The sequence below is a fragment of the Corylus avellana genome, chromosome 4, assembly GCF_965113065.1.
Source record: "Corylus avellana chromosome 4, dhCorAvel1.hap1.2, whole genome shotgun sequence".
NCBI classification, from domain to species: domain Eukaryota; kingdom Viridiplantae; phylum Streptophyta; class Magnoliopsida; order Fagales; family Betulaceae; genus Corylus; species Corylus avellana.
Window position 1 is genome coordinate 7368096 of NC_142493.1, and position 142645 is coordinate 7510740.

Sequence of the window (142645 nt, forward strand, 5' to 3'; positions counted from 1 at the left end):
TTCATTTTTTCAAAAAAAAAAAAAAAAAAAAAAATTAAGGTTATTTTGATAATTTTAACACTCCTCTATTTGGATTTAACAGAAAACCTAAAGAAGGGGTGACATTGCAAAAAATTAAAAATTCGATACACTAAATAAAAGTTTTTTTAATTTTGGGTAGTAATTGCAAATGTGATGGAAGGGTTAAGTGAAGTTTTCAAAAAAAAAAAAAAAAAAACAAAGAACAAAAAATCATTTTGCTGATTGGTTGAGAAAAAAACTTCAAATTCTTAGAAATGGTTTTCTAATATTAAGATGAGTACTGTCAAATAGCCATATCGTTTTGTATAAGGAAATTCTGTCTAAAATTTTATTCTATAATAGCAAAGATTATGACAAGAATTGGGTGCCGGATTCTCTATTACAATTGCACTATAAATGTATATCCCAACGGGCAACACCAAATTGCTAACTTATTCCAATTGAATAAGGGAAGGCAAAAGATGTAAGCCAATTTTTTTTTTTTTATTAAGTAGACTGTTATGCGATTGTCATGCATTTAGGATGACGTAGCAGTGAATAAAACCAGTTATTCTTTTTTTAACAAGTGTTGATTCAAAAGCTAATTATCAAATTGCATGGCAGTAGTATAACAGCCTACTAAAAAAGCATTACTCGATGTGTATTCCATAATACACTAATCTATATAAAAATAAAAATAAAAGGTGGAAAGTTAATATCATTTAAATCATAACGGCTTATTTCTATAACATATGGGACTATGGATTATATTGTTTTAAGGTTAATCGAATGGGACGACGACGTATAAACTACCGACGGTCCAGATTCCACTAGACCATAGATTGATTGATTAAATATATAAAGCCAATTGAATATCCCGCTCCCGTTTCGAAATCTTGCAACGAACCTAACAAACAGAAGAACAGAATTACTTTCTTTTCCCGCTCAAAAACCCAGGCCCTCCTCCTCCGATCACTTTAATTCCCGAGAAAATCCATCCAAGAAAAAACAAACCATGGCCAAGAGAAACCCTCCACAAAGGCGACGCTGGCGCTTCACAGACTTTATCTACACCCCGACCATCATCCCTGTAGCCATACTCTTCCTCTTCCTCATTTACCGCTATAAATTCATACGTCAAGAATTTTCAGGTATCGTCTCTCATGTGTTTCACACTACGGAGAGGAGTTTCGCGTGGGACTACATTCGGATGGAGAGGAACTTGAAGGTCTACATCTACCGGGACATAGACCTCGGCGGCTACTTTGAGCCGCCGACGGAGCTGACGGGGATGTACGGGAGCGAGGCCTACTTCTTCAAGAATATCAAGGAGAGTATCTTCCGCACCATTAATCCTCTTCAGGCTCAACTCTACTTTATTCCCATTTCTTGGCATCAAATGCGCAGCCTGGTATGCATACAGATTGATTGATTTCTCTGTTTCTTGTATGTATGTATGTGTGTGTGTGTGTGTGTATTTCTTGTATTGTTCTAAAGAATGGCATCACTTAATGAATTTGTTCTTGCTTCACAGAATATGCATGTTATTCAATTGATTCCTGATGCAATTCAATCTACTGACACAAAATCACATGTTTTGAAAATTGTGTTTAAATTGGAGGGAGATTAAGAGAAATGATTTATGCAATTTTTACTTAATGTCTGCAATCTTTTTAATGCTGAGGAGGACCAAAGAAAGAGGAAACCAGCTGGGTTGTAATGAATTAGTGTCACATGAGATTAATCAGTAAAATTATGAACCAAAATATATAAGAAATATTATTATACTATATATGTTTGATAATTCTTGTATTGAGAGTTTTCCTGATATGTGTCTGTGCATACTTTGTGGAATTCAGGGAACTTCTTATGAGAAAATGACCACTATTGTTGAGAATTATGTCCAGAGCTTAATCTCAAAGTACCCCTACTGGAACCAATCTGATGGAACAGATCACTTTTTTGTGATATGTCATGACAATGGTGTTGAGGTTGCCGATGGAGTTCCATTTCTTAAGTACTCAATTCGACTTTTGTGTCCATCTACCTATGATACTCATTCTCTTCTATACAATGATATTGCCCTCCCTCCAGTAAATCAATCATTTTCTCATCCACATGGTGGAATTGACCTCTTTCATCTTAATAGGTAACTTCATCTGTTGGAAGGTTTTCTTAATTGAGGTTCAATATATAGCACATGTTTGGCCAACTTTTTTTATTTTTTGTTTTACCATTCTGATTTTAATACATATCCAAACAAAGAAACAAGTATTTCATATCATGTCAATGAAAAAACTTTGCTGTCTAATTGAATGTACAGATAGAATATTGAAGTGGATGTTTGTTGCAGGACAAGGTGGGATCCCTGGGTACTCATGCCCAATTCTGAAGTAAGACATCGTTTGGAACATCAGTGGAGGGATGATACTGAACTTGACTCTAAACGTGTGTGGAATGATACTGCTGAAGGATATCTGCTACTTCATGACAAAGTTTATAGGACAAAATTCTGCATATGCACTCATGGATTCCCAGTCAATACTGCCCTTGTAGCAGACTCCATCCGTTATGGGTGTATTCCTGGTAATATCATCTTCCCATGGGGTTCTTATAAGCAAAGGTTTTATATAAATTAGTCTTTTTTTCTTTTTTCTTTTTTTTTTTCTTTTGGTGCAAATGTCTACATTATTCATATACATTTTTGCATACGTATTTTGAACACTTTTTTTCAAATTAAAAACAAAAAACACCTTCCAAAACATAACCTTGTGTTGAAAAAACTCTTTTAACATAAAAATCTGATGGCGAGCATGACATATTTTGTGGTTCTAACACGCTAGGAGCCTATTCGGGATTGCATTACCTTTGCTGCCATTTCCCCACTACCCCTGGTTTGAGGACTTGGGGTTCTGATGCTTGCTCGATCTCTACCTAATGTGGATATTTGTATTTGAATTTGTAATATTTTTTTTTTTTTTCGAAGGTCATCTCTTTGTTCTTGCTTAATCTTTTAGCTGAACTGTTTATTTTAATTGTGTCCATGATGGTGCTTTCATGTGTCTTTCTGCAGTTATCTTCACAAACTACTTGGATTTCCCATTCAGTGTTATTATTGACTGGACTAGATTTTCAATAGTAGTGAACGAGGTTGATGTGAGTCGGTTGAAGAATATTCTTAATGGCATAGGAGAAGCACAATTCTCCATAATGCAAGACAACTTGCGCAAGGTAAAACTTACAATAAATAATTGATTTAATCATTTAATTAATATTCCGAAACCAATTTAATGCAAATGATATCTCCTTCATTTGTGAATCAGGTCCAGAAGAACTTCCAATGGAACTCACCTCCCCTCAGATACGATGCATTCCACATGGTCATGTACGATCTCTGGCTGCATGGCGACTTCTGAATGACTGCAAGTTTATGAACATTTTTTTTTTCCTCTATATCCAACATACCTGCTTCAGAAGAAAAACTAACTGAAATTCTGTGTATACTACTTCGTACGAGGAGATTAACACTTGTGTCACAAAACCTTGTGGAATAAAGGGTTGTATTTTGATCAAATGTAAATCTGAAACACTTCTTTTGTCTCGTTAAAAAAAATCATTTTACTGATTGGTTTAAGAAAAAAACTGCAAATCCTTACAAATGGTGTGGAAATTCTTTCTCATTTTAAGGAGGGTAATTGCACTATAAATGTATATCCCCAATGCAATATCAAAATACATAAATTCTTACAACCAGCAAGCGCATGGAATTTTTCAAATTACAGAGGCGAATAATGTAGCTTCAGCAGTTTCCAAATGAAGAAAACATAAGCTGGAACCTTCAAACTGGCCACTTGTTAGTAACATAAGCAGTGACATGAATCATGATCATGAAACCAGAAAGGTTCATAAGCCAGCTTCAGCTGAAATAAGAGAAGAGAAAGATGGTCTTCATGGATATATATGAGCGAGAACAAAATAAGGCGAGATATTTGTTAAACTACCAGTTATCCCAAAAGTTTAAGCGGATAGGAAGAGATAAATTTAATCACTTAATCATTACTTTAACGAGGCTCAACACGTGGAATATTTAATTTAAATGGAGGGTAATTTGACGGAGTCAAGGTTCGATCCCATAATTTTTAGTACCATGTTAAATTACCACTTATCCCAAAACTTAAGCTTTTAGTATATCAATAGTGAAGCCGAATGAGAGTTTCATTTGAGACTTTGAATGGAGGATTTAGGCCTGAGATATCCGAAGGCAGAGCAAAGAAAAGCATAAAGATTGTGATGTTGGTTGCATGGAGAGAAGAGCTTAAAGCCAAGTCTTGGTGCATAAAGCAAGTGCTTCAAAAAGACTATCAAGTTTGCCGGCCTTCAACTGACGGTCTAGATTCTACTAGATCCATGCATTGATTGATTTATATATATATATATAAAACCCAATTTATAACGAACCTAATTAACCAACAGAAGAAACCGGACGCTTTCTTTTCCCGCTCAAAAGTCTTGCAAAGAAGCTCTGTTCACTTTCCCTAGAAAATCCATTCAAGAAAAAACCAACCATGTACAGGAACCACCGTGCCATTCCTTCACAGGCGCCACACAAACTATGTATCCGCGTCGGGAACATCCTCCTCCTAACGCTCATCCTCATCGTCGCTTACCGCTATATATTCCGGAGGCCAGTTTCCAAAGCTGTCGTCCCCAAGGTGCTTCACTTTCCAAATATCAGTTTCGAGCAGGACTACGAGCGAATGGAGAGGGAATTGAAGGTCTACGTATACCGGGACAGAGACCCCGGCATTTACTTTCTTCGACCGCCAAGGAAGGTGACGGGGATTTACGGCAGCGAGGCCTACTTCTTCAAGAATATCAGGGAGAGTAGCTTCATCACCATTGATCCTCTTCAGGCTCACCTCTTCTTTATTCCCATTTCTTGGCATCAAATGCGCAGCCTGGTACGCACATTATTTTCATCAATTTCATTTTGCTAATATTGATTTCTTTGTTTATGTGTAGTTCCAAAGATTGACATCACTTCATTTGTGTTATTCTATTGATTCCTCCTGATGTAATTCAATCTACTGCTACACAAAAATCGCATATTTTGAGACATTTTGGTATGGCAACCAAGATTGATGTCATTTTTGAGAAATTCAGAGTTTTTACGTTGTCTGCAATGTTCAACGGTCTGTGATTTCTAAGCTAGTCTTTTTAATGCTTAGGAGGACCAAAGAAACAAGAGGGAATCAAATGATAAGTTATGAATATATCATATTCAATGAAAGAGAAAGAAAAGAGAGTAGAAACAGAGAGAAAAGAAGTTCCTGTCAATTGAATATATTGATTGTGAAAGTCAGGAATTCAAAGTCATTTGTTGGATGAGGAAGCTAGTGGACAAACTAAAACATATGGTTGTTGATTCTTATAAAAGAATTATGGGTTCGTCCAATCATGAGGATGAGAAGTTTTGTTGACCTAGAGTATCACGGAGGCTCAAGCTAAGCCTTTTGCTATTCCTAGACACTTTTTCTTCTTGTGGTTGACAAGTAGGGATAGTCTTTCTATTGGGGATAAGATGCTAAAATGGGGTATGGTGGGTGATATGAGATGTTTGTTCTGCCGCAATATCATTGAATGGGGGAGCATTTGTTCTTTTGAGTGTTGCTGGAGTAAAAGGTTATGGAGAGGTAGTGAGGGAAGGAGTGAAAGCATGGAAGGGTAGAAAGCTGCAAAGCATTGTTTGTAGATTGGCTTTGGGTGCAACTGTGCATAACATTTGGAAGCATCGAAATAGTAATCGGGTGAACTCTGAAGAGCAGATTTTTCAACACATTTGCTGGGAGATTAATACAAGAATTATGGGACAATTCAAAAATTCTGTTGTCAATGCCAAGCTGTGTGAGAAATGGAGCATTCCATTGAAGGGCTCAGCTGCTGGCTTTGTCTGGTTGGGTTCTGGAGTTTGTTTCTGTTTTCATGAGGTTTCTTTTTTTTTCTTTTGTTTTGTTGCTAAGCAACTGGGTTCCAGCTTGGTTTTCTTGCTGGAGTAGTGTAGCTTGTTTCTTTCTCTGTGTTGGAGAAGGAAAGTAAAACATGCTAATATGAAAAAATATTCTCACAGGCATGCTTTGAAGTTGCATTTGTCTTGTACTATGTTTGATACAGATCTTTCATATTCTAATGAAAGCATAGGCATGCTTTGAAGACTTATTTGTCAGTTTTTGTGGAATATATGCAGGGAACACCATATCACAAGATGACCTTTACAATTGAGAATTATGTCCAGAGCCTAATCTCAATGTACCCCTATTGGAACCGAACTCAAGGTGCTGATCACTTCTTTGTAATATGCCATCACATTGGTGTGGAGGTTATTGAAGGAGTTCCATTGCTTAAAAAGAATTCAATTCGACTTGCGTGTCCTGTCAGCTATGATACTCATTATATTCCATACAAGGATATCTCCTTCCCTCAAGTGAATCAATCAACATTTTCTCATCCAGCTTCAAGAAATAACGTGCTTAATAGGTATAACTTCATCAACCAAAGAATGTATGTATTAATTTCATATCATTTCAATGTAAACTTTTCTGTCTCTTTGAATGTACAGATAGAATATTGAAGTGGGTGGGTGTTTGTTGCAGGACAAAGACTGATCCCTGGGCAGACATTCCCAACTCTAAAATAAGAGCGCGTATGGAATATCTGTGGAGGGAAGAAGACACTGAGCTTGACTCTAAACGTGTGTGGAATGATACTGCTGAAGGGTATCTGCTATTACATGACAAACTTTTTGGGACAAAGTTCTGCATATGCCCTCATGGATTCCCAGTCAATACTGCCCTAATAGCAGACTCCATCCGTTATGAATGTGTTCCTGGTAATACCATCATCTGCCCATTGGGCTCTTTTATATAAATTAGATTTTTTCTTTTTCCTTTTGGTGGTAACTTCACTTTAGATTTCTGAATTATCACGCGATTTGAGAAAACCCATCTAAACTTAAAACTTCTCAATTTGGATTCTTGAACTTTCAATTGCAGTCAATTTGAATCCATCCGTCAGATTTAGCCGTTAACTTCCTTGATTTAACCCTAAAAAGACCAAAATATCCCTGAGGTTTTTTTTAAAACTTTATTTAAAAAAAAATTAATTAATTAATTAATTTAGAATTAATGGTAAATTTGAAATTTTATAAAAAAAAAGTCAAGAGTATAAATATCATTGTCTCACTTTGAACGTTTAAAATCTAACGGAGGGATCCAAATTAATTGCAATTGAAGATTCAGATGGTTTAAATTGAGAAGTTTTTTAAGTTTGGGGGCTTCTCATATCGCTTGGTAATTCAGAGATTTAAAGTGAAGTTACCTTTTTCTTTTCTTCTTTTAGTGCAAATTTCTACACTATTTTTATTGTGTCCATGATGGTGCTTTTATGTGTCTTTTTGCAGTTATCTATACAAACTACACGGATTTCCCATTCAATGGTATTCTTGATTGGAATAATTTTTCAATAAAACTGAACGAGGATGATCTAATTTTTGTTAAGGACATTCTTCAGGGCATACGAGAAGCACAATTCACCAGATTGCAAAACAACTTACACAAGGTAAAACTTATAGAAAATTATTGATTTAATCTTTTAATTAAGAATTATTGATTTAATCTTTTAATTAATATTCTAACACTCATCATCATGCATGCATTCAAGCTTCTTCTTAATAAGTAAAACCCAACATGTGGTATATATTTAATTGAAGACAAGATTCTGAGCTTTGATACATGTTAAATCACTAATACCACTAATACCACGTTAATTTCCTCCCTTTGTGAGTCAGGCCGAGAAGCACTTCCAATGGAACTCACCTCCAATCAGCTATGATGCATTCCACATGATCATGTACGAACTCTGGCTGCGTGTCATTTTCTAAGTGGCTCCAAGTTTTAGGAACCTTTTTTTTTTTTTTTTTTTTTGTATACTCAACATCCTTGTTTCAGTACCAAGTATAATTAATTGGTTTTTATCTATTTTGTTCTTTCTTTCTTTTATTTATTTATTTTTTTATTTTTTGTGAGTTCTATCTATTTTGTTCTTAATCTGAAGCCATAATAAGCATGTGCAGCACTTGATTTCTTTGCTCCCTTTCATGTGTTCTTGATAGTTCTTAATCTGACCTGATTTGTGAGTTTACAAGGGCATCTTTTAACATCACCATTTCTGTGATCTAACTTATTCCAATTGAACGAGGGAGGCAAAAGAGATGAAAAAAATAAAAAGAAAATAACTTATTGGCATATAATTTTAGTACAATGTACAGCAACTGGCATAAACAAGTATACTCTGTGTTGTACAACTCGCATCCACGAGTAAATCCTGAGTCGTCTATAAACATTCTAATGTTAGAGCAAACCAGTAAGCACATGGAATTCTTCAGCTCCTTGGCCAGTCAGTCCCCCCCATGTTGGAAACGTCAATGTCAACCTGTAAGTATGTATTCATGAACTTAAACAACTAACAAAAGCTTGTATTACTCGGCCCAAGCACGTGGTTACTCCACTGCTCACAACGCCGATTAGGGTAGAAACCAATACCTGCTCATCAAAGTTCTCAGGAATCTCGAATTCTGTCCCTGAATCATTTGCAAGTTCATCAAGGGTTTCCTGCAAGAACCAGATACGTACAGTATATACCAGCTGCAACTTCCAAACTATTAAAGCATGTGATTTCTTCAAGATTGTTTAGAGATAAGTTTCTTTAGACACTGAGAAAAGCATGAAAGAGAAGCAAATTATGTTGGTTGACTTAAGCTTTTATGATTTGAAAAGTTAATCTAGTCTCTATAATAGGCATACGTACTGTAACTAATAATACGCTAACGCACTAATGAGGTTCTTAAGTTCAAATCTTACCCAATGCTAATAATGATTATCCAACAACTAGACGGTGATCGAGAAATAACAAAATATACTTTAATGGGCATTGGCACAAAGCAGTTAATGCTAAACTAAATATTTTAACTGAATAGAGAAAAGAAAAAAAAACATTTAACATGGAGGGTTGCCTGGTACAATGGTAAAATGTCTTGGACAGTACAACTGTAGCACAAGCGTGCAGGTTCAATCGTTAAGAGCAGAAACTGTCTTCTAAAATATCCTAATGTATCATCAGGATTTGCACAAATTGTCAAAAAAATGCATACAATATGAAGAAAAAATTGTATGCGAGCTGTTGGAATAGCTCAAAATACAGAGGCCAAGATTGTAGACAGTACCGAGCCTGTACCATTTCAATTTATTTATTAACAGAGAAATACCTGCTCATCAAGGTCAACGGGCGGTAGTTGGATGGACAAATGATCAGTAACAGCAGCAGTTTCCAGTAAATTCTGCATGAGATTTTTTTATTACTTAAACCAAATACAGAAAACATAAGCTGGAACCTTCAAACTGGCCACTTCTCAGTAACTCTAGCTATAAATGAGTTCCCTAATGTACTAAAGCAGTAACATGATCATGGAAACAGAAAGGGTTGCCGTCCGGCCCTTGAAAAAAACTAACAAGAAGGTTATGAATGATTATTACAACCACTTACATGAAAATGTCATATTTATCAAGAGTAACGCTAAAAACCATACCCTCATTTCACTGGACTAACGTGACAGTGCTCATCAGCTTTTAGATCAACTCTTGTTAAAAAATAAAAAATAAAAAATATAAACAGTTCTAAGAATTGATGTGTACTGCTACGTCAGCTCACGTAGCAGCTCAGTAAGACGGGTGTGGTTTTTAGTGTTTTTCATTTATCAATCCCATGAATTTTTTCTGGTTGCAAGCTGGACAATGGAGATCATGCTCTACCATCCCAACGAAGTATTCAATCCCATATCTCTTGTACGACAACATAAGACTTTTTTTTTTTTTTTTTTAATTTATGACGTAGGAGAACTTTACTCAGATTAATTGCACGTTGCAAATGCATACGACAACATAAGACTTTACTAGCTAAGCAAACTAAACTCTTAATTTACTAGTATTGGCTTGAAATGGCACAACTATAGTAAGAAGATAAAAATATAATGATTTTCCTCAAATGTTCTTCATATTAGAGATGACATGACTTTAATTAAGAATCTTGTTTGCTTTTTTTTCTTCTTAAAAAAGGTAGGTAATATCAGATAAAGTCACTCAAAAACCAAAAATGCACAGAAAGATTTAAAGGTAATGCCCATGAGTCAGGATTCAAACATCAAATCATCAGTAACCGATGCATTCTTTGTTCCAGCTCCAAAAAGATGTCATACCTGCTCATCTGACCTCATAGAAGGATTTCCAGGGTCCATAGGTACAGGCTTAGTGTCATCCAGGCTTCCCTGAGCAGTCAATACAGGAGAGTCCGGTAAGAAAACCCCAGTAGAGCATTAGTAATTTGCAGTCATGACTTAGACTGCATCTATTACTGGAAAGCATGTTTTATGTGGAATCACTCCAGAAAAGATCATCAAGAAGTTAACAATTTTGGAAAGCAAGTTGGCTCAAATAAGTTTTTGAATGAGAACACATCCTAAATAAGCTGGAGATAAGCTGGTTTATTTCGGTAAAAATATAATGGGTTTATGTAAAACTTCTCAGTTCCACTGCGGCAGCCTAAAGAGACTTCAAGGACATTCTTCAAGAACCCATCAATAGGAAACAGAAAATCAAGACTAACTGAAGAATTTAGGAAAACAATGGACATACACACACAATAATATCTCCATGTCAGCAAACTAAGCACTGGAGATTAATTTGCTTTACTGATATGCATCACAACCAATCCTAAAAATTTATACCTGATCATCCTGGTTGGCATAGGAATTTTCAGGTTCCATTCTTAAAGGCTTAATCTCAGCTGGAGTTTCCTGAGGTAACATGAATATAATCAGAAATGGCATTCTACAGATAAATGCCTCATCATGACAAACCATGTAGATATGAGTCCATAAAGAAACCTATAACCACTATTTTCAGTTCAGAACAGATCCATATAAAGAGAAAATGCAAGGAAGAAAATATTAACTATGTTGGTGATTGTCAGGTTGAGTAAAGTTTCAAGAAGTATCTAATCTTAAAATGCTTCCAATACAGAGTAACAAATATAATCATTCAACAAACGATGTGTCAATGACTCAACTCTATGATAAACTGGCTTGGGTATGTGATGTCAGAATTGAGTGTGTCCAGGTGTGGCATACATCTGGTTTCAAAGAATTTTCATCCTTTGTAGTGTGCAGATTGATGATTGCCAGGCTTAGTAAAAATTCAAGAATATCTAATCTGAAAGTGCTTACTTCCAATTTGGTGTAACAAATATTTTCATTAAACAAGTAATGTGTCAGTGACTTCAAATGTTAAACGGATTCGGGTATGCAATATCAGGGACAAGTGTGTATCCAGGTGTGGCATACATTTGCTTTCAAAGAATTTACATAATCGGTAATGTGTAGCATGTTCCAGTGTCAAATGGACACAGATACTGCTGTGAAATAAGGTGTAAAGTAAACATAGATCAAAATACATACAGGCTCACTTTGGTCAAAAGGAATCGGCCTTCCTGCTTTTGTAAGATCTCTCAAAGTTCCCTTCAAGATCAGTAAAAAGATTAAATAAGGGTAAGTAAAACCAAAAGAAAAATACCAATTTAACTTCAAATACATATTACAATAAAGAATATAGGTTAAACAGAAGCAAGAATATAATTTAAGACCATCCACACTTTCTACAAGGAATGGAAAATTTCAGAACTTGTGAATATCTCAGAGAATATCTAAGATGCAGAATACTGTATCTTACATGACAAAGGTAATTCGAGAGTCTCATCCAATATGAAATAAGCCTTCACAAAGAGATGAGCACATGAGCGCCACAAAAAAAAATAAAAATAAATAAAATACCACCTTTCAATTCATATAGCAGACAAGATAAATATGTATTTTTGCAAGAGTGGGAACACTCCGGATGAAAATTCAACACAATTCATTATATTAAGTTTTTTTTAAGGGTCCATTGAGGCCATTTCGTCTATGGGTTACATAAAGGGATGCTACCCATCCCCTAACCCCTCCCCCCCACTCCCTCCCTCCCTCCCTCCCTCCCTCTTAAGAATGTTGGGGAAGGTGGGATTTAATCCAAGTATCTAATATAGCATGCAAAAAAAAAAAAAAAAAGTATCTAATATAGCACCATGGAACCTACCAATTAAGTTGGTCAGCACCTTCAAAACTGAACATAATTCAGAACTCTTGCAGAAATAATAATAACAATAATACTAAAAGGATAACAGAAATAGAAGTGCTAGAGAGTGTTCCTGGGCTACAACAGTCAAAAATGATTTCTAGTACTAAACGTATAGGCAAGGGAATGGATTGCTTGACAACTTGAGGAAACAATAGGATGCCTAAAGCAACCCAAGCCAATTTGGAATTTTTTAAGTATTGCCATAAGATAGCATTAACGTATGCAACCCAGCAATAATGGATACTTGAGATAACAACAGACATCATGTATTTGAAACTCTCTTAAATAATAAACCAAGTCAAGCACTCCCTAGCCCATGGAATCAAAGGAACATTTGTTACATCCAAATGAAAGCAGAAAAGTTTCAAATAGTTCTCAAGAATCACGTGTCTCCTTAAAGAGTTCTCTAGCACGAATCTCTAAAGCCATTAACCTAGTAAAGCTTTATTAAACATCAGGAGGTTTTTAACACCCAACCCTCCTCTAGGAACTGTGGAACAAATAGTCTTTCAGTTCACTAAATGAAACTTAGGCTCACCTCCTATTCCATTCCAAAGGAAGTCCCTCTGAAGATGCTCCATTCTTCTAGCTATACCAGCCGGTAAAGGAAAAGGAGACAAGAAGTAGGTAGGTAAACTGGATAACGTACTCTTGACTAGGGTTAGCGACCACCTCTAAACAAGCAAATCTTCTTCCAACTAGTCAAGTTTCTTTCCATTTTCTCAACTACCACATCTTAAATAGCTTCTGACTTAAAAGAAAGCCCCATGCGAGTCCCAAATATTTCAATGGCAGTGAAGATTTACTACCATTAAGAATACCAGCCAGCTCCTCATGATGCAGTACACTAACTCAGATTTTCGAAGATTGACCTTCAAGCTCAAAATAGCCTCAAAACACAAGAGAATGTGTCTTAGATTATAGATTTGATCTCAATCAGCATCACACATAATAAGCGTGTCATATGCAAAAAGAAGATGGGAGATTTCCAAGGGTGCTGCGTTTTGGAGGTTCACCCAAAATCCATATAAATAACCCCCCAACCATAGCTCTAGATAGTATCCTACTAAGAGCATGTTTGAAATTGCGTTATAGAACTTAAAAAGTATTTTCCATACATACAAAGTTGTTCCATGTTTGGTCAAAAGTACTCCTTCGATTTTTTTACTCTTGTTAAAATGTTGATTAAGTGATTAAATTTACCTTTTTTTATAAGCTTTAACCTTTTGGGACAACTAGTGATTTAACATGGTATCAGAGTCAAAGGTCCTATGATCGAACATTTACTCTGTCAAATCACCCTCATTTAAATTAAATATTCCACGTATTAGGCCTCACCTATTAAAAGGGAGTTTGAGCCCATACGTGAGGAAGAGTGTTAAAGTGTTGATTAAGTGATTAAATTTACCTCTTCCTATCAGCTTAAGCTTTTGGGACAAATGATAATTTAACAACTCTAAAAATGGCTAAAATGCACTTCTGAAAAAGCTTAAAAATCAAACTTTTAAAAAAAATTCTTTTTTTGGCTTTAAAATCTTAATTTCTTAACGCAATCCCAAACATACTCTAAGAACTTCCAGGACAATCACAGAGAGGAAGCGAGAGAAGCTTACCTTGGCGGAGGCCCTGGAGCTACCAAAGAATCCATGCAGGCTACCATTAATCAAATAAAGAATCGGGTTGTAGAGATACAAGAAAACATCTATTTCTCCATTTAAAACTAAAGTTAGGACACCCCAAAAGATCGGAGAAAAACTCCAAGTTGAAATGGTTGTAGGCTTTTTCCAAGTCCAACTTGCACATAACACCAAGAATTCTCGATGTCAACCTGTTGTCCAAACACTCGCTATAAAAACTAAGAACATGCAACTGAAGTCTTGAGACTCAACTTGAGCTCTAGCCAAGCTTGAACTAAGCCAAATTCATCATAGTTGTGAGCAATTTAGCACGTGGCTTGCCTTTGGCTTGTTCTTATCCAATAATGATTGCTATATCCCAAAAACTGACTACGTCTAGGCCCACCCAAACCCGAGCCGTCTAGGTGACTCCTGACTAGATTCAACTCGGAATTAATAACCAATTTTTGAATTTTGCTCGGTTTGGGACGAAATTTGGAAATCATGTTAGGAAAAAAAAAATCCAAATTCTGACCCAATGCAATAATTTAAAAAAATAAATAAAAAAGGTCATATATATATATGTTATTTTTCTAATGAAAACCCTAACCCACACCTCTTTGCTGCTGCCGCTCCCTATTGTCGCCCGTTGATCTTGTGATCCCTTTGTGTCAATCTCCCTGTTGCCACTCTGCTTCATTTTGTGTCGATCTACTGCTTCCTTTTGCATTGAGGATCCATGGCCATCGACGAAGACTCCATTTGTTGCCTCTCCTACAAACCCCGCACACAATCCTACCTCCGTAAACCAGTTGGAGAACTTCAATTCTCGATGTACAAAGGGTCCAAGAAGAGAGTGCATTTAAGAGCATAGAGTGGGGAGGACAAGGCAGCTTTGGTGGAGGCACTGAGGACAGTGAAGGAGATGTTCCCGCAGGTGTCACATGCGGGTTCCGATAGTAAACCTGATTCCTAACTGAACCGAAAATTTCGACACTGCACAGTAAATCCTGGAATTCGGCTCGGGGTGAGTAATGGCTTTATGATTCCAGCCCCCTCAGGTCAGAATTCGGAAAGAGAAATTTTCCACTCTGAATGGGTCAGTAACCAGTATACTTCTTTTTTTTATCCCCATATTATTTTATTCAGTTTTCTTCTTCATTTCATGACTATCTACATCTTATGTTCTCATAGCTTACTTATTACATAACAAATCTTTGCCAAAATCTGATGATATCATAAAAGAATGTCAAGCCAAGTTGTGTTGAAGCCTGTCTCATAGACATAAACATGAATCTATATACAATATACCATAAACCAATTCCTACCTTGTTTGCCCACATTAGCCCACAAGCGTTGCAAAGGGATCTTGGACCAGCAGGCCCCCGACGCATTGCTGGAGTAGAATTTTCACTAATCCCACAATGTTGACATCTACGTAAACTATACAAAATGCGAAAATGGATAAACACTAGTCATCTCAGCATCAATGAGTAACAGATACAAGAAGTACCATCCATCCTTGAATAGAATTAATTGACAAAATATATTTTAAGGTTTAAACTAGTAAGTGTTTTAGCTTCAAACTCACATAGGTGCAGGACAAGTTGTGCCATCACTTGAATCACAGTTTTCAGCAGCCACTTTGTAAGAGTCCTTTAATGATGCAAACTGTCCATTCTTACGATGCATCCTAGAAGACAAATCAAAGTTAAATTTATATACTACCAAACTCTCATAGTGCTTGCCTCCCTGGTTAGAGAATATTTTCTAAGTCAAATTCTGGACAAAAAATGTACCAGTATTCCTTTCAGATGCTCAACAAAATTAAAAGTAGTGGAAGACATAAAAAAACATATATAATCCATTTCATTTAATGCATGTGTGTTAGTTGGTCTACGTGAATGGGAAAGAGAGAGCAAAATAAAAGAAAGTCTGACAGCTACACAAATAAACATATACTAACAAACAAAAATAAAAAGGAAACCTCACAAATAGTAGCAGGGATCTTGTAGACCTGTGGCTCAACGGTACATGGTGTATGTAGAAACTTTATTCATAATTATTAAAGCAAGGTCCATGCAGAATCCAGAGTAGGGAAACACCACTACATATTAAAAATCTTTGCTCGTGTTTTGTGAAAATTTTATTACTTATGGAAGGAAAATATAATTAAGGATATACAACAAAGTCTTTTATAAGTAACACAAACATGCTTTAGTTCTTAGACAATATTGGTGCAGGACTTCTTAATTAAAATCATGGCCGCCGCAAATAGAGCTAGCAATTTTGACACGATCCGCAAACCCAACACAAAATTAGCAGGTTAGGTTTTGTATAATCGGATTCAATAAACTGGTCAGCCCCGAGTCAACCTGCTTAACCCATAGGTGACCCATTTGACCCGCATACTAAAATCAGATTTTTTTTTCTTTCACAATTATATATATATATATATAAAGAAAAGGTTTCAATTCATGTCACAGCTCACCTGTGAGCAACCTCTTTTCGACAAGTGTACCGAATTTTCTTTTCAAAACATCTCTCTTTTCGCTTTTCCCGGAACCTAACAAGTGATGCAATTCTTCTTGAAAGTTTCGAACCTCGCGAGGTATCACCTATACCCTATAGAGTTGAAAAATAAAATTATAAAACATAATGAAACATTAACAAATTTTTCCAGAGAGCATAACAATTTTTCACAGGAATACCCTGCTATTCTGTTGTAGCAGAATCTGAGTGTTAGGGACACTATTGGGTATATCACATCCTCCCAGTAGTAGTAGCACTGCCTGCACCTGCATATGCACATTCCAGCATATCAGGCTTATTTTACTCAAATAGACACTCGAGCATCACATGTCATGCAACAAAGGTGAATTGATGCACAAACACCTGAACGGAAGATTGCTAATATGCCAAAACAAAATTCCCACGCAAGTTGAGAACTAAATAGGCATGGCCGCATGGGACACACACCAAAGGAACACATGAACACTAAAAATCAAAACAAACGTAATTGTCAGATTGGCACCAAGCTAAAGACTTGATACCAAGCAGCCCACTGAAAAGAGATGATTACAAAATTTAACCACATCTCACTCTAACACAATAGTAATACCAGTTGGGCAGTTTTGGTCCATATTTATTGAAATTCATCAGACGACACCTGCATTCGAAATATCTTTATAACTCACCCCATGTCGGCCCTAATAGTCAGTGAAAGTAGTGAGCCTACAATCTACATCCCAACAGGCAATGCCCCAACAAAACGACATATTTCGATATGAACATAATTGCAGGAACCCAGAAAGCGCAAAATCAAGCAGGCCTAGTAAAATATATCAAACGCATAGGAATTGGTAATTAAAGAATCACAATCGCCAAATAGCTTAAAATCATTTAACAAACAAAATTTTTTAAAAAAAAAAACAAAACAAAAAAACAAACAAAATGAAAGAAACAAACAAAATAGAGCCACAAAGTCTTGTTCCCCACATGAATTTCTTTTCCGTTTCCCGAGAACCAAACACAAACCAAAAGAGAGATAGTACCACCAAAGAGAGCGAACCTTCTCGGGCGTAACGGCGGGGAAAACGTAGACCTCGCCCTCGAACGCGACGGTGAGCTCGCTGGTGCGAGACGCCGAAACGGGACTGCTACGCACCCGAGCTTCCAGCACCTCGACTCCCCCATTGACGTACTCGTCCTCCGATCCACCGTCGTCACCTTCCACCTCTATCGGCACCTGCACCAGCAGGTCCTCTCGCTCCTCCAACGGCCTCGCCTGGAGCGGCTGCGCATTCACCGTCTTCATTCCTCGAGCATCACAAGCTCACTCTCTGCCTCTCGACGCTTAAACCCGAAATGAAAATCACTTCAAAATTTCACGTTCAAAATTCAAAAATTCAAAAGCTAAAACCCTAAGAGCGTGAACATATAATAAATATTACGTTACAGAGAAAAAAAAAAAAAAAAATTAGGCTTTATGTCGACGAAAATGGAAAAATGTTGAAAGCTTGTCTGAGGTGTTTCCTAGAAGAGACTCAATTCAGATACTGAGAAAAACAATCACACAGAATTTCACGATTTTCTTTTCCTTCTTTTCTCCTGGAGAGCGATAGGAGCCGTTGGATGTGGCGGGGCCCGAGGAGAGGTGGGTCACGTGGATAGGAGGGTAGGAATGTGTCAGGTAAGAGGGGGACACGAAGGGGTGCAGGCGGATATCCACGTGCATCACCGTTGAAAACAGATCTGGTGGTGGAGATTACAGCGTTATCTTCATGTCAGTGCATGTCAATATTGGTCCTACTGTTGCCTTAAATTACGTTTTTTTTTTTTTTTTTTCAATTTAAAAAATTTAAATTGAAATTAAATTAAATTTAATCCTAATTCATTCAAAATATAATGATAAGTTTTAGTATCAAGTCAAAAAAAAAAAAAAAAATAGCAATTAAAATATTTCATGGAATAGTTGTGATTAAACTGGACAAAGATCATCTCCATTTCGCTTGAAAATTGATAGAAATCATTTCATTGGTTAAGGCCGGAACAAATTGCAAAAGATTAATGTTCATTTTACACCTAGAGACTAAGTTGACCTAATATTCAATGCTCCATTCTCTGATGGCCCTTTCCGCGTGTGACTTTGCAACTAAATCAGCTAATAGTGAATGAAACAAAATTTCCTTTGTTAATACTTTTTAAAAGGTGTTTTGTATTTTTTTTTTATTTAAAAATGTATTCTTATGTAACGTAGAAAAAAAAAAAACAAAGTAATTTTGAATATCTATGATATTCAAAATTACTTTGTTTTTTTTTTTTTTTTGAAAAGTAAAAACAAAAGAAAAAAGAAAAAGTGTTATGTACAGATAGATTGCTTCAACACAAAGTAGTATCTATATTCTATCTAGTCACTTTGATGTTACATCTTTTGTGGTAATTCATCTTTTGACAAACAAAGAAAGAGTGGGATTTTCTTTTTGTACTTTGAAGTTTGAAGTGAGCAAAACAAAGCCATAGACTTTTATACAAAATCCCAAGATTCTTCAATAAAACAATGCAGCTCGACCTTTTATGACATATTTTATGTGACAATATTCCTCTTTTTCTTTTTTTTTCTTTCAGTCCATAACTCAATAATCACTTCATTATATAATAAGCAATTATGGTCTAAAACGCCTAATTCAAATCATGAAAATAACTTTTATAAGGTCTTGGTACAAACCAAGACTTTAATGCCCTTCAATAAGAGATTGACACACAAGCTTAGAACAAGAAAATCAAATGTTAGCAAAACACCGGATCTAAGCCATTCTTTCAGCCTAAAAAAAAATCCTCACAATACAACAACCAAAAAAGGCACACCCAACCATCTCCCAACATACGCCGCCGCTGTCGTTCATGCCAAGCCCCGCTGCTGCCACCCAAGGCTAAGATCTCTGACTCTGAGAATGATAGAGACAATTCCAGTGAGAGAGATCCCGACCAAGATCTCTAAGAAGGACAAAGATGATTCCAGCTATAGAGATGCTGGCCAAGATCTTTGAGAATGATGATTCTAGTGTGAGAGGGACTTCGTCCTCCAAAGGATCGTAGAGCCCACCGTCGTACATCAACCGCTTGGACTGATCAAAGAGATCCCGACCGTCAAAATCCAGAGATCTCAACCTAGGCGGGGGATTTGCTAGATCCCAATCTGGGCGGCAACATCTAGCGTGCGTCTCTCTCACCACCTCCATCAGCCGAGAGGGCGGCAACGATGGCAGTGCATAGCGTAAACAACGGCGGCGTCTTGTCAGAGGTGGTTGTGTGTACCCATTTTGGTGGCTGTGTTGAGAGGGGTTTTTAACTTTTTTTAGACTAGGTTTGATATGGTGTTTTGTTAACATTTGATTTTCTTATTCCATGCCGATATGTCAATCTTATTGGAGGGCACAAAAGTCTTGGTTTATGCCAAAACCTTAAAGAAGTTATTCTCTCAAATCATAGACAATTGTATCACATTGATAATGAGGTGCCTCTTTCCTTCTCAAACCCTAGTCATCTAAACCCACAGCCTCCACCAACCAAAAAAAGGTCAGTTTCTCAAATCTCAGTCAAGCATTGGAGAATTTCAGAATGGTTGGTAATTCTGATGTAAATTTTGGGTCACTATAATGTATAGCAAGGCTTGAATATATGCAAATATTAGCGATTTCCACAAAATTTTAAGCTAACTACGAGATATAAATGATTTTATTCGAAAAAGATCTAGCTACCTGAAAAGTTATAATTAAAATTTTTTTCCCTTCCCCCTAAATTTTTATCCATGTGAAGAAAGTAGATGTTCACTCGTGTGCAGAAATGCCAAGAATAGTGCTGCAAGAATAAAGAAATGCCCAAAACATTGCTCTCTTTTTTTCCAAGAGGAGATATTAATACACATACAAAATTTAGACAGAAATTCCATTATGGTCCATACACTACTACACTCAAATTACAGAAATAATAAGTGTTTAAGAAGAGTTGAGAGCACTAAATTGTATGTACATTCTGTTACAGCAAGTTGAAAGTTATTACAGGTGAATTTAGATCAATTACTTGAGAAAAAAAAGGCGTGTCACTTGCCGCAACATAAGCGTCTTGTTACTCACCTTTCCACAGTTACAGCTGAGTTATCGCCATTCGAAGAGGAGACAATTTCTACAGCCTGGGTTACAGCATCTAAGTCATTCGCTTCACCGTCACTCTGTGATAAACACCCATGAGAAAAAGGGGAAGAGAAAAGATAGAAAAAATTGCCCAACACACACAGATATATAAAAATATACATTATATAACAAAGATGCAGGCGGGCAAGAAAAAGAATTGGGTTAGGTGGGGGGAAGGCTCAAAGAACAAACAGTATGTTCTTCACAAAGGGCGTAGCTCACCTGTTCAGTTGGCTTCACAGAAGGATCCTGGGGACCCGCAGTTGGAACCTTAGAAAGATCTCGTAGAATTCCCTGCAAATTCAATTCATTATCTTGAGATCACTGAAACAAGCACCAGGGTTTTAGTCTTGGGGAATTTCATCATCTTCAAAGAAATTTACAAGGTTTAGCATACGCGGTTATGAGTTTAAATATCCATGTCTTCAAGCATATTAAAAAAATTAAAGTCGGGTGTGGATGAAGAAAAAAGGAGAAAAACAAATATTTTTTTTTCTTCTTTTTGTTGGTCAGAGGAAGCAATTCAAGCACCATGGGATACAAAAAAAAAAAAAAATTATGATTCTACAACCTCATCAACTCGCATAATATTCATTACAAAAGCCAGAAGAAAAGATCAAATCAAGAATGAAGTGAAGAGAACAGATAGAGACAGTAAACAATATGATTTAACCTTATGCAGTATCATTATTCCTCTTCAGTTGGCAACGTCTTCTTTTTATTTATTTGTTTGTTTGTTTGTTTAATGCTTGGTCTAGATATTTATATGGACAAAGACCAAGTAAAACAATAATGATAAAACAAAGGAAAAAAAAACAATAATAACGTTTTAAGAAACAGCATTTTGCAGGGACTCACATACAAGGCATGGAATTATAAAAATTTCATCACCGTCAACAAAGAAGAGTCTAAACTAAACTTTTTTTTTTATAAGTAATAAACTGTTTTATTAAAAGGCGTAAAGGCGCCCCAAAGTACACTGGGAGTAAGAGTCTAAACTAAACTGATACATGATAATACTGTTTCTTCCTTCCTATTTCTTTCAAAGGTCAGTAACTGATTGCAAAAGGGTTACCTCAACTCTTCTATACAGGAAGCTACTCCAGCATAGATTTTTGACCTCAGTGACAATGATATGTTAACAAGTGTAGTATAGCATTCATATGACAGCTTCAAATGGACTGAATCAAGTTTTGCAGAAGATTATCAAACCTTCATCGTAATCAACACTAACGTTACACCATATGCATCCATTTCTAATTCCATCTTATGCGACTGTGAATCGTGAATCATTTCTCCCAACATCCTCACTTTAGTTAATAATTACCTAGACAGGTCCCTCAACTACCTAGAATGCTGTATCATGACACATTGTTCTCCCTCCAATACAGAACATATTCTACCATGGTCCCCTTAAGCTATCATTCCTTACTTAAAAATTGTAGATACTTAGCGCTTTTTTAATGATATTGAATTACTTAAAAAAAAATGTAGATCACTACACCACAAAGAAAGGTCACTGTTTCAAACCTTTCAGAAACCAATTTCGACATAATCCAGTTGCCACTCATAACAATCTGTAATCCATGTATTCTTGTCTTGCTTATCCTTAATCTTCAATTCAATATCATTTCTCCTGGTTTAAGTTCCCTCAAGCTTGCCACTTAAAATTATATTAGCAAGCAACATAAACCACAGAACTTCTTGAATATGTATCACTTTGACCAAATCTTCGGGCATGAATCTTGATAAGTCACAGAATTGCCCCAAAAGAAATATGAAGGGGAAAAAAGGGTAGGTCATCACAAGTTCAAACAGTAATTGGCTAATCAATATAAGCTCCAAAAATTATGAAGACTTTTTCATTCAGTCACTGAATCACCATCTACTCCAACTAAAATCACAAAAAATCAGGATAATACATCCATAAAAAGTGAAGGTGAAGATTATGCAACCAATACAATTACTCAAAATGCACTCAATATACATGATATTCCAAAAGATGCATATATTTAATTAATTAGAGCAAAGAAAATCAATCAGTATATTTTTTGCTGATTGTACCAACCTTGTTGGCCCACTTGAGCCCACATGCATTACACAAAGTTCTTGGACCAGTTGGCCCTCGACGCATCATTGGAGTTGACCTTGAACTGATTCCACAGTGTGTACATCTGCACAGACCATCGCGCAAAGATGTAGAGAGAGAGAATACATATTTTCTTTACAATTATATAATGATACTAAATTCCAACTTGCAACTATCATCTTCTTCTGAGATGCATCAGAAACGCAGGGAGCATTTATATCACCTTAAATGGAAAGGCCAATAGGCAGGAGATAGGATATATCATTATATGGTCCATAGAATAGAAAAGAAGTTACTTATACATTCAAAAACAAAGATTAACACTCACGAGGTTTCCTGCAAGCCATCATCTTGTCCAGAACCCTGTGTTGCATGATGAACTGAAGAATCTGAGCCCACTTCATCAGATATAGCCTTGGCTGATGTAAACTGACCCTTTTTACGTTGCATCCTGACATAGCCACAGATGAAACATGAGCCCATTCAGGCAGCAAAAATATTGGTGGGGAGAGAAGGAAGAAAAAAAAGAAAAAGGATGATTCAACTATTCTACGTTGGACGGAAAAGATAGTTTCTACGCTTGATAAATATTACTACTGAAACAATAGACATTAGCACTTTTATCTTTATTTTAGCATCCCAAAGGCCCATCACTTTTTTCAGTGTCCATTAATCAACCAAGACAAGAGAAAAGGGCATAAAAGATTCTCAAGCTCCAATTTTCTCACATATAATCATGAATCACTTGGACACACTGATAGGGAAGCATGCAACAACTTAACACTGCTGCATCCCCCCCACCACCACAAAAACAAAAAAAAAAACAAAAACAAAAACAGAAACAAACTCTACCGGGCAAAAAAATAGATGTTCAGCCATAAATTATTATTGAGATCATAGTCATTATTATTTATTAAAACCAACCTCTTTGAGTCTCTGGGAAATAACCACTCAAGGTTTTTCAAAAATTGGTTAAAGCTTCTAGATATAAAGCTCCACACTCCATTCCGGGATTAGAGGCAGGGAAAAAGGAAGGTGAATGTCTTTATTTACAATGCCAAAAAGCATAGAGACCTAATATTTAACAGTTGGATGTTCTAAGAACTAATGAGACAAGACTAAATTTAAAGCCAGCTAGACCATGGCCAAATTGCACTTCCTAGCACCCTGCAATACAAGAGCCCAGCTTCAAATTTAGTCTTGTCTCATTAGTGTTGTATTGCAGAGTGCTAGGAAGCCCAGCTTCAAATTCTGCCAACACTAGGTTGTTCTCTGCAATACACTAGCAATCTTACGTGCAGAGAATATCAATCAATGCAAATGCCTTCTCTGTGTCTATGACAAGTACTGAAACCTTGACCCCTCCTCTCCCTCTCAGGCCCATTGCCAGCACAATTGTGCCATGTTGGCATTGAAAATTGATTACCCTTACTAATTTAAAGGATGCTTATTCAAGGAATAAGCAAATAATCAGTGCAGAGAAACAATAGAATCCCTGGTATCCCCTCAACCCAAAGAGGATTATACTAAACAAGCTTGGCAATGAGGAAATAGCAGTAACAGAGTGTAGGTAAAGTTAAAGATGGAAAAGCTTTTTTTTCTTAATAGTTAACAAGTTCACTTAAAATTAAAATACTAGCAGAAATGTTTTAAAAAATTTTATTTGATTTTTCTTTGATCACTTATACACTCATACTTCTTTTTTGACATTTGCTGAAACAGTGTTGTTGAGACACAGCCAAGTGCATAGTTCTGTGTAACCATGACTTACTATTATGCACTATGTTTCCTTTACAAAAGACAATATAAATCAGAAAGCCCCAAAAGGTGAGTGTGTTATCTTTTCACATACATGCTCCAGAACTCATTGCAGTAGTTGTCATTTACTTGATACTTGGAAAAGTAAACACCTAAATGGTCTCAAATTATAGAACAAGTCAACAAAATGGGACGCCAACATTTTTCTTTTTCTGTTATTTTTATTACTTTTTTTCCGGATAGAATTATAATAAGAGCCACTTAATACAACAAGACTAACCAACTTTTATTCTTCAACTTGTTTTGCATTAACAAAATGTACCTCAGACAGAAATGCAATATAATACCTGAGTGCAACTTCTTTCCGCACACTGTAACGGATTTTCTTATCAAAACATCGCTCTTTTCTCTTCTCCCTGAATCTACTTAGAGAAGCAGCTCTCTGTGGTTGAATTGACCTTCCAGGAAAGTCATTCACGCCCTGAAAAGAAAACCATTGGGGCAGGGAAAGTAAAAAGAAATCAATACCCTCTGGAACAGTATATAGTTTTGAGAAAGCTTACATGTTTTAAGCATTTACATACCCTTTGATTAAGAGGGGCCGTCCCCACAGCAGGAATGCCAGAAGGGATTTCATATCCACCCAAAAGTAATAACACTGCCTGCACCTGTTAAATCAACCTAAAAGAACTTAAACTCCTCATATGATTCTTCAATATTTACAAGCTTGAGACCCTAAAATACTCGCTCATTTCAACTGTCAAACCACTCAATAATGTATAAATCTATAATAAGAACCACATTATTCATTTTTCCTTTTTAATGGATAGAGTAATCAGTTTTTAAAATATTTTTCCTTAACAAAACACAAAATTCATCACAAGAACCACTACAGCTTACATTGCATGTTTAAAAAAGTACTCCATTATTGCTTAGCAAAACGAAAGAAAAAAATCTGTGACTTGAATGTAACTCTTTCTACAATTCTACACATCCAAAACTCTAATAAAATTAGGGGAAAAAGCACATACTTCACAAAATACATACTCAGCAGATAGAACTTAAACATTTCCGGTTGAAACAGCACTAAAGAACAAAATATGCCATTATCGATCAATAAGGAATTGGACTATAAGTATTTTAGTGTGAAACCGCATGAACATAAAAATGAAGCATATTCACAAATCCAAGCGATAGAAAAATGAAAAAACAAAGTTGGTTTAGGTGAATAGCATAAAAAATATGATATTACATACTTATCAGGAAGAAAAAAAAAAAAAAAAAAAAAAAAAAAACCTAGATGCCTTAAAGCATGACCAAAACTCTTGAGGCTAAGCGATTCACAAAACTAACTGCAAGCAAGCTGAAAACACTGACTTCCCAAGTGATTAAGCATGATAAACTGCATAGTTCAACAAAGTAACGGAAACCCAAATGGCTAAAAAGCAACGTGAATTTACAAAAGCGTAGCATAATTCACAAAACTAATCGCAAGCAAGCTGAAAACACTTACTACCCAAGTGATTAAGCATGATAAACTGCATAGTTCAACAAAGCAACTGAAACCCAAATGGCTAAAAAGCACCACAGCACAAAAACACTTAAGAATTCACCAAATTAACCACAACCCATGTCAAAACCACACATCCTTCAACCGCATAACCATCAAACAAACAAAACAACGCACAATTCACCAAATTCAGCAACACCCAGAAGCAAAAACCCGAACCTTATCCGGCGAAACAGCGTCGAAAACGTAGACCTCGCCCTGGAATGAGAGCGTGAGCTGGTCAGAACCACCGTTCCCGGCCACCGGAGGATACTCAGACCCGGGAACGAACATAGAAATAGGAGCACTCTCCTGAACGGCACCGTTTAAGGTCACCGATACGGTGCCGTCCTCAAAGCGCATCTGGGGGTTGTCTATGGACTCCTCTGCGCCCGCAACGTCGTCGTCTTCGTCCTCAATATGACCCTCTATGTTGTTGTTCATCGCTCCCGAATTGTACATCGGAGGTTGGCGATTCGATTCCGGCATTGCTCCAGCGTTACATTACAGAAGGAATTCAAAAGCGCAAAAGTTTTCGAATTCAAACAAAACCTTAAATTTAATTATATAAAAGTTGAAATAGCTTAAAAAGTCAAAGATTCAATTGTCAAAATCGGATTGAATAAACGAAAATACTAATAATTAAAATACCAAATTGTTTTGCGAAAAGAAAAATTGATGGGTTTGTGAGTGGTGTGAGAGGAAGAACGTGGAGGAAGAAGAGGAAGATGCTGGAGAGAGAAGGATTAGGAGCAGGAGGAGGAAGAGGAGGAGGAAAAGGAGTGGGAAATGGCCACGGATTATGTGTTTATTTACGGGGAATGCCACTGTAAGGAGTAAACGATTGTATAGGGGGGCCCCCGGGTACTGGAAGAGTAATGCCAAAACCCAAAACCACTATTTTATCTCAAAAAATATTATAAAGTATTCGATAATGTTTCAACTAATCATTAAATTTTCTTTTTTTTTTTTTTTAAGAAGGGATAGGCATCTCAAATTTTTTTTCTTAAAAGTTAGTTTCTAAATGACGTACCACTATCTCATGAGATTTATTATTTTGAAAAGTATGTCATCAACTCATGAGATTGTGACACATCATTTGTGAACAACTTTAAAAAAACGAAGTCTTGGGAAGCATTTCTTTTTATTTTTTATTTTTTTTTTTTTAATACAGATTGATTTAACTCGTATTAAATATTGTAAAATAATTATGATTATAAAAATTAAAAATTACATTTTTATAATTATCTTAAAATGTTGAGATAACCGTGTCAGACTTTTTTTAAAAAAAATAAGGATTGATTCGTTTTTAATGGGTAGTTTAATTAGTAGAAAATCATGTCTCATGAAATAGAGATTGCTAATTCGAATTCTCCACCCTTTTTTCCTCTCCTTTTGCCGACATGTTAAAAAATATATATATTACCCTTTATAGAATTCTTATTAAGAAAAAAGGTATATAGAATTACCCTTTATTTAAATGATGTTTCTAATCTTGATTTTGGCTTAATTTGATTGTACGCGTTTTCAAATGGTAGTTTAATTGGCTGGGAATCACATTTTATGAAGCTCAGATTACTAGTTCGAATATATTTCCCCTCTCCTTATGCGACATGTAAAAAAAAAAACAATAAAAAAAAAATTAATTAATTGCACCGTTTGCACGTCTCTCTTCATTCTCAATTTTAGGAAATGAAAGTATACATAATTTCAGATAAAGATTAGCACAAAATGCAACCAAAACCGCGTCAATATTATTTTAAGAAAACAAAAATATTAACAAATAATTCAAAATATATATGGATTAAATTTATTTACTCTTAAAGTTTCAGGAGTTTTTTAATCGAATCACAATATTTAAAAATGGATAATGTACCCTCTAATATTTCAAAAAATTTCAATTCAGACATTTCATTACTAATTTCGTCAAATTGGACGAAAATATAAAATTACATAATTACCCTCTATGTTTTTTTTTTAAAAAAAAATTCTGTCAAATTAGATAAAAATTAGTAACGGAGAATTTGAATTGAAAATTTTTGAAATATTAAGAATATATTGCCAAATTTTTAACTTTTGGAATTGAAAAAAAAAAAGATAAAAGTGAATTTAATACTATATAAAAGTACTTGCCATTAATCGGGTGACAACATTATTATTTTAAAAAAGAAAACACTTTTATCCAAAAAGATATTTTGCCTGGAAACGATCGTACTAAAATATAAGACGCTGAAATAGTAAGCGGAAGATATTTTGGAAAGAGGCTGAAACCATGAACGTGGAAGAGGAAGTTGAGCGACTGAAAGAAGAAATCAAGCGGCTTGGCAAGGTCCAAGACGATGGTTCCTATAAGGTGCACACTAAAAAACACTATTTTCAACATATTTTCACCTCATTTTTCTCTCGATTATCACCGTTATATTTGTATGGATTCCTTCGTACCCGACCCAGATCGAGAAACATGCATAGAATTAGGCTGAAACGAATTGCATTGTATTTGAATGTCCGATGGTTGATGTGATTTTGATCTGGATCTAGATTATTTGGGCCATGAACCGGGTGATCTGTAATTTGTAGCTGATATTTGGTAACTTATAGATCGGAGATCTAACCGCGTCTGAGTTTCTTTTGCGTGTTTGTGTTTCCAGCATTGCTCATTAGATTTTGTGTGTTTGCCTGCTTTTTCCTCCTCCAGCATTGTTTTGATTTATTGCGGTGCTCTTTTATGTGGGGTTTCTATATGTTATTTAAGAAGCGGAACTGAAAACTTCATTATAAGTGATGTGGGTAACATCATGCTTTCTTTGGAACAAGAATTTCTCATCTCATTGCGAGAAAGTTTGTCGTTTTTCCAGTGTAAAGATGGGCACTTTTCTTTTTTCTTCTGTTCCTCTTCTTTCTCTGAGAAACTTTTTTTCCTTATTTTTAGAGGGTGTTTTTTTACTTTTTATTGAAAAAAGTGTTGTCGAAAGCAGTTTTAAGTATTTTGTGATTGGAGTTTTTTTGTTAATGATTTTACGTTTTAGATAAAAAGCATCCCAAAAGCATTGTCAAACAAGGTTAAATTTTGGAATAGAGAATGATTTATTGAAGTGTCCTGCTCAGTCTACAAACCTCCTGTAACCTGTTTCCTTTCAGATTCTGGCAATTGGATTATGAATTCTTTTTACTTAAAAAGAAAAGAATTTGCAAATTAGTTGGTGAAGATTGTATCAGCAATCTACTTAACTGCCCACCAAGATTTTTGGAGAGTGCAAAAACCACTGTCTCCTTACCCTTCTACTGGGCATGTCTTTCCAATTTAATTAAGCCATTAGCCATATCAGCATACAAAACTAGTTCACCCGTCTGGTGGCTTTCGTTTACCATCATTTGCATGATCAAGAGTTTCCCTAGGCAGTGTAGATCGTATTTGTTGGTCTTCGTCCAAGAAGGGCAAGTTTGAGGTTAAGTCGCTCTACAAGGCCTTGTCCAATCCTAATCAAGAGGAGTTTCCTTGGAAGAGCATCTGGCGTACTAAGGCGCCTCAGCGAGTGACATTTTTCGGGTGGACTGCGGCCTTAGGCAAAATTTTGACTCATGATACTATGCGTAAGAGGAACATAGTGGTAGTGGAGTGGTGTTGTATGTGCAAGAAGACCGGAGAGTCAGTCGATCATCTTCTTCTCCACTGTGAGCTCGCAAGTGTTATTTGGCACACGATTTTTAAGCGGTTTGGGTTGCTTTGGGTCATGCCTTGCAGGGTGAGGGACTTGTTCGATAGCTAGTGGTCGAGAGGACGATCTCGAAGCGCGGTTGTGTGGAAGATGATCCCTCTGTGTCTTATGTGGTGTATTTGGAATGAAAGAAATGCTAGATGTTTTGAAAATTTCACTAGGATCATAGAGGAATTGACTCATTTTTTTTTTTTTACTCTTTACTCTTGGATGGCCGCTTAGCTAGCTCCTTTAGTGATTAGTTTATCTAATTTTCTTTTTCATTTCTCTTCCTCTTAGGCGCTCTCTATTTATACTTCCCGTGTATGTGGGTTGCGCCCCTTTGCACTTTTTATATCATCATTACTTATCAAAAAAAAGTTGAATACTGCGTAAACCCAATTTTAGCAAAATTGCATTATACTTAGAACAATTGGACTGAAACCATTGAAGAGGAGTACTCCACTTTGATGTCCCGCGAGGAAAGTGCGCTGCAATTGACACTCAAGGAATATAAGATCTCCATAGGTAAAAAGAGGACACCTATTACAAAGAGAAAGGAGAAGACATAGAAGGGAATAGAATATACAAGAGTCAAGAAAGTGCTAGCTAAAATTAGGAGTGGCGGGCTCCACACACAATGGAGGGGAGTGGTCGGGGGTGATGTAGAGGCCAGTGAAAGTGATGGGGTCAGAGACAGCAGATGGACAATAAATCTGGCTTCCAAAACACAAACAGAGATACAAAGACAGAGAGAGGGAGAGAGAGATCTACAAGGTGGCACTACTAGGAAGATGAATGTCTCTCACTCGAGTAATACTATAAGTCCTTCTGTGGAGAGAAAGGAATAATAAGTGCTTTGAGAATTTGGAGGGGACTTGGGAAGACATACTAGCCTCTTGCTTTCATACTCTGTATCTTTGAACCGTTGCGCATGTCTTTCCAGCATCGATTAGCTATGATGATTTTCTTCTTCGTTTTTCTCCTTCTAGTTAGGTGATCCTGTTGTATACTCTCAGTGTACCTTGAGGCGCCTTTACGCTTTTTAATAAAACATTTTATTACTTATCAAAAAAAAAAAAAAAAAAAAAAACTATAAGTCCTTATTGTGACACTCTTGTGTTCTTCCAAGGATAATCTGGCATTTAAAATCACCATTGGACTTGTGATTAATTGCTATTGAATTTTGATCAAATGATGATTTTAAAAATCACCTCATTTTTTAACACTCTTGTGACACATGATGGACTTCTACTCCTTGCACTCAGAGTGGAAAAGCTCCTACACATTGATAGGAGAGAGCTTCTCTCTCTAAAAAGCTAGAGAGAGAAGTGACTTTCATGCAATTTTTTAATTTAAACTAGTTTACACTATATACTTAATACATCATTTGGATCTTCTAATCGAAAATTTTGGTTGGTGTGGAAGGTCACATTTGGCACGCTATTTCATGACGATAGGTGTGCAAATATATTCGAAGCACTGGTTGGGACACTGAGAGCAGGAAAGAAGCGGAAAGTTTTGACATATGATGGTGAGCTACTGCTGCAAGGAGTCCACGACAACGTGGAAATCACACTCAAACCCACTCCAGTTGCTGTGCCAGTGGCAACCGATGCAGTTGCCAAGAGTTAAATAAAAAAATTGTGCTTGATGATGTTGTTTTGAATTAAATCTTCTTGTACTGGCTTGTGATGTTGTGCATTTGATATAAATATGTTTGCCCTTTTATTTGAACTCGATTGAAAAATGAAAATTGAAGTTCAAGTTTGTCATCGTCATCATCTATGTCAAAAGTTGAAGCCAACTGAAATAATGTGATAGTGATAATCAACCATTGGTTTTCTTTTCTATTTTTACAAATGCTAATTAAATGATTGATTTTTAATGTCACATCATCAAGCTATACCACAGTCATATGCCAATTTATTAAATAGCATTACTCTTTCTTAAATAGGTACTAGAAGTCTAAGACATTAGCAAAATTGTGCACCATGACATTAGGGCTGCACTGCTATGTGCTATGCCACAAAGCACTTTTTGTCTTAACCCTTCTTAAAATCTGAATTTAAGATTTAGGGCAATGCTGTCAAAGTTAGAAATTGGCCTTGACTTTTTTTTGTCTTAACCCTTCTTAAAATCTGAATAGGAAACAAAAATCATGACTCGCTACAAAACATAATGTTAAACAATTACATCCAAAATGCTGTTGCCAAAATGCCAGGATACAAAAGAGCTGAATCTTCCTACTTTAGTGTACACGTTTTGAGGGGGAGAAAAAAAGGAAGGAAAAAAGCCAACACAAGCTACAAACTGGATAAATATGATCTCATCGCGTTATGATCCAGTGAGAATGAATGCATGGAGGAGAGACTGCGCCGCCTGGGTTTCATCGGGTGTCCCCGATATGACAACAATCCTGTCGGTTGATCCGGAAAGAGGTTCATGCACTATGACCTTGGCACCCGATATCTGATCAGAAAACATCCAGAGAGTAAGTACAAGTTAGTTCTAAGTATAGATATCTTAAAAAGTAGTGAACATTGATAGCAATCATGGTATCTAATGAGAAAAGTGAAGCGTGAGATTCCCAAAAAAAAAAAAAAAAAAAAAAAAAAAAAGCAAGAAAGAGGAAAGGAATAAAATGAAAGAAAAAAATTTAGAAAGATGCAAACTCGGACTTTTCTACTTTCCATATTTCTGGACTAAACCAGACTCTTTTTCTTTTTTCTCAGCAGCTAAAGCACAGACTTGTTCCCACAAAAGCAAGCTGCCAGCATGATACTTTTATCTTTTAAATACTTAAGCTTGTTAATCATCACTACGCTCTCTCTTTTCAAAACAGAACAAAAGAAAAAGAAAGAGAAAGGCTTTTAGGGTTGGCTGTGTTGTAGCAGCCACTTCAGTGAGTTCCCTGAGTTTGAAATATTTAATTCCTAAGAATAAATAACTAGCAATTCTGAAGCTTTATAGAGTTATAAGTAGGCATGGGGTAGTCATCATTAAGCATAGATCATAACGTTCACATAGAACTGATTATTGGTGGAAATAATGCCAACATGGCAGTACTGCTGGAATATATTTTCAAATGAAAGAGTGGGTCACCTGTCTCAAACGATTCAGATTGCTACCATTATCCCCATATACAGAGCCAATAACATTATCCGGAACTACGATCTCAACAGTTGTATTTGTCACAATAGCGGATTTGCTTCCACTGCAAAAATAAAAAATTGATAAAGATGAATGTAATTACACAGACATTCTGAATATTTTATACTCTGCTAGTTTCTCCTTTCCAATAGAAAATATATGGACTAGGTAGTTCTCCAATTCACAAACTGATAACTGATGCATGCAATACTCAGTTTAGACAGTCCAAGCGTTTTATACTCTGCTTTTTTCTTCTTTCCATTAGAAAGCACAGGGCCAAGGTTATTCAGTCAAAGGGCATCACTGCAGGTATATACAATGATAATACAAAACGCTGCTAGTGTATAATCACATATTCGATGATACTCATTTGTTATGTATTTCAGTTAACTAAAGAATAGGACTGTACACACGATATGCATGAACCATCAATTATAGCTCTGAGTGGCATGTAAAAGGTCCCCATCCACAGATACAACTGCACATATAGGTAATCTAGTTGATATATAAGTATGAGATGCGAAGACTGCGCATTACATGATTAAGCACAACAGCATCTGAGTTAATTACATTATCTCTGCAGAACACTCCATAGAGATATAACCATAAACAATTTTATTTTTTATTTTTTATTTTTTTTATTATATGTAAATGGCCCAAAGGGGAGGGGGAAGAAGAAATTCAAACTAGTAACCTCCGAGCTATTGCTCTTGGCCAATTGAGCTACACCTTGACGTAAATAACCAAAAAGAGTTTGATAGAGCAATAATCATAGGTAATAAAATGAAGCAAAGGGCTGATATCACTGGTTGCAGCAATAATGGACTTTAATATGCTAAAGAGCTATGCATCAGAGTGTCAATACAAAGAAGAGATCTTGTAACAACCTAGGGAAAAGCGCTAGCCACATCTGCGCTATTACCCTCAAAAGACTACTCAATTTGAAGCTTCCCTAGAATTCATTATAAAGCTCAGTTTCTCTTAATAACTAGGCAATGTACGACTTAGCATTCATAACTATCTTTATAAACAACCCACTCTATGTGGGCTACTTCTCATATTTCTAATATGGGGCCGAGGTGTTACAAACTCTCCCTCTTAAATTCTTAGCATCCTCATCATGGCCACATCATGAGTGCTCCAGTACCACATGGCCTGATGATACTAGGTGGCTCTGATATCATTTGTAGCAAGTGGGTTACTTCTCATCTTCCTAATATAAGACTAGTCACTCAACAAGTGAAGGTGTTCGGCATGTCCCACTCACATAAATTAAACCAGAAAGCATCATGATTAGGTGGATCTCAAACCTTCATGAAGTTTTCTGTTTTGTCAAATTAAGATGCTAAGATTTCTAACTGCCAAATAGTTTGCTTGATAATCAATTACAGCTTGGTCCACACTCATAAAATGTATGCATTTTGTAGGGTGTTACCAACCTGCCAAGTTCTAAGCCACCTTTAAGATTAGTCATTCCTCTGCCAATATCAGTGATGCCTCTTGGATTTACTCCAACTGCTGACTGCAATCAAACCCATCCATAAGAAGTGGCAAAATTATGAGAGAGAGGGAGAGGAGAGAGAGGAGAGAGAGATCTTACCTGCGATGCCCATAACCTTGGTGAAGGAGGACGATCAAAACCATGGGGAATCCCAAAATTATCCATACTTTGACTTATAGTATGTCGACTGAGACTATGAGAAATACCAACTGAAGGATCTGTACTTTGAGTGAAAGTAGCATGTCGACCAAGACTATGAGAAACACCAACTGAAGGATCTGTACTTTGCGTGAAAGTAGCATGTCGACTGAGACTATGAGAGACACCAACTGATGGATGACTTCCAAGAGGGGGAGGATCTCTCAGTCTTCCATAAGGGCTGGTATCGGTAAATACAGAGGAACTGCTCCTTGTTCCAACATTGTTCTGCGTGCTGGAGAAAAGGTTATCTCGCAGTCTACCAGTTACATTATACAACGCATCTTGCACATTTGAAAACTCCCCTGAAATCTGTCAAATAAATGAAAACCTTACTGAAATTAAAGATTATCCTATTTCACTTAGGCCACCATGCAGAAAAGATTTCACTAAATGAAATCTGCATTATTTAGTTTGCTCAACTTTTTTTCCAAAGAAATTATATTAAATTACTAACCCAAACATTTTTCTACAAGTAAAATGATTTTATTACGAAAAAGGAAGACACTCATATACACAGGGAGCATATTGAAGCTACTCGTAAAAATTACAATCTGAAATTCAGAAGATTAAAAAATTCAAAAGACATGGAATGGGATTACTAACCCAAACATGAAACCATAAAATGCAACAAATTGTCAACATCTTCATAGTTGATAATATTGGAAAGAACTTGAAGGACAAAACTTTGACTGCTTTGAAGGAAAATATTTTTCATAAAATATTGGCTGTCAAATGTCAGATATCCATGAAACCTTCTTTTTGGCTGGTCTATAAAGAAGATGCAGCCAGCAATGTTCTCAGCAACATCAACTTTGAGTCATTAATTCTTTCTCTTTTGATAATTGAGAAAAGAGTCATCACTTGCCAAACCCTTGTAAAGTTTTGACTATAATTCCAAGCTATAAGATGAAAGAAAGTTTAACCATTTCTTAATTTGAAAGTCCAAAAATTATTTATGCATACTTCTCCAGGCAAAAAATGAATTAAATAAAATTGAAGCTTTATTTGTCATCCTCTCATTGTACTTAACAAAAGAAGTTACACCATCGCACCTGCACCACCTGATCATTCTCTGTCACACACTTCGGGACTTGTTCACCTCCAATTATTCGTATGGCAGCACCTGTAACCTTTCGCATCTCTGAAACTATTGCACCTCCTTTTCCCAACAAACAACCAACTTGATTTGATGGGACTACAAGCCTTGCAATAACAGGCGACCCCTTATTTGAGCCCGAATCTTGGCCCTTCTCAATGCCTGCCTCTATAGACCTAGAGAAAACAAGAACAACTGCCTTCTGTGTTGGCGAGAATCGTGAATCAGGGTCCTACACAAGACAAAGCAAACCATAAAACCTATCAATAACCCATAGACCAATAAATGAGCACATGTAAATTGTGAAATCATGAGAGAGAGAGAGAATACACAATGACAAACCTCTGATGCAGTAATGGTAATTACTCGTTCATCACAATTAGCTATAGAAGCCCCAACACTTATACTAGCCCCTGTATCAGTTTGAAGAGCCCTGACAATGGCACCCCCCTTTCCAATAACACCACCAACCCTATCATTGGAACAAAGAACCTTAAAAATAACTTCCTGCACTAGTGTTTTTGTTTCCAAAGAAGGAACCCTATCAACCTCTAATGACACCGCATGAACTCCTGAAGCATAGTTGATTGAGCTGCTTGGCATAGTGTGTAGCCCCGAGTTCCTTTGCGTAACAAGATCTAAACGGAAGTCAGGTAAAGTCTCACGGGTAACTGCTTCCACGGGTTTGCTTGCAATAATCCTCGTCTTCTCAACTGATGTACAATCTTGAAGACGGCGGGAGATGGCAATAAGTGCTTTCTTTACAGCCAAAACATCCCCTTCTATCTGCCACATTGTTGACCCACAATTGCATAAGGGAATAGGAGATATATTGTCAACTAAAATACAATAGAATTAAGCACAAGCATCAGATTGACATACATTTCAGTCACTCAGAAAGCTATAACAGAATGCTTGGACATGAAAAATGAAATTTCTTGATTCAATTCCACCTCCTAACAATTTATTAAAGGTAATTCTAAAAGCAAGAAAAATGGAAATTCATTTAAATAAATGGTGACCTGTTGTGTGCTAACACATACTTCTCTTTTAAAAGATAAGACTACAAAAACTTTTAACATGTTTTGAAACTGAAATGAACACATCACCTTACTTTTACTCAACCAGCTCGTTGGCTAGGTTTTCCGCCTTTCGATTATTAGGTCATTGGATATCATTCTTGTCAAAGGCAAATTTAAGAAATTTTTGAAATGATTGCTTAAGGATTCAAGAGCTTAGTAAAAAAAAAACAATCTCAAAATGGAACTTTTTCTATTCAAATACATTAGAAACTTTTTTTCATAAGTAAACCTAAGCACACAGAAAGTATACAAGAGCAACCCCCAACTAGGGAGGAGATGAAGAGCACATATTCAGAAATTCTAGGAAATGAGAAAAACGAGAACTATTGACTGCAGCCATCCAAACATAAAGGGATTTGAACATTAAGTCTTTCAAATATATTAGAAACTTCTTCTCAAGATATTCTGAATTTAACTGACCCATTAAAAGAATAAATTTAGTTCTCTTTTATGATATGGAAACTCTCCAATGCTTCTTTTCCCAACTTCTCCAAAGAAATATCCTTCCATACAGGAAAGAGACTTTTCTGGAAACAAATTATCTCCAATTTGGCCCAAACTGCCAAGAGAACACCCATAAAAAAAATTTAAGTCGACCTTAGCAATAGGAGGAGGGCCTCATTGCAGACATGAATAAGGAGAGGATGCCTTGAACAAGAAATTGACGTCAATATCTTAAATTAAAAGCAATAGGAAACATCAGATTATAAATCATGAAGCACAAAGAAATAAATTGACCCAAAGTTTCTCCATAAGGATCAACAGCCTGAATCACTCCTACAAAGTTCTAGCATCTCTTTTCATCTAGATAAAGCAAATCACAGTTTAAAAAAAAAAAACACCTTCAAAAATCTATTCACAATACCCCGAAATCTCAATGGTACGTTCACGATTTATGATCATAAATCCATGGCTAACCAAATAACCAATGCCAAGCAAGACAGTCTAGTGATTTCTTCATTTAGAGAAATTAGAGAACAATTCAAAGCCTTTCAATGGGACAGTGATTACTCTACAAAAAGATGGGGAAAAGGCACGGAAATTTACTCAAGAGACACTTGCCCAAATCGCCAATCCACACTACACATAATTCTGCACAAGACTCCAACAATTTTTTTTTTTTTTTTTTTATAAGTAATCAAAGTATCATTAAAAGCGTAAGGCGCCCTCAAGTACACAAGAAGTATACAAGAGGAGCCACCTCCAACATTCTATTCAATAAGGTTGAAATGGTAACCTATGTGTGGTGAACATCTAAATAAAAACAACAATCTCACCATCCGCAGCCTTAAAACACTAAGCATACCCTTGATTCCACATTGGCTTTTGCCAATTGTATGCTAAAACCAAAGTGAGTTGTGTTCCCATGGAGCTCTCCACAATAATTTTTCACAGTTAAAACTTCATTTTCAGATATAAAAATACCCAAAACTAGTTCTTGTTCTTTCTTTGAATGAAAGATCATAGCCTAATCCACCTAATGTTCTTCTCACTATACAAAAAAGCCATCAAGTTAGGCCTAATCCACCTAATGTTCTTTTTCTCCTTTGCGTTCTTCTTGTATACTTCCTATGTACCTGGGTTGCGCTTTGCGCTTCTAATGATATTTCGACCACTTATATATTTATTATAAATTTAAAATAAAAATAAATAAATAAATAAAATTAAAAAAAATAAAAAAAAAACCTTCAAGTAATCACAAAAAATATCAACCCAAGGTCAACTTAAATGGACTCCAGTAAAAGAATATGAAAACATGAAAATGTTGGCCAAAGTTGATTATATTCATGTAATTCTACCAAGGAGATGCAACTGGTTTCCATCTTGGTTTTCAATGACAAATTGTCAAAACGAATACCAGTACTTCTCCACATTTGTATCCCTCCTAATGGAAGGACTTGGAATTTAATACGTCATCAACTAATGTTGTATCGAAAAGAGGTGGTAGGTGATGCAGTTTTGCCTCCAATATCTGCAATTGCACTCCCAAATGAGCATTTTGAACCCTGATACCTATGAAAGCACTTGATAAGAATTGTGTGGGCGGATTTACCTCTGTTCGGTAATAATAGAAGTGAAATAAACTCTAGCCATCAAGGAAATTATAAATGAAACACTTGAGTCTCATTGTGCCAACAAGAGCAATTCAATGAGATGAAAGATGCAACCTATGTGGTAATACTATGATGTAGAACCAACAATACACACAAAAATCACAAGTTAAAAGAGGGGAAAAGAGAAGAGAACAAAGCTAAAAGGGGGAGAAAGAAGATAGTGAAAGACGAAGAAGCCGAGGGAAGAGAAGGAGAGAGAGAAGGAGAATCAATTCCACATTTTTTATTCCATCAAAGTCTACCTCCACTGGAGTACAAAACACACTTAAATAGACTAATAACTAAACCCTAACCCCCTAATCTAACTGAATTTGGGCAAAGCTCATTTAAGGGAATCCAATAAGCCTTGAAACAACCTCTCACTTCTTCAATTATGGCCAATAAGAGACCCTGAATAGGCAACATAACTCTGTTCCATTCTTGAACTTAAAAGGCCTTTGCCTTTTCCCTCTAGAACTTCATCTGAATATTCTCTTTCATAGTAAACATCTTCAAGTTTCCGCCCAAAACTGGGGTTTCTCAAACAAGTAGAAACGTCTATTAGCTGTTTTCTAAATATTTATTCAGGTACGTTCCCCAGAAAGCAATGAAGGACTGTCCATTGCAATATTCTGCTTCCGTTAAGAAACAATACCAGTGCCACTGCTTCAACCAACGAATAAACGTTGGGTGCACACGAGGAATCATAAAAGCAGTACAAATTAAGAGTTTTAGAGATTTGATATCAACCCAAGAAACCGAGTATGCACCCCTACTACTCTACATTCTCACACACAAAAATGCAGGCCACAACAACATTGTACACCTTGAAATTCCTCACTTAACAATCAACTCCAAGCAACCATCCAATTTAGCTCAACCAGTAGCTACATAAACCCTAACAAACATTGTACCACAAAGAAGGAAATAATGAGCAAATTTTCAACTTCAAAAGGAGTAATGAAAAAACAAACCTTACCTCGACAATCTCGTCGGAAGGTTGTGCGCAGGCCGGCAACTTGTCGGACAAAACCCTAACTTTGCAGCCGCTCTCTTTCCTTATCTTCTCCACGACCTTCCCTCCCTTTCCGATCACTGACCCCACCTGCGCCACCTCCGCCAGCAGGCGGCACGACACCACCCCAACCCCGACCTCCCCGCCATCGCTCTCCGCCGCCACCTCCAGAATCCTCTCGAATACCTTCACCAGCGCCTCCTGAGCCTTCGAAACCTCAACGCCGAGCTCCTCTTCGCCGTCCTCTCCTAGGAGGGTACTATTGGCGGTGTTCCTAAGGACGAGCTTGGCGGTTAGAGCGCTGGGGGCGATGACGACGATTACCCTGTCGGGGGACTCGTTCGGTGCATCCTCGACCCGGATCTTGGCTCCGGTGGCCTGCTGGAGGGTCTTGATGACGTGGCCGGACTTCCCGATGACGCCGCCGATGCGGGATGCGTGGCAGAGGAGGCGGAATGCCGCGTGGCCGGCCGGGACCGAGAGCGGAGGGGGCGGGTGCTTGGAGCGCTTGGAGGATCCGTTTGCCGGTGTCGTGGTCGGGTCGGGCATGGAGGCCTTGGTGGCGGTGTTGGCGGATGCGTAGAGTGTGGAGTTGTGACGCTTCACTGGTGGAGAGAGAAAGGTGCTTCCCATAATCTGACGCACGCACGCACACACAAACAAGCGCACGCACCACTCGCTCCCTCAAATATATGAAAAGCTTTGATTTTTTTTTTTTTTTTTTTTTTTCTTTTTGATATTATTTGTCTCTTTCTCCGCCTCCACAACTGATTAGGGAGAGTTGCAGAGGGAAGACTGAAGAGAGTGGTTTTTGGGGCTAAAGTGCGCGAGGGAATTCGGGGACTGGGTGCGCAGTGCGCTCACGATTAGCCAAACACCGCCGTACTCAATTTGACTATACAAGGGCTTACTGTGCGTTTGGGGATTTTTTTTGCATTTTTGACTACGCGGTTTAAGGTTTTGATTAGTGTTGTACTAATGGTTTTGGTCGCTGATTATTGACCAATGGCATGTTTGAGTTTGTGTTTGAAGGTTTAAAAGTGCGTTTAATATTTAAAAAGTCTGTTTAAAGAAAAAAATATCCGTTTGGTTAAAAAAAAAAATTGAAAGTGCTTTTAACGGTAAAAAAAAAACCAAAAAATGGCCAAAACGTATTTTTGACAAAAGCTTAAAAAATGAAGTTTTTGCAAGAAAAAAAAAAAAAAAAAGCTTTTGACTTAAACGCTCTATTTCTCAAACATAATCCCAAATATGCTCTAAGGGTTTGTTTGAATGTGCATTTGAGGAGCCAAAAAATGGGTTTAACACTCAAAAAGTCCGTTTGAAAAGTACGCATTTGATTAAAAAAAAATGAAAGCACTTTTAAGGGTCCAAAAAGCTTAAAAATTATCAAAACACACTTTTGACAAAAGCTTAAAAATGAAGCTTTTGCCAAAAAGCACTTTTTGACTTAAAAACTCTATTTTATAAACACAATTCCAAACATGCTCTAAAACTGCAATCGCCTAAAGCTGTTATTGAATTTTAATAACCGCAACGGCTCCACTTAGGCGGTTAGTGGTTATTTTATAATCGACAGTTACTAAAATCAATATCTTGCGGTTTTATAACTGCTTTTTTATATGAGTTTTCAAGCTTTTTTAGGTGCTTTAAGTGGTAAAATACAAAATGAATATAACAACTAACAAAAAAAAAAAAATGAATATAACAATTAACAATCTATGAGTTTTTCCCCTACTTTCTCAACAACTACAAGCTGCAGCCCATAAACTAAAAAAATAAATAGATAGAAACTCACATGATCGTGATCATCAGCCATTCAACCTGTGAGACAGAGAGAAAGACGATGAGAGAGAGGAGAGACAGAGGCGACGAAAGAGAGGGAGGGACGTAGACAAGAGAGAGGGACGGTGCCACGTGAGACTTGAGTCGTGATAGAGAGAGTCTAAGACTAAGAGAATATGATGAAACCCTAATCTATATAAATCAGGCTGAGTGAGTGAGTGTTTATTTTCCTCCAAAATGATGCCGTTTTGGAGAAAAACAACAAACCGGTGTCATTTTGATGTTATATATATATAAGGGTAGGCCCCCATGAACTAACGCACTGTCACTTTGACCGTCTGAGTTAATGGCTTTGACTGACGGAATGAGGTTTTTGACACAAAATAGTAGTTTATGGGGGCAAAGTAGTACAATTGGCAGTTCATGAGGGGGAAAGTGTCAAGGCGTTGTAGTTCATAGGGGTAAAATGTAGTTTTCCCTGAGAGTAATAACAGCATAAGTCTAACGACTTAGTAAATAAGCCTCACAATTAGGTATGATATGAGCCCATTTAAGCAGAAATAAACATGCAGTTTCAGTAAACATTTTAAAAGAGGTGTTGTCTCCGTTAATACACCATATAAGTATTGTTTGGTTAATAAAAGAGTGGTGTACTCCCGGCGACAATCGCCAAAGTATTTTAATACAGGAAAAAGATATTACACATTATCAGCAAGGTTGGCGCTGTCCCGAGGGACTTGTAATACAATGTCAGTGCCCTGACCATTGTATGCTACCATCCATCACATTAGTGGCATGATCGAATCCGACTTTGGATGGCCCACACCCTATTAGGGAATGGTTGCGCCGGTCACAAAACCATTGGATCCAAAGCCCACACACACACACATTTGACCATAAAATGAAGCCTATGTACTAAGCTCATGGCCATTATTCCGAACGTACCGGTGTACCATGTCATACGATGCATCTTATCCACAGGTTATTAAAACAATTACCAAGTTATTATAAAAATGTAGACATGCTCATATCATATGCGTGGTCAGTCAACTGACATATCCCACGTTTTTAAGGAAAGTGTTCGTAAGTGTTTACTTACCTCGTACACTCGCTTGAGTCCTCCAACATTGCGAAAACCCTGCTATAACGAAATATAACACATCGTTATGCATAGTGATGAGCACCGAATGTTGCACATTCAAGCATTTTAAGTCGCATATGTTAATTCCTTAGCATTGTTATTTGTTTGATTTTCTGTTGTTTTTGTGCTTTCACGTGTTTAACAAAGATACAAGAAAAACTATTGATTTCAAGCTTAAAACACATTATGAGAAGACTTAGCATATGTCTTAGTATTTTGACCATAACTTTTTGCTCAAGTCTTGGATTGAAGTGAAACTAATGGCATTGGAAATCTAACTCAAAATGCTACAAATCATTCTAAATTACAAATTTCATAATTATGATGTTTGCTATGCCAAAATTCCCCCGCAAGATAAGATTGCAAATCTGTCAAGTGCGTAGGTGCACTCGAGCGCACCACAAGTGGATCGAGCGAACCTCAGCCCACATGCATAGGTGGGATCGAGCGCACTTGTATTGGAAAGTCCAGAAAGAGCCCAAATCCACCCTGGAGAAGGTTTTCAGTCTCCTACTTGAACTAGGAGACAGACCTACAACTTTTTTTAGATTCCTAGGGCTTCTAGGACTTATTTGCACCCTATAAATAGAACCCTAAGCTTTAAGAGAATGTGTGCTTAGTTTTAGACATAAATTATCTCCTTGGAGTCCTGACAAGTTGAAGAGGAGAAGATCATGGCAGGATGCCATCCCAGCACCGCGACGAGCAGCTAAATTATGTAATAGGGCGTTGATGTAGCCCTTTTCAAGTAGCAATGGTTTAATTGTATTTTAATTTGGAATTTTATATATGCATGATGGTTGTATAATTGTGAAAATGGATCTTAATGTTTATATTCAATCATTATGAATTTTTTTTCTTGTCTTAGAAAGTCTTTTATATTGATTGAACTCAATCATTCTTATTTTCTGTGATTATATGAATGATTGTTATACAACGGCTTTACTAACACATGATCAATAGAATTTGATAGGCCATTCATAGGGAAGATGGATTGTTCTACACCTTAGTTTAGTGTAATTTAGGTAAATAGTTTGTGCCAATCGAAGATGAGTTATGCTTATTCATTGATTATGTGTAGCCTATTAAGGAATTGGGAAATGCTAGACATCACAAGACTTTCTTCCCAAAAGTTGTTCCCAAATGATGTGTCATCATCCCATGAGTTGGTGACACACTTCCTAAAATAATAAATCTCATGAGATGGTGACACATCATTTGGGAACTAACTTTTGGGAAAAAAATTTGGGATGTGTAGCACTCTTCTAAGGAATTAGATAGTCAATACCTAGGGAAGACGGATCGTACCGCATCTTAGTCGTTAGGTAGACAGTCCGTGCCAACCGAAGATGAATTATACTTATTTCTTAAATGTTGGTATTTTCTTGACCACTTGAGTGAAACGAGCCCTATATCATGCATAATATGAATTTTCCTTATTAATTTATGATTGACCATTGTTATGAAGTTAGTGGTGAATTCAACCCTCTATTCTATCTCTCATTACTATCTTTATTTTTATGTCTTTGCTTTTATTCATTTACTTTTATAAAAACAAAACAAATCAATATTCTTTTAAATTGAGTTATATTTGATCTTGAGAACTTGATAACACCTACGCAATCCTTGAGGTTTGACACCCTCAATATAGTCATATCCTACAGGGACTCATACTATTGCAAGTGGTATTTTATTATTGGTATATTTTGGTATACAAAAAATCACATCAATTTTTGGCGCCTTTGCCTGGGACTGCAAATGGTTTCGTTATTAATTTTTAAAGATTAAATTTAGCTTAATTATTTTATTTTTATTATTTTTATTTATTTTCTTTTGTTTTATAATCTTTTCTTTTGGTTTAGTTAGTTTTTTTTTTTTTTTTTTTTTTTTTGATTTTCAGCTTTCAGACCCGTAGTTCCCAGCCCAACTTCGTTAGTGCACTCGAGTGCACCCACCAATGCGCTGGTAGATTCCAGCATCTACGCACCTACGACGCAGTGCCTGTTTCCAACAGCTGTAGCTTCTAAATTCCAGCACTCCAAAGCTGTATTTTCGGGCCATTTGTGAGTTTCTTTTTATTTTCTTTTTCTTTTTATTTTGTTATTTTATTTTATTTTTGTCAGTTTAGTTCATGTGGGGAGGCAATCCAACACACCATGGACCATGTTCATATTGTTATAGTCCTTATTAGCATGTTAGAGATTGTCCTACTGCTGGACAATTTCTAATTATTCGTACGAGCATATGAACATACCGTTCTCTAAACCGGGGAATGACCTTTATTCTGATTCCTATAACCCGACATGGAGCAATCAGTCTAATTTCTTGTGGCAAGCTCAAGCTCATGGAAATTATGCTCCACAATTTCATGAACTGCACCCTCAAGCATATTCGCAGTTCAATGAGCAATCCTATTCCTCTCAATATCAAACAATTCCACAGTAGCAGTATCAGACCACACCACCTCCTCGGTCGGATTCTGACTTTCAAGATCAAAGGTTGAAAAGGCAAGATCAGATATTGAATGTTCTCAACGAGAATCAGATTATGAAATAGATGATTAAATCTCACCAAGAAATGATGAATTCTCAATAGGAACTAGTGCACTATATCCCTCAATTCTTCAATGAGACAGATGCCAAGATAGAAGTTTACGTTGAACAAATCATTAACCACCTCAATAGAGAAGAAGAAGAGCTTCAAAGACAGCCGGTGGCCAATCCTGATGGACACTACATGGTGGATGAAAGTACTTCTTATCCTGAGCAAACTATCACCACACTAAGGAGTGAAGATGTGGTCGGAAATAATGTGGAAGAGAGGAAGGAGGAGCAAATTGAGACCCCACAGGATCTACATTGGGAAAAAGGCAAGGAAGTGAGCACTAAGGCTTCTTCACCATTAACTCCTATTCCACTACAAAAAAATTGGTATTTTCTGACGTGGCAAACAGTACATGATTTTTGCTACGTCAGCATTTTCTGACGTGGCAAACAGTACATGATTTTTGCCACATCAGTATTCTCTGACGTGGCAAAAAATGCCAAGTCAGAAAATATTTTCTGACGTGCTAAAAAATAGCGTGTCAGAATTTTCTGACGTGCTATTGACGCACTAGTTTGGTGCGTCAGAATTTTCTGACGCACCGGTTTGGCGCATTAGAATTTTCTGACGCACCAAATTTAATGCGTCAGAATTTTCTGACGCGCCAAATTTAGTGCGTCAGAAATTTCTGACGTGCCAATTTGGTGCGTCAGAATTTTCTAACGTGCTAAATATTGCGTGTCAGGAAACAAAAAAAAAAAAAAAAAAAAAAAGGCCGAAATTTTGAAATTTTCCCTCTTTTTATTCTTTCCTCCTCATTTATTTTTCCCACACTCTCTCCCTCTCCTCTCTCCCTTCTCTCCACGGTAGATCGAAGAAATTAGGCAGAAGAAGGAGAACAAAAAGAAAAGGAGAAGAGAAGAAGAAAAAGAAAGGGTGGAGAGAAGAAGAAGAGAAGCTGCAGAAGAAAAAGAAAGGGAGAAGAGAAGAAGAGAAGCAGAAGAAAAAAAAAAAAGAAGAAGAAGATCGAGGAAGAAGAAGAGCATGGATCAACATGCACCATCTCTGCACCATGGTGTGCAAAGATCGATCTCTGAACACCATGGTGAGATCGAGTGCAGAGATCGCACCATCTCTGCACCATGGTGCAGCTGTGTTGAGAAACACAGAGGAATTCCTCTGTATGGCAGAGGAATTCCAAAAAAAAAAAAAAAAAATTAAATTAATAAATTTTTAATTCAAAAAAAATTCCAGAAAAAAAATATATTAATTTTTTATTTAATTTTTTAATTTTCTGACGGGTGAGACAATGGAACGTCAGAAAATTCTGACGTTCCACCCACTAGCACGTCAGGAAAATTTTTTTCCTGTCACCTCTGCTTCTGACAATCAACGCGAGTCAGAAACGCCACGTCAGAAAACTCCAGTGAGGAAAAATTTATTTTTTTGTAGTGTTCCCGAGACACCATATGAGCCCTGAGCCCCTATTCCAGGTAATCTGAAATCTTCATTTTCAGGGACATATGACACTATCATGGTCATTATTTCTTATAACTTACCAAGAGGTCAAGAAAGTAGTCTTTAGGGCTGCTAGACGAGCAAAAAGAGACCATTGAGGTAGAAAAACTCCCTGATTATTCTCCTCATTTTATTCCAATTCATGATTCATTTCCAGATGAGAAATTGTTTGAGAATACTCAGAGGGATCTACCTCAATATGCGGACATTTGGAATTACTTATCTGTGGGTAAAATTTATTCTCTTTGGTCCAAGAAAAGAAAAGATTGGCGTTTCAAATTTAAACTTAAGGGTCATAGAGCACGAGTGCATCAAGGATGAGGATTTTGTTGGCTTGGCGGATCCCATATATTTTGACTAAATGAGTCAACTTCATAGGTTCGAGCGCAGACCCTATGCACTCGAGTCCTCCATCAAGCTAGGGTACATGATCTCCTTCCAGGTTTTATCTTCTCCATTGATGTTCCATTCTCATTCTTGATTATAATTTACAATAATGTGTTGCACTTGACTGGTACTTGGTTGGAGTATCACTTATTTTTTCCAGGACATGTGTTTTTTTTTACAAGTTTGGGGGTATGATATGACCCACATCTGCTCATTCAGGTATTCCTATACTCTTGATCTTATTTCTCAATTCTAAACATACATTGGGGACAATGTATGATTCAAGTTTGGGGGTATGTGATGTAGACTAGATGGCTTGGGAGTATTTAAGGAAGACCCAAACAGATGATGACGTGAAGGCACCCCAAAAGATGGTGACAAGGTCCCAAACTCGTGCAGTAGCAGGGTCCTCTGGAATTGCGATCGATCGCACATTGGCTGCGATTGAGCGCCCAAGTCCTGGTATAAAAATGATAGTCCCTGGAACTGTGACCGATCATCCCCTGTAAGTGCGATCGATCGCACAATCGAGGGCATCCTTCTCTGGTAGTGCGATCGATCACCCCTATAGTTGCGATCAAGGGCACTCGGGCATATCTGTTCTGGAAATGTACATCTGAGACACTTATCTTAGTTTTAATCTTTTGTTTTAAACTAGGTTTCTTTGTCAGTTGTTATTTTATCTTATCTTTCAGTTTTTCATATCAAATTAGGTTCTTTATTAGTCTTCTATTTGGTTTAGTTTTCTTTCATAGACTTCTAAACCAACTTTATTTCATTGTTATTTTAGAATTAGGAGTCTTGGGCTATAAATATATGCTTATAGCCTTTTGCAATTCAGTTCTCATTGTTTGTTTTGTTTATCAATAAAGAATACTCAGAGTTGAGTTTCTTCATTGTTTTTCCTTCAAGCATAGATAGTCTCTATTGTTTGAGAAGATTTATTTGATTCTTGTGATAGTCTCACAATCTTTGAAATATTTACCCCTTCAACTTGCTGTTTTCTTGTTCACCACAATCCTATGCTGCATCAGTTGGTATTAGAGCTCCAATTTTCTTTCCATGGCACCGCCAAACACAAGAAGAAGGGACAACCACTTTGCAAATCTGGAGGACGTGTATGAACGTGAGGAAGCAGTCGGTGAAACATGCACGGAGGAGCAGTGGCAACTCATGGAGGAAACGGTCGTTGATTTGAGGGCCCAACTTGCGGCCTCCAATGCTCGAGCGGCCAAACTGGAGGGGTGCCATAAGCACCGTTGACAACCCTCACCACCTAGCTCGGAGGAGGAAGATGAACAACGTACGGAGAATGAAGCTAGGAACCCTTTTGCAAGGCGCGAAGTACAAGGGCATCAACCCCAGGTCCAAGCCCAAGCCAATTAATGGGAGAGCGGTTTCAAACTCGATATTCCAGAATTTCAAGGGGGTCTCCAACCCGAAGAATTCTTGGATTGGGTAGCGGCAGTTGAAGAAATTCTTGATTTCAAAGGGGTGCCCGACGATTGACGAGTTTCTTTGGTTGCAACCAAATTTCGGGGAAGAGCAGCGGCATGGTGGCAGCCATTGAAGCAATCCCGAGGGTGGCAAGGCAAGACGAAGATCAACAAGTGGGAGAAACTGTTGAAGCATGTACGACCGGCCTTTTTACCCTACAATTATACTCGAACCATGTATCAAAAGCTGCAAAACTTGAGCCAAGGGTCGAAGTCCGTGGACGAATACACGGAGGAATTTTACAAGTATCTAACATGTGTTGATCTAGCTGAAACTGACGATCAACTAGTGTCACGATACATTAGGGGTTTACGTCACCAAATTTAGGATTCATTAAACCTCTTTGACCCCAAGAATGTGTCGGAGGCCATCAAAGAGCACTCTTGCTAGAAAAGACGGCCTCGCAAGGGTCCTATGGAGTTTTTGGCCTAGGAACTGGGGGAAGCACAAACCGATCAAGCGGGCCATTCACGGCTTGAAGCCCTACGCAAACCCCAAATCAAAACCGGACCCAACCACAATGGGTCCATCCAACAGTGGGGCAGCGACGAGCGGCCCTAAATGCTTTAGATGTGGAGAACCGGGCCACCGGATGGTGGATTGCCGAAAATGGGACAAATATGGTAAGGGTTTACTTATTGAGTCGGGAGACACCTTCAATGAACAAGGTGAAAAAGAGGAGTATGACACCACCGTTGACGACCATGGGAACGATGACGGAGAATTTGTATCCGGAGATGACGGTCCTCTTTTGATGATATGACGAATATGCTTGACACCCCGTAAGGAGGAAGGTGATGATGGGCAGCACCACAATCTCTTTCACTCCACATGCACTATAGGGGGGAAAGTGATAAGCACCGAATGTTGTACATTCAAGCCCCTTAATTTGCATATGTTAATTCCTTAGCGTTGTTATTTGTTTGATTTTGTTTTGTTTTTATGTTTTCAGGTTATAAATAAAGATGCAATTAATTCCATTCATTTTGGGCTTAAAAGCACACTTTGAGAAGACCTAGAAGATATGATTAAGCTTAACCAATCATGGTTAAATTTAATCAAATAAAGGAAAGGATTAATTCGAAATTTCTCAAATTGGAGTCAAAATCGGATTGGATTCAATTTGGGATTCTGCATACGTCTCGGTATTTTGGCCATAACTTTCAGTTCAAATATCCGATTGAGGTGATTCAAGTGGCACTGGAAAGCTAACTCAAATTTCTACAAATCATTATGAAATAACATTTTCCTAATTCGGAGCGTCACATTGCCAAAATCGCTCCGCAAGATAGGAACGCAATTTTGGGTGAATCCTATTCCGATTTGGACTTAGGTTTTCTTTATCCTAATTGGACTTGGACTTAAATCTCCGAAATTTATAGGATTACTAGGGCTTCTAGGACTCTCCTAAGCCCTATAAATAGGCCTCTAAGCATTGAGAAAAGACAGACCGCCTCTTAGAGCAAAATTCAGTAAAATAGTCTGTGGAGCTTAGGAGATCATGAGCGGCTAAACCCCTTCGTGGGGTGTTGATGTAACCCTATCCAAGCATAATGGTTTGATTGTATTTAATTTCTATATTTTTAATTTATGCATGTTGATTGTATAACTATGAGGATTGCTACAATTGATTTATGTTCTTCATATTAAATGCAATTGTTCTTCAATTTCAATATCAATATTTGTGAAATTCTTCTCTTGTCTTAGAAAGTATTTTACTTTTATTGAAATCAAATCATTCTTGTTTTCTGTGATTATGAGGATGATGGTTATACAATGGGTTTAATTGACATATGATCAATAGGATTTGATAGGCCATGCCTAGGGAAGACGGATTGTACTATACCCTAGTTTAGTGTAATTTAGGTAGACAGTCCGTGCCAACCGAAGATGGGTTACACTTATTCATTGATTGTATGTATCCTATTAAAGAATTTGATAATTTATACTTAGGAAAGACGGGTCGTACTGCATCTTAGTGGTTAGGTGGACGATCCGTGCCAACCGAAGATAGATTATGCTTATTCTTTAATAAGGTAGTTTCTTGTTTATTTATAACATGCATAAAATGAATTTTTGGGATTAATTATGATTAGCCATTGTTGTGCGGATAGAGGTGAAGTCAATACCCTACACTCTCTCTCTTATTTTTAATCTCTTTTATTTTCATGCACTTTAGTTTTTAAAGAAAATCAAATCAATTCTTCTTTTTAATTAAGTTAATTTTGATCTTTTGAATTTTGATAATAAAACCCCTGCAGTCCTTGAGGTTCGACACCCTCTCTATAGCCGTATCCTACAAAGATTCGTCCTATTGCGAGTGGTTATTTTTATAATTGATATTTTTGGTCACAAAAATACCACATCAGAAAGTATGCAAACTTATCATTGACGGAGGCAGTTGTGAAAACATGGTGGCAGAAGAAGCGGTCCGAAAATTAGCCCTTGAAACAGAAAAAGACCCTACACCATACCGCTTGGAGTGGCTCAAGAAGGGAAACGAGGTAATAGTATCCCAACGCTGCCTTGTGACTTTTTCAATTGTATCAAGATATAAAGACAAAACTTGGTGTGACGTGGTGGCCATAGATGCATGCCACTTATTGCTTGGAAGGCCATGGCAATATGATAGGAATGTTCATCATGATGGAAGGAATAACACCTATAGTTTTTTGGTGGACAATGTGAAACTCACTATTTTGCCTAATCTGGGAGACAAACCTAAACCTTCTAAAGGGGCGGGCCAAAATCTCTTGGCTAAGAGGGAATTCATTAAGGAGATGCGTGATTCCAATCAAGTATATGTCCTAGTTAGGAAGGAGTGCACTCCCACTGAGGAGGCAGTCCCAGAAGCAATGAAGGGATTGGTGGAGGAGTTATCCGATATGTTCACGAAAGAATTACCAGAAGAGCTATCGCCTCTTCGCGACATTCAACACCAAATCGACTTGGTACTCGGTTCTAATCTCCCCAACCGACCACACTACTGCATGAGTCCTAAGGAGCATGAAGAGCTACGCCGACAAGTAGAGGGGTTACTATCCAAGGGTCATATTCGGGAGAGCTTAAGCCCATGTGCAATTCCAGCTTTTCTTACACCTAAGAAAGATGGATTATGGAGAATGTGTGTTGATAGCGGTACCATCAATAAGATTACAGTAAGGTATAGATTTCCTATTCATCGATTAGATGACTTACTAGATCAATTGGGGCAACAATATTTACAAAGTTAGACTTGAAGAGTGGGTACCACCAAATTCGGTTACGGGTTGGTGACGAATGGAAGACTGCGTTCAAGACACGTGAAGGACTCTATGAATGGTTAGTGATGCCGTTTGGCTTATCTAATGCCCCTAGTACCTTCATGAGGGTTATGAATCAAGCGTTCCGCCCATTTATTGGAAAGTTTGTAGTCGTCTACTTCGACGATATCCTCATATATAGCTCTACCATTGAGGAGCACATTCAACATGTATGTGCGATCGATCGATCGAGCGCATCCTTCTCTGGTAGTGCAATCGATCGCTCCTGTAGTTGCGATCGAGCGCACTCGGGCATATCTATTCCGCAAATGGACATTAGAGACGCTTATCTTAGTTTTAATCTTTTGTTTTAAACTAGGTTTCTTTGTTAATTGTTATTTTATCTTATCTTTCAGTTTTTCAGATCAGATTAGGTTCTTTATTAGTCTTCAATTTGGTTTAGTCTTCTTTTATAGACTTCTAAACCAACTTTGTTTCATTGTTATTTTAGAATTAGGAGTCTTGGGCTATAAATATATGCTTATAGCCTTTAGCAATTTAGTTCTCATTGTTTGTTTTGTTTATCAATAAAGAATACTCATAGTTAAGTTTCTTCATTGTTTTTCCTTAAAGCATAGATAGTCTCTATTGTTTGAGAAGATTTATTTGATTCTTGTGATAGTCTCATAATCTTAGAAATATTTACCCCTTCAACTTGCTGTTTTCTTGTTCACCACAATCCTACGCTGCATTAGTATGGAAGAACAAAACACGGTCCATTATTGTTATTATGTCATTCTTAAGCATATGGTTGAGCTTTGATTTTGATTTGAACTTCATTGGTAGGCTTAAAGTTATGAACACATGATCATTTAACTTGGGAATTTTGATTCTTGTTACTTACTTTTGGCAACATGAGATGCTTTTTGTTTCAATTTAAGATTTACCTTGAGCACACTAGCACATGTTTGTGAGGTATGAAATTTGAGACCAATTGTGTTTGTTTTCAATGTCTTGAATTCAGTTGGGTGACGTATTGGATAAATAACCTTGGCATGCTATTATTAAAAAAAAAAAAAAAAAAAAAATCAAGTTGAGTTTTTCACTGAGTAATCGGACCTCTTGCCCCATTAAATAGTGGGTGTTTGCGTCAAAAAGTGGGAAGTTTGGTTTGATTAATAAAATGGCTAGTTTAGTTTCGTAGCCTTTTTGACTCGAGTTAGCAAGTCCTTAGGGATGTCTTTACACCTAATGCCCTAAAGCCATTTGGTTTGGGAGTCATTGGCTTAACACTCGATACATGGGTCAATTAGAAAGCTTAAGGGAGCTAAGCATTGCAAAGCCTGCAAAATAAAAAAGTATGCTTCGGTTGTTTCATCTGATAGGAAGTCCAATAAATTATGAAATGTTGATTCATTTATATTGGAATTATTTTGAAGCCTCATGATTATGTGTTAGTTCACTTTGCACTAATTGAAGCTTGTTGTATCTTAAACTGCTATTTATAAGTGATTTGACTTGTGATTTCTTGGAATTTTGAAGATGGAGTTTATCTTTTTAAGCTTGCCAATGAATGAGGCCATTATTTCTGTGATAGTTCATCCTTTTGAATGATATAATGATGAAAATATTTGTGGGTATCATTCCGGTTAAACTCTCACAAGACTTCACTCGTCCTCTAGGGATGCCTAAGGGTTTAAAATGCTTGTTGCATACGCTAAATGCAATCGTATATCCCACGAAAGTAAGATTTATCTTGTTGTTTTTCAGTTTTATTTCCTGTTTTGTATTGCTAAGGGACTAGCAATATGTAAGTTTGGGGATGTGATGAGTGTTGAATGATGCACATTCAAGCCCCTTAACTCGCATATGTTAATTTCTTAGCATTTTTATTTGTTTGATTTTTTGTTGTTTTCGTGTTTTTAGGTGTTTAACAAAGATATAAGAAAAACCATTGATTTTGGGCTTAAAACACACTTTGAGAAGACTTAGCATACGTCTTACTATTTTGACCATAACTTTTCGCTCGAGTCTCGGATTGAGGTGAAACTAGTGGCATTGGAAAGCGAACTCAAAATGCTACAACTCATTATAATAAATTTTTTTTTTTTAATTTTGACGTTTGCTATGCCAAAATCACCCCACAAGATAAAATTGCAAATCTATCAAGTGCGTAGGTGCGCTCGAGCACACCACAAGTGGGATCGAGCGCACCTTAGCCCACATACGTAGGTGGGATCGAGCGCACTCGTGCTGGAAAGTTTGAAGAGAGCCCAAATCCACCCTGGAGAAGGTTTTCAATCTCTGACCTACGACTTTTTTGGGATTCCTAGGGCTTCTAGGATTTGTTTGCTCCCTATAAATTGATCCCTAAGCTTCAAGAGAAGGTGTTCTTAGTTTTAGACATAAATTATCTTCTTGGAGTCCTGACAAGTTGAATAGGAGAAGATCAAGACATGAGGCCATCCCAGCACCACGATGAGTGGCTAAATTCTGCAATAGGGCGTTGATGTAGTCCTTTCCAAATAACAATGGTTTAATTGTATTTTAATTTGGGATTGTCTATATGCATGATGGTTGTATAATTGTGAGAATTGATCTTAATGTTTATATTCAATATTATGAATTTCTTCACTTGTCTTACAAAGTCTTTTATATTGATTGAACTCAATCATTCTTATTTTCTGTGATTATATGAATGATTGTTATACAATAGTTTTAACTGACACATGATCCATATGATTTGATAGGTCATGCCTAGGGAAGACAAGTTGTACAACACTCTAGTTTAATGTAATTTAGGTAGACAGTTCGTGCCAACCGAAGATGGGTTATGCTTATTCATTGATTGTGTGTAGCCTATTAAGGAATTAGATAGTCCATACCTAGAGAAGACGGATCGTACCACATCTTAGTGGTTAGGTGGACGATCCGTGCCAACTGTATATGGATTATACTTATTTCTTAAATGGTGGTACTTTCTTAACTACTCGAGTGAGACGAGCCCTGTATTATGCATAATATGAATTTTCCTTATTAATTTATGATTGACCATTGTTATGAGGTTAGTGGTGAATTCAACCCCCTATTCTATATCTTATTACTATCTTTATTTTTATGTCTTTGCTTTTATGCATTTACTTTTATAAAAACAAAACAAATCAATCTTCTTTTAAATTGAGTTACATTTGATCTTGAGAACTTGATAACACCTACACAGTCCTTGAGGTTTGACACCCTTAATATAGCCCTATCCTACAGGGATTCGTACTATTGCAAGTGGTATTTCATTATTGATATATTTTGGTATACAAAAGACCACATCATGCAGTATTGAAGGACTTCTATGAGTGTGGTACTAAGCCCTATCTAACAAAAAGTGTTGCTAGACTCTAAAATACATGAGAGTGAGGCTTAACGGCGGATGCCTGGTTTCCTGGCCGTATGTACGAGTTTAAGGGCGTATATCCGGTCAGTGAGTTAGGCAATCCGGCCAAAAGCTCCAAATTGTGTTTTAAGGTTTCTATGAAATCTAAGGGCGGATGTATCTCCTTCTAGTCTACTTAACAAACACATGCAAGGCAATTAACATGCTATCATACAACTCAAAGCAACAAAAGAAGGATTTAATACTCTTTCAAAACATACTTGGCTTTTGCAAAGAAATAGGTGTGGACATTTTACCAAAACATCTTCAAAACATGAAATACAAGTAACAACAATAAACCATGAAATGGGTAAGGGATTTACCTTGGAAGGTGGCAAGAACATCAAGCTTTGTTCATTTTCTCTCTCAAATCACAAAACTCACAAAGACACTCACACAAGGGTTTTAAAGAGCCTGGGGGCGAGAATGAGTTCAAGGGACAGTGGGGGAATGGGTATTTATAGGTGAGAAGAAGCTGAGGGTGCTGCAGGCTGTTCTAAAAAGTAGCATACGTCCGGTACTATTAAGGTGTACGTTCGGTACTATTACACATAGGGTAAAAGGGTTTACCCTCATCCTCAATCACATATCTACCAATTAATTCATCCTATAAATCTCTAGCAATAGTAAAATGACAATAAACATCAAACAATTCATTAGATAAAGAATTCAATATAGTATTCACACATAATGTATTACCCATTTCCCAATCTCTTAATTCTTTGGATTGTTCTTCAGATTCCTCATCCGGTCTAGGCTCAGTTAGAGCACTAGAGATTTTTGTAAAGTCTAAAACTGCAAGAACCTTTTGTTGCCAACGTTTAAAATTATTTCCATCAAAAGATTCAATTTTTGTAGCATCTGGAAGAACTTTAGCAGCAGCAAGAATTTGTGCATCCATACTCAACCTTTAAGATTGTTGTAAAATTAAATTGATGGTGCAAAAATTCTTATTGATGCAAAATAATATTAATCCAAACAATTAACAATAAGATAAATATAATACAATAAATAAAAAATAGAGCAAGGAAAAATCTCACAAAGCTATAGAATCACGCAAGAGCGTTGTCCTTAAAGGTTGATTTCGTGCCTCCCGGAGTGTATAACTCGGTGCGATCGGATCTCTTGACACGCAACCTCTCAGGATTAGACTATAGTGTCTAGCTTCGTTAAGAATGCACTTTCAAGTAACGAAGATCAAATGAACAACCATTTCTCAAATTGAAGATGATGAAAAATTGAGTAGCAAATAACTCTATTTTTCTCTTTGGTAACAAAGAAAAATTCTAGAGCATGAAAATGAAATCTTACTAAAAAGTAATATTTTTGATGATATTTTGTCAAAGTTAAACACTTGCTTATATAGACATGGGAAATTTTTTTCTTTTAAAACCATTATCATGTAATCCATTAAAAACCAACGGTCTACAAATCCATTAAAACAAATCAATGAATTAAAGCAAACGGTCAACAACGGTCAACAAATCCATGTATTAAAAGAAATCCATGAATTGAAGCCAATGGTCAACAACGGTCAACAAAGCCATTGAAGACAAAATGTTTTAGTTTAAGAAAACCAACGGTAAAAGTATTAAAACCATCAGTTAAAAAAAAAACTTGTAAAAGTTTTATTGCCCAACGATCAAAAACTCATGAATAGATTTTATGTCAAATGGTCAAAAAAATTAATAGGTAAATAAAACCAATATTTGTAACATCACAACAAATGTGTGTCCAAGCTTGGCTTGTTTCAAGTTCGGGTGAGCTTAAGCTTAAGCATGAGTTTGTTGAGAATGTCATCCGAGCTAAGCTCAATTCGAGCATGAACTAAGCTATTAAATTCTTTAATGTATGATCCGAGCATAGTTCAAACCCAAATTTTAAAACAACTTCCAGACATTTATTTATAGTATAAATATAAATATTAAGTGATTTATATATATATATATATATATATATATTAGTAATTTACTTAATTACTAATATATATATATATATATATATATATATATGAATGAGCTAACAAGTCGGACAAACGAATCGGTCGAGTTTTAAACGAGTTGAGTTCGCCAGCCCCTATCAAGTTTTTTCGAGTGAGTCGGATATGAATCATTTGCTAATCGATCGGATTTCTATAATAACAAGAGAATTTGTACAGTATTGAGCTCGACTTCAAATCGAATTAAACTAAGCGGGTATTGATCAGGTTGTCAAACAAACTGTTTACAACCCTTCTTGCCAATAAGTCACATAGTGTGTCAGTATATTTATTAAAGGGTGTAACTCCTACCAGAACATGCTCATAACTCCAAAGGTACAATAACCCAAAAAAGGGACCAACGTGGGCCATGGCAATTGAATTGGCAACCTATCTCCTTGCCGGTAGTAACAGCAAATTTTGTCTAATTTATTTTTATTTTTAATTTAGGAAATAAAATTATTATGTTTTTTTTTTTTTTTTTATTTAAATACACTTAACAATAAAAAATAATATTTAGTTAAAGTATATAAATATTTAGAGAGTTTGATGTTTAGTACGTTGTTTTGAAAAGTGACCTTAAATCAACAAAAGCAAATTTTTAGAGTTAAATGTAGAGAGATTTTGAAAAGCTCAATGTAAATGCTCTAATTAACCATATGAGTCAAACATATAACTGCTACACTTTTTTTTTTTTTTTTTTTTTGGCTATTTTGAGCATTTTTTGTATGAGACAATAATATCACTTCTCACACGCCAACGGGCCTCCATGCATAAGTTATGTATCAAATTTCTAATCTTTTGCAATGTTATTCATCCGTTAGGTTTTTCTGTTAAATTTTGTAAAAATTTTCAAAATATCCATAATTTTTTTTTTTTATAAAAAAATAAAAAAATAAAATTGAAAAAATTCAAATGTGGGTATTTTTGCGAATTCCATTAAATCCTAACCCAAGCCTGAATCATTCCAATTTGTTTCTTTTTCTTTTATTTAAGGGGGGCATTTTAGTAATTTTCACACCCATCTATTAGGATTTAACGAAAAGCCTAACGGATGTGTGACTTTGCAATAAATTAGAAGTTCAATATACTAAATTGAGAGTTTCTTAATTTTGTAGGGATAATTGCAAAAATGATGAAAATTCAGGCGGTTAAGTGATAAAGTTTCCATTTTTTTTTGTTTTTTACATTGATATATTTTAAAATTTATTATTAAGAAATAAATATGTCTATGCAAAATATTTGGATTGTAGTTACTTGAAATTATAGAGAAATCATGCAATTTCAAAATATAAAACTCATGAAGACAACTGATCAATAAATTAGCCCTAAACATGACAATGCAAATTGCAAATTAATTTATATGTTTAAAACAATAAATAAATTTTGTTAAATTGTTTATTTATTTCATTACTTATATACTTTTTAGTACTTTTAATAATTTATGTTTAACTTTATTTTTTCTTGCCCCCTTATATCTAAAATCATAGCTCTGCCATTGCCTCAATAATATACATCCGCTAGCTTATTAAAAGTAAGAATATAAAACACAAGATGGCTGCAATCCAAAAACTTTATTGAACATTAAACACATTCACAACAGTAAAGGGTACCGGTAATCATCGATCGATAGGCTAGAACTTCTTAATTAGCATCTTCCATAGGTGTTTGATGATCATTTGTTTTTGTAAGAGCCCATAAACTGAATGAGATGGTTTATGTAGTTCTCATGAAGCTCCTGGTTGGCAAAAACTCCTTGCATCTGAGCTGCCTTCAATCTTAATTAGTGCCTCTCCCTCTTTCTCTTCTATCACCAGCCTCGTGGACTTGGCAATGGCGTCTCGATCGAATGAGCCATCTGGGTTCCTTTGAACCTCAAGGCCAATACCCTTCTCCACTAATAGTTTAGCATTCAGATTCTGGTCAGCCACCATGGGCATCAGAATTTGTGGGTGTCCAAAACCAAGCGACTCAATAATCGAACCCCACCCAGCGTGGAAGAGACACCCTCCAATTGCAGGGTGAGACAGAATTTCTACCTGAGAAAAAAACAGACAAGCTAAATAAAATACAATTTTTTTTTTTTAAAAAAAAATATCTTGTATTTTTTATAAGCCGAGAATATTATAAAATATTATATTACAAATATCTTAATACGGTAATGATAATATATACTAAAATCTCTTTCATGGTATCATAGCAAAGATCTTGAATTCGAATATTGTCTATATCATTTATTTTCGATTTCAATTAAATGTTTTATATGCTAAGTTTATATTCGTCGAAACTTTTGAAATAAACGGTAATTTAAGTTACCTGTGGCGCCCAACCAAGAGAAACCATGCCTCGGTCAGAGATTCGATCAAAAAACCCACCAGGCAATAATTCTGAGCTGCTTAGCCCCTCGGGATTTCTGAGAATCCACATAAAAGGAAGCTTGGAGAGTTCAAGCCCATAGGCCAATTCATGCACTTGTTCAACGGGCATTTTGTACTCGGTGCCAAACCCTACAAAAACAACAGACTTGGGTGTTTGTTTTTCCAGCCAGTTGAGAGTAGTAGACCAGTTGGTGTCAATATGATTAATGTTGTTTCCAAACCTCGGACTTGGAGGGAGTAATCCGACAGGTAAAACTGGCTTTCGCAAGAGTTCTTCAAGGAGACTTAGATATTCTCCTTCCAACTCCCGACAGCTTCTTAAAGAAACAAAGTCGCAACCGTCCAGAGTTGTAGCCATGCGTTGGCCGGTTGACATGCCTGTTATGTCAGGAGAGTAGAAGTGTTGGAGATAACCTGCCGCCTGATCGGGCCTGTAGGAGACGAGAGAAGGGAAAGGAACCCATATTGGTGGCACCGAAAAATCTTCAGCTTTGTTTCATTTGTTGAGGGACTTCAGCTCAGCAGGTGGCCCTGCAAAGGTTAATGCACTTGCAGAAAACGCACTGAAAAAGGCACAAGGCACACCAAATTTAGCAGCCGTTTCAGGGATCCAGCAGTGGATGAAATCAAACAGAATTAAGTGTGGGGGATCCTTACGGATCAGCTTTTCAATTGGTGCTTGTAACGCATCACACGCCTTCTTCAGATACGGAATCTGCTCTCCTTCCAAGTCAACGCTGGCCTCACAATTTTCAGGGAGGCCATCAACTGAGGGCAGTGGGAGCTCCACAAACTTCATGTTGTCTGCTAAAAGTGAAGGTATCGAAGGCAACCTCTGAACATTTCTTTGGGTGGAAATGAAGGAAATCCGAATACCCTTTGCTGCCAACTGTTTGGATAACTCAAGAAATGGGATCATATGCCCAAATGCCATCCATGGGAACATCATAACGTGGTATACCATGATTTCTCTTTTAGCCTGAAATATTAGAACTTAACAAAAGACTTTGGAGTTAGCCTATACATTTATACAAGTCCAGCGGCTTTGCTTTGGCTGTTTCTGTGGATATCTTGAAAACTATCTACGATATTCCCCAGCCCAATGAAAAGATGTAGATAGATAGCCCTCTTTATGAGGATGGTCCTTCTTTATTATGATGGTCTAGAAGGTCCCAATACTGCACGCTGTTAATTTTTTTTGTGTCCATAAATTTAATGTCAAAACATGTTTGATTGTAAGTCTTAAATTTATTGGTTTGTTTAAATCGGTGAAAAATGTTTATTCAATTCTGTTTGAACTAATAATGTTTGCAAATAATGGACAAAGCTTGCAAATACATGTCCAATTAGAATACTTTTAACACAGAACAAATCACACTGATGACAAAAATACAGAATCTTTACATGCTGAAATGGGCAAGAAAATGGAGAGAAGACTAAAAGAGTTCTTAGAGAACGTGATTTTGCGGAATGATTTGTGCTGCTTTCTCATTAAGATTAAATAGAACAGAAAATACAAATATAATCCATCACCAACTTTGATAACATAAGTTGATGTGAATTCAAAAACTAATAACATAATCCTAACATAAGACTTAAGACTAATCTGAAATTAATAACAAGAGAACAAGAGAAGTAGAATGCAAACAGATGACTTAAAGATAAAGAAAGAGATGTAGTAAAACTAGAAGACTAGAGATGTAGTAAGACTAGAAGACTTCAGCAGTAACAGAAACTTTAGGGAGATGTAGTAAGACTAGAAGACTTCAGCAGTAACAGAAACTTTAGGGACTTCTTCAGCAGTATGTTTAATATGCCCCCTCAAGCTAAAAGGGGATGAAATCACTTGGAGCTTGGTCTTGAGATAAAGGAATCGAGCTGAAGATAAACCTTTTGTAAAAACATCTGGAATTTGATCGGCTGTGGAGATGAAAGATACTTTGATGTCTTGGTTGAGGACTTTTTCTCTGATGTAGTGATAATCAACTTCGATATGCTTTGTTCTAGCATGATAAACCGGATTGGCAGCCAAGGATAGTGCACTTACATTGTCACACCAGACAACTGGAGCCTTTGGAAGAGGAATTTGTATCTCTTGAAATAACATTCGTAACCAAAATAGTTCAGTAGTAGTAATTGCGAGCGATCGATACTCAGCCTCTGTGCTTGATCTTGAGACCACAGGTTGTTTCTTTGAACTCCAAGAGATTAAGCAATTACCAAGAAAAATTGCAAAGCCAGAAGTTGATCTCCTATCATCTGGACAGCCAGCCCAATCAGAATCACAAAAGGCATTTAGTTGAAGATTTGTGCGAGAGTAAAACAAGCCATGATGGAGGGTGTTCTTGAGGTATCTGAGAACTCTCTTAGCTGCTAACCAGTGAGTAACAGTTGGATGATGCATATGTTGACAAAGCTGATTCACAGAAAAGGCTATATCAGGTCGAGTTAGAGTGCAGTATTGAAGAGCACCTACTACACTTCTATACTCAAAAGGATCAAGCAGGGACTCTCCATTCAAGCTGGACAACTGAGAACCAGATGAGCATGGGGACTTTGCAGGCTTTGCTTCTGTCATCTTGGTTCTATGAAGGATGTCAGTAACATATTTTGCTTGGCAGAGATGAAGCCCTGTAGAGCTTCGAGTAACTGTATGCCAAGAAAGAAACTTAGAGAGCCTAAGTCTTTAACAGGAAATTCCTGCTGCATTTGCCCAATAATCTTAGTAATCAACTGAGGATGTGTCCCTGTGATAATTATATCATCCACATATATCAACATAAAAACTTTAATGTTGCCAGTGAGAAAAATAAATAAAGAAGTGTCAACTAGAGAGGCAGTGAAGCCTATATCAAGTAAGTAGCAAGACAATCTATGAAACCAGGCTCGAGGGGCTTGTTTGAGACCATAGATTGCCTTTTGCAGTTTGCACACCATTTTAAGATTCTCCTTGTCAACAAAACTCTTTGGTTGTTCCATATACACTTCCTCATTGAGAGAGCCATGAAGAAATGCATTAGAGATGTCCAACTGTCTAATTACCCAGTTGAAATGAACTGCCAGAGCTAGTATAATTCTGATGGTGGAAGGTTTTATGACTGGACTGAAAGTCTCAGTGTAATCAACTCCAGAGGTTTGTTCAAAACCCTTTGCAACCAGTCTAGCTTTAAATCTGTCTACTGCACCATTAGACTTCCTCTTGATCTTATACACCCATTTGTTATGAAGAACATGTTGATGAGGTGGCTGAGGGCACAAAGTCCATGTCTTGTTGGAGAGAAGTGCCTTCAATTCAAGATTCATGGCATCTTGCCACCTGGGATCAAGAGCAGCTTTCCTATAGCAAGTTGGTTCTGACTCGGGTAACACAAAATGAAAACTAAGTAGTGGATATCTAGAGGAGAACATCTTGTAGTTAGAAAAGGTTTTAGGTTTGAGGTTTCCTGTTCTAGACCTAGTAGTCATTGTGTGAGATGGTTGAAGAGGAGATTGGGCAGCAGCTATTGAGGTAGGGTTTGGTGCTACAGAAGTGGATGAATGTTGATCTATTGAGGGTGGATTTGAGAGGAGATGTGACCTAGATCTGGTAAGCATAGGATGCGATGGCTGAATATCTTGGGTTGCTGCAGTAGCAGCTGGTTCATCAGCAGGAATGATTGGTGCAGTAGGTGATGAGTCAGTAGTGGGAGGAGGTTGAGTGGCAAAAGGAGTATTTGCTGATGAACTTGGACAGGGGTTAGTATTGAAAGTAGACAAAACAGGTAAAGGGAAAGGAGAATCACCTTGTGCATGCAGCTTGGAAGGAAATTGTGCAGCTGCAAGATCCTTAGCTGGAAAAGAAGTCTCATCAAACACAACATGTCTTGATAGGTAAGCTTTGTTTGTAACTGGATCAAGACATTTATAACCTGCATAGTTGTAACCTAAAAAGATACAAGGCTTAGATCTATACTCAAGTTTGTGGGCATTATAGGGCCGGAGCAATGGGTAGCATAAGCAGCCAAAGACTCTAAGTCTTTGGTAGTCAGGAGCTTTAGAATAGAGTTTAGAATAGGGAGACATATTTTGAAGAGTGGGTGTAGGCAACCTATTAATGACAAACACTGCAGTAAGAAAAGAATCAACCCAATATTTATTTGAGAGGTGAGAGTGGGCTAATAAGGTTAAACCGGTTTCAAGAATGTGTCTTAGTTTTCTTTCGGCAAGACCATTTTGAGGGGAAGTATAAGGGCAGCTTTTTCTATGTTCAATTCCATTATTTTTGAGGAAAGTTTGGAAGAGATGGGATGTGAACTCTCCTCCTCCATCAGATTGGATTGCTTTAATGGATGTAGAGAATTGTTTTTCAACTAGAAGTTTAAACTTGAGGAATGTATCATAGGTTGCTGATTTTGTGTGTAGGGGATAGATCCATGTGAATCTGGAAAAATCATCCACAAAAACTATATAATATTTGTATCCACTAATTGATAGTACTGGAGAGGTCCAGATGTCAGTGTGAATAAGTTGAAGAGGAAATAAAGAGACACGGGTAGATGGAGAAAAAGCTTGTTTCTTACTTTTACCCAATTGACAGGAACCACAAAGCAAATTTTTATTGAAATTTGAATCTGAAACATAATTTGAATGCGAAAGAGGTAAATTGTTATCTCTAACAACTCGAGTAACTACATCATTAGATGGATGACCTAACCTAAAATGCCATACTAAGGATGATGTTCTTATTCCGAATAAAGCTATAAAAGACTTGTTGTTGTTGTGAGACTTCCTGCCCAGCTTAAGAGGATACATGCCATTCTCACTCTTCCCTTCCAAGAGGATTGCCTTTGTCTGAAGATCAATGATAAAAAAAATGAGATGAGGTTAGAATAAAGTAGCAAGAATTATCTACACAAAAGCGTTGAATTGAGACTAGATTTGCAGTTGATTCAGGACAGTGTAAGACATTATTCAATTTAAAACTAGAATTAGAATGAGGGGCTTGAAGAGTGGTAGAACCAGAATTTTCTATGGAAAGAGCTGTACCATTCCCCACGGCAACAATGTCATGTTGTTGAAAAGGTTCCTGAACATTAAGGTTCTCCAAGTCTTGAGTAATATGTGTGTTGGCGGCACTGTCAGCGAACCATTGAGGGTCTTCAAAGGCATTGTTGGATTGCGCCACCATTGCTGCCAATTGAGGAGGAGGGTGTCTTCCTTGATAGGAGTAATCCATCCTATAGTAGCAATCTAGTGCTTGGTGATTGACTCTTCCACATATTTGACATGGCATGCGAGATGGCTGACTAGTGCTAGGAGTTGGCAACAAAGCAGGTGTATTATTGTACCTTGGAGTAGGAGCATAAGTAGGAGTGTTGTACCTTGGTGCAGGGGAATAAGGAGACCTTGGACCAAGAGGCCTGCTGTACCTTGGGGCTGTGGTGAATGCAGGGGCAGCAGCAGAAAATTTGGCAGCAGGTGGTCTAGAACTGAAATTTCTGGGAGGATACCCACCACGGTTCTTGGATGATTTCTGACCTTGTTTCTGTGTAAACAAGGCAAAAGTTGAAGTGTCAACTGTTGAGGCTTGCTGTTGATTGATCAATGTTTCATGATTGATGAGTTCTTCTTGGAAATCATCAAGAGAGAGTTGTTTCTCTCGGGTTAGGAGGGAGACAGTGGTGACAAAGCTGTTGAAGGAGGGATTAAGGCCATTCAGAAGGAATAAGATGAGGTCCTCATCAGAGATAGGTTTTCCCACAGCAGCTAGTTGATCAGACCATACTTTGGCTGATTGAATGTAGTCTGAGCAGGTCAAGGAGCCTTGGTGAAGACTCAGTAATTGTCTTTTGAGATTGGCAATTCGAGACCTAGAATCATTAGCAAACCTGGTTGCTAGGGCTGACCAGACTTGTTTGGAAGTATCAAGTCCATAAACTGTGGACAAGACCTTCTCAGATAATGTGACATTGATCCAACTTAGGATGCATTGATCCTTTCTATTCCAGATGGTAAATTCTGGATTGAGGGTTTCTTTACCACTGTCATCAGTGACAAATTGAGCAAGGCATGGTTTGGTTCCATCCACAATGCCTAATAATTCATGGGTGCGCAGGATAGGCATGAATTGAGTTTTCCAACCAAGATAGTTTGGACCTTCAAGCTTTCCATTGAATTGAGAAAGGGTAGGTGGGGAAAAAGAAGGAGCAGAAAAGGAGGTATTGACTGCCATAGAAGAGCTGTTTGTGTGATGCAGGAGAAGAAGAGAAAAGAAAAGAAAGCAGCTTAAGAAAGAAGAGCTATGCGGCGTATGCCTATATTTGCTTTGATACCATAAAAGAGTTCTTAGAGAACGTGATTTTGCGGAATGATTTGTGCTGCTTTCTCATTAAGATTAAATAGAACAGAAAATACAAATATAATCCATCACCAACTTTGATAACATAAGTTAATGTGAATTCAAAAACTAATAACATAATCCTAACATAAGACTTAAGACTAATATGAAATTAATAACAAGAGAACAAGAGAAGTAGAATGCAAACAGATGACTTAAAGATAAAGAAAGAGATGTAGTAAAACTAGAAGACTAGAAATGTAGTAAGACTAGAAGACTTCAGCAGTAACAGAAACTTTAGGGAGATGTAGTAAGACTAGAAGACTTCAGCAGTAACAGAAACTTTAGGGACTTCTTCAGCAGTATGTTTAATAAAGACATCTTCTAGAAATATAGGAATTTTACAACTCTTAATAATAGTTCAGGTGGTCAGATATAAATGTTATATACCACATTTTTATCTTACAATTATCTCATAAAGCTGACATGGCAACCCCAACAATTTTTTTTTTTTTTTTTAACAAGGAATGAGTCAAAAATTGGTTGGGACTGCTACGTTATCATTGTGGGATAATTGTGAAATAAAAATGTAATTTCTAGCATTACTTGTAAACTGAAGAACCCCCAAGTTGATTTATTCGATAACCAATGGAATTTGGAGATTATTATAGTGTCAAACTTCATAACCAGGATTTACTTTCTGTTGAACACCATAACTCTCCAACTCTTCCATGTCTTCCAAACTTCCAAGAAACAGAGGAAGTCTTTGATGCAGGTTAGCTGGTTGAATTGAAAGAATCCTTCTTTTACCATCAGAACCTCTGCCCCCAGCTTGCTCCACAAGAAAACTAAGAGGGTTAGCCTCATAAACTAAACGAAGATGGTCCCTGGGATTCATTGCCACCCCTCCATACATTAGAGTTCGATGGAGATCAGCTACAAGAGAACATATATAACGGGCCGAGTACTTCTTGGGGTATCTGCCTTTTCCTTGTCTCACAGTGTCAATATACCTCCTTAACCCTTCGGGCCAGTCAAAATATCGTGCAGCATTTACTGAATAGATTTGTCCTGACATAATAAAAAGTTTTCTTAGCTTAAATATTAGTTTTCCTCTTTTAAGTTCAAATGAATACTGATAAAAATCTGATAGCATTTATGCATCATTAGCATACAATTCACATGAACTGATTCATCGTTACCTCGAGGAGGAATTTTAATGCTTGGATGTGTGAGAATGAAATCTCCTGTTGAATGATCCAAAGTAAATGGATGCGTTCCCGAACCAAAGCTGATGCAGAGTATTGTAGCTGATGAATACAGAACATACCCAGCAGCTACAAGCCTCGCTCCAGTTTGGAGCGAATTCAGCGAAGCCTTCTCCTCCTTGGGGAGATGATCCAGTTCCACAAGGCGGTTATAAATTCCGAAAATTGTTCCGGTTGGAATGGATGCATCAATATTTCAAGAACCATCGAGGGGATCCGTTACCACCACAAATGAACCATCATCAGTTAACCAGATGGGAGCATCATCCTCTTCTGAAGCCATTGCTGCAACTTTTCCAGAACTGCGAAGAGATGACAAAATGATTTCATTCTGCACAATGCACAACAAGAAATATTGGCCTGTCATACTTGTTTCTGCCCTTTTTACCACTACTGGTGGTAGAAAACTTAGTTGCTGTAAACAAGAGTTTTCTTCTTTGAGAAGTAAACAGTGCAGTGAAAGGGCATAACAAGAAAAACAGGAAATATACATGTTCCCTAGAAGTTACAATCTAAAATTTAGAAGATTCAAAAAAGGAGGGAAAAGAAAAATACAGAAAAGAATACCACCTATAGCAGTCATCAAATCATGCAGGAATTCTAGGAAAATAAGCTTAAGCTTATTCCAGAACAGCTCAATTCCATGACAAGTCTGCTTATTCCTTTCCTGGCAAATCAAGATAAGGCAAGCTGGACATTTGCAGATCTTACTGCTTCTATGTTACCAAACCTCCCTTTCTGAGGTAAGCACTGTTAATGCATTTTCTTAATTGACTTTCGTTGATTGTGAATTTTGGTTTGCTAATACAGGTTGGACACAAATTAGATTGACAGGACCAAATGTTATTGAGTGATCATTGAGTTATAGGGCTTTATACACGTTAGCTGAGTAGAATATCATCGTGAGTCATGAGTTGGTAAAATTCTTTGGTGTAATCTATCACACTTTTAGATTCATGGCGAAGGTTGTTAAATTGAGAATAGACCATTTGAGCAAAGTACACTGGAAGGAATTTATCTTTAAGCCTATACTTCATATTCTCCCAAGAAGAAATCTTTGGCTTGCCTTTGCAAAGTCTCATCTCTTGGACTTTATCCCACCATGCTGAAGCATAGCCATGAATCAATGTTGCTACTAGCTTCACAAGTAGATTCTTTGGTGTCACCTTGTAGTCAAAGAATTTCTCAATGGCAGTAAGACACTCAAGAAACTCTCCAGGTTGAAGGAGACCATGTAACTCCGGTAAGTCAATCTTCAAAGAGTCAGAATCTCAATAGAATGTCCTCTCATGGTGTGTACAAACTGTTTACAAATAGAAACTCTCCAGGTTGACTTGGAGTTGAGTTAAACCAAGCGGGTATTGAGCTGGTTGTCAAACAAACTCTTTACAACCCTACTTACCAATAAGTCGCACGTTGTGTCAATTTATTTATTAAAGGGAATAACTCCTTCCGGAACATGCTCATAACATGCCATTCCAAAGGTAGAATAACCAAAAAAAGGGACCAACATGGCCATGGCAATTGAATTGGCAACCTATCTCCTTACCGGTAGTAACAGCAAATTTTGTGTTTTTTTTTTTTTTTTTGTTAATTTAGGAAATAAAATTATTATTTTTATTTAAATACACTTTACAATAAAAAATAATATTTAGTTAAAGCATATAAATATTTAGAGAGTTTGATGTTTAGTACGTAGTTTTGAAAAGTGACCTGCTAAATCAACAAAAGTAAATTTTTAGAGTTAAATGTAGAGAGATTTTGAAAAGCTCAATATAAATGCTCTAATTAACCAGAAACATATAACTACGACACATTTTTTCGCTATTATCAGCATTTTTTGTATGAGACAATAATATCACATCTCACATGCCAACTGGCCTCCATGCATAAGTTATGTATCAAATTTCTAATCTTTTGCAATGTTATTCATCTGTTAGGTTTCTTTGTTAAATTTTGTCAAAATTCTCAAAATACTCATAATTTTTTTTTTTATAAAAAAAAAAAAACAAAATTTCAGATGTGGGTATTTTTGCGAATTCCGTTAAATCCTAACCCAAGCTTGAATCATTGCAATTTGTTTCTTTTTTTTTTAAAGGGGGCATTTTAGTAATTTTGACACCTATCAGTGAGGATTTAACGGAAAGCCTAACAGATGTGTGACTTTGCAATAAATTGGAAGTTCAATATACTAAATTGAGAGTGTCTTAACTTTGTAGGAATAATTGCAAAAGTGATGAAAATTCTGGCGGTTAAGCGATGAAGTTTCCATTTTTTTTTTTTTTTTTAACATTGATATATTTTAAAATTTATTATTAAGAAATAAATATGTCTATGCAAAATATTTGGATTGTAGTTACTTGAAATTATAGAGAAATCATGGAATTTCAAAATATAGAACTCAGAGGACAACTGATCAATAAATTAGCCCTAAACATGACAATGTAAATTGCAAATTAATTTATATGTTTAAAACAAAAAATAAATTTTGTTAAATTGTTTATTTATTTCATTACTTATATTATTTTAGTACTTTTAATAATTTTTGTTTAACTTTATTTTTTCTTGCCCCCCTGTTATCTAATATCATGGCTCTGCCATTGGCCTTAATAATATACATCCGCTAGCTTATTAAAAGTAATTAGAATATAAAACACTAGATGGCTGCAATCCAAAAACTTTATTGAACATTAAACACATTCACAACAGTAAAGGGTACCGGTAATCATCGATCGATAGGCTAGAACTTCTTAATTAGCATCTTCCATAGGTGTTTGATGATCATTTTTTTTTGTAAGAGCCCATAAACTCAATGAGATGGTTTATGTAGTTCTCATGAAGCTCCTGGTTGGCAAAAACTCCTTGCATTTGAGCTGCCTTCAGTCTTAGTGCCTCTCCCTCTCTGTCTACTATCACCAACCTCGTGGACTTGGCAATGGCGTCTCGATCGAATGAGCCATCTGGGTTCCTCTGAACCTCAAGACCAATACCCTTCTCCACTAATAGCCTAGCATTCAGATTCTGGTCAGCCACCATGGGCATCAGAATTTGTGGGTGTCCAAAACCAAGCGACTCGATAATCGAACCCCACCCAGCGTGGAAGAGACACCCTCCAATTGCAGGGTGAGCCATAATTTCTACCTGAGAATAAAAGACAAGCTAAATAAGAATTTTAGGAAAGAGGTATATGTGTAGATGAATAAAATATCTTAAGAAATTTTAATACAGTTAATATGGTAGTAAATATTATAAAAATATTAGTAATCAAATTAGTAAATTTAGTATTTTCTATAGCTTAAACTTTGAAGATCCAACCTGTGGCGCCCAACCAAGCGAAACCATGCCTCGGTCAGAGATTCGATCAAAAAACCCACTAGGCAAAAGTTCTGAGGTGCTTAGCCCCTGGGGATTTCTGAGAATCCATATAAAAGGAAGCTTGGAGAGTTCAAGCCCATAGGCCAATTCATGGACTTGTTCAACGGGCATTTTGTACTCGGTGCCAAACCCTACAAAAACCACAGACTTGGGTGTTTGTTTTACCAGCCAGTTGAAAGTAGTAGACCAGTTGGTATCAATATGATTAATGTTGTTTCCAAACCTCGGACTTGGAGGGAGTAATCCGACAGGTAAAACTGGCTTTCGCAAGAGTTCTTCAAGGAGACTTAGATATTCTCCTTCCAACTCCCGACAGCTTCTTATTGAAACAAAGTTGCAGCCCTCAAGAGTTGTAGCGACGCGTTGGCCGTTTGACATGCCTGTTATGTCGGGACAGTAAAAGTGTTGGAAATATTCTGCCGCCTGATCAGGCCTGAAGGAGACAAGAGAAGGGAAAGGAACCCATATTGGTGGCACCGTGAAATCCTCAGGCTTGGTTCGTTGGTTGAGGGACTTCATCTCAGAAGGTGGCCCTGCGAAGGTTAATGTACTTGAAGAATATGCGCTGAAAAGGGCACAAGGCACTCCAAATTTAGCAGCAGTTTCAGGGATCCAGCACTGGATGATATCAAATAGAATTAAGTGTGGGGGATCTTTATGGATTAAGTTTTCAATTGGTGCCTTTAACCCATCACACGCCTTCTTTAGATACGGAATCTGCTCTCCTTGCAAGTCAACGGTGGCCTCACAATTTTCTGGGAGGCCATCAACTGAGGGCAGTGAGAGCTCCACAAACTTTATGTTGTCTACTAAAAGTGAAGGTATGGAAGGCAACCTCTGAAGGTTTGTTTGGGTGGAAATGAAGGAAATCCGAATACCCTTTGCTGCCAAGTGTTTGGATAACTCAAGAAATGGGATCATATGGCCAAATGCCATCCATGGGAACATCATGACATGGAATTGTTTGGAAGCCATGATTTCTCTTTTAGCCAGAAACAATGGTGAATCAGTAGTCTCAAATGTTAGAATACAATGGGAGGGGTGGGAACTTCACCTTTATAATTAGGTGAAAATACGCTTTACCCTCAAGTTTGGGGCGATTTTCAATTTGACCTCCAATGTTTTAATTTTTGCAATTCGATCAATTTTATCCAAAAATTCTCATATTGTCCATAATTTCTAGTTTTTTTTTATTATTATTTTTTTTTTATAAAAAAATTAAAAAAAAAAAAATTCAGGGGTGGCTACGCCTTTGGCCATCTGGCCATTTTTGTACCCCTAATTTCTTTTTTTTTTTTTTAAAAAAAAAAAAAAAAATTAGGGACAATATGAAAATTTTGAGATAAAATTGGTCGAATTGCAAAAATTGAAATATTGGAGGTCAAATTAAAAATCGACCTAAACTTTGTAAAGTGTACTTTTCCCTAATTATATAATTAGCAAAAACAGAAGTACACACTATACCCCCCAAAGTTTAGAGCAATTTTTAATTCGACCTCTAATGTTTCAATTTTTGCAAGCACCCTCCTAAACTTGCAAATTTTTTTCAATTAAACCAATATTATCCCAAAATTTCCATATACACACAAACCATCAATTCTCACATATATTTGAATTACACTCATATGAAATGATTACAACTTTTTTCTTCTATACGTCATAGACTGAAAATCAAAGAGAAAATCCCCAAAGGTGTACGTTTTGGTCAAATTTCATGGCCTCAAGCCACAAATGTCAAATTTAAAGGGTATATTATTGCAATAAAATAATTTGTTTGTTCTTTTTTTTTTTTTAAAAAAAAAAAAAATTATTTAAAAGAAATATCAAGATATCTCTGCGCGCACTCTGATCATGCGGCTATGGTCCTTATTACGTTTAGTTAATGTGACACGCATGGGTAAATCATAAAGAAGGCTACCTACATCTTTTAAAATATGATTTATTGTTTTAATAAATAAATAAATGCATTAGTGAAGAAAGCAAAGCTTGACTTGCGTCAGTTAGTTCGAAAATTAGCGATCATTGTCTGCCACTAGAAAATAATGCTCTAGAGCATTTTTTAATTACCCACCAACCCAAAAAAAACATGTGATTTATGTGTGAATCCAATAAGTGAATGATTAAAACCGGGCTGTCACGTTTTGTGCATTCCCATTATACTTGATCAGATGAGGTTTCTAGATCTAATTTATTCAGAATTAGATCTGGCTTTATTCATCAGTTCCATCCATTTACATTACCGTTCGCTATGCTCGTCGGCCACCCCTTCTTCTGGCTGCCAGCCTTCATGCATCATTCTGCCGGCCATCGGGAATTTTGGTGTTTTTTATTTTTTATTTTATTTTGTATTTTCATTGTTGCTTCTAAATAAGACAAATTTACTATTGCTCTGGCTGCAGCAAGTTTTGGACTTGTTGTTTTCTTAGGTTTTGCTTAAGAATAACGGAATAGTTTTCGGTAGGTTGATCTTTTGTTTTTTTTTTTGGTTCTTTTATGAGAGTAAACTATTGACTGATGACGAATGAGTTATCAAGTTTATAGAAGAATTGTCATTGATGAAAGAGACAACGACCATAGACATGATTCGTTAGTTTATGCTACAGATCTATATACTGATTGTACGTGTTGATGTCATTTTTAAGGTGTTGTTTTGTAATAGCCCTAGAAGTTATTGGGTATGTCATAGATAATATTAAGGCCGTATAATTTTCAACTTGTATCTTTAGCATTATTTGATGGAACATTTTGCTTCAGACTAATTTTATATAAATGAAGATAACTCGTTTATTTCAAAAACAAAAAGGTGAATAATTAATTGTAGTAAATCACACTGATTCCCATATGGTATGACCATATCTCACACATTTTTGTAACAAAATGATCACTCCATACAAATTTCAGTCATTTTTACTATCTCGACACAACAACCAAAGCCGATAACTAGGTGGGAATAAGAAAGAAAGAGAAGAGGAAGAAGTGGGGTAGAGGAATTGTTATTGAAAAGAACGGGATGGAAGAGATTGATTAGGCATTGAGGCAAAAAAGACTCTCTCCAGATTGATGGAGATATAGTAAAGGAATGTTAACTATATAGGTTCAATAATTGAGATGTTAAAGGAGTTCAAATGGGAATCAATCTCCCCTTGAATAATATAAGTATAACAAGCAGTCGTTAGAAAGTTGGCCCTAAGGTAAGGGAAAAGACACTCAAAAAAGATGGTACAATTTGATTGGTTTTTGGCCATACCCATTATTAATTACATTATAAAATAATACTAACTTTTAAAATTTAAAATTTAAAACTAATAACCTAATTAATTAATAAAATTAAAAGACCAAATTATTCTCATATCATCATACATCATATTGTTTCTCTATTTAAAGGGGAATTATCAATAATAAAGTATGAGATGATTATTGTTTTAAAATACAGTTTACTGTGTTTTGAAGGTCAAGGCTCCCTTGAAATAGTTATTGGAGATAATGGCTCTCTCGAAATAGCCGGTTTATCATTTCTTATGTTTTGTTATTAGTTGGTTCGCATAAAAAATGCATGTTGAACAAGTCCATGAATTGGCCTATGGGCTTGAACTCTCCAAGCTTCCTTTTCTATGGATTCTTAGAAATCCCAAGGGGCTAAGCAGCTCAAAATTATTGCCTGGTGGATTTCTTGATCAGGCATGGTTTCTCTTGGTTGGGCCCCACAATTGTAGGTTAAGTCACTGTTTATTATATCTCAAAAGTTTAGGTGAATATAAACTTAGCACATAAAACATTTAATCAAAATAAAAAGTAAGGGTGTGTTTAGGATTGCGATTTCGCAAAAATAATCTATATTTTTAAAAGATATCACAAAACATAAAGCATTTGGCATTTGGATTTAAAAAGCACTTAATTTAAAATAGGAAAAAAAAATATGCAATTTCAATAAGCAGCCTATGAGGTGCTTATTTGAAAATGTGCGAATTTAAACTAAAATTAGGAATTAGCATAATAAATATTTAATAAAAAAGTATTTGAAACATGTCTTATCAAACGCCTTTGCGATTTTAAAAAGTAGCAATTTTAAAAACGCTATTTTTAAAAATGCTAATTTTAAAATTGTACTTATTGAAACTGCAATCCCAAATAAATTCTAAATGATAAAGACAATGTGTGAATTTAAATGATAAAGACAATGTGTGAATTTAGGATCTTGCTTTGATAACATGAGGGAGATATTAGTCTATATTATCATTACCGTATTAACATATTTGTGATATAATATTTTATAATATTCTCGGCCTATAAAAAATACAATCTTTTTTCTTAAAATTATATTTTATTTAGCTTGTCTTTCATTCTTCTGGTAGAAATTCTAGCTCACCCTGAAATTGGAGGGTGTCTCTTCCACGCTGGGTGGAGTTCGATTATCGAGTCGCTTGGTTTTTGACACCCACAAATTCTGATGCCCATGGTGGCTGACCAGAATCTAAATGCTAAGCTATTAGTGGAAAAGGGTATTGACCTTGAGGTTCAAAGGAACCCAGATGGCTCATTCGATCTAGACGCCATTGCCAAGTCCACGAGGCTGGTGATAGAAGACAAAGAGGGAGAGACACTAAGATTGAAGGCAGCTCAGATGCAAGGGGTTTTGCCACTACATAAACAATGTCATTCACTATATGTGCTCTTACAAAAAAAATGATCATCAAACACCTATGGAAGATGCTAAGAAGTTGTAGCCTATCGATCGATGATTACCCCTTTTACTATTGTGAATGCGTTTAATGCTCAATAAACTTGGAATTTTAGCCATCTAGTGTTTTATACATGTTCTTCATTTTAAGAAGAAAATTCGCTTAACCTTCCTTAACATTCACTACTTTTGCAATCATTCTCCTAAACTTGTTAATTTTTTAATTTAGTCATTTAGTGTATTTAACTTTAAAATTGTTGCACAATGTCACCCATATCATTAGAGTTTTGGGTTAAATTAGATAGTGTAGGTGAAATGTCCCTTATACCCATGTATTTAAAACTTGAATAATTAAAAATTATAGAAAAAAAATAGAACCCATGGCTTGGTCGTGGGTCAGCATGGCATCAACTTTTTTCTTTTTCTTTTTTAATTTGTAAACAGGGTTATTTTGGCAACCTTTATTAGGATTTAACATAAAATCCTAACGGATGAGTGACATTGCAAAAATTTTAAAGTTTGATACACTAAATTGAGAATTTTTTAAGTTTGGAAGAGTTAGGGGTGTTGAGTGAGCAAGCTGCTCGTGAGCGAGCTCGGGATTGGCTCATATAAGCTCAACTTGATTATTAAATGAAACGCTTCGTGAACACAAATCTTGGCTTGAATATTAAACGAAGCAAGCTCGGCTCAACTGGGTTAGGCTCGTAAGCAAGTTCGTATAAGTTCATGTGTGTGTATATATATATAAACCAAATAACACATAATTAATTACAAATCTCATAATTATTAAAATCTTAAAAATGCATTTATATTTAAGCGTTAGAAAATGAAAAATTCTAGACTCTTCGTGATCAAAGAGAGAGAGAGAGCAATCATTAAAAGACCCCAATTTAATTAGAGCAGACCCAAACGAAAGGAAGAAGAATCAAGTAGAAACTATCGAGGGAGATTGCGAAAGGCATAAATTATTGAAGAATCAAACATACCCAAGCACTATCACTACATATTTGGTGAGCGAGAGTGAGAGAGTGGGAAATGAGAGTTCAGGTGGAAGATGCATTATGACTGGTGAGGGAGATTGAGAGAGAGACGTTGAAAAAATATTTTTTTTGTAGGGGGCGTTGTCCCTATACAGTCTGAGTACAACCTATTAACTTGTTGCCATTGCTAAGAAAACACCAATCCCAAGTTTGCTTATCTATAAAAAGATGCATATTCTCTCTCTTTGAAACCAAATACCTTGTTGTATTGACTCAGCCTCCATACTCAATTAGCCAGGCTAAGCAAATGCTCATATGCAAGCTAGCTTCTTAAGCTGTTTAAGAGTACTTGAAATTTAATTTTTTTTTTTTTAAAAAAAAAAAAAATTAAATAGAAGAGCCAGCTTGCAAGCTGGCTTGGCTCGACTTATTATGAGCTTGAGCTCCTTGAGCTTGGCTCGAACTCAAGCTCGAGTAAAATTTAAACGAGCCAAGCCTAAACAAGGGAAGCTCCCTCAAGTTTGGCTCGTTTACACTCCTAGGAAGAGTTAAGTGAAGTTTTTCCTACTTTCAGGGAGGAGATATATCTTATTAATTAAGAGAGTAATCATCTTAAATTTGGGTTTATGTGATAAGACCCACATAAAGGTCGTGGGATATGTTTTATTTATGATAGCCCAATTCGTCAATTTATTGACCCATTCCTGCTGGTTATTTGGTTCTTTGGTTGCCGAACCGTTTTCTGGTTGTTTTGGGGTTGTTGTTTGGGTTCCCGACCCATTTTCTGCTTATTCTTGTGTAATATCCCTTTTCCCGAATCCCTCTTCGATTAGAAAAAAAAAAAAAAAAGAAAAAAAAGTAGTAATAATTCTTTGTTGTTATAACACATTAGCCAATAGTGTGCCAGCTCGTCCTATGAGCGATTTTTCATTATATTAATTTTTAATTTTTTTTGTAAACTTCTTAAAAAATACGAAAAACTTCACTTACCCCATGAAATGTCATGTATTTTGCAAAGATCCCACCAAAATTCAAAAACTCTCACTTCAGTGTATCGATCTTTTGATTTTTTTCAATTACCCCCATCTATTAGAGATTAGAGGTTAAATTAGACCGCAAAAGAGGTAAAATGACCTATATACCTCTAAAATGTTTCTAAAATTTCAAATTTACCCTTAATGTCAAACAGTCAGCATGTTACGTGAATGCTTTTGCATACATGTAATGAGATAAATTGTTAGGTTATGAGGGAACCTAGACCCATTAGATTCGTTGAAGGGAACCTAAAATCTTTTCAAACGTAGAGTTTGGATTAATTTTATGATTGCTTTATTCATAATATAATGCCCTTTAAATAGACAAACTATTACAATATTTTATAGGGTTGAGTCATCAGCTCTTATTGGAATATAAGCTAAGGCTGAGTCATCAAGACTCTTACATGGAAATAAAGAAAGACAATATCAAATAACATGAACACAATAAAATATTCTACGATATCATATATTTTAATATATCATAATATTAATAAAACTCCATTCTCGTAACATTCAATTCTTCCCTTGAAGAGTACCTTGTCGTCAAGGTCCTAAAAATCTTGTTCTTGGAACCGTATCTGTAGATCTTTAGCACACCCATACCTAAAATCTTTTTTTTTTTTTTTTTGTGTGTTTTTTTTTTTTTTTTAAAATGCCACCGAAATCTCAAATTTTCACTTGAAGCAATTTTCTCCTTCCTTCCAGACATGGCATAATGTCATACACGTACAGTATCTTCTTTTTTTTTTTTTTTTTGGAACCAAGTAACATCAAAGCCCTTTTTTCCTCTTCTCATTTGGGTGAGCCACGATTTAGCGATAGATGACCAAGATGAAGTTGGCGATTTTAGTGGAGACACGACTGAGATGGGGCAGTGTTGGACTAGGATGGCAAAAAGACGCATATCTGCGGTTGAGGGTGCTGCCTTTTTTTGATCTGCTAGCGCGATTGGATGGTGGCGGAATTGGGTGATAGTGAGATTGAGTTGTGGAATTGGGGCTTCAACGTGGCGGAATGGCTGAATGACGACTTCATTTTTTTGTACATCAAACCCCCTCTCTGAGTGAAAGCTGTCAATTTTTTCTCCATCCTTTCCATTTACTCTTCTAATTTCTTTATCAAGCCTTCAAACATAGTTATGAGACTAGAAAATTGTTGTTTAAGTCGATCAAGACGTGAATCCTCCATGGATCGTTGATTGCTATAGTGATGCAGCGTGACTTGGTGGGCTGCAGCAAAGAACACCAATAAGGAACGGGATAAATAATTCTAGATCTTCAGTCTATCGATGATCTGAGAATTCTTCTCAAAATATAGAGTCTATCTATGATTTCAAGGAAAAATATGAAGAAAACTCACCTATGAGTAATTCTTATTCAACAAAATTCAATAAACAACATAAACTGATAAACTAGAGGCTATAAACATGTATTTATAGCCCCAAGACTCCCAAGCCTAATAAAATATGACATAAATACCCCCAAAACCCTAAACTTAATAAAATAACGAAATAAAGACTCTCAAAACCCTAATCCTATTAAAACAAGAAATAAGGTCGGTTTAACCTAATTAAAGCGCGGAAACATAGCATAAGGCCCCGTGTGCGATCGATTGCAGGCACAAGGGCGATCGATAGCACAACTAGAGGCCTGGTGCACATAAGTGTCCTGCGTGCGCTCGATCGTAGGCACGTGGGTGCTCGATCGCACTTCCAAGTGCTATGCAAGCTACATCATTCTCCCCTTGTTGGAAAGAATTCGCTCTCAAATTCGGCCAGTTCTTTCCACGTTCTTTTGGATGTCGAGTCAGCTCATTCCATTCTCCTCTTCTCAAAATCACAACAAGGCCACACCTAAAAAAAAACATGATGGCTCTAATCATTAGTAGACTGCGACAATGATGTTGAAGGCCCCGCATCTCACCTTGCCATGTAGACTTGCCATGCTTTTCTCGTGCCTTGTCTTTCCCATATGCCATTAAAATCTTCAAATAACTAGCAACGACCCCGTCACTTTTTGATAGAACATTCCCCTCCGCCATATAGATCTCATCACAAATTTGGTTGAAATTTTTTGACAAAATAGCATCTACCCTAAAGAAATCAACATAATTAATTGGCGTAACACTCAAATCAAAGGCTTTATCCACGGGGCTCTTATCAATCACATGATGTGTAGAATTGTCATAAAAAATTGCAAAACTATCCGAAAGATTTACCTCTTCCAAGGGTTCCTCTTCTTCATGAAAAATTGCAATACTCTCTGAAAGGTTTACCTCTTCCACTTGTTCTCCCAATTCTTCAAGCTCATTAGTGCTCTTGATGTGGAGTGGATGCTTAGGAAGTTTAGACCCCGGCACTGACTCAAGTTGAGGTTGAATATCTCGCAATGGTGGCACCTCTTTTGGTAATTTTGCTCGTAACACGTCGACAAATCTCCCCAACAGCTTTGTTATCGGTCCCGGTAGCACTTCCTTAATGCCGCTTTCCTTGTCCGTCAACTTCTGCTTTGCTACAAAGGATTGACCATCCCCTTGTGAAGGTTTTGGCTTCGCTCGTTGGCTAGGTAGCAATGTCAATCTAATTTTACCAAACATGAAGCTGTACACATTCTTTGTTTCATCATGGATAGCAGCTTTATCATATTTCCATGGCTTTCCCAACAATAGGTGACACGTCTCCATGTCAACCACATCACACCAAAAAGAATCCCTATACTTAGCTCCAATGGAAAAGGACACTAGACAACGTTTAGAAACCGTTACCTTGTTTCCTGTTGGGGAACCAGTCCAACCGATAGAGAGTAGGATGTCTCTTGGTCTCAAGCCCCAACTTGCGAACTGCTTCCTCCGAGACTATATTCTCATGACTCCTTGGATCAATGACAAGCTTGGTCCCCTTGCCTCCCATGGTGCATATAGTTTGAAATTGTCGGCACTTACGTTTAATGTATCGGGACACCGAATGACACTTGATCTCCGCCCACTCTTTAGGCACCATCTCCGCCATCTTCCTAGGTACTTCTTTTTGTGGAAATTTTCTATTTTTTTTTTTGTTACCATGAACTCTTTGGGTTGCAAGCAATCTTGGAATCCTGATGTACCGGGTTTGAATCTAGTCACTCGCTGATTGGCATGAACTTGCGCAAGGTGCTGACGTCCTTGCGTTCGGCACTTCGCAAACAGGCTTATAGATTTATTCCCATTGTGACTACACCAGTCGGATACTTGGGTAGTGAGGTCTTCAATTTGATCCCTCATAACCCTGAGTCGATCTTCTGTGTGTTGCCAACGTTCAGCGATAGATTTGCCTTCCTCCTCCGCGAATCACAGTCTTGGTTGACGACGACAATTGTTCGACCCATCGCCCATGTGCTGTAAACGAATTGCCGGTTGCTCCTTATATGCTGCCTCCGTGCGCACGTGCACCTTGTTCATGTCTGCACAATGGCCACTCCTCCCCCTTCAATTAAAGTAATTGAACTTTGATACCAACTGATGCAGAGTGACTTGGTGGGCTACAACGAAGAACATCAACTAGGAACGAGATAAATAATTCTAAACCTTGGGTCTATCAATGAACTAAGAATTCTTATCAAAATATAGAGTCTATCTATGATTTCAAGGAAAAATATGAAGAAAACTCACCTATGAGTAATTCTTATTCAACAAAATTCAATAAACAACATAAACTGATAAACTAGAGGCTATAAGCATGTATTTATAGTTCCAAGACTCCTAAACCTAATAAAATATGACATAAATATCTCAAAAACCCTAAAGACTCCCAAAACCCTAATCTTATTAAAAAAATGAAATAAATTCGGTTTAACCTAATTAAAACGCAGAAACATAGCATAAGACACTGTGTGCGATTGATCGCAGGCACAAGGGCGATCGATCGCACATAATCGCGGTCTTGATTTGTGACGACAATCGTTCGGCCCACTGCCCATGTGCTGTAAACGAATTGTTGGTTGCTCTTTATGTGCTGCATCTGTTCGCACGTGTACCTCGTTCATGTCTACACAACGGTCACTCCTCCTCATTCATTTAAAGTAATTGAGCTTTGATACCAACTAATGCAGCGTGATTTGGTGGGCTGCAGTGAAGAACATCAATAAGAAACGAGATAAATAATTCTAGATCTTGAGCCTATCAATGATCTGAGAATTCTTTTCAAAATATAGAGTCTATCTATGATTTCAACGAAAAATATGAAGAAAACTCACCTATGAGTAATTCTTATTCAGCAAAATTCAATAAACAACATAAACTGACAAACTAGAGGCTATAAGCATGTATTTATAGTTCCAAGACTCCTAAACCTAATAAAATATGACATAAATATCTCAAAAACCCTAAACCTAATAAAATAACGAAATAAAGACTCCCAAAACCCTAATCTTATTAAAAAAAATGAAATAAATTCGGTTTAACCTAATTAAAACGCAGAAACATAGCATAAGACACTGTGTACGATTGATCACAGGCACAAGGGCGATCGATCGCACAGAATCGCGGTCTTGATTTGTGACGACAATCGTTCGTCCCACTGCCCATGTGCTATAAACAAATTGTTGGTTGCTCTTTATGTGCTGCATCTGTTCGCACGTGTACCTCGTTCATGTCTACACAACGGTCACTCCTCCTCATTCATTTAAAGTAATTGAGCTTTGATACCAACTAATGCAGCGTGATTTGGTGGACTGCAGTGAAGAACATCAATAAGAAACGAGATAAATAATTCTAGATCTTGAGCCTATCAATGATCTAAGAATTCTTCTCAAAATATAGAGTCTATCTATGATTTCAAGGAAAAATATGAACAAAACTCACCTATGAGTAATTCTTATTCAACAAAATTCAATAAACAATATAAACTGATAAACTAGAGGCTATGAGGATGTATTTATAGCCCCAATACTCCTAAGCCTAATAAAATATAACAGAAATACCCCCAAAACCCTAAACTTGATAAAATAATGAAATAATGACTCCCAAAACCCTAACCCTATTAAAACAATGAAATAAAGTCGGTTTAAACTAATTAAAACGTGGAAACATAGCATAAGGCGCCGTGTGCGATCTATTGTAGGCACAAGGACGATCGATCGCACAACCAGAGGCTTGGTGCGCATAAGTGTCCCCGCGTGTGCTCGATCGTAGGCACGCAGGCACTCAATCACACTTCCAAGAGCTCTGCGATCTGCATCATATAGAAAACAATCAACCTAGCTGCTCTGAGACCAATGTTACATGAATGCTTTTACATATACGTAACGAGATAAATTGTTAGGTTTTGAGGGAACTTAGACCATTTAGATTCGTTGAAGGGAACCTACAACCTTTTCAAGCATACAGTTTGGAGTAATTTTCTGCTTGCTTTATTCATAGTATAATGCCCTTTAAATAGGCAAACTATTACAATATTTTATAAGGCTGAGTTATCAGCTCTTATTGGAATATAAACTAGGGCTGAGTCATCAAGACTTTTATATGGAAATAAATAAAGACATTGAAGAATGCTAGGCTTACAAACAAATTTTACAGAAAAATTTTTACAAACTAATGTGGTAAAACATGATTGAATATAAGATTAGTTCAAATTTTGGAAAACCTAATCATGTTGTGCCACATTAGTTTGTAAAAGTTTTATTGTAAAATTTGTTTGTAAGTCTAGCACTCCTCAAAGAAAATATCAAATAAAAATTAAACACGATAAAATATTCTACAATATCATATATTTTAATATATCATAATATTAATAAAAGTTCATTCTTGTAACGCAATAACCGAGCCACGTTAGGGCTTGAAGGGGCCATGGCCCTCCCAAGGTTAAAAAAAAAGTTTTGACTTCTTGAGAGAAAGAATGAAGGAAGAGTTCATTTTAATGGCATTTGCAATTCTTTTTGTCTTTATGTAAAATCTTTCTTTTCTTTCTCATTTTTTATTTTTTGTCCTTCTATAGTGTGAAAGAGGTGTAGGCCGTGTCCTTTTATAAGTCAATATGTATAGCTTTTCACCATTTTGTGATATATTTTGAAATACTACTTGACACTCAAAAATCAAAATCGGGTTAGAAATTAGACATGTAAACATTCTAGTCTAACAAATAGCGAGAAAATTAAAAGGTAATATTCTATTAAAAGGTAGGGTTAAATGCATTTAAGGTACCTGTGCTTTGAGCCAAAATCAAACGCATATCTGAGTTTTCAAAAATATCATAAATGTTACCTGTGGTTAGCAAATAAACTCACTTGGTGCTTCCGTCAGAATTCTGTTAGTTTTTTTAACTGAGCACCACGTCACCTTACACGTGGCATGGTACTTGGGTTAACCAATCTCTCCATACTATTGGTTAACAGTTGGATCGTATTGAAGAAAAATTTGATAGTACTCCTGTTACCCCTGTTTTAAAAGGTGAAATACCCATACTTTCTCTGGCTGAAGAAAGAAAATACCTTGGATTGAAGACTAGTAACCAAAAAAATGATGAGAAAATTGATAAAATGCTTTTTGAATTAAAAGCTAGTCAAGCTGGAACTTCTGGAAAAGCTTGTACTATCAAAAGAAATGCTGAAACCTCTAATAATTCTGATTCCGAAAATACTGAATGCTCTCAATACTCTATTGAAACTTTTGAATAAAATGAATTACATGTCTATGGTTGCTAATGCTTATGTTACTAATTATAATTTGAGTCATCCTGAAATTGTTGATTTGCTTACTACTGGTTTATCTGATACTCTTCAGAATTGGTGGGATAAACACCTTTATGAAGATTCCTGTGAAAAAGTTAGAAAAGCTGTCAAAAAAGATGATGATGGCTTACCTATTTTTGATGAACGTCTGGGTGCTTGTATTTCTGATGGTGTTAATACTTTGATTTATACTATTATTAAACATTTTATAGGTACTCCTAATATCACTTCTAGAATTTCTGATTTTTTGAATAATCTTCGATGCCCAACTATGTCTGATTATTGATGGTATCAAGATGTTTTTCTCTCTCATGTTATGGTCATATCTGATAGTCAAAAACCTTATTGAGAAAAGTTTATTGATGGATTACCTTCATTATTTGCTCACAAAGTAAAAGATGAACTTATCAATTCTCATACTGGTTTAATTGATTATGAAAAACTAATTTATGGTGATTTATTTTCTACTGTTAAAAACTTGGTATAAAAATGTGCATTGATCAAAAAATGATAAGACAACAATTGAAAAATGCTAAAAAAGCTAAATATGAAATGAGTAATTTTTGTGAACAATTTGGTTTGCCTCCTATTGTTCCATCCAGGAGACTTACGAAGAAATTTGATAGAATTCTCAGAAAAAGTCCTGCTCCATATTACACTAGTTACAAGAAAAGAAAATTTAATAAACCTTTTAAAAAACCTTTTGCTAAAAAACCTAAAAAGAGCCCTTCTAATTTCTTTAAATACTTTTCCAAAGGAAAATAATTTAACTGGGGAAAATTCGGGCATTTTGCTGATAAGTGTCCTGCACATCCTAGAAAATTGAAAAAAAGAAATTAATGCCTTGAAAATTGATGATAGTGAAAAAGAAAATCTTTTTTAGGATTTTAAAATCCAAATATTATTCTTCTGATTCCTCTGATAATGATTTCTTAACTTCTGATTATTTTGATTACCACTCTCCTAATGAAATCTCTGATAACAATGTTTTCAAAATTGGTTGTAATGATTCTTGCTGCAAAAATAGTAAAACCTGTAATGTTCTTACTAAAGCTGAAGAACAAGAAAATATATTAATCACTTTAATTTCAAAAATTGAAAATCCTGAATTGAAAGAGGAATATCTTAAAATACTCAAGAAAACAATGATAAAAGACACTGATAGACCTATTAATTCAAAATTTTTTCTAATGAAACTTTGGAAAGATTTTCTAAACAAAAATCCAAAGTAGTTACTATCTCAGAGTTGCAGCATGAGATTAGTAATATCAAGAAAGAAATTATTGACTTAAAAAGTGATTTGCATTCTATTAAAACTGATAATAAGGATTTAAAACAACAACTTTTAATTTTGGATCTTCAAAATTGTTTTCATGATAAAAATACTGACAATGAAGAAGACAAAAAATCTGAGCAATCTGATGAAGTGGAATCCAGCAATAAAGTGATTTCTGATGCTATTAAGATTGTCAGTCTCATTGACAAAGTTGTTCCTCCCAAATGGTATTCTAAGGTTAATATTATTGTTTCTAAAAACTATACTCTTGATGTTATTGCTTTGATTGATTCTGGTTCTAATGTAAATTGCATCCAAGAAGGACTTATCCCTAGTAAATATTTTGAAAAGTCTACTGAAAGATTAAACTCTGCCAGTGGTAACCATTTACATATTAAGTATGAATTAAATAATGTTGATGTTTGCCAAAACGATGTCTGTTTTCATATATCTGTTGTTCTTGTTAAAAATATGTCTGATAAAGTTATCCTTGGACTTCCCTTTATTGCCATGTTTTACCCTTTCTCGGTTGATGAATCTGGAGTTTCAACTGTTAGAATGGGTGTTGAAGTTCATTTCCCTTTTGTTTCAAAATTTGAAATTGATGTTAATAGGTTGAACATTATCTCTGCGAAGACTAAACATTTGAATTTCGTAAAACAAGAAGTCAAATACAAAAAAATTGCTGAACAACTTTCGGATAAATTGTTACAATCAAAGATGGTTGCTTTTAATACTTTGATTATTGATACTGTTTGTTATGAACTTCCTAATGCTTTTTGGCATAGGAAAAAACATATTGTTTCTTTGCCTTATGTTAAGAATTTTTTTTGAAAATAAAATTCCTACTAAAGCTAGACCTATTCAAATGAATACTGAAATTTTGGAATTTTGCCAAAAAGAAATTACTGATTTACATTCTAAAGGAATCATACGCAAGAGCAAATCTCCTTGGTCTTGTGCTGGTTTTTATGTTATGAAAAATGCTGAACTTGAAAGAGGAACCCCTAGATTGGTCATAAATTACAAACTACTCGATGATGTGTTAGAATGGATTAGATACACCATCCCTAATAGGAAAGACCTTGTAAATCGTCTTAGTGAAGCGTTAGTTTTCTCTAAGTTCAATATGAAGTCAAGATTTCGGCAGATCCAAATTGCTGATAAGGATAGATATAAGACTGCTTTTACCACCCCTTTTGGTCATTATGAATGGAATGTTATGCCCTTTGGTCTAAAGAATGCTCCAAGTGAATTCCAGAATATTATGAATGATATCCTCAATCCTTTTAGCCATTTCACTATTGTTGACATTGATGATGTTTTAGTATACTCCAAATCTATTGATGAACACTGGAAACATTTGAATTCGTTTCTAGATACTGTTAAACATAATGGACTTGTAGTCTCTGCTAAAAAGATTAAGCTTTTCCATACCAAAATTAGATTCTTTGGTTTTGATATTTTTGAAGGACAAATACGTCCCATTGATAGAGTTATTCCATTTGCTGATAAATTCCCTAATGTTATCACTGATAAAACCCAGCTCCAGAGATTTTTGGGTTCATTGAATTACATTGCTGACTTCTACAAAGGTTTGAGAAAACATTGCAAGCCTCTGTTTGATAGATTACAAAACAATCCCCCTCCCTGGACTGATATTCATACTTCACTTGTTAGAGAAATTAAGACTCATGTTAAGACTCTACCTTGCTTTGGTATTCCTTCTGATAATACTTTCAAAATTGTTGAAACTGATGCCTCTGAAATTGGCTTTGGAGGTATTCTGAAATAGGTTGTTTCCCCGGATCTCCTGAACAAATTGTTCAGTTCCATTCTGGATCCTGGAATAATGCACAATCTAATTATAGTACAATTAAAAAAGAAATTCTTTCTCTTGTTTTATGCATTACTAAATTTCAATATGATTTACTAAACTAAAAATTTCTATTACGTATTGATTGTAAATCTGCTAAATATATTTTGAAAAAAGATGATGAAAATATTGAAAGCCTTTTTGAAATCTCTAGATGACAGCTCAGATGAAGATGATGAAGAAGAATCTGAAGCAACTTCTGAAGCTACTATTGATCCAAAAAGAGAATAGTTTGGGAATTCTAGTTATAGCCCTGAAGATTATTTCCCTGGACTTGAAGATCTGTAATATTATCGATGTTGTTGTTTTTACCTTCACTATTGAAGCTAGTGCTGTCATTATTTTCTTGAATTGATGCTGCTGTTGAAGTCACAAATTGATTTACTTTCATGACTAATGCTAATGATTCACTATTAAAGTCTCTGATTGATTCACCTTTCACCGATTACCGATTGAAGCCTTTATCTTTGCTACTTTCACTATTGACTATTTTTTCTACCGACACTACAGTGCTGCCATTATTGCCCTGCTCTTCTGCTACTACTGAAGACATTATTATTGTTACTTTCACTATTGAATATTTTGTTTGCCGACACTACAGTGCTGCGAGAATTTACTTTTGCCAATAAATTTTACTAATGTAACTTTATTTTACCCATTGGAATTCTCCTATAAAAGGATGAACTCCCTTATTGTTGAGGCAGAAGCTTTCAACTAGTTCTGAGATACTCTAGGCCTCTCAACCTCTCTACTTGTATCATGCTTTGCTCCTTCACTCCTACTACTTTTCCTTGTATTCTACCCTGTTGTTACTTTTGTAAGTAATCTCTGTTGCAGAAATAATAAGTTTGCAATTATTAAAATTTCGGATTATTACTCTTAATTACTTTTATATTGCACTACATTCCTGCAAAGTGGATTACCGCCTAATTACCCTATGCCTTTCATATTTCCTCATTATCATTATTACATTTTTCATTCCATTAATTATCTTTAATTAAATTTAATTATCATTAATTTTAATTACTACATGCCATTAATGTCAGGTGCTTATACCGCCTAATCATCCTATCCCCATATCCCTGCATATTATTTTTTGTCATTTTAATTGTTGCGCTTCCACCCCTTCGCCTTGGTGTGTGTATATATATATATATATATATTAAAAAAAAAAGAAAAAAAAAGGTAGAACTAGAGTGGCAGACCTGTTTGCCCTGGTGCTTTGGCCACCTCCAAGGGCCAAACCCTCAAAAAACGCCGACCCTTTTTGGCTCCGGTTCGAAGCTATGCGCTTTCTCCTCTCCTCACGTCACTGTCTCCACCTCTCCATGCCCTTGTCTTTGATGTGACTTTGATTTCCTCTGTCATTCCAGTTACTCAAGCCCTGCATATCCATACCTACATCCTCTTCACATCATCAGCCAGGATGTCATCTTTCTTCTCCTACTTCCCCACCTTTGCATCCAGTGCTACTCATGATTGTGCTCAAATTCCAAGCCTGACGCCAATACCTAGATCCTCCATCTCGTTGCTAACATAGTCAGGGAAGACAGTCCTAAAGTTCTGTTAGGTCAAGGATCAGCCACATTAAGCCCAACAAACAATTACCCGGCCCACAATACAAACTCGGTTACTTGCACCCATTTAAGCTCAGTAAAGTATATTCAACTTAAGGATCGGTAAATTATACTCAGCTTAAAGATCGGTAAACTAAGGAGTACTTGTCTCTTAATCAGAAACTCGGTAAACTGAACAAGATACATACTCGCGAGGAATACTCGGGAAACATCATCTACTTATGTGGCATTCTCTGAGGATTCACCAAGTCAGTATATGACACGTGGATCCTCGGGAGGACCACTATACCAGATGGACAGCTATTATCTGATGCCTATAAAGGGAGGTCCCATTTCAACTTTTAGCAATCTTTTCCTTAATCTGACATTTTCAATTCGCTCTCACTTACAGCCTTTGAGTTCATACATTCTTCCAAACATAGTGACTGATTTCGGCATCGGAGCTAATCCTCATCGGCAAACACTAGCAGCTTTGATCCTATTCTTTCCTATTTTGTAGCTAGGTGATTCCTTGGACGTCGCAACACTCACAAGGTTCGTGCAACATCACCACTCAGAAAATTGTGTATCAACAGTTTGGCGCCGTCCATGGGAATTGATTTTCATCGATTCTTACTAATATTAAAATTCTGGCATGGTAAGTACACCTCCACATCATGTTTCGAATGTTCAAACTAATGTTCGTGGAACATCTCATGATCCAAATACTCAGATAGCTTTATTGAAAAGTTTCATGAAGTGTATTGCCGAATCAATGGAGGCTATGAAGAAACAAAATGAAGATATTGTTTCTAAGTTACTTCCTAGAAAAGATCTAGTGCTTGAAGAAAGGCGAGAAGCGATTTCAAAGAGACACAACCACCAATCTTACAACAATCAATCTGACAAGATGATGAAAGTTCTGTACATGGAAATCATAATACGACTGTCCAAACAAAAGAAAATTCTCATCGGAAAAGGTCTTACAATGATTTATTTCTCAATGAGAAGTCTTATCATAGTCAATCTCATCATAGTCATTCACATCATGTAAAGCTTGAGGAAATTCTTGTAAATAAAGAAGTTCAAGGTCTTAAAGAAAAATATGAAAAAATGGCTCTTTTGATTGAAAATGGAGAAAATTAGTCTGTATCTGAAGATCTTATGCAGCATACAAATTTACCTTTTACCGATCGGGTGATGAGATATCCTCTCCCTGATAGGTTTAAAGTTCTTCGGGTGGATAAGTATGATGGGAGTGGAGACCCTACTGATCAGATGGAGAGTTTTCGAGCTCATATCATTCTCCATGATACTCCTGATGAAATTGCTTGCCGAGCTTTCCCTTTAACTTTGAGAGGAGTAGCTAAAGAATGGTTTGGGGGGTTGAGTCCCAAATCTGTTGATAGTTTTTATTCTCGCGGTCGACAATTTTTGAGTCAATTCCTTGCAATCCGTAAAAGGAAGAAAAGTCCTGCTTATTTATTATCTCTCACACAAGGGAAAACCGAGTCTTTAAAAGACTACATGTTGCGATTCAATCGAGAGAAGCTAATGGTGGAGAGCCCAAATGAGTAGACAGTCCTTTTAGCATTGATGCACGGAATTAAAACTGAAGGGCCATTGATGGCTGAATTGGCTCGAAAACCGACATTGGGAACTCTTCGACAGTTTATGAACAAAGTTGAAGAGTTCATTAATCAAGAAGAAACTATTGCAGCCCTGATGAAGTCTAAAGCCGAAGGAGATAAGCGTACTTCTAGTACTGCTAAGGTGGAATCAAGGACTCTTGATGGAAAGAAAAAGAAAGATAAGAAGAATTTTAAAAATCCAGAGAAGAAGACTGAGCCACCTCGCAAGCAGAATTAGTTGTTGTATATTAAATGGACACCTTTAAATACAACTATTTCTAAGGTTTTCATGGAGGTGAAAAGAGATCCGAACTTCAGATGGCCAGCAAAGATGAGGACTCCTCCTCATAGCGTAATAATTAGAAGTTTTGTGAATACCATAATGATCATGGCCATCACACCGAAGATTGTATAACTCTATGGATGGAAATTGAAAAATTTGTCAGGAAAGTGAAGTTATTAAAATTCCTAGCTGAAGAAAAGGAAAAAGACAAAAATCCTCAAGAAAATCGACCTCGAAGGTTAGAGCAAAATGATGATACTCCTGAGAAAGGACGTGATCAGAGGCGAAGGCATGATGAACTGAGACTTGATCAGAACAATCAACAAAATCCTCAGAACCAAGCTGTTATTGTTGAGATTCAGACAATTTCAGGAGGATAAGTTGGAGGAGGAGAGTCTAGTTCAGCAAGGAAGGCTTATGCAAGGCAGGCGAGAGAAGAAGAAATTCTTCTTCTTGAAAGGCCTTCCAAGGTGCAAAAGAAGGACCCTCTGGTTTTTGCGTTTTCAGAGGAAGATGCAAAGGAGATTTCAATGCCTCATGATGATGCACTGGTGGTAACTGTAATAGTGGCTAACCATGTTGTTCATCGAGTCTTGGTGGACAATGGTAGCTCAGCAAATATTCTGTACTGGATAGTATTTCAACAATTAGGTATTGGTTGGGAAAAGATCAAAGCTTTTTTGTCACCATTGGTAGGATTTGCAGGAGAGCAAGTTCAACCGATAGGAGTGATTTCTTTTCTTGTTACAGCAGGAATTGCTCCTAAGCAAGCTACTATTATGGTGGATTTTTTTGTGGTTGACCGACCATCTGCTTACAATGCAATCATCAGCTGTCCAGCCTTAAATCAGTTGAAGGCTGCAACTTCAACTTACCATCTGAAGATGAAGTTCCCGAAGCTTGAAGGGGTTGGTGAAGTTAAAGGAGATCAAGTTGTAGCAAGAAGATGTTATAATACATCTTTGAAAAAACCTTCAGAATCTGAACTTTTGACAATCAGTAATATGGGCAGTGAAAAGAAGAGTGATCTAAAAAGAGCACTAGCTGAGTAGTTGATTGATATAGTGATAGTAGAAGGGAAAGTTGTTAAGATAGGGTCTCAGTTAACTTCAGAAGTTCAAGAGATTCTTATTCAATTCCTTCGGGAGAATTTAGAAGTCTTTGCCTGGTCTCATGAAGATATGCCTGCGATTGATCCGAAGGATATTGTTCATCAATTGAATGTGAATTCGGAGATAAAACCAGTGAAGCAAAAGTGAAGAAAATTTGCTCCTGAACGAAATATGGCTATCGCCGAGGAAGTAGACAAGCTGCTCAAAGCTCGGTTTATTGAAGAAGTATATTATCTCGATTGGTTGGCCAATGTAGTAATGGTCAAGAAGTCTAATAGAAAATGGAGAATGTGTGTGGACTTTACTGATCTTAATAAAGCATGTCCAAAAGATAGTTTTCCACTATCACATATTAGTTCATTGGTTGATTCAACATCTGGATATGGGTTGCTGAGTTTTATGGATGCATTTTCAGGTTATAATCAGATTTTCATGCACCCATCTAATCAAGAGAAGACAGCATTTATCACCGACCGAGGTTTATATTGTTATAAAGTTATGCCTTTCGGTTTGAAAAATGGTGGTGCTACTTATCAAAGGCTAGTGAACAAGATGTTTCGAGAGTAGATTAGGAAGAATATGGAGGTTTATGTTAATGATATGCTTGTCAAGAGTATCTGTGTACAGATCATGTGAAAGATCTGCAGGAAGCATTCAAGACATTGAAACGGTACAAGATGAAGCTAAATCCTGCTAAGTGTGCTTTCGGAGTCTCATTAGGGAAAGCTTGGTTTTGCTTTAACAATTGCATCTAGAAAGCTTCGGCCATATTTTCAAGCTCATACAATCAAAGTACTAATCGAGTATCCACTAAAGCAATAAACATTTAGAGAGCATGATCTTTAGTACGTCATTTTAGAAAGTGGTTAGCTAAATCAACAAAAGTAGATTTTTAGAGTTAAATGTAGAGAAATTTTGAAGAGCTCAATCTGAATGCTCTAACCAGCAACATATAGCTACTGCACATTTTTTGGTTGTTATGAGTATTTTTGTACGAGACAATAATATCACTTTTCACATGCCAACGAACCTCCATGCATAATGCATAAGCTATGTATCAAATTTTTAATCTTTTGCAATGTTATTTACCGGTTAAGAAAGAATATGTCTATGCAAACTTTTATATTTAGATTTTTTTTCAAATTAGTTGTTTCTATATATATATATATATATATATATATATATATATATATATTAATTGAATGAAATATATAATTGTACGTAGTTATATGAGATTATAGAGAAATCATTTGATTTCAAAATATAAAAACTCATATATACGATGACAACTAATCAATAAATTAGCCCTAAACATGACAATGTAAATTGCAAATTAATTTATATGTTTTAAAGAATAAATACATTTTGTTAAATTGTTTATGTATTTCCTTACATACATTTTTTTAGTACTTTTAATAATTTATGTTTAACTTTATTTTTTCTTGCCCCCTTATCTCTAATATCATAGAACATAAAACACTAGATGGCTGCAATCCAAAAACTTTATTGAACAATAAACACATTCACAACAGTAAAGGGTAATCATCGATCGATAGGCTAGAACTTCTTAGCATCTTCCATAGGTGTTTGATGATCATTTTTTTTGTAAGAGCCCATAAACTGAATGAGATTGTTTATGTAGTTTTCATGAAGCTCCTGGTTGGCAAAAATTCCTTGCATCTGAGCTGCCTTCAGTCTTAGTGCCTCTCCCTCTTTCTCTTCTATAACCAGCCTCGTGGACTTGGCAATTGCGTCTCGGTCGAACGAGCCGTCTGGGTTCCTTTGAACCTCAAGGCCAATACCCTTCTCCACTAATAGTCTAGCATTTAGATTCTGGTCATGTAACAATCCTAAGTCCCTTTAGAGTATTTTTAGTTGACTCGTAGATTTTTTTTTAAAAAAAGGGTTGGCTTAGGTTAACAATGAGAATGGACGAATTAAAAATATATAATAATAATACATAATAATAATAGTAATAATAATAATAATAATAATAATAATAAGTAAATAAAATAAAAGAGTTAAATATAATAATAGTAATAATATATATATATATTGGAGCCCGGCCCTAGGCACCGACTACCAAAAGAAAAAAAAAAACCCTAAGCTCCTTGAAAACCTATTTCCTCTGATCTTCTACTCAGCCTATTTAAGGGAGTGAAACAAGCTTGCCGCACACCAAGAGAGAAAGAAAGAAAGAAAAAAAAAAAAAAAAAAAAAGAAAAGAAAAGAAAAGGGATTTTTCCTGCCGCTCACTATTCCCTCGTCACGTTGCTCTCCCTGTGTGTGTCAGGTATGGCCTCACAGATTTGCTTTTCTTCATCTGATATATATACTCATTCATAGCACAATTGTGGGTCAAATTTCAGTATTTTACCTTGGTTACCGTGTTGACTTGTAGTGGGGCAAGGGGGGTTGATTTTACTCTATGCGTGATTCCATTGCATATCTCACACCTACTTGTCCTTAGAGAAAATAAAGTTATGACAATATGCCAAACTCACAGTTTTAAAAAACAGCCCTCTTAATTGTTGTTTTAACAAGTTCTCCAATTAATATTTTTTCTTCTTTTCCACTCTAGCCGTAGACTCTCACTGTCAGCTATGGTTATGTATGAAATATATATATATATATATGATTTTTAACATATACGTACATCTAGATTGTTTCAAAATATGTAAATATATATAATGAGTTGAAGGATTTAAAATATATGTACATTTGATGGTTCAATATATTTATAATGATTCAAGGTATATATATATATATATATAGTACTTTAAAATATATCAACACATATATAGATTCAAGTTGTTCATATATATAGCATTCTGACGGAGGTATATTATATACACGCATGGTAGAGTTATATATATATATATATATATGGTATTCAAGTTGTTCTTCTATATATATAGATGGGGTAGTGGGCAGTATATATATATATATATATAGTATGGAAGAATTTAAAGTATATATATATAAAGGAGTACTACTAAATAAAATAAATTCTGAAAATTTTATGAGAAAATATACCTAAATACCTAAGTAAGTTCATTCTCAATTGATTAGCAAGCCAACTCATAATAGTAGTAGAATGTTTTGTTGTGACGTGTATAAGGGTAGTAACGTGTCTGTATTTCCTTCAGGAGATTAGTTAGCAGTCAGGGGAAAATTTTACTGTAGTCAAGAGGTAAGTGAATTTATTATCCCTTCCATAAAAATTATCATGTCATGCTATTTATGCAATTTTGTTTTCAATTGCGAATGATTATTTTGTTTATATTATGAAATTTTGCTACATGCATGACAAGTTTGAGAAAAAAAGAAATATTGTGAAAATAGTGATGTTTATAAAGAGAATTTTGAGACAATAATCATAAACCCTCCTACATGTTGCCCAAGAGAAGTACAAGAAATGAGAAAAGAGTGTTATAAAATGAGGGCACATGTAGGGAGGAGTGTATTTTTGGCCCAAGAGAAACAAGAGAAAAGCTCGGTACCGATGCTAAGGATGGAGGCGCAACCGCTGAAGGAGGCTCTGCCAGAAGGTGGTTCCATCATAGTTTTATTTTTTGCCATGCTGAGTGCACCCAGAGTTAATCGGCTGGCCAGGGGACGGGGCTGCGGCCACAGTATCTCATCCCAGGTCGCAAGGACCGCGCAACCCTAGTATATGGGGGTAACAGTATACATGGGCCCTAGTATGAGATAAAGACTATCATAAATTTTATTGATGAAAATATATTTTATTTGCTTTCTGTTTTCTTTAAAAATATATTGGGAACATATGTAGTTATGAGTTCCATTTTTCAAAACTGGACAAGGAGTAAAACTGCTCATGGCTGTGGATTTCACTTACTGGGCCCCCTTTGGGCTCATCAGTTTTTATTTCTTGTTTCAGGTGGTGACCAGTCTACACTAGGAGGCCGGAATGGGGGCGGGTGTATTTAGGATTTCTTATGATTTCATATTAGTCAAGTTAATAAGTGCGTTGGCACAGTTTTCTTTCAGAGATTGATAGATTTATTTTTATAAGGATCTCTATCTCGTTGTGAGACATATTTCTGTTAAACAAGAATATTTCAGTTTAGTTATTATTTTTAGACATGATATTCTAGACTTTCATGCACTCATTGTTATACTAGTATTGTTTAGTTGATAAACCTTATGGATCTTTGCGAGTAAGAAAATCATTAACAAACCTAACCCTAACGGGCTGGGGATGTTACAATTTTGGTATCAGAGCAAAGGTTATAAGGTTCTGTAGACTTTAAGAATTAGAACTATTGATAGAAGTAGTGGGGTAATGGGAAGCCACATTCCGGCCAAGTAGAGTCTGTCTTTGTAGTCACTTATAGATAGTACATGAATACATTCTAATTGCTTATTATTTTCTTCTCTTTTACCTCGGTCGTAGAGCAATGGCACCCCCGACTCGCAGCCGTACTAACAACATTGAGGAGGGTCATACCGAGGGCAACGAGGCTGGGAACGGAGGAAACACCACTGCCAACCAGCAACCGGAAGCTTTGACTGCGTTGGCAGCGCAACTTGTGAGCTTACTGGCAATGGGTACCAATACCAAGGGAGGAACATCCAGTGAAGGGCAGCAAGGGTGTACTTTCGGAATCTTTAATCGGCAACGCCCTCCTGTTTTTGATGGACAACTCGACGCAATAGCTGCCGAAAACTGGGTCTTACAAATAGAGAAGCTGATGGATGTGATGAACTGCACCGAAGAACAGAGGGTCAAGTATGCTACCTTCTACCTCATTGAGGGAGCTGAACGTTGGTGGACCGCTCAGAAGGAACACCTGCAACAACGACTAGGAGCAATCATTCTCTGGATGGACTTCAAGGAGGCATTCTTGGAACGATTCTTTCCTCAAACTACTCGACAGGCCAAGGCCCAGGAATTTACAGATTTGATTCAAGGATCAACGACGGTGGAGCAATATCCTGCCAAGTTCATTGAACTTTCACGCTTCGCGCCTTACTTGGTGTCCACAGAAGAGCTCACAGCAAGAAGGTTTGAACGAGGGTTACAACCGCGCATCATGAATCAGATTGTGGGATTCGAGATTTGCAAATTGACAGACTTGATCAACAAGGCGGCAGTAATTGAGCGGACACAGAGAATGAACTCGGAATACTTTAATCAGAAAAAGAGAACTGCACCGCAAGGAAACCGCTCAGGGGGACAATCATTCCATGCCAATAAGAGGAGACTTAACCAACCAGCAGAGAGGAGTTACATACCTCAGCAATTCCATAACCAAAGAGGGGTCGAGCAACGCCCTTCCTGCCAGAAGTGTGGTAGGATGCATAGTGGGAATTGCCTCTACGGGCAATCAGGCTGCTTTAAGTGCGGGAAACCTGGACATATCACGAGGGACTGTAGGACTCCTGCCAACAACCAAGCCAATCAGAACCGCTCAGAGGGACAAAGAACCATGGCACCTGCTTGGGTATATGCTTTGACACAAAGTGATGCAGCGGCGTCAAACGACGTAGTAACAGGTACTCTTCCTATTTCGTCTGGTATAGCTTCTGTTCTTTTTGATTCAGGGGCAACACACTCGTTTGTGTCGTATTTCTTTGTTAAAGCCTGCTGTCTGGAGTCTGAAGCCTTAGATGTAAATTTAGCAGTTGCTACACTGATAGGGAGTACAATTTTATGCACCTTAGTAGTTAAGGATTGTCCTATTTTAGTTGAAGGCCATGTCATGCCCGCGAATCTCGTTATCTTTGAGATGAGCGGGTTTGATATTATGTTAGGCATGGATTGGCTATCCATGTATCATGCTTGCGTGGACTGCTTCCACAAGGAGATCGTGTTTAGACCACCGGGAGCAGCAGAGTTCAAGATTCGGGGGAATCAGAATACCGGCACAGTCAAATTGATATCTGCACTACGGGCGACCAAACTACTGAGAAGTGGGTGTTCAGGATACTTGGCTTGCGTGACAGAAGAAAAATCGGGATGCAAGCTTGAGGAAATATCTATAGTACGAGAATTTGCGGACGTTTTTCCAGAAGAGTTGCCAGGGATACCGCCGGACAGGGAGATCGAATTCACCATTGACTTATTACCAAACATTGCACCCATATCCAAGGCTCTGTACAGAATGGCACCGTTGGAGCTCAAGGAACTCAAGGATCAGTTACAAGAACTTCTGAACAAGGGTTTTATCCGCCCTAGTGTTTCTCCATGGGGAGCACCAGTCCTATTCGTGAAGAAAAAGGATGGGTCGATGAGACTATGTATCGACTATCGGGAACTGAATAAGGTGACAATCAAGAATAGATACCCATTACCGAGGATTGATGACCTCTTTGACCAGCTCCAAGGGTCACAGGTATTCTCAAAAATTGACCTTCGTTCCGGCTATCACCAACTCAAGATTCAAGAGAAGGATGTACAAAAGACGGCGTTCTGAACAAGGTATGGGCATTATGAATTCTTAGTCATGTCTTTTGGGTTAACTAATGCCCCGGCAGCTTTCATGGATATGATGAATCAGATTTTTCGAGAGCTTGTCGATCGGTGTGTGGTGGTATTTATCGATGACATCTTAATCTACTCAAAGAGTTGGGAGGAGCATGAAGAGCATTTGCGGACGGTGTTGAGTGTCTTGAGGAAACACCAACTCTACGCGAAATTCAAGAAATGCGAATTCTGGTTGGACAATGTGGCGTTCTTGGGGCACGTTGTTACCAAGGATGGAATTGCAGTAGACCCAGGGAAAGTGGAGGCAGTGGTCAATTGGGTGAGGCCGTCGAATGCCCATGAGGTACAAAGTTTTTTGGGTCTTGCCGGCTATTATAGGAGGTTCGTTGAAGGGTTTTCTCGGTTGGCAACACCATTGACCTGACTTACAAGGAAGAACGAAAAATTTCAGTGGTCGGAGGAGTGTGAACAAAGTTTCCAAGAATTGAAGCAACGTTTAGTCACCGCACCGGTCCTCACTCTCCCATCAGGATCAGATGGATTTGTAATTTATAGTGATGCCTCACACAAAGGGTTGGGTTGCGTACTAATGCAGAAAGGGAAAGTAATCGCCTATGCCTCGAGACAGTTGAAGACTTACGAGCGCAATTATCCGACTCATGACCTTGAGCTTGCTGCAGTAGTCTTCGTTCTTAAGATATGGCGACACTACTTATACGGGGAGCGTTGTGAAATCTACACAGATCATAAAAGCCTTAAATACTTCTTCACCCAAAAAGAGCTCAATATGCGCCAAAGACGTTGGCTAGAACTCCTAAAGGACTACGATTGTACGATCAACTACCACCCAGGGAAGGCGAATGTAGTTGCTGATGCTCTCAGTAGAAAAACCATTGTTGGAAGTGTATCTGCCATGTTCACCATGCAAAAGGAACTACTCCTTGACTTGGAGAGGGCCGGAGTAGAGATGATGGTGGGAGAAATCCAGTCTTACATGAGTAGCCTAAGCTTGGAGCCGACCTTAATGGAGCAAATTAGAACCGCCCAGTTATTAGATAACGAAATTATTAGAAGCCGTGAAGAAGTTGATAAAGGGGTACAATCAGATTTTCACATTGGTGGAGATGGGATATTAAAGTTTCGCAACCGAGTGTGCATTCCCAAGGACGCAGAACTAAAGAGAGTCATCTTGTCAGAAGCCCATCAGTCCCTATATACAGTCCATCCAGGTAACACCAAGATGTATCGGGATTTACGTAGAAATTATTGGTGGAAAGGAATGAAGAAGGATATCGCACGGTATGTAGAACAATGCCTCACTTGTCAGCAAGTTAAGGCAGAGCACCAGAGACCTGCGGGACCTTTGCAACCCCTACCTATTCCTGAGTGGAAATGGGAACGTATTTCGATGGATTTTGTGTCAGGCTTTCCTCGAGCTCCTAGTGGCCAAGATGCAGTATGGGTCATTGTTGATCGGTTGACTAAGACTGCGCACTTCCTACCCATCAAGATGTCTTACAGTATGGATCGACTTGCCGAGCTTTACATCAAGGAGATCGTACGATTACATGGGATTCCTGTGTCGATTGTGTCGGATCGTGATCCAAGATTCACCTCTAGATTTTGGAGGAGTTTACAGGAAGCATTGGGAACAAAGCTAACCTTCAGCACAGCGTTTCACCCTCAAACAGACGGACAGACTGAACGGACAATTCAAACCTTGGAAGACATGTTGCAACTATGTGTTTTGGACTTCAAAGGAAGCTGGATCCAGTACATTCCATTGATAGAGTTTGCTCACAACAACAGCTATCACGCTAGCATTGAGATGGCACCCTATGAAGCCTTGTACGGGAGGCGGTGTAGGTCGCCATTATATTGGGACGAAGTAGGAGAGAGAAAATTACTCGGACCAGAGATCATTCAAGACACCTGTGAGAAGATAGCAGTGATTAAGCAGAGATTAGCAGCAGCTCAGAGTCGACAGAAGAGCTACGCCGATGTTAGACTACGAGAACTGGAATTCGAAGTCGGCACAAAGGTCTTTCTCAAGGTCGCCCCTATGAAAGGAGTAATGAGGTTCGGAAGAAGAGGAAAGTTGAGCCCCAGATTTGTGGGTCCCTTCGAGATTCTCGAGAAGATTGGCACGGTGGCATATCGCTTGGCACTACAACCAAACTTAACAGGAATTCACAATGTATTTCATATATCCATACTAAGGAAGTACGTACCAGACCCCACACATGTATTGGAAAGCGAGCCCCTGTAGATTCAATCCAACATGACTTATGAGGAGAAATCGACAAGAATACTGGATAGAAGGGAACAAGTCCTCAGGAACAAGACTATCTCTTTAGTGAAAGTCTTATGGAGTAACCACTCCGTGGAAGAAGCTTCATGGGAATTGGAGGAGAGCATGCGGGAGAAGTACCCGTATCTGTTTGAGTGAAAGCTGACAGGCCTCAAAGCAACTTTAGCACATCAGGTACTCCCTATGGCTAGTGGGTTAGTTGTTCAGCAAATTTCGAGGACGGAATTTTTATAAGGGGAGAGGATTGTAACAATCCTAAGTCCCTTTAGAGTATTTTTAGCTGACTCGTAGATTTTTTTTTAAAAAAAGGGTTGGCTTAGGTTAACAATGAGAATAGACGAATTAAAAATATATAATAATAATACATAATAATAATAGTAATAATAATAATAATAATAATAAGTAAATAAAATAAAAGAGTTAAATATAATAATAGTAATAATATATATATATATATATATTGGAGCCCGGTCCTAGGCGCCGACTACCAAAAGAAAAAAAAAAAACCCTAAGCTCCTTGAAAACCTATTTCCTCTGATCTTCTACTCAGCCTATTTAAGGGAGTGAAACAAGCTTGCCGCACACCAAGAGAGAAAGAAAGAAAGAAAAAAAAAAAAAAAAAAAAAGAAAAGAAAAGAAAAGGGATTTTTCCTGCCGCTCACTATTCCCTCGTCACGTTGCTCTCCCTGTGTGTGTCAGGTATGGCCTCACAGATTTGCTTTTCTTCATCTGATATATATACTCATTCATAGCACAATTGTGGGTCAAATTTCAGTATTTTACCTTGGTTACCGTGTTGACTTGTAGTGGGGTAGGGGGGGTTGATTTTACTCTATGCGTGATTCCATTGCATATCTCACACCTACTTGTCCTTAGAGAAAATAAAGTTATGACAATATGCCAAACTCACAGTTTTAAAAACCAGCCCTTTTAATTGTTGTTTTAACAAGTTCTCCAATTAATATTTTTTCTTCTTTTCCACTCTAGCCGCAGACTCTCACTGTCAGCTATGGTTATGTATGAAATATATATATATATATATGATTTTTAATATATACGTACATCTAGATTGATTCAAAATATGTAAATATATATAATGAGTTGAAGGATTTAAAATGTATGTACATCTGATGGTTCAATATATTTATAATGATTCAAGGTATATATATATAGTACTTTAAAATATATCAACACATATATAGATTCAAGTTGTTCATATATATAGCATTCTGAGGTATATTATATACACGCATGGTAGAGTTATATATATATATATATGTATATATATATATATATATATATATATATATACATAGCATGCTGACGGATGTGTATATATATATATATATATATATGGTATTCAAGTTGTTCTTCTATATATATAGATGGGGTAGTGGGCAGTATATATATATATAGTATGGAAGAATTTAAAGTATATATATATACAGGAGTACTACTAAATAAAATAAATTCTGAAAATTTTATGAGAAAGAATACCTAAATACCTAAGTAAGTTCATTCTCAATTGATTAGCAAGCCAACTCATAATAGTAGTAGAATGTTTTGTTGTGACGTGTATGAGGGTAGTAACGTGTCTGTATTTCCTTCAGGAGATTAGTTAGCAGTCAGGGGAAAATTTTACTGCAGTTAAGAGGTAAGTGAATTTATTATCCCTTCCATAAAAATTATCATGTCATGCTATTTATGCAATTTTGTTTTCAATTGCGAATGATTATTTTGTTTATATTATGAAATTTTGCTACATGCATGACAAGTTTGAGAAAAAAAGAAATATTGTGAAAATAGTGATGTTTATAAAGAGAATTTTGAGACAATAATCATAAACCCTCCTACATGTTGTCCTAGAGAAGTACAAGAAATGAGAAAAGAGTGTTATAAAATGAGGGCACATGTAGGGAGGAGTGTATTTTTGGCCCAAGAGAAACAAGAGAAAAGCTCGGTACCGATGCTAAGGATGGAGGCGCAACCGCTGAAGGAGGCTCTGCCAGAAGGTGGTTCCATCATAGTTTTATTTTTTGCCATGCTGAGTGCACCCAGAGTTAATCGGCTGGCCAGGGGACGGGGCTGCGGCCACAGTATCTCATCCCAGGTCGCAAGGACCGCGCAACCCTAGTATATGGGGGTAACAGTATACATGGGCCCTAGTATGAGATAAAGACTATCATAAATTTTATTGATGAAAATATATTTTATTTGCTTTCTGTTTTCTTTAAAAATATACTGGGAACATATGTAGTTATGAGTTCCATTTTTCAAAACAGGACAAGGAGTAAAACTGCTCATGGCTGTGGATTTCACTTACTGGGCCCCCTTTCGGCTCATCAGTTTTTATTTCTTGTTTCAGGTGGTGACCAGGCTACACTAGGAGGCCGGAATGGGGGCGGGCGTATTTAGGATTTCTTATGATTTCATATTAGTCAAGTTAATAAGTGCGTTGGCATAGTTTTCTTTCAGAGATTGATAGATTTATTTTTATAAGGATCTCTATCTCGTTGTGAGACATATTTCTGTTAAACAATAATATTTTAGTTTAGTTATTATTTTTAGACATGATATTCTAGACTTTCATGCACTCATTGTTATACTAGTATTGTTTAGTTGATAAACCTTATGGATCTTTGCGAGTAAGAAAATCATTAACAAACCTAACCCTAACGGGCTGGGGATGTTACAGGTCAGCCACCATGGGCATCAGAATTTGTGGGTGTCCAAAACCAAGCGACTCGATAATTGATCCCCAACCAGCGTGGAAGAGACACCCTCCAATTGCAGGGTGAGCCATAATTTCTACCTGAGAAAAAAACAGACAAGCTAAATAAAATACATTTAAAAAAATAATAAAAAAAAAAGCTTGTATTTTTAATAGGCCGAGAATATTATAAAATACTATATCACAAATATCTTAATACGGTAATGATAATGTATACTAACATCTCCTTCATGGTATAAGAACAAAGGTAATGAATTCAAATATTGTCTTTACGGTTTACTTTCGATTTCGATTAAATATTTTATATGCTAAGTTTATATTGGTCAAAACTTTTGAGATAAAAGGTGATTTAACTTACTTGTGGCGCCCAACCAAGAGAAACCATACCTCGGTCAGAGATTCGATCAAAAAACCCACCAGGCAATAATTCTGAACTGCTTAGCCCCTCGGGATTTCTGAGAATCCACATAAACGGAAGCTTGGAGAGTTCAAGCCCATAGGCCAATTCATGCACTTGTTCAACGGGCATTTTGTACTCGGTGCCAAACCCTACAAAAACAACAGACTTGGGTGTTTGTTTTTCCAGCCAGTTGAGAGTAGTAGACCAGTTGGTGTCAATATGATTAATGTTGTTTCCAAATCTCGGACTTGGAGGGAGTAATCCGACAGGTAAAACTGGCTTTCGCAAGAGTTCTTCAAGGAGACTTAGATATTCTCCTTCCAACTCCCGACAGCTTCTTAATGAAACAAAGTCGCAGCCGTCCAGAGTTGTAGCCATGCGTTGGCCGGTTGACATGCCTATTATGTCAGGAGAGTAGAAGTGTTGGAGATAACCTGCCGCCTGATCGGGCCTGTAGGAGACGAGAGAAGGGAAAGGAACCCATATTGGTAGCACCGAAAAATCTTCAGCTTTGTTTCGTTTGTTGAGGGACTTCAGCTCTGCAGGTGGCCCTGCAAAGGTTAATGCACTTGCAGAAAAAGCACTGAAAAAGGCACAAGGCACACCAAATTTAGCAGCCGTTTCAGGGATCCAGCAGTGGATGAAATCAAACAGAATTAAGTGTGGGGGATCCTTATGGATCAGCTTTTCAATTGGTGCTTGTAACGCACCACACACCTTCTTCAGATACGGAATCTGCTCTCTTTCCAAGTCAACGCTGGCCTCACAATTTTCAGGGAGGCCATCAACTGAGGGCAGTGGGAGCTCCACAAACTTCATGTTGTCTGCTAAAATGTGAAGGTATCGAAGGCAACCTCTGAACATTTCTTTGGGTGGAAATGAAGGAAATCCGAATACCCTTTGCTGCCAACTGTTTGGATAACTCAAGAAATGGGATCATATGCCCAAATGCCATCCATGGGAACATCATAACATGGTATTGTTTGGAAGCCATGATTTCTCTTTTAGGCTGAAAGTGAAATATTAGAACTTCATCTCAATGGATAACTAAAGACTTTGGAGTTAGCCTGTACATTTATACAAGTCCAGCGGCTTTGCTTATGGCTGTTTCTGTGGATATGTTGAAAACTATTTACGATATTCCCCAGCCCAATGAAAAGATGTAGATAGATAGCCCTCTTTATGATGATGGTCCTTCTTTATTGTGATGGTCCAGAAGGTCCCAAGACTGCACGATGTTAATTTTTTTTATGTCCATAAATTTAATGTCAAAACATGTTTGATTGTAAGTCTTGAATTTATTGGTTTGTTTAAATCGGTGAAAAATGTTTATTCAATTCTGTTTGAACTAATAATGTTTGCAAATAATGGACAAAGCTTGCAAATACATGTCCAATTAGAATACTTTTAACACAGAACAAATCACACTGATGAAAAGAATACAGAATCTTTACATGCTGAAATGGGCAAGAAAATGGAGAGGAGACATCTTCTTGAAATATGGGGATTTTACAACTCTTGATAGTTCGGTTGGTAAGATATAAACATAATAGAAAAAATGTTATATACCACATTTTATCTCACAATTATGTCATAAAGCTGACATGGCAATCCCAACAATTTTTATTTTTTTATTTTTATTTTACTAACAAGGAATGAGTCAAAAATTGGTTGGAACTGCTACGTTACCATTGTGAGATAATTGTGAAATAAAAATGTAATTTCTAGTATTACTTGTAAACTAAAGAACCCCCAAGTTGATTTGTACCATAACCAATGGAATTTGGAGATTATTATAGTGTCAAACTTCATAACCAGGATTTACTTTCTGTCGAACATCACCATAACTCTCCAACTCTTCCATGTCTTCCAAACTTCCAAGAAACAGAGGAAGTCTTTGATGCAGCTTAGCTGGTTGAATTGAAAGAATCCTTCTTTTACCATCAGAACCTCTGCCCCCAGCTTGCTCCACAAGAAAACTAAGAGGGTTTGCCTCATAAACTAAACGAAGATGGTCCCTGGGATTCATTGCCACCCCTCCATACATTAGAGTTCGATGGAGATCAGCTACAAGAGAACATATATAACGGGCCGAGTACTTCTTGGGGTATCTGCCTTTTCCTTGTCTCACAGTGTCAATATACCTCCTTAACCCTTCGGGCCAGTCAAAATATCGTGCATCATTTACTGAATAGATTTGTCCTGACATAATAAAGTCCTCTTAGCTTAAATATTAGTTTTCCTCTTTTAAGTTCAAATGAATACTAATAACAATCTGATAGCATTTATGCATCATTATCATACAATTCACATGAACTGATTCATCATTACCTCGAGGAGGAATTTTAATGCTTGGATGTGTGAGAATGAAATCTCCTGTTGAATGATCCAAAGTAAATGGATGCGTTCCCGAACCAAAGCTGATGCAGAGTATTTTTTTTTTTGATGAATAAGGAATTTCATTCAAGAACAACCAATCCAAACTACAAAGATATTCCAATTACAAGCCTTCTCAAAAGGCCAAAACCTTAGCCACGCAGGGCTTCACACTTGCTCCAAGCAAGCCAAAAGCATACAACAAACAATATGGCAAAACCAGCACTACCAAAAGAAAATCCAAAGCAGGGCTGCTCTACAAAGAATCAACAAACAGAAACCAAATCTGCAGAAAACCACGCAGGGTCTAAAATCAAAAAAAAAAACTAAGCAAACAACTTCAAAGACACTACTCAACACCAATAGCAATACTAAAAACCTCTCCAAAAGGAGACCAGCCTTCAAGAAGAAGAGCAAGGCAGAAAAATAGAATATCAAGCCTGCACAGAAATTATAACAGCAAGTCAGCATGCAGATTCCACAAAGAAGCTAAATCCAGGTTCTCTCTAGTTCTTGGAAACTTTCCCTTCCCAGCAATTCTTGACCTCACCTCCCAAATTATCTTCTTCAAAAGCTGCTCCTCAGTGTTAGGTTGACCAGAATGCATTAGCTCATTCCTAGTGCACCATAAATTATAGATGACAGAGCCTAGAACCAATCTGCAAAGAAAACCTTTAAGAGACTTATTCATCCACTCTTGAATTCCTTTCTGCAGAAACTCATCCCAAATAACTGGAACATTGTCCACTCCACATCGAGCCATACAAAATTTCCAGATTCTATAGCTAAAACTGCATTCAAAGAACAAATGCCCCCTACTTTCAACTTGACTATGACAAAACAGACACTTAATATCACCTTGAAACCCCCATTTAAGCAACCTTTCACCTGTTACAAGTCTATCTTGTTTAGCAAGCCACAAAATGAAAGCATGCTTGGGAATGGCATATGAGAACCAAGCCAATTTCCACTAGGCAATTTCCTCTTTCTTCTCTCTCAGCAACTCCCAAGTTTCTGAACTAACAAATATTCCCTTCCTAGATGCAGTCCACACAGGCTTATCATAAGGAGCAAACCTAATCTCAGGAAGCCTAGCTTGGATTTCAACCAGAGCATCAGATCTGGCTGGTCTCCAATGCCATTCTCCATTAAGAATTACAGAAGAGAGTTTAGCCTCCACATTGCTTCTAGCATCATAAACAGCCCTATGCCCATAAACCTCATATAGAATACCTGAAGGATGCCATGAATCCAACCAAAGGTGAATATTCTCCCCATTTCCAACTTCAAACTTCAAAATCCTTTTAGCTATACTCCTCAACTTCAAAATCTTTCTCCAACTCCAAGAACAGGTTTGAGGAAAGCCAACACTCCAGAAACTCCTCCCTTTCAACAAATTTTCTCTCACCCAGGCCACCCAAATAGAACCTGATCTAGCAAAAAGACTCCATACATGTTTAAGCATAGCAGATTGGTTCCAAGTCTCCAACTGTTTCAAGCCCAAACCTCCTTCCTTCTTAGGATAACACAGCTCTTGCCAAGAAACCTTAGCCTTTGCAGACCCTTCACTCTTCCCATTCCACAAAAACCTATTGAATTTCTGTTCAATAGCCTTAATGACCTTCTTTGGCAAAATAAAGATACTAGTCCAGTAAACTTGCAAACTGTAAAGCACAGAAGATAATAATTGGAGCCTCCCTGCATAGGATAAGTTCTTAGAAAGCCATGAGTCAATGCGCCCAGCAATCCTATCCAACAAAGCCCCACAATCAGCAGCAGAAAGTCTAGTAGAAATGAGAGGTACCCCAAGGTACCTAACAGGAAGATGGCCCTCATTCATTCCCAGCTCTCCTAACAACATATGCTTCACTCTATCTGAAATCCCAGAGCAAAAGAAAGAACTCTTAGTAGGATTTGCTTTCAAACCAGAGAGTTCTTCAAACTCAAGTAGAGCAGCTTTTACAATAGTAATAGCATTCAAATTTGCTGCAGAAAAAATAAGAAGATCATCTGCAAAACATAAGTGAGTAAGTTTCAACTTCACACACTTGGGATGAAACTGAAAACCTGATCCAACCCCAGTATGCTCAGCCATAATCCTTGAAAACACCTCCATGGCTAAAACAAACAAGTAAGGAGACAAAGGATCCCCCTGCCTAAGCCCCTTCCTGCCTTCAAAATAGCCAACCAACGTGCCATTTAGACAAATGGAAAACCTAGGAGAGGTGATACACTCCTTAATCCAACTTAAAAACTTCAAAGGAAACCCAAAGCAATGAAGACAATGTAACATGAAGTTCCAATTGACAGAGTCATATGCCTTCATAAGATCAATTTTCAAAGTACAACGAGGATCCCCTTTACCCTTGTGATAATTTTTCACAATCTCCTGAGCCAATAAGACATTTTCTGAAATGCTTCTTGAAGGAATGAAAGCTGATTGATTCAGGCTAACCAAATCACTCAACAAAGGGAGCATCCTATTAGAAATGATTTTAGTGATGCACTTATAAATCACATTACAACAAGCTATAGGTCTGAAATCCCCCATAGTAGATGGATTCACCTTCTTAGGTACCAAGGTTAAAATGGTAGCATTTACCTCCTTAAGCAACCTGCCACAAGCAAAAAACCCCTTAATAGCTGCCACCACCCCTTCTCCAACAATAGACCAAGAGGCCTTAAAGAATTCTGTAGAGAACCCATTAGGACCAGGGGCCTTGTTGGCTGGCATGTGGAATAAAGTTTCCTTTATTTCTTCTGCAGTAACCTCCTTCTCCAAAATAGCAGCCTTATCACTAGGAATGGCAGTAGAAATAATCTGTCTAATCCTGGCTGCTTTCTCATCAGTGAATTGCAACTGATCTGATGCAGAGTATTGTAGCTGATGAATACAGAACATACCCAGCAGCTACAGGCCTCGCTCCAGTTTGGAGCGAATTCAGCGAAGTCTTCTCCTCCTTGGGGAGATGATCCAGTTCCACAAGGCGGTTATAAATTCCGAAAATTGTTCCGGTTGGAATGGATGCATCAATATTTCAAGAACCATCGAGGGGATCCGTTACCACCACAAATGAACCATCATCAGTTAACCAGATGGGAGCATCATCCTCTTCTGAAGCCATTGCTGCAACTTTTCCAGAAATGCGAAGAGATGACAAAATGATTTCATTCTGCACAATGCACAACAAGAAATATTGGCCTGTCATACTTGTTTCTGCCCTTTTTACCACCACTGGTGGTAGAAAACTTAGTTGCTGTAAACAAGAGTTTTCTTCTTTGAGAAGTAAACAGTGCAGTGAAAGGGCATAACAAGAAAAACAGGAAATATACATGTTCCCTAGAAGTTACAATCTAAAATTTAAAAGATTCAAAAAAAGAGGGAAAAGAAAAATACAGAAAAGAATACCACCTATAGCAGTCATCAAATCATGCAGGAATTCTAGGAAAATAAGCTTAAGCTTATTCCAGAACAGCTCAATTCCATGACAAGTCTGCTTATTCCTTTCCTGGCAAATCAAGATAAGGCAAGCTGGACATTTGCAGATATTACTGCTTCTATGTTACCAAACCTCCCTTTCTGAGGTAAGCACTGTTAATGCATTTTCTTAATTGACTTTCGTTGATTGTGAATTTTGGTTTGCTAATACAGGTTGGACACAAATTAGATTGACAGGACCAAATGTTATTGAGTGATCATTGAGTTATAGGGCTTTATACACGTTAGCTGAGTAGAATATCATCGTGAGTCATGAGTTGGTAAAATTCTTTGGTGTAATCTATCACACTTTTAGATTCATGGCGAAGGTTGTTAAATTGAGAATAGACCATTTGAGCAAAGTACACTGGAAGGAATTTATCTTTAAGCCTATACTTCATATTCTCCCAAGAAGAAATCTTTGGCTTGCCTTTGCAAAGTCTCATCTCTTGGACTTTATCCCACCATGCTGAAGCATAGCCATGAATGAATGTTGCTACTAGCTTCAGAAGTAGATTCTTTGGTGTCACCTTGTAGTCAAAGAATTTCTCAATGGCAGTAAGACACTCAAGAAACTCTCCAGGTTGAAGGAGACCATGTAACTCCGGTAAGTCAATCTTCAAAGAGCCAGAATCTCAATAGAATGTCCTCTCATGGTGTATACAAACTGTTTACAAATAGAAACTCTCCAGGTTGACTTCGAGTTGAGTTAAACCAAGCGGGTATTGAGCTGGTTGCCAAACAAACTCTTTACAGCCCTACTTACCAATAAGTCGCACGTTGTGTCAATTTATTTATTAAAGGGAATAACTCCTTCCGGAACATGCTCATAACATGCCATTCCAAAGGTACAATAACCAAAAAAAGGGACCAACATGGCCATGGCAATTGAATTGGCAACCTATCTCCTTACCGGTAGTAACAGCAAATTTTTTTTTTTTTTTTTTTTTTTTTTTTTTTTTTTTTTTAATTTTAATTTAGGAAATAAAATTATTATTTTTATTTAAATACACTTTACAATAAAAAATAATATTTAGTTAAAGCATATAAATATTTAGAGAGTTTGATGTTTAGTACGTAGTTTTGAAAAGTGACCTGCTAAATCAACAAAAGTAAATTTTTAGAGTTAAATGTAGAGAGATTTTGAAAAGCTCAATATAAATGCTCTAATTAACCAGAAACATATAACTGCGACACATTTTTTCGCTATTATGAGCATTTTTTGTATGAGACAATAATATCACATCTCACATGCCAACTGGCCTCCATGCATAAGTTATGTATCAAATTTTTAATCTTTTGCAATGTTATTCATCTGTTAGGTTTCTTTGTTAAATTTTGTCAAAATTCTCAAAATACTCATAATTTTTTTTTTTTATAAAAAAAAAAAAAAAAATTTCAGATGTGGGTATTTTTGCGAATTCCGTTAAATCCTAACCCAAGCTTGAATCATTGCAATTTGTTTCTTTTGTTTTTTTAAAGGGGGCATTTTAGTAATTTTGACACCTATCTGTGAGGATTTAACGGAAAGCCTAACGGATGTGTGACTTTGCAATAAATTGGAAGTTCAATATACGAAATTGAGAGTTTATACTAAATTGAGAGTGTCTTAACTTTGTAGGAATAATTACAAAAGTGATGAAAATTCTGGCGGTTAAGCGATGAAGTTTCCATTTTTTTTTTTTTTTTTTTTACATTGATATATTTTAAAATTTATTATTAAGAAATAAATATATCTATGCAAAATATTTGGATTGTAGTTACTTGAAATTATAGAGAAATCATGGAATTTCAAAATATAGAACTCAGAGGACAACTGATCAATAAATTAGCCCTAAACATGACAATGTAAATTGCAAATTAATTTATATGTTTAAAACAAAAAATAAATTTTGTTAAATTGTTTATTTATTTCATTACTTATATTATTTTAGTACTTTTAATAATTTTTGTTTAACTTTATTTTTTCTTGCCCCCCTGTTATCTAATATCATGGCTCTGCCATTGGCCTTAATAATATACATCCGCTAGCTTATTAAAAGTAATTAGAATATAAAACACTAGATGGCTGCAATCCAAAAACTTTATTGAACATTAAACACATTCACAACAGTAAAGGGTACCGGTAATCATCGATCGATAGGCTAGAACTTCTTAATTAGCATCTTCCATAGGTGTTTGATGATCATTTTTTTTTGTAAGAGCCCATAAACTCAATGAGATGGTTTATGTAGTTCTCATGAAGCTCCTGGTTGGCAAAAACTCCTTGCATTTGAGCTGCCTTCAGTCTTAGTGCCTCTCCCTCTCTGTCTACTATCACCAACCTCGTGGACTTGGCAATGGCGTCTCGATTGAATGAGCCATCTGGGTTCCTCTGAACCTCAAGACCAATACCCTTCTCCACTAATAGCCTAGCATTCAGATTCTGGTCAGCCACCATGGGCATCAGAATTTGTGGGTGTCCAAAACCAAGCGACTCGATAATCGAACCCCACCCAGCGTGGAAGAGACACCCTCCAATTGCAGGGTGAGGCATAATTTCTACCTGAGAATAAAAGACAAGCTAAATAAGAATTTTAGGAAAGAGGTATATGTGTAGATGAATAAAATATCTTAAGAAATTTTAATACAGTTAATATGGTAGTAAATATTATAAAAATATTAGTAATCAAATTAGTAAATTTAGTATTTTCTATAGCTTAAACTTTGAAGATCCAACCTGTGGCGCCCAACCAAGCGAAACCATGCCTCGGTCAGAGATTCGATCAAAAAACCCACTAGGCAAAAGTTCTGAGGTGCTTAGCCCCTGGGGATTTCTGAGAATCCATATAAAAGGAAGCTTGGAGAGTTCAAGCCCATAGGCCAATTCATGGACTTGTTCAACGGGCATTTTGTACTCGGTGCCAAACCCTACAAAAACCACATACTTGGGTGTTTGTTTTACCAGCCAGTTGAAAGTAGTAGACCAGTTGGTATCAATATGATTAATGTTGTTTCCAAACCTCGGACTTGGAGGGAGTAATCCGACAGGTAAAACTGGCTTTCGTAAGAGTTCTTCAAGGAGACTTAGATATTCTCCTTCAAACTCCCGACAGCTTCTTATTGAAACAAAGTTGCAGCCCTCAAGAGTTGTAGCGACGCGTTGGCCGGTTGACATGCCTGTTATGTCGGGACAGTAAAAGTGTTGGAAATATTCTGCCGCCTGATCAGGCCTGAAGGAGACAAGAGAAGGGAAAGGAACCCATATTGGTGGCACCGTGAAATCCTCAGGCTTGGTTCGTTGGTTGGGGGACTTCAGCTCAGAAGGTGGCCCTGCGAAGGTTAATGTACTTGAAGAATATGCGCTGAAAAGGGCACAAGGCACTCCAAATTTAGCAGCAGTTTCAGGGATCCAGCACTGGATGATATCAAATAGAATTAAGTGTGGGGGATCTTTATGGATTAAGTTTTCAATTGGTGCCTTTAACCCATCACACGCCTTCTTTAGATACGGAATCTGCTCTCCTTGCAAGTCAACGGTGGCCTCACAATTTTCTGGGAGGCCATCAACTGAGGGCAGTGAGAGCTCCACAAACTTTATGTTGTCTGCTAATAGTGAAGGTATGGAAGGCAACCTCTGGAGGTTTGTTTGGGTGGAAATGAAGGAAATCCGAATACCCTTTGCTGCCAAGTGTTTGGATAACTCAAGAAATGGGATCATATGGCCAAATGCCATCCATGGGAACATCATGACGTGGAATTGTTTGGAAGCCATGATTTCTCTTTTAGCCTGAAACAACGGTGAATCAGTAGTCTCAAATGTTAGAATACAATGGGAGGGGTGGGAACTTCACCTTTGTAAGTAGGGAAAAGTACACTTTACCCTTCAAGTTTGGAGCAATTTTTAATTTGACCTCTAATGTTTCAATTTTTGCAATGCACTCCCCAAACTTTCAAATTTTTGCAATTCAACCAATTTTATCTCAAAATTCTCATATTGCCCATAATTTCTAATTTTTTTTTTATTTTTTATAAAAAATAAAAAAAATAAAAAAATCGGGTGTGGCTACGCCTTTGGCCATCTAGCCATTTTTGTACCTCCAATTTTTTTTTTTATAGAAAAAAAAAAAAAAATTGAAGCAATATGAAAATTTTGAGATAAAATTGGTCGAATTGCAAAAATTTGGGAGTTTGAGAGGATGCATTGCAAAAATTAAAATATTGGAGGTCAAATTGAAAATCGATGGAAACTTTGGGGGGGTAAAGTGTACTTTTCCCTAATTATATAATTAGCAAAAACAAAAGTACACACTTTACCCCTCAAAGTTTGGGGCGATTTTCAATTCGGTCTGTAATGTTTCAATTTTTGCAATGTACCCTCCCAAACTTGCAATTTTTTTTCAATTTGATCAATGTTATCTCAAAATTTCCATATACACATAAACCATCAATTCTCACATATATTTGAATTACACCCATATGAAATAATTACAACTTTTTTCTTCTATACGTGATAGACTGAAAATCAAAGAGAAAATCCCCAAAGCTGTACGTTTTAGTCAAATTTCAGGGCCCCAAGCCACAAAAGTCAAATTTAAAGAGTTTATTATTGCAATAAAATAATTTGTTCGTTCTTTTTTTGTTTTTTTTGTTTTTAAAAAAAATAATAATTTAAAAGAAATATCAGGATAGCTCTGCACTCTGATCATGCGGCTATGGTCGCTATTATGTTTAGTTAATATGACACACATGCGTAAATCATAAAGAAGGCTACCTACATCTTTTAAAATATGATTTATTGTTTTAATAAATAAATAAATGCATAAGTGAAGAAAGCAAAGCTTGACTTGCGTCAATTAGCTCGAAAATTAGCCATCAATGTCTGCCACTCGAAGATAATGCTCTAGAGCATTATTTAATTACCCCCCAACCCAAAAAAAAACATGTGCTTTATGTTTGAATCCAATAAGTGAATGATTAAAACCGGGCTGTCACGTTTTGCGCATTGTTATTCTACTTGATCAGATAAGGTTTCTAGATCTAATTTATTCATAATTAGATCTGGCTTTCTCTATCAGTTCCATCCATTAACATTACCGCTCACTATACTCGTCGGCCACCCCTTCTTTCGGTTGCCAACCTTCATGCATTATTTTGCCGGCCATTGGGAATTTTGGTGTTTTTTATTATTTTCTTGATTTTGTATTTTCGTTTTTGCTTCTAAATAAGACAAATTTACTATTGCTATGGCTGTAGCAAGTTTTGGATTTGTTGTTTTCTTAGGTTTTGCTCAAGAATAATGGAATAGTTTTCGGTAGGTCGATCTTTTGTTTTCTTTTGGTTCTTTTATGAGAGTAAACTATTGACTGATGACGGATGAGTTATCAAGTTTATAAAAGAATTGTCATTGATGAAGGAGACAATGACCATAGACATGATTCGTTAGTTTATGTTGCAGATCTATATACTGATTGTGTTTATGTAATTTTTAAGGTGGTGTTTTATAATAGCCCTAGAAATTATTGGGTATGTCATAGATAGTATTAAGGCCGTATAATTTTCAACTTGTATCTTTGGCATTGTATGATGGAACATTTTGTTTCAGATTGATTTTATATAAATGAAGATAACTCGTTTATTTAAAAAACAAAAAAGTGAATAATTAATTGTAGTAAATCACACTGATTCCCATATGGTATGACCATATCTCACACATTTTTGTAACAAAATGATCACTCCATACAAATTTCAGTCATTTTTACTATTCCGACACAACAACCAAAGCCGATAACTAGGTGGGAATAAGAAAGAAAGAGAAGAGGAAGAAGTGGGGTAGAGGAATTGTTATTGAAAAGAACGGGATGGAAGAGATTGATTAGGCATCGTGGCAAAAAAGATTTTCTCCAGATTGATGGAGATATAGTAAAGGAATGGTAACTATATAGGTTCAATAATTGAGATGTTAAAGGAGTTCAAATGGGAATCAATCTCCCCTTGAATAATATAAGTATAACAAGCAGTCGTTAGAAAGTTGGCCCTAAGGTAAGGGAAAAGACACACAAAAAAGATGGTACAATTTGATTGGTTTTTGGCCATACCCATTATTAATTACATTATAAAATAATACTAACTTTTAAAATTTAAAATTTAAAACTAGGGCAAGGCTTAGGTGCGGTAGTGCAAAACTACCGCACCATGCTGTAGTCCAAGTTTGGGCAATAAACAAATAGTTTTTTTAAAGAAAAAGAAAAAGAAAAAGAAAAATATTTAAAAACTAAAAGTATTAAAAAAATAGAAGAGAAAAAAAAAAAAATGAAAGGGGTGGAGCCACCCCTTGGCCAAAATGAAAAATATTTTTAATTATTAGTTTTTTATATTTTTTAATTCTTAAATAATTGTTTGTTATATTTAAAAAAAAAACCTATTTTTTCCCAGCCCAAAACTGCACCGTTTGGTTCAGTTTTGAATTTTTCCTTCTCAAAACTGCACCAAACGGTGCAGTTTTGGACTACTGCATGGTGCGGTAGTTTTGAACTACCGCACCTAAGCCTTGCCCTTAAAACTAATAACCTAATTAATTAATAAAATTAAAAGACCAAATTATTCTCATATCATCATACATCATATTGTTTCTCTATTTAAAGGGGAATTATCAATAATAAAGTATGAGATGATTATTGTTTTAAAATACAGTTTACTGTGTTTTGAAGGTTAAGGTTCCCTTGAAATAGTCATTGGAGATAACGGCTTTCTTGAAATAGCCAGTTTATCATTTCTTATGTTTTGTTATTAGTTGGTTCGCATAAAAAATGCATGTTGAACAAGTCCATGAATTGGCCTATGGGCTTGAACTCTCCAAGCTTCCTTTTCTATGGATTCTTAGAAATCCCGAGGGGCTAAGCAGCTCAAAATTATTGCCTGGTGGATTTCTTGATCAGGCATGGTTTCTCTTGGTTGGGCCCCACAAGTAGGTTAAGTCACTGTTTATTATATCTCAAAAGTTTAGGTGAATATAAACTTAGCACATAAAACATTTAATCAAAATAAAAAGTAAGGGTGTGTTTGGGATTGCAATTTCGTAAAAATAATCTGTATTTTTAAAAGATATCACAAAACATAAAGCATTTGACATTTGGATTTAAAAAGCACTTAATTTAAAATAGGAAAAAAAATCTGCAATTTTAATAAGCAGCCTATAGGGTGCTTATTTGAAAATGTACGAATTTAAACTAAAATCAAGAATTAGCATAATAAATATTTAATAAAAAAATATTTGAAACATGTCTTATCAAACGCCTTTGCGATTTTAAAAAGTAGTAATTTTAAAAATGCTATTTTTAAAAATGCTAATTTTAAAATTGTACTTATTAAAACTGCAATCTCAAATGGATTCTAAATGATAAAGACAATGTGTGAATTTAGGATCTTTGCTTTGATAACATGAGGTCGATATTAGTATATATTATCATCACCGTATTAACATATTTGTGATATAATATTTTATAATATTCTCAGCCTATAAAAAATACAAGCTTTTTTCTTAAAATTATATTTTATTTAGCTTGTCTTTCATTCTTCTGGTAGAAATTCTAGCTCACCCTGAAATTGGAGGGTGTCTCTTCCACGCTGGGTGGGGTTCGATTATCGAATCGCTTGGTTTTTGACACCCACAAATTCTGATGCCCATGGTGGCTGACCAGAATCTAAATGCTAAGCTATTAGTGGAAAAGGGTATTGACCTTGAGGTTCAAAGGAACCCAGATGGCTCATTCGATCTAGACGCCATTGCCAAGTCCACGAGGCTGGTGATAGAAGACAAAGAGGGAGAGACACTAGGATTGAAGGCAGCTCAGATGCAAGGAGTTTTGCCACTACATAAACAATCTCATTCACTATATGTGCTCTTACAAAAAAAATGATCATCAAACACCTATGGAAGATGCTAAGAAGTTGTAGCCTATCGATCGATGATTACCCCTTTTACTATTGTGAATGCGTTTAATGTTCAATAAACTTGGAATTTTAGCCATCTAGTGTTTTATACATGTTCTTCATTTTAAGAAGAAAATTCGCTTAACCTTCCTTAACATTCACTACTTTTGCAATCATTCTCCTAAACTTGTTAATTTTTTAATTTAGTCATTTAGTGTATTTAACTTTAAAATTGTTGCACAATGTCACCCATATCGTTAGAGTTTTGGGTAGTTAAATTAGATAGTGTAGGTGAAATGTCCCTTATACCCATGTATTTAAAACTTGAATAATTAAAAATTATAGAAAAAAAAATAGAACCCATGGCTTGGTCGTGGGTCAGCATTGCATCAACTTTTTTCTTTTTCTTTTTTAATTTGTAAACAGGGTTATTTTGGCAACCTTTATTAGGATTTAACATAAAATCCTAACGGATGAGTGACATTGCAAAAATTTTAAAGTTTGATACACTAAATTGAGAATTTTTTAAGTTTGGAAGAGTTAGGGGTGTTGAGTGAGCAAGTCGCTCGTGAGCGAGCTCGGGATTGGCTCATATAAGCTCAGCTTGATTATTAAATGAAACGCTTCGTGAACACAAATCTTGGCTCGAATATTAAACGAAGCAAGCTCGGCTCGACTGGGTTAGGCTCGTAAGCAAGTTCGTATAAGCTCATGTGTGTGTATATATATATATAAACCAAATAACACATAATTAATTACAAATCTCATAATTATTAAAATCTTAAAAATGCATTTATATTTAAGCGTTAGAAAATGAAAAATTCTAGACCCTTCGTGATCAAATAGAGAGAGAGCAATCATTAAAAGACCCCAATTTAATTAGAGCAGACCCAAACGAAAGGAAGAAGAATCAAGCAGAAACTATTGAGGGAGATTGCGAAAGACGGAAATTATTGAAAAATCAAACATACCCAAGCACTATCACTACATATTTGGTGAGCGAGAGTGAGAGAGTGGGAAATGAGAGTTCAAGTGGAAGATGCACTATGACTGGTGAGGGAGATTGAGAGAGAAACGTTGAAAAAATATTTTTTTTGTAGGGGCGTTGTCCCTATGCAGTCTGAGTACAACCTGTTAACTTGTCGCCATTGCTAAGAAAACACCAATCCCAAGTTTGCTTATCTATAAAAGGATGCATACTCTCTATCTTTGAAACCAAATACCTTGCTGTATTGACTCAGTCTCCATACTCAATTAGCCAGGCTAAGCAAATGCTTATATGCAAGCTGGCTTCTTAAGCTGTTTAAGAGTACTTGAAATTTAATTTTTTTTCTTTTTAAAAAAAAAAATTAAATAGAAGAGCCAGCTTGCGAGCTGGCTTGGCTCGAGCTCAAGCTCGAGTAAAATTTAAACGAGCCAAGCCTAAACAAGGGAAGCTCCCTCAAGTTTGGCTCGTTTACACCCCTAGGAAGAGTTAAGTGAAGTTTTTCCTACTTTCAGGGAGGAGATATATCTTATTAATTAAGAGAGTAATCATCTTAAATTTGGGTTTATGTGATAAGACCCACATAAAGGTCGTGGGATATGTTTTATTTATGATAGGCCAATTCGTCAATTTATTGACCCATTCCTGCTGGTTATTTGGTTCTTTGGTTGCCGAACCGTTTTCTGGTTGTTTTGGGGTTGTTGTTTGGGTTCCCGACCCATTTTCTGCTTATTCTTGTGTAATATCCCTTTTCCCGAATCCCTCTTTGATTAGAAAAAGGAAAAAAAAAAAAGAAAAAAAAAAGTAGTAATAATTCTTTGTTGTTATAACACATTAGCCTATATTGTGCCAGCTCGTCCTATGAGCGATTTTTCATTATATTAATTTTTAATTTTTTTTGTAAACTTCTTAAAAAATACGAAAAACTTCACTTACCCCCATGAAATGTCATGTATTTTGCAAAGATCCCACAAAATTCAAAAACTCTCACTTCAGTGTATCGATCTTTTTGATTTTTTTCAATTACCCCCATCTATTAGAGATTAGAGGTTAAATTAGAACGCAAAAGAGGTAAAATGACCTATATACCTCTAAAATGTTTCTAAAATTTCAAATTTACCCTTAATGTCAAACAGTCAGCATGTTACGTGAATGCTTTTACATACATGTAATGAGATAAATTGTTAGGTTATGAGGGAACCTAGACCCATTATATTCGTTAAAGGGAACCTAAAACCTTTTCAAACATAGAGTTTGGATTAATTTTATGATTGGTTTATTCATAATATAATGTCCTTTAAATAGACAAACTATTACAATATTTTATAGGGCTGAGTCATCAGCTCTTATTGGAATATAAGCTAAGGCTGAGTCATCAAGACTCTTACATGGAAATAAAGAAAGACAATATCAAATAAAATAAACACAATAAAATATTCTACGATATCATATATTTTAATATATCATAATATTAATAAAACTCCATTCTCGTAACATTCATTTCTCCCCTTGAAGAGTACCTTGTCGTCAAGGTCCTGAAAATCTTGTTCTTGGAACCGCATCTGTAGATCTTTAGCACACCCATACCTAAAATCTTTTTTTTTGTTTTGTTTTTTGTTTTTAAGTGCCACCGAAATCTCAAATTTTCACTTGAAGCAATTTTCTCCTTCCTTCCAGACATGGCATAATGTCATACACGTACACTATCTTTTTTTTTTTTTTTTTGGAACCAAGTAACATCAAAGCCCTTTTTTCTTCTTCTCATTTAGGTGAGCCACGATTTAGCGATAGATGACCAAGATGAAGTTGGCGATTTCAGTAGAAACACGACTGAGATGGGGCAGTGTTGGACTAGGATGGCAAAAAGACGCATATCTACGGTTGGGGGTGCTGCCTTTTTCTGATCTGCTGGCGCGATTGGATGGTGGCGGAATTGGGTGACAGTGAGATTGAGTTGTGGAATTGGGGCTTCAACGTGGTGGAATGGCTGAATGATGACTTCATTTTTTTGTATATCAAACCCCCTCTCTGAGTGAAAGCTGTCGATTTTTTCTCCATCCTTTCCATCTACTCTTCTAATTTCTTTATCAAGCCTTCAAACATAGTTATGAGACTAGAAAATTGTTGTTGAAGTCGATCAAGACGTGAATCCTCCATGGATAGTTGATTGCTATAGTGATGCAGCGTGACTTGGTGGGCTGCAACAAAGAACACCAATAAGGAACGGGATAAATAATTCTAGATCTTCAGTCTATCGATGATCTGAGAATTCTTCTCAAAATATAGAGTCTATCTATGATTTCAAGGAAAAATATGAAGAAAACTCACCTATGAGTAATTCTTATTCAACAAAATTCAATAAACAACATAAACTGATAAACTAGAGGCTATAAACATGTATTTATAGCCCCAAGACTCCCAAGCCTAATAAAATATGACATAAATACCCCCAAAACCCTAAACTTAATAAAATAACGAAATAAAGACTCTCAAAACCCTAATCCTATTAAAACAAGAAATAAGGCCGGTTTAACCTAATTAAAACGCGGAAACATAGCATAAGGCCCCATGTGCGATCGATTGCAGGCACAAGGGCGATCGATAGCACAACTAGAGGCCTGGTGCACATAAGTGTCCCGCGTGCGCTCGATCGTAGGCACGTGGGCGCTCGATCGCACTTCCAAGGGCTATGCGATCTACATCATTCTCCCCTTGTTGGAAAGGATTCGCTCTCAAATTCGGCCGGTTCTTTCCACAGTCTTTTGGATGTCGAGTAAGCTCATTCCATTCTCCTCTTCTCAAAATCACAACAAGGCCACACCTCAAAAAAAACATGATGGCTCTAATCATTAGTAGACTGCGACGATGATGTTGAAGGCCCCGCACCTCACCTTGCCATGTAGACTTGCCATGCTTTTCTCGTGCCTTGTCTTTCCTATATGCCATTAAAATCTTCAAATAACTAGCAACGACCCCATCACTTTTTGATAGAACATTCCCCTCTGCCATATAGATCTCATCACAAATTTGGTTGGAAAAATTTGACAAAATAGCATCTACCCTAAAGAAATCAACATAATTAATTGGCGTACACTCAAATCAAAGGCTTTATCCACAGGGCTCTTATCAAGCACATGATGTGTAGAATTGTCATAAAAAATTGCAAAACTATCCGAAAGATTTACCTCTTCCAAGGGTTCCTCTTCTTCATGAAAAATTGCAATACTCTCTGAAAGGTTTACCTCTTCCACTTGTTCTCCCAATTCTTCAAGCTCTTTAGTGCTCTTGATGTGGAGTGGATGCTTAGGAAGTTTAGACCCCGGCACTGACTCAAGTTGAGGTTGAATATCTCGCAATGGTGGCACCTCTTTTGGTAATTTTGCTCGTAACACGTCGAGAAATCTCCCCAACAGCTTTGTTATTGGTCCCGGTAGCACTTCCTTAATGCCGCTTTCCTTGTCCGTCAACTCCTGCTTTGCTACAAAGGATTGACCATCCCCTTGTGAAGGTTTTGGCTTCGCTCGTTGGCTAGGTAGCAATGTCAATCTAATTTTACCAAACATGAAGCTATACACATTCTTTGTTTCATCATGGATAGCAGCTTTATCATATTTCCATGGCTTTCCCAACAATAGGTGACACGTCTCCATGTCAACCACATCACACCAAAAAGTATCCCTATACTTAGCTCCAATGGAAAAGGACACTAGACAACGTTTAAAAACCGTTACCTTGTTTCCTGTTGGGGAACTAGTCCAACCGATAGAGAGTAGGATGTCTCTTGGTCTCAAGCCCCAACTTGCGAACTGCTTCCTCCGAGACTATATTCTCATGACTCCTTGGATCAATGACAAGCTTGGCCCCCTTGCCTCCCATGGTGCATATAGTTTGAAATTGTCGGCACTTACGTTTAATGTATCGGGGCACCGAATGACACTTGATCTCCGCCCACTCCTTAGGCACTATCTCTGCCATCTTCCTAGGTACTTCTTTTTGTGGAAATTTTCTATTTTTTTTTTTTTTTTGTTACCATGAACTCTTTGGGTTGCAAGCAATCTTGGAATTCCGATGTACCGGGTTCGAATCTAGTCACTTGCTGATTGGCATGAACTTGCGCAAGGTGCTGACGTCCTTGCGTTCGGCACTTCGCAAACAGGCTTATAGATTTATTCCCATTGTGACTACACTAGTCGGATACTTGGGTAGTGAGGTTTTCAATTTGATCCCTTATAACCTTGAGTCGATCTTCTGTGTGTTGCCAACGTTCAGCGATAGATTTGCCTTCCTCCTCCGCGAATCACAGTCTTGGTTGACGACGACAATTGTTCGACCCATCGCCCATGTGCTGTAAACGAATTGCCGGTTGCTCCTTATATGCTGCCTCCGTGCGCATATGCACCTTGTTCATGTCTGCACAGCGGCCACTCCTCCCTTTTCATTTAAAGTAATTGAACTTTGATACCAACTGATGCAGAGTGACTTGGTGGGCTACAACGAAGAACATCAATTAGGAACGAGATAAATAATTCTAAACCTTGGGTCTATCAATGAACTAAGAATTCTTATCAAAATATAGAGTCTATCTATGATTTCAAGGAAAAATATGAAGAAAACTCACCTATGAGTAATTCTTATTCAACAAAATTCAATAAACAACATAAACTGATAAACTAGAGGCTATGAGCATGTATTTATAGTTCCAAGACTCCTAAACCTAATAAAATATGACATAAATATCTCAAAAACCCTAAACCTAATAAAATAACGAAATAAAGACTCCCAAAACCCTAATCTTATTAAAAAAATGAAATAAATTCAGTTTAACCTAATTAAAATGCAGAAACATAGCATAAGACACTGTGTGCGATTGATCGCAGGCACAAGGGTGATCCATCGCACAGAATCGCGGTCTTGATTTGTGACGACAATCGTTCGGCCCACCGCCCATGTGCTGTAAACGAATTGTTGGTTGCTCTTTATGTGCTGCATCTGTTCGCACGTGTACCTCATTCATGTCTACACAACGGTCACTCCTCCTCATTCATTTAAAGTAATTGAGCTTTGATACCAACTAATGCAGCGTGATTTGGTGGGCTGCAGTGAAGAACATCAATAAGAAACGAGATAAATAATTCTAGATCTTGAGCCTATCAATGATCTGTGAATTCTTCTCAAAATATAGAGTCTATCTATGATTTCAAGGAAAAATATGAAGAAAACTGACCTATGAGTAATTCTTATTCAACAAAATTCAATAAACAACATAAAGTGATAAACTAGAGGCTATGAGCATGTATTTATAGCCCCAATACTCCTAAGCCTAATAAAATATAACATAAATACCCCAAAAACCCTAAACTTGATAAAATAATGAAATAAAGACTCCCAAAACCCTAACCCTATTAAAACAATGAAATAAAGTCGGTTTAAACTAATTAAAACGTGGAAACATAGCATAAGGCCCCGTGTGTGATCTATTGCAGGCACAAGGACGATCGATCGCACAACCAGAGGCTTGGTGCGCATAAGTGTCCCCGCGTGTGCTTGATCGTAGGCACGCGGGCACTCAATCACACTTCCAAGAGCTCTGCGATCTGCATCATATAGAAAACAATCAACCTAGCTGCTCTGAGACCAATGTTACATGAATGCTTTTACATATACGTAACGAGATAAATTGTTAGGTTTTGAGGGAACTTAGACCCTTTAGATTCGTTGAAGGGAACCTACAACCTTTTCAAGCATAAAGTTTGGAGTAATTTTCTGCTTGCTTTATTCATAGTATAATGCCCTTTAAATAGGCAAACTATTACAATATTTTATAAGGCTGAGTTATCCGCTCTTATTGGAATATAAACTAGGGCTGAGTCATCAAGACTTTTATATGGAAATAAATAAAGACATTGAGGAATGCTAGGCTTACACAAACAAATTTTACAGAAATTTTTTTACAAACTAATGTGGTAAAACACGATTGAATATTATATTAGTTCAAATTTTGGAAAACCTAATCATGTTGTGCCACATTAGTTTGTAAAAGTTTTATTGTAAAATTTGTTTGTAAGTCTAGCACTCCTCAAAGAAAATATCAAATAAAAACTAAACACGATAAAATATTCTACAATATCATATATTTTAATATATCATAATATTAATAAAAGTTCATTCTTGTAACACAATAACCGAGCCACGTTAGGGCGTGAAGGGGCCATGGCCCTCCCAAGGTTAAAAAAAAAGTTTTGACTTCCTGAGAGAAAGAATGAAGGAAGAGTTCATTTTAATGGCATTTGCAATTCTTTTTGTCTTTATGTAAAATCTTTCTTTTCTTTCTCATTTTTTATTTTTTGTCCTTCTATAGTGTGAAAGAGGTGTAGGCCGTGTCCTTTTATAAGTCAATATGTATAGCTTTTCACCATTTTGTGATATATTTTGAAATACTACTTGACACTCAAAAATCAAAATCGGGTTAGAAATTAGACATGTAAACATTCTAGTCTAACAAATAGCGAGAAAATTAAAAGGTAATATTCTATTAAAAGGTAGGGTTAAATGCATTTAAGGTACCTGTGCTTTGAGCCAAAATCAAACGGATATTTGAGTTTTCAAAAATATCATAAATGTTACCTGTGGTTAGCAAATAAACTCACTTGGTGCTTTCGTCAGAATTCTATTAGTTTTTTTAACTGAGCACCACGTCACCTTACACGTGGCATGGTACTTGGGTTAACCAATCTCTCCATACTATTGGTTAACAGTTGGATCGTATTGAAGAAAAATTTGATAGTACTCCTGTTACCCCTATTTTAAAAGGTGAAATACCCATACTTTCTCTGCCTGAAGAAAGAAAATACCTTGGATTGAAGACTAGTAACCAAAAACATGTTGAGAAAATTGATGATGCTTTTTGAATTAAAAGCTAGTCAAGCTGGAACTTCTGGAAAAGCTTGTACTATCAAAAGAAATGCTGAAACCTCTAATAATTCTGATTCCGAAAATACTGAATGCTCCCAATACTCTATTGAAACTTTTGAATAAAATGAATTACATGTCTATGGTTGCTAATGCTTATGTTACTAATTATAATTTGAGTCATCCTGAAATTGTTGATTTGCTTACTACTGGTTTATCTGATACTCTTCAGAATTGGTGGGATAAACACCTTTATGAAGATTCCTGTGAAAAAGTTGGAAAAGCTGTCAAAAAAGATGATGATGGCTTACCTATTTTTGATGAACGTCTGGGTGCTTGTATTTCTAATGGTGTTAATACTTTGATTTATACTATTATTAAACATTTTATAGGTACTCCTTCTAATATCACTTCTCGAATTTCTGATTTTTTGAATAATCTTCGATGCCCAACTATGTCTGATTATAAATGGTATCAAGATGTTTTTCTCTCTCATGTTATGGTCATATCTGATAGTCAAAAACCTTATTGGAAAGAAAAGTTTATTGATGGATTACCTTCATTATTTGCTCAGAAAGTAAAAGATGAACTTATCAATTCTCATACTGGTTTAGTTGATTATGAAAAAATAATTATGGTGATTTATTTTCTACTGTTAAAAACTTGGTATAAAAATGTGCATTGATCAAAAAATGATAAGACAACAATTGAAAAATGCTAAAAAAGCTAAATATGAAATGAGTAATTTCTGTGAACAATTTGGTTTACCTCCTATTGCTCCATCCAGGAGAATTATGAAGAAATTTGATAGAATTCTCAGAAAAAGTCCTGCTCCATATTACACTAGTTATAAGAGAAGAAAATTTAATAAACCTTTTAAAAAACCTTTTGCTAAAAAACCTAAAAAGAACCCTTCTAATTTCTTTAAATACTTTTCCAAAGGAAAATAATTTAACTGGGGAAAATTCAGGCATTTTGCTGATAAGTGTCCTGCACCTCCTAGAAAATTGAAAAAAAGAAATTAATGCCTTGAAAATTGATGATAGTGAAAAAGAAAATCTTTTTAGGATTTTACAATCCAAATATTCTTCTTCTGATTCCTCTGATAATGATTTCTTAACTTCTGATGATTTTGATTACCACTCTCCTAATGAAATCTCTGATAACAAAGTTTTCAAAATTGGTTGTAATGATTCTTGCTGCAAAAATATTAAAACCTGTAATGTTCTTACTAAAGCTGAAGAACAAGAAGATATATTAATCACTTTAATTTCAAAAATTGAAAATCTTGATTTGAAAGAAGAATATCTTAAAATACTCAAGAAAACAATGATAAAAGACATTGATAGACCTATTAATTCAAATTTTTTTCTGATGAAACTTTGGAAAGATTTTCTAAACAAAAATCCAAAGTAGTTACTATCTCAGAGTTGCAGCATGAGATTGGTAATATCAAGAAAGAAATTATTGACTTAAAAAGTGATTTGCATTCTATTAAAATTGATAATAAGCATTTAAAACAACAACTTTTAATTTTGAATCTTCAAAATTGTTTTCATGATAACAATACTGACAATGAAGAAGACAAAAAATCTGAGCAATCTGATGAAGTGGAATCCAGCAATAAAGTGATTTCTGATGCTATTAAGATTGTCAGTCTCATTGACAAAGTTGTTCCTCCCAAATGGTATTCTAAGGTTAATATTATTGTTTCTAAAAACTATACTCTTGATGTTATTGCTTTGATTGATTCTGGTTCTGATGTAAATTGCATCCAAGAAGGACTTATCCCTAGTAAATATTTTGAAAAGTCTACTGAAAGATTAAACTCTACCAGTGGTAACCATTTACATATTAAGTATGAATTAAATAATGTTCATGTTTGCCAAAACGATGTCTGTTTTCATATATCTGTTGTTCTTGTTAAAAATATGTCTGATAAAGTTATCCTTGGACTTCCCTTTATTGCCATGTTTTACCCTTTCTCTGTTGATGAATCTAGAGTTTCAACTGTTAGAATGGGCGTTGAAGTTCATTTCCCTTTTGTTTCAAAATTTGAAATTGATGTTAATAGGTTGAACATTATCTCTGCGAAGACTAAACATTTGAATTTCGTAAAACAAGAAGTCAAATACAAAAAAATTGCCGAACAACTTTCGGATAAATTTTTACAATCAAAGATTGTTGCTTTTAATACTTTGATTATTGATACTATTTGTTATGAACTTCCTAATGCTTTTTGGCATAGGAAAAAACATATTGTTTCTCTGCCTTATGTTAAGAATTTTTTTGAAAATAAAATTCTTACTAAAGCTAGACCTATTTAAATGAATACTGAAACTTTGGAATTTTGCCAAAAAGAAATTACTGATTTACATTCTAAAGGAATCATACGCAAGAGCAAATCTCCTTGGTCTTGTGTTGCTTTTTATGTTATGAAAAATGCTGAACTTGAAAGAGGAACCCCTAGATTGGTCATAAATTACAAACTACTCAATGATGTGTTAGAATGGATTAGATACACTATCCCTAATAGGAAAGACCTTGTAAATCGTCTTAGTGAAGCGCTAGTTTTCTCTAAGTTCAATATGAAGTCAAGATTTCGGCAGATCCAAATAGCTGATAAGGATAGATATAAGACTGCTTTTACCACCCCTTTTGGTCATTATGAATGGAATGTTATGCCCTTTGGTCTAAAGAATGCTCCAAGTGAATTCCAGAATATTATGAATGATATCCTCAATCCTTTTAGCCATTTCACTATTGTTTACATTGATGATGTTTTAGTATACTCCAAATCTATTGATGAACACTAGAAACATTTGAATTCGTTTCTAGATACTGTTAAACATAATGGACTTGTAGTCTCTTCTAAAAAGATTAAGCTTTTCCATACCAAAATTAGATTCTTTGGTTTTGATATTTTTGAAGGACAAATACGTCCCATTGATAGAGTTATTCCATTTGCTGATAAATTCCCTAATGTTATCACTGATAAAACCCAGCTCCAGAGATTTTTGGGTTCATTGAATTACATTGCTGACTTCTACAAAGATTTGAGAAAACATTGCAAGCCTCTGTTTGATAGATTACAAAACAATCCCCCTCCCTGGACTGATATTCATACTTCACTTGTTAGAAAAATTAAGACTCATGTTAAGACTCTACCTTGCTTTGGTATTCCTTCTGATAATACTTTCAAAATTGTTGAAACTGATGCCTCTGAAATTGGCTTTGGAAGTATTCTGAAATAGGTTGTTTCCTTGGATCTCCTGAACAAATTGTTCAGTTCCATTCTGGATCTTGGAATAATGCACAAACTAATTATAGTACAATTAAAAAAGAAATTCTTTCTCTTGTTTTATGCATTACTAAATTTCAATCTGATTTACTAAACTAAAAATTTCTATTACGTATTGATTGTAAATCTGCTAAATATATTTTGAAAAAAGATGATGAAAATATTGAAATCTCTAGATGACAGCTCAGATGAAGATGATGAAGAAGAATCTGAAGCAACTTCTAAAGCTACTATTGATCCAAAAAGAGAATAGTTTGGGAATTCTAGTTATAGCCCTGAAGATTATTTCCCTGGACTTGAAGATCTGTAATATTATCGATGTTGTTGTTTTTACCTTCACTATTGAAGCTAGTGCTGTCTTTATTTTCTTGGATTGATGCTGCTGTTGAAGTCACAAATTGATTTACTTTTCATGACTGATGCTGATGATTCACTATTAAAGTCTCTGATTGATTCACCTTTCACCGATTACCGATTGAAGCCTTTATCTTTGCTACTTTCACTATTGACTATTTTTTCTGCCGACACTACAGTGCTGCCATTATTGCCCTGCTCTTCTGCTACTACTGAAGACATTATTATTGTTACTTTCACTATTGAATATTTTGTTTGCCAACACTACAGTGCTGTGAGAATTTACTTTTGCCAATAAATTTTACTAATGTAATTTTATTTTACCCATTGGAATTCTCCTATAAAATGATGAACTCCCTTATTGTTGAGGCAGAAGCTTTCAACTAGTTCTGAGATACTCTAGGCCTCTCAACCTCTCTACTTGTATCATGCTTTGCTCCTTCACTCCTACTACTTTTCCTTGTATTCTACCCTGTTGTTACTTTTGTAAGTAATCTCTGTTGCAGAAATAATAAGTTTGCAATTATTAAAATTTCGGATTATTACTCTTAATTACTTTTATATTGCGCTACATTCCTGCAAGGTGGATTACCGCCTGATTACCCTATCCCTTTCATATTTCCTCATTATCATTATTACATTTTTCATTCCATTAATTATCATTAATTTTAATTACTACATGCCATTAATGTCAGGTGCTTATACCGCCTAATCATCCTATCCCCATATCCCTGCATATTATTTTCTGTCATTTTAATTGCTGCGCTTCCACCCCTTCGCCTTGGTGTGTATATATATATATATATATTGAAAAAAAGAAGAAAAAAAAGGTAGAACTGGAGTGGCTGACCCATTTGCCCTGGTGCTTCGGCCACCTCCAAGGGCCAAACCCTCAAAAAACGCCGACCCTTTTTGGCTCCGGTTCGAAGCTATGCGCTTTCTCCTCTCCTCACGTCACTTTCTCCACCTCTCCATGCCCTTGTCTTTGATGTGACTTTGATTTCCTCTGTCATTCCAGTTACTCAAGCCCTGCATATCCATACCTACATCCTCTTCACATCATCAGCCAGGATGTCATCTTTCTTCTCCTACTTCCCCACCTTTGCATCTAGTGCTACTCATGATTCTACCCAAATTCCAAGCCTGACGCCAATACCCAGATCCTCCATCTCTTTGCTAACATAGTCAGGGAAGACAGTCCTAAAGTTCTGTTGGGTCATGGATCAGCCACATTAAGCCCAACAAACAATTACCCGGCCCACAATACAAACTCGGTTACTTGCACCCATTTAAGCTCGGTAAAGTATATTCAACTTAAGGATCGGTAAATTATACTCAGCTTAAAGATCGGTAAACTGAGGAGTACTTGTCTCTTAATCAGAAACTCGGTAAACTGAACAAGATACATACTCGCAAGGAATACTCGGGAAACATCATCTACTTATGTGGCATTCTCTGTGGATTCACCAAGTCAGTATATGACACGTGGATCCTCAGGAGGACCACTATGCCAGATGGACAGTTACTATCTAATGCCTATAAAAGGGAGGTCCCATTTCAACTTTTAGCAATCTTTTCCTTAATCTGACATTTTCAATTCTCTCTCACTTATAGTCTTTGAGTTCATGCATTCTTCTAAACATAGTGACTGATTTCGGCATCGGAGCTAATCCTTATCGGCAAACACTAGCAGCTCTGATCCTATTCTTTCCTATTTTGTAGCTAGGTGATTCCTTGGACGTCGCAACACTCACAGGGTTCGTGCCACATCACCACTCGGAAAATTGTGTATCAACAGTTTGGCGCCGTCCGTGAGAATTGATTTTTATCGGTTCTTACTAATATTAAAATTCTGGCATGGTGAGTGCACCTCCACATCATGTTCCGAATGTTCAAACTAATGTTCGTGGAACATCTCATGATCCAAATACTCAGATAGCTTTATTGAAAAATTTCATGAAGTGTATTGCCGAATCAATGGAGGCTATGAAGAAACAAAATGAAGATATTGTTTCTAAGTTACTTCCTAGAAAAGATCTAGTGCTTGAAGAAAGGCGAGAAGAGATATTCAAAGAGACACAACCACCAATCTTACAACAATCAATCCAACAAGATGATGAAAGTTCTGTACATGGAAATCATAATACGACTGTCCAAACAAAAGAAAATTCTCATCGGAAAAGGTCTTACAATGATTTATTTCTCAATGAGAAGTCTTATCATAGTAGATCTAATCATGGTAAATCCCATCATAGTCAATCTCATCATAGTCATTCACATCATGTAAAGCTTGAGGAAATTCTTGTAAATAAAGAAGTTCAAGGTCTTAAAGAAAGATATGAAAAAATGGCTCTTTTGATTGAAAATGGAGAAAATTAGTCTGTAACTGAAGATCTTATGCAGCATACAAATTTGCCTTTTACCGATCGGGTGATGAGATATCCTCTCCCTGATAGGTTTAAAGTTCTTCGGGTGGATAAGTATGATGGGAGTGGAGACCCTACTGATCAGATGGAGAGTTTTCGAGCTCATATCATTCTCCATGATACTCCTGATGAAATTGCTTGCCGACCTTTCCCTTTAACTTTGAGGGGAGTAGCTAAAGAATGGTTTGGGGGGTTGAGTCCCAAATCTGTTGATAGTTTTTATTCTCGCGGTCGACAATTTTTGAGTCAATTCCTTGCAATCCGTAAAAGGAAGAAAAGTCCTGCTTATTTATTATCTCTCACACAAGGGAAAACCGAGTCTTTAAAAGACTACATGTTGCGATTCAATCGAGAGAAGCTAACGGTGGAGAGCCCGAATGAGTAGACAGTCCTTTTAGCATTGATGCACGGAATTAAAACTGAAGGGCCATTGATGGCTGAATTGGCTCGAAAACCGACATTGGGAACTCTTCGACAGTTTATGAACAAAGTTGAAGAGTTCATTAATCAAGGAGAAACTATTGTAGCCTTGATGAAGTCTAAAGCCGAAGGAGATAAGCGTACTTCTAGTACTGCTAAGGTGGAATCAAGGACTCTTGATGGAAAGAAAAAGAAAGATAAGAAGAATTTTAAAAATCCAGAGAAGAAGACTGAGCCACCTCACAAGCAGAATCAATTGCAGTATATTAGATGGACACCTTTAAATACAACTATTTTTAAGGTTTTCATGGAGGTGAAAAGAGATCCGAACTTCAGATGGCCAGCAAAGATGAGGACTCCTCCTCATAGCGTAATAATTAGAAGTTTTGTGAATACCATAATGATCATGGTCATCACACCGAAGATTGTATAACTCTATGGATGGAAATTGAAAAATTTGTCAGGAATGTGAAGTTATTAAAATTCCTAGCTGAAGAAAAGGAAAAAGACAAAAATCCTCAAAAAAATCGACCTCGAAGGTTAGAGCAAAATGATGATACTCCTGAGAAAGGACGTGATCAAAGGCGAAGGCATGATGAACTGAGACTTGATCAGAACAATCAACAAAATCCTCAGAACCAAGCTGTTATTGGTGAGATTCAGACAATTTCAGGAGGATGAGTTGGAGGAGGAGAGTCTAGTTCAGCAAGGAAGGCTTATGCAAGGCAGGCGAGAGAAGAAGAAATTCTTCTTCTTGAAAGGCCTTCCAAGGTGCAAAAGAAGGACCCTATGGTTTTGGCGTTTTTAGAGGAAGATGCAAAGGAGATTTCAATGCCTCATGATGATGCACTGGTGGTAACTGTAATAGTGGCTAACCATGCTGTTCATCGAGTCTTGGTGGACAATGGTAGCTCAGCAAATATTCTGTACTGGATAGTATTTCAACAATTAGGTATTGGTTGGGAAAAGATCAAAGCTTTTTTGTCACCATTGGTAGGATTTGCAGGAGAGCAAGTTCAACCTATAGGAGTGATTTCTTTTTTTGTTACAGCAGGAACTGCTCCTAAGCAAGCTACTATTATGGTGGATTTTTTGGTGGTTGACCGACCATCTGCTTACAATGCAATCATCAGCTGTCCAACCTTAAATCAGTTGAAGGCTGCAACTTCAACGTACAATCTGAAGATGAAGTTCCCGACGCTTGAAGGGGTTGGTGAAGTTAAAGGAGATCAAGTTGTAGCAAGAAGATGTTATAATACATCTCTGAAAAAACCTTCAGAATCTGAACTTTTGACAATCAGTAATATGGGCAGTGAAAAGAAGAGTGATCTAAAAAGAGCACCAGCTGAGTAGTTGATTGATATAGTGATAGTAGAAGGGAAAGTTGTTAAGATAGGGTCTCAGTTAACTTCAGAAGTTCAAGAGATTCTTATTCAATTCCTTCGGGAGAATTTAGAAGTCTTTGCCTGGTCTCATGAAGATATGCCTGCGATTGATCCGAAGGATATTGTTCATCAATTGAATGTGAATTCGGAGATAAAACCAGTGAAGCAAAAGTGAAGAGAATTTGCTCCTGAACGAAATATGGCTATCGCCGAGGAAGTAGACAAGCTGCTCAAATCTCGGTTTATTGAAAAAGTATATTATCTCGATTGGTTGGCCAATGTAGTAATGGTCAAGAAGTCTAATAGAAAATGGAGAATGTGTGTGGACTTTACTGATCTTATAATAAAGCATGTCCGAAAGATAGTTTTCCACTATCACATATTAGTTCATTGGTTGATTCAACATCTGGATATGGGTTGCTGAGTTTTATGGATGCATTTTCTGGTTATAATTAGATTTTCATGCACCCATCTAATCAAGAGAAGACAACATTTATCACCGACCGAGGTTTATATTGTTATAAAGTTATGCCTTTCGGTTTGAAAAATGGTGGTGCTACTTATCAAAGGCTAGTGAACAAGATGTTTCGAGAGTAGATTGAGAAGAATGTGGAGGTTTATGTTAATGATATGCTTGTCAAGAGTATACTGTGTACAGATCATGTGAAAGATCTGCAGGAAGCATTCAAGACATTGAAACGGTACAGGATGAAGCTAAATCCTGCTAAGTGTGCTTTCAGAGTCTCATTAGGGAAAGCTTGGTTTTGCTTTAACAATTGCATCTAGAAAGCTTCGGCCATATTTTCAAGCTCATACAATCAAAGTACTAATCGAGTATTCACTAAAGAAATAAACATTTAGAGAGCATGATCTTTAGTACATCATTTAAGAAAGTGGTTAGCTAAATCAACAAAAGAAGATTTTTAGAGTTAAATGTAGAGAAATTTTGAAGAGCTCAATCTGAATGCTCTAACCAGCAACATATAGCTACTACACATTTTTTGGTTGTTATGAGCATTTTTGTACGAGACAATAATATCACTTTTCACATGCCAACGAACCTCCATGCATAATGCATAAGCTATGTATCAAATTTTTAATCTTTTACAATGTTATTTACCGGTTAAGAAAGAATATGTCTATGCAAACTTTTATATTTAGATTTTTTTTCAAATTAGTTGTTTCTATATATATATATTAATTGAATGAAATATATAATTGTACGTAGTTATATGAGATTATAGAGAAATCATTTGATTTCAAAATATAAAAACTCATATATACGAGGACAACTAATCAATAAATTAGCCCTAAACATGACAATGTAAATTGCAAATTAATTTATATGTTTTAAACAATAAATAAATTTTGTTAAATTGTTTATTTATTTCCTTACTTACATTTTTTTAGTACTTTTAATAATTTATGTTTAACTTTATTTTTTCTTGCCCTTTATCTCTAATATCATAGAACATAAAACACTAGATGGCTGCAATCCAAAAACTTTATTGAACAATAAACACATTCACAACAGTAAAGGGTAATCATCGATCGATAGGCTAGAACTTCTTAGCATCTTCCATAGGTGTTTGATGATCATTTTTTTTGTAAGAGCCCATAAACTGAATGAGATTGTTTATGTAGTTCTCATGAAGCTCCTGGTTGGCAAAAATTCCTTGCATCTGAGCTGCCTTCAGTCTTAGTGCCTCTCCCTCTTTCTCTTCTATAACCAGCCTCGAGGACTTGGCAATGGCGTCTCGGTCGAACGAGCCGTCTGGGTTCCTTTGAACCTCAAGGCCAATACCCTTCTACACTAATAGTCTGGCATTTAGATTCTGGTCAGCCACCATGGGCATCAGAATTTGTGGGTGTCCAAAACCAAGCGACTCGATAATTGATCCCCAACCAGCGTGGAAGAGACACCCTAAAATTGCAGGGTGAGCCAGAATTTCTACCTGAGAAAAAAACAGACAAGCTAAATAAAATACATTTAAAAAAATAATAATAAAAAAAGCTTGTATTTTTAATAGGCCGAGAATATTATAAAATACAATATCACAAATATCTTAATACGGTAATGATAATGTATACTAACATCTCCTTCATGGTATCAGAACAAAGATCATGAATTCAAATATTGTCTTTACAGTTTACTTTCGATTTCGATTAAATATTTTATATGCTAAGTTTATATTGGTCAAAACTTTTGAGATAAAAGGTGATTTAACCTGCTTGTGGCGCCCAACCAAGAGAAACCATGCCTCGGTCAGAGATTCGATCAAAAAACCCACCAGGCAATAATTCTGAACTGCTTAGCCCCTCGGGATTTCTGAGAATCAACATAAACGGAAGCTTGGAGAGTTCAAGCCCATAGGCCAATTCATGCACTTGTTCAACGGGCATTTTGTACTCGGTGCCAAACCCTACAAAAACAACAGACTTGGGTGTTTGTTTTTCCAGCCAGTTGAGAGTAGTAGACCAGTTGGTGTCAATATGATTAATGTTGTTTCCAAATCTCGGACTTGGAGGGAGTAATCCGACAGGTAAAACTGGCTTTCGCAAGAGTTCTTCAAGGAGACTTAGATATCCTCCTTCCAACTCCCGACAGCTTCTTAATGAAACAAAGTCGCAGCCGTCCAGAGTTGTAGCCATGCGTTGGCCGGTTGACATCCCTATTATGTCAGGAGAGTAGAAGTGTTGGAGATAACCTGCCGCCTGATCGGGCCTGTAGGAGACGAGAGAAGGGAAAGGAACCCATATTGGTGGCACCGAAAAATCTTCAGCTTTGTTTCGTTTGTTGAGGGACTTCAGCTCTGCAGGTGGCCCTGCAAAGGTTAATGCACTTGCAGAAAAAGCACTGAAAAAGGCACAAGGCACACCAAATTTAGCAGCCGTTTCAGGGATCCAGCAGTGGATGAAATCAAACAGAATTAAGTGTGGGGGATCCTTATGGATCAGCTTTTCAATTGGTGCTTGTAACGCACCACACGCCTTCTTCAGATACGGAATCTGCTCTCTTTCCAAGTCAACGCTGGCCTCACAATTTTCAGGGAGGCCATCAACTGAGGGCAGTGGGAGCTCCACAAACTTCATGTTGTCTGCTAAAAGTGTAGGTATCGAAGGCAACCTCTGAACATTTCTTTGGGTGGAAATGAAGGAAATCCGAATACCCTTTGCTGCCAACTGTTTGGATAACTCAAGAAATGGGATCATATGCCCAAATGCCATCCATGGGAACATCATAACATGGTATTGTTTGGAAGCCATGATTTCTCTTTTAGCCTGAAAGTGAAATATTAGAACTTCACCTCAATGGATAACTAAAGACTTTGGAGTTAGCCTATACATTTATACGAGTCCAGCGGCTTTGCTTTGGCTGTTTCTGTGGATATCTTGAAAACTATTTACGATATTCCCCAGCCCAATGAAAAGATGTAGATAGATAGCCCTCTTTATGATGATGGTCCTTCTTTATTGTGATGGTCCAGAAGGTCCCAAGGCTGCACGATGTTAATTTTTTTATGTCCATAAATTTAATGTCAAAACATGTTTGATTGTAAGACTTGAATTTATTGGTTTGTTTAAATCGGTGAAAAATGTTTATTCAATTCTGTTTGAACTAATAATGTTTGCAAATAATGGACAAAGCTTGCAAATACATGTCCAATTAGAATACTTTTAACACAGAACAAATCACACTGATGAAAAGAATACAGAATCTTTACATGCTGAAAAGGCCAAGAAAATGGAGAGGAGACATCTTCTAGAAATATAGGGATTTTACAACTCTTGATAGTTCGGTTGGTCAGATATAAACATAATAGAAAAAATGTTAGATACCACATTTTATCTCACAATTATCTCATAAAGCTGACATGGCAATCCCAACAATTTTAATTTTTTTATTTTTATTTTACTAACAAAGAATGAGTCAAAAATTGGTTGGGACTGCTACGTTACCATTGTGGGATAATTATGAAATAAAAATGTAATTTCTAGCATTACTTGTAAACTAAAGAAAGCCCAAGTTGATTTATACCATAACCAATGGAATTTGGAGATTATTATAGTGTCAAACTTCATAACCAGGATTTACTTTCTGTTGAACATCACCATAACTCTCCAACTCTTCCATGTCTTCCAAACTTCCAAGAAACAGAGGAAGTCTTTGATGCAGCTTAGCTGGTTGAATTGAAAGAATCCTTCTTTTACCATCAGAACCTCTGCCCCCAGCTTGCTCCACAAGAAAACTAAGAGGGTTTGCCTCATAAACTAAACGAAGATGGTCCCTGGGATTCATTGCCACCCCTCCATACATTAGAGTTCGATGGAGATCAGCTACAAGAGAACATATATAACGGGCCGAGTACTTCTTGGGGTATCTGCCTTTTCCTTGTCTCACAGTGTCAATATACCTCTTTAACCCTTCGGGCCAGTCAAAATATCGTGCATCATTTACTGAATAGATTTGTCCTGACATAATAAAGTCTTCTTAGCTTAAATATTAGTTTTCCTCTTTTAAGTTCAAATGAATACTAATAACAATCTGATAGCATTTATGCATCATTATCATACAATTCACATGAACTGATTCATGATTACCTCGAGGAGGAATTTTAATGCTTGGATGTGTGAGAATGAAATCTCCTGTTGAATGATCCAAAGTAAATGCATGTGTTCCCGAACCAAAGCTGATGCAGAGTATTGTAGCTGATGAATACAGAACATACCCAGCAGCTACAAGCCTCGCTCCAGTTTGGAGTGAATTCAGTGAAGCCTTCTCCTCCTTGGGGAGATGATCCAGTTCCACAAGGCGGTTATAAATTCCGAAAATTGTTCCGGTTGGAATGGATGCATCAATATTTCGAGAACCATCGAGGGGATCCGTTACCACCACAAATGAACCATCATCAGTTAACCAGATGGGAGCATCATCCTCTTCTGAAGCCATTACTGCAACTTTTCCAGAACTGCGAAGAGATGACAAAATGATTTCATTCTGCACAATGCACAACAAGAAATATTGGCCTGTCACGCATAGTTGTTTCTGCCCTCTTTACCACTACTGGTGGTAGAAAACTTAGTTGCTGTAAAACAAGAGTTTTCTTCTTTGAGAAGTAAACAGTGCAGTGAAAGGGCATAACAAGAAAAACAGGAAATATACATGTCCCCTAGAAGTTACAATCTAAAATTTAAAAGATTCAAAAAAAGAGGGAAAAGAAAAAAACAGAAAAGAATACCACCCATAGCAGTCATCAAATCATGCAGGAATTCTAGGAAAATAAGCTTAAGCTTATTCCAGAAAAGCTCAATTCCATGACAAGTCTGCTTATTCCTTTCCTGGCAAATCCAGATAAGGCAAGCTGGACATTTGCAGATATTACTGCTTCTATGTTACCAAACCTCCCTTTCTGAGGTAAGCACTGTCAATATATTTTCTTAATTGACTTTCGTTGATTGTGAATTTTGGTTTGCTAATACAGGTTGGACACAAATTAGATTGACAGGACCAAATGTTATTTGAGTGATCATTGAGTTATTGGGCTTTATACACCTTAGCTGAGTAGAATATCATCGTGAGCCATGAGTTGGTAAAATTCTTTGGTGTAATCTATCACACTTTTAGATTCATGGCGAAGGTTGTTAAATTGAGAATAGGCCATTTGAGCAAAGTACACTGGAAGGAATTTATCTTTAAGCCTATACTTCATATTCTCCCAAGAAGAAATCTTTGGCTTGCCTTTGCAAAGTCTCATCTCTTGGACTTTATCCCACCATGCTGAAGCATAGCCATGAATCCATGTTGCTACTAGCATCACAAGTAGATTCTTTGGCGTCACCTTGTAGTCAAAGAATTTCTCAATGGCAGTAAGACACTCAAGAAACTCTCCAGGTTGAAGGAGACCATGTAACTCCAGTAAGTCAATCTTCAAAGAGTCAGAATCTCAATAGAATGTCCTCCCACCACGATTGGTAAAGGGATTCACATCGGATTCATCACTAGAAGACCCACGACTTGCTTCACTACGCTCACTACTAGTTCTTGGCATTCAAGTTGCAAGGTAAGTTGCTCAACTTGTCTTCAAAGTGCTTGAAGTTCAACATCCCTTTTATCTCTCAAGTCTCCCTTCTGGTTACCACGTCTTCCTCCACCTCCTTGTGTAGCCAAGAGAGGATGAAAGGAAAGATAACCCAAGAGCGTAATTGCAAGCTTTGATACTAAATGATGAGGATTGGGTTTACGAGGAAGAAAGGGACAATGTATAACAATGATCCACAACAAGAGAAAGAGAGGAAAAAGGGAGCAATGCTCAACTAAATTTGTATTATATCAAAATAGATTCAATGTTGTTTTCCACTCTTCCTTCACAGAGGGTATATATAATATTTTTCATGCTAATTTTATTACAACTTCCAAAAAGTACAATCTACTAGATGGTTTAATACACTCCAAGATATCAAGGCCAAGGTAGTTCAAAAAAAATAACCTACGAGGAGATGATAAAATGTACTAATTTGCAAACATGAATCGAGAATATATATATAAAGTAATTTCTAGTCAAGCCAAAGAAAGCTTTTAGTCTTCAATTTTATCCGACTAAGCATCCATATGACATGGTTGCCATATTGTCACTACATCAGATTTTTGGTGCCTTGGCATTATATTTTTGGAATTGGCTTGTTGAGCTATGAAATTTCCATACAAAGCAGGTCTCCAGAATGTACCCCCGATTCAAGGTAAATGATCCACCATACTTAGGGCGCCTCTTCCTTTTAGTTTATGTAATGACTTGGAAAAATCGTTAACCACATCTATGCTATCACTCCAAAAAGAATATTCAATGAGAAATGCTACACATCTCAAATTTTCTTCCCAAAAATTGGTTCCCAAATGATGTGTCACCATCCCATGAGTTGATGACACACTTTCCAAAATAATAAATCTCATGAGATGGTGACACATCATTTGGGAACTAACTTTTGGGAGGAAAATTTGGGATGTGTAGCACTCCTCCTATTCAATTTGGAGTTCCCTAGAATAACTTATAAAGTTCAATCTCACTTTTTAAGGAACCAATGTGAGACTTAGTATCTATGAGTGCCTTTTATAATCCACCCACTTTATGTGAGTTATTCATCTTCTCATTGTGGGACTGAGGTGCAATTTTCCCACCTTAAATCCTTGATGACTTTGTCATGGCTACATCATGCAATGCTACAATACCACATGATATTACTAGGTTGCTCTGATACCATTTCTAATTGCCCAGAAAAAACACTAATGCGCTATCACTCCAAAATGACTAGTCAATTTAAAACTCTCTATAATCACTTATAAAGCTCAGCCTCACTTAATAAGAAACCAATGTGGGACTTGGTACGCGTGAGTACCTTTTATAATTTCCTCACTCTATGTCAGTAATTCATTTTCTCAATATAGGACTGAGGTGTTACAGTTTATCAACTCCTAGAAGTTTGTGGTCATGTATTGTGCACTTACGTCATAGAATATGGTTGTGGCAACCTCTTATGCTGCTTCTTTATGTGTGTATATATACAAGCAGATGCTGTCCTTGCAATTGCTGGAAGAGCTCTATTATTTTTATTAGGCACATAGCTGAACCTGGATAATGATACTTCTTTGTTTATTTAGACATTATTTTCCATGCTTAACAAGTTATGATGTGTACAGAATTAGAGTTTCCGTTAGAACAGCAGGCATGATTGGCTGATCTGGTCCAAAATCCATTACCATGCAACATCTTAAATACTTGATGTGTATGTATCAAGAAACTTTTAAGCCTCCCAAGCCTATCATTCTTCTAAGTCTAACTGCAAAGTGTGACACAAGACTGCAATCAGTCATTTTTTTCTCATCAAGAGATCACTTTCTTGCATAGCTGAGTCCAAGGCAGAAGCTTTACAATATTTTCACAAGGGCATCAGTGTCTAATACAGTTTGATCCCCGGCATACGCATTCCTTTTCGCTATGTGGGGAACAATTCTAAATATACTTACACAATTCAAGTAGAAGCTATAGCTCTCCCAATCCTAGACTTGTACTTTCGGAATTGAGTAATGCTATTTAGTAGACTAATATTCGACTACCATATAACTTTGATTTTCTTTTTCTTTCACAACCACATCATCAAATCCAATTAGAGCGCGTATTTCATTTGTTACAAGAGATACCCAAACCTAATGACCCTTATAAAATTAATAAAAAGCATTCCTTCCCAACTGAAATCCCACATCGAAAATAAGATGCAAGCATTTATAAGACTACCAAACAATTGACCAACCACCTTAGACTAAACAAATAAATTAAAAAAATTAAAAAAAAAAAACCCCAAAAACCAACAACAGTAAGTAAACTTACCGAGACAAGATCGAGCGGTTTCGGAGCATCCCTGCCAGAGCCACTGCTGCCGGCAAGACTGGTCTGTTTCCCAAGACTGGAACTGAGAGGAGACGCCACCAGAGCTGCAATTCTCTTGCAAGCATACTGTATATGATCAAGCAAGACCACCAGATCATCTCCCACATCGATTCCTCCCTTACCCACATACTGTAGAAAAGTACAGAACCCATCATCAACCCCACCTGAAGCACCACCACCCACTTGTGACCTGACACCAAAACCAAACCCACCAAGATTAGCCATTCCTCGTCTTCTACAGAACAAGCTGTGAGGAAGAAGATGAGCTTTTGGTGGTAAAGGATGGAACTTTGGGAGGATGCAGTGGGATTTAAGCGGGAATATTTGAGATGAGTATAGAGGAATTGTGGGGGTTTGCATGTTATTGTTATAAGCGGTTCGAAGGTTTGAAATTTACAGGCCGTGTCATTTGAGATGCAGGCCAGGTAGGAGAGATTCGAGTAGGACTTCGAAAACAAACACAACGGATAAGATCATAGCCCCCCTCCCCTTGTAAAAAGGTGTATATTAATTAGGAAAAAAAAAATGTAAAATCAGTTCAAATGTTTACTTAAGATTAGCTTTTGTTGGTATGCCAAAAATATAATTTGACTTTTACAGTTAAATTTCGTTTATTGATTTAACATATTATGTTAGTGTGATATTGACTTAAATGAAACGTGTCACAATTCTATTGGCTTTAACTATTTTATACTATCGAATTCAATAAATTTAGATAAAGAAATAATAGAATTCATTATATTTTTAACTATATCCATAGTGAATAGATGAATTCACCATTAAATTTGTGTGAGATACACAATGACATATGTGTCACAATTCTATTGGCTCTGACATGTCATACTATCAAATTCAATAAATTTAGATAGAGAAATAATATAATTCATTATATTTTTAACCATCTCCATAGTGAATAAATGAATCTATCATTGAATTATATATGATCCATATGAGTC

At 36.5% G+C, this 142645-nt stretch overlaps 12 protein-coding genes and 5 pseudogenes across 15 annotated transcripts in view; 5 read left to right on the forward strand and 12 right to left on the reverse strand.

Moving 5' to 3' along the window:
• The first annotated feature begins 1015 nt into the window (after positions 1–1015).
• On the forward strand, positions 1016–3416 carry LOC132177985 (putative glycosyltransferase At3g07620). Its single transcript, XM_059590456.2, has 5 exons — positions 1016–1411; positions 1860–2149; positions 2354–2586; positions 3074–3231; positions 3324–3416. The coding sequence occupies exons 1-5, from the start codon at positions 1016–1018 to the stop codon at positions 3414–3416; spliced, it is 1170 nt and encodes a 389-aa protein (XP_059446439.2).
• Positions 3417–4565: 1149 nt separating this feature from the next.
• On the forward strand, positions 4566–7969 carry LOC132177986 (putative glycosyltransferase At5g03795). Its single transcript, XM_059590457.2, has 5 exons — positions 4566–4961; positions 6245–6534; positions 6651–6886; positions 7457–7614; positions 7844–7969. Exons 1-5 carry the CDS (start codon positions 4566–4568, stop codon positions 7934–7936), a joined length of 1173 nt encoding a protein of 390 aa, XP_059446440.2. The 3' UTR covers positions 7937–7969.
• Positions 7970–8267: 298 nt separating this feature from the next.
• On the reverse strand, positions 8268–17962 carry LOC132177439 (GATA transcription factor 19). The gene is made up of 11 exons (XM_059589764.2): positions 17466–17962; positions 16606–16692; positions 16386–16519; positions 15486–15587; positions 15223–15337; positions 11564–11623; positions 10835–10903; positions 10307–10375; positions 9320–9391; positions 8598–8666; positions 8268–8487 (listed from the first exon to the last, which is right to left on the reverse strand). The coding sequence occupies exons 1-11, from the start codon at positions 17709–17711 to the stop codon at positions 8437–8439; spliced, it is 1074 nt and encodes a 357-aa protein (XP_059445747.1). The 5' UTR covers positions 17712–17962; the 3' UTR covers positions 8268–8436.
• A 2306-nt stretch (positions 17963–20268) lies between these two features.
• On the reverse strand, positions 20269–26760 carry LOC132179312 (GATA transcription factor 24). Its single transcript, XM_059592015.2, has 7 exons — positions 26163–26760; positions 25018–25101; positions 24781–24914; positions 23004–23126; positions 22655–22760; positions 20809–20880; positions 20269–20624 (listed from the first exon to the last, which is right to left on the reverse strand). The coding sequence occupies exons 1-7, from the start codon at positions 26469–26471 to the stop codon at positions 20526–20528; spliced, it is 927 nt and encodes a 308-aa protein (XP_059447998.2). The 5' UTR covers positions 26472–26760; the 3' UTR covers positions 20269–20525.
• A 1421-nt stretch (positions 26761–28181) lies between these two features.
• On the forward strand, positions 28182–31458 carry LOC132176974 (costars family protein). Its single transcript, XM_059589150.2, has 2 exons — positions 28182–28335; positions 31106–31458. Exons 1-2 carry the CDS (start codon positions 28255–28257, stop codon positions 31310–31312), a joined length of 288 nt encoding a protein of 95 aa, XP_059445133.1. The 5' UTR covers positions 28182–28254; the 3' UTR covers positions 31313–31458.
• Positions 31459–31825: 367 nt separating this feature from the next.
• HEN4 (RNA-binding KH domain-containing protein) lies at positions 31826–40678 on the reverse strand. Its single transcript, XM_059589149.2, has 7 exons — positions 39783–40678; positions 35971–36414; positions 35585–35860; positions 34431–34841; positions 34270–34352; positions 32783–32894; positions 31826–32149 (listed from the first exon to the last, which is right to left on the reverse strand). Exons 1-7 carry the CDS (start codon positions 40449–40451, stop codon positions 32015–32017), a joined length of 2130 nt encoding a protein of 709 aa, XP_059445132.1. The 5' UTR covers positions 40452–40678; the 3' UTR covers positions 31826–32014.
• Positions 40679–51101: 10423 nt separating this feature from the next.
• LOC132177987 (uncharacterized) lies at positions 51102–51923 on the forward strand. The gene has a single exon (XM_059590458.2). The coding sequence runs from the start codon at positions 51102–51104 to the stop codon at positions 51921–51923; it is 822 nt and encodes a 273-aa protein (XP_059446441.1).
• A 6912-nt stretch (positions 51924–58835) lies between these two features.
• On the reverse strand, positions 58836–60763 carry LOC148586230 (UDP-glycosyltransferase 91C1-like; annotated as a pseudogene). The gene is made up of 2 exons (XR_015911973.1): positions 59654–60763; positions 58836–59376 (listed from the first exon to the last, which is right to left on the reverse strand). The product of XR_015911973.1 is annotated as a UDP-glycosyltransferase 91C1-like (transcript).
• A 1526-nt stretch (positions 60764–62289) lies between these two features.
• Positions 62290–65926, reverse strand: LOC148586231 (uncharacterized). The gene is made up of 2 exons (XM_088515515.1): positions 64741–65926; positions 62290–63623 (listed from the first exon to the last, which is right to left on the reverse strand). Exons 1-2 carry the CDS (start codon positions 65924–65926, stop codon positions 62290–62292), a joined length of 2520 nt encoding a protein of 839 aa, XP_088371641.1.
• Positions 65927–66704: 778 nt separating this feature from the next.
• Positions 66705–69116, reverse strand: LOC132179310 (fructose-1,6-bisphosphatase, chloroplastic-like). Its single transcript, XM_088515516.1, has 5 exons — positions 69093–69116; positions 68286–68552; positions 67523–67630; positions 67234–67417; positions 66705–67102 (listed from the first exon to the last, which is right to left on the reverse strand). The coding sequence occupies exons 1-5, from the start codon at positions 69114–69116 to the stop codon at positions 66705–66707; spliced, it is 981 nt and encodes a 326-aa protein (XP_088371642.1).
• An 850-nt stretch (positions 69117–69966) lies between these two features.
• On the reverse strand, positions 69967–71681 carry LOC132178576 (UDP-glycosyltransferase 91C1). The gene is given in 3 exon segments (XM_059591019.2): positions 69967–70083; positions 70085–70440; positions 70615–71681. Coding segments are annotated over 3 exon segments (1425 nt in total). The 5' UTR covers positions 71650–71681; the 3' UTR covers positions 69967–70049.
• A 21636-nt stretch (positions 71682–93317) lies between these two features.
• On the reverse strand, positions 93318–104712 carry LOC132178577 (UDP-glycosyltransferase 91C1-like; annotated as a pseudogene).
• Positions 104713–105073: 361 nt separating this feature from the next.
• LOC132179683 (fructose-1,6-bisphosphatase, chloroplastic pseudogene) lies at positions 105074–109288 on the reverse strand (annotated as a pseudogene). The gene is made up of 3 exons (XR_015911892.1): positions 108960–109288; positions 106035–106138; positions 105074–105905 (listed from the first exon to the last, which is right to left on the reverse strand). The product of XR_015911892.1 is annotated as a fructose-1,6-bisphosphatase, chloroplastic pseudogene (transcript).
• A 2315-nt stretch (positions 109289–111603) lies between these two features.
• LOC132179345 (UDP-glycosyltransferase 91C1-like) lies at positions 111604–113327 on the reverse strand (annotated as a pseudogene).
• A 19325-nt stretch (positions 113328–132652) lies between these two features.
• On the forward strand, positions 132653–133216 carry LOC148586232 (uncharacterized). Its single transcript, XM_088515517.1, has one exon. The coding sequence runs from the start codon at positions 132653–132655 to the stop codon at positions 133214–133216; it is 564 nt and encodes a 187-aa protein (XP_088371643.1).
• A 1544-nt stretch (positions 133217–134760) lies between these two features.
• Positions 134761–136527, reverse strand: LOC132179329 (UDP-glycosyltransferase 91C1-like; annotated as a pseudogene).
• A 362-nt stretch (positions 136528–136889) lies between these two features.
• Positions 136890–142645, reverse strand: part of LOC132179040 (fructose-1,6-bisphosphatase, cytosolic) — a 6886-nt gene continuing 1130 nt past the window's right edge. Inside the window, exons 2-4 of one of the 2 annotated variants that reach the window (XM_059591659.2) lie at positions 141630–141879; positions 137851–138218; positions 136890–137721 (exon numbers count right to left, since the gene is read on the reverse strand). In XM_059591659.2, coding sequence (XP_059447642.1) covers positions 137321–137721; positions 137851–138218; positions 141630–141879 — 1019 coding nt within the window. In that variant the 3' untranslated portion in view covers positions 136890–137320. Of the gene's footprint in view, positions 137722–137850; positions 138248–141629; positions 142157–142645 lie in introns of those variants that run through there. The other variant, XM_059591657.2, reaches the window with a different exon arrangement.

What these genes read in the sequence shown, in the direction of transcription:
- LOC148586232 (XM_088515517.1), top strand. Translation starts at nt 132,653, where the DNA reads ATGGTTTTGGCGTTTTTAGAGGAAGATGCAAAGGAGATTTCAATGCCT.
- LOC132177987 (XM_059590458.2), top strand. Translation starts at nt 51,102, where the DNA reads ATGGTGGCAGAAGAAGCGGTCCGAAAATTAGCCCTTGAAACAGAAAAA.
- LOC148586231 (XM_088515515.1), bottom strand. Translation starts at nt 65,926, where the DNA reads ATGGCAGTCAATACCTCCTTTTCTGCTCCTTCTTTTTCCCCACCTACC. An exon ending in CATTGTTGCCGTGGGGAATG is followed by an intron (nt 63,624 to 64,740) that starts GTACAGCTCTTT and finishes ACAACTATGCAG; the next exon opens with GTTATAAATGTCTTGATCCA.
- LOC132179310 (XM_088515516.1), bottom strand. Translation starts at nt 69,116, where the DNA reads ATGTGTCGTAGTTATATGTTTCTG. An exon ending in ATGATGGTTCATTTGTGGTG is followed by an intron (nt 67,418 to 67,522) that starts GTAACGGATCCC and finishes CATCTCCCCAAG; the next exon opens with GAGGAGAAGGCTTCGCTGAA. An exon ending in CATTAAAATTCCTCCTCGAG is followed by an intron (nt 67,103 to 67,233) that starts GTAACGATGAAT and finishes TTATTATGTCAG; the next exon opens with GACAAATCTATTCAGTAAAT.
- LOC132177439 (XM_059589764.2), bottom strand. Translation starts at nt 17,711, where the DNA reads ATGAAGACGGTGAATGCGCAGCCGCTCCAGGCGAGGCCGTTGGAGGAG. An exon ending in CTATGAGGTCAGATGAGCAG is followed by an intron (nt 9,392 to 10,306) that starts GTATGACATCTT and finishes AATCTCATGCAG; the next exon opens with AATTTACTGGAAACTGCTGC. An exon ending in CCGTTGACCTTGATGAGCAG is followed by an intron (nt 8,667 to 9,319) that starts GTATTTCTCTGT and finishes TGGTTCTTGCAG; the next exon opens with GAAACCCTTGATGAACTTGC.
- LOC132179312 (XM_059592015.2), bottom strand. Translation starts at nt 26,471, where the DNA reads ATGCCGGAATCGAATCGCCAACCTCCGATGTACAATTCGGGAGCGATG. An exon ending in CGGAAAGAAGTTGCACTCAG is followed by an intron (nt 23,127 to 24,780) that starts GTATTATATTGC and finishes TGGCTATGTCAG; the next exon opens with GATGCAACGTAAAAAGGGTC. An exon ending in GATGGCTTGCAGGAAACCTC is followed by an intron (nt 22,761 to 23,003) that starts GTGAGTGTTAAT and finishes TGGTCTGTGCAG; the next exon opens with ATGTACACACTGTGGAATCA.
- LOC132177985 (XM_059590456.2), top strand. Translation starts at nt 1,016, where the DNA reads ATGGCCAAGAGAAACCCTCCACAAAGGCGACGCTGGCGCTTCACAGAC. An exon ending in CCGTTATGGGTGTATTCCTG is followed by an intron (nt 2,587 to 3,073) that starts GTAATATCATCT and finishes GTCTTTCTGCAG; the next exon opens with TTATCTTCACAAACTACTTG. An exon ending in TGCAAGACAACTTGCGCAAG is followed by an intron (nt 3,232 to 3,323) that starts GTAAAACTTACA and finishes TTTGTGAATCAG; the next exon opens with GTCCAGAAGAACTTCCAATG.
- LOC132177986 (XM_059590457.2), top strand. Translation starts at nt 4,566, where the DNA reads ATGTACAGGAACCACCGTGCCATTCCTTCACAGGCGCCACACAAACTA. An exon ending in AGAAATAACGTGCTTAATAG is followed by an intron (nt 6,535 to 6,650) that starts GTATAACTTCAT and finishes TGTTTGTTGCAG; the next exon opens with GACAAAGACTGATCCCTGGG. An exon ending in TGCAAAACAACTTACACAAG is followed by an intron (nt 7,615 to 7,843) that starts GTAAAACTTATA and finishes TTTGTGAGTCAG; the next exon opens with GCCGAGAAGCACTTCCAATG.
- HEN4 (XM_059589149.2), bottom strand. Translation starts at nt 40,451, where the DNA reads ATGGGAAGCACCTTTCTCTCTCCACCAGTGAAGCGTCACAACTCCACA. An exon ending in CTTCCGACGAGATTGTCGAG is followed by an intron (nt 36,415 to 39,782) that starts GTAAGGTTTGTT and finishes ACAATGTGGCAG; the next exon opens with ATAGAAGGGGATGTTTTGGC. An exon ending in TTACCATTACTGCATCAGAG is followed by an intron (nt 35,861 to 35,970) that starts GTTTGTCATTGT and finishes TGTCTTGTGTAG; the next exon opens with GACCCTGATTCACGATTCTC.
- LOC132176974 (XM_059589150.2), top strand. Translation starts at nt 28,255, where the DNA reads ATGAACGTGGAAGAGGAAGTTGAGCGACTGAAAGAAGAAATCAAGCGG. An exon ending in AAGACGATGGTTCCTATAAG is followed by an intron (nt 28,336 to 31,105) that starts GTGCACACTAAA and finishes TTGGTGTGGAAG; the next exon opens with GTCACATTTGGCACGCTATT.